This window comes from Mobula birostris, chromosome 3, assembly GCF_030028105.1.
Source record: "Mobula birostris isolate sMobBir1 chromosome 3, sMobBir1.hap1, whole genome shotgun sequence".
In the NCBI taxonomy this organism is placed as follows: domain Eukaryota; kingdom Metazoa; phylum Chordata; class Chondrichthyes; order Myliobatiformes; family Myliobatidae; genus Mobula; species Mobula birostris.
Window position 1 is genome coordinate 18122061 of NC_092372.1, and position 144179 is coordinate 18266239.

A 144179-nucleotide genomic window follows, 5' to 3' on the forward strand; every position below is an offset into this window, starting at 1 on the left:
CTGCTTGAAGAAGGGAGCTTGCTGCATCGGCAATTGCTTGGTCTTCATTCGTGCTGCCCTGGTTTGTGTATTACATGGACAGATACGACGCACCATCCAAGGTCGACCTCGACCGCTGGAGGGCTTCTCTAATCAGCCAATCATGTGGCAGCAACTCGATGCATAAAAGCACTCAGACATGGTCAAGTGGTTCAGCTGTTGTTCAGACCAAACATCAGAATGGGGAAGAAATGTGATCCAAGAGACTTTGACCATGAAATGATTTTTGATGGCAGATGAAATGGTTTGAGAATCTCAGAACCTGCTGATTTCCTGGGATTTTCACACAACAGTCTTGAGAGTTAAGAGAATGGTGCAAGAAACGAAAAAAAACATCCAGTGAGCAGCATTTCTGTGCGCAAAAATACCTGGTTAACGAAGGAGGTCAGAAGAAAATAGCCAGACTAGTTCAAGCTGACAGGAAAGTGACAGTAATTCAAATAACCATGTGTTCTCTGATCTCTGATCGCACAACATACTGAATCTTGAAGTGAATGGGTTACATTGGCAGTTGCACTCCTTTACCTAATAAAAGTGATCACTGAATGTATATCACTGCAAGCAAAGCGCTTTGTGTTTCAGAATGAAAACTTGTCAAAATTTTGTAAAGTTAAAATGAAATGTTTATTTTTGAAAGCATGTTAATTTGATTATATATTTACATTAGGTAACATTTGATACAACTGTGTTAATTTGGTTACATTAATAACGTTGCGGAATTCCTTCATTATATCAATGTCCTAATTTTTATTGGCTAGGCAAACTCAAAGGTTTTAAGGTGGATAAGTCATCTGGACCAAATGGACTACATCCCAGAGTCCTGAGAGAGGTTGCTGAAAAGATAACAGATACATTGGTCATAATCTTTCAATAATCACTTGATTCTGGCATAGTACTAGATGACTGGAAGATTACAAATGTCACTCCACTCTTAAAGGGAGGAAGACAAAAGAGAGGAAATTATCGGCCAGTTAACCTAACCTCAGTGGCTGGGAAAGTGTTGGAGTCCATTAAGGACGAGGCTTCGGGGCACTTGGAAACTAATGATAAAGTAATTCAAAGTCAGCATGGTTTCTGTAAAGGGAAATCTTGTTTGACAAATCTATTAGAGGAAGTAACAAGTAGGGTGGACAAAGGAGAGGCAGTGGACATCATTTACTTGGAATTTCAGAAGGCATTTGATAAGGTGCCTCACATGAGGCTACTTAACAAAATAAAATCCTATGGTGTTACAGAAAATATATTGAAATGGATAGAAGAATGGCTGACAGGCAGGAAGCAATGAGTGGGAATAAATGGGGCCTTTTCTGGTTAGCTGCCAGTGACTAATAGTGTTCCTCAGGGGTCAGTATTGTGACCACTACATTTCATATTGTTTGTCAATGGTTTAGATAGTGGAATCGATGCCTTTGTGACAATGTTTGTGGATGATATGAAGATAGGTGGAGGGGTAGGTAGTGCTGAGGAAGCAATGTGATTGCAGCAAAACTTAGACGAATTGGAAGAATGGACAAAAAAGTAGTAGATGGAATACAGTGTCTGGAAATGTATGATATATGCATTTTTGGTAAAGGAAGAAAAGTGCAGACTGTTATCTAAATGGGAAGAAAATTCAAACATCAGTGGTGCAAAGGGACTTAGGAGTCCTCATGCAAGGCTCCCTGAAGGTTAATTTACGGATTGAGTCTGTGGTAAAGAAGGCAAATGCAGTATTGGCATTTATTTCAAGGGGAATAGAATATAAAAACAAGGAGTTAATGCAGAAACTTTATAAGCTACTAGTGAGGCTGCACTTGGAGCATTGTCAACAGTATTGGGTTCCTTATCTTAGAAAGGATGTATTGTCATTGGAGAGTCCAGAAGAGGTTTATGAGGATGATTCCAGGAATGAAGGGGTTAACATGAGGAGCATCTGCCAGTTTTCCACTTGTACTTACTGGAATTTAGAAGGATGCATGGGGATCTCAATGAAACCTATTGATGATGAAAGGAATAGATAAGGTGGATGTGGAAAGGATGCTTCCTATGGTGGGAGTATCCAGAACTAGAAGTCACAGCCTCAAAATTGTGGGGCAACCTTTTAGAACAGAAGAGGATTTTTTTTTTAGCCAAAGAGTGGTGAATCAATGGAATGCTTTGCCACAGACTGTGGCGGAGGCCATGTCCGTGGGTATATTTAAAATGGAAATTAATAGATTCCTAATTCCTCAGGCAATCAACGGATATGGTGACAGGGCAGCTATATGGGGTTGAATGGGATCTGGGATCAGCCATGATCGAATGGCAGAGCAAATAGAATTTGTTCTGTTCTATATCTTATGGTCTAATATAATTAAATGACAGATATAACAACATTACAAATTAGATTTTGATCCTCTACATTCAATAACTCCAGCAGACAGCAGCATATTTATCTGTTCTTTGGTGAAACCATATTCAGTTAATACAAGTTGTGTGTGTTCTCCCACTTCTGGGTTTCTTCCCAGATTGACAGTGGCTGGGGTCCGGGAAAGGACAGGGGCTGGTCGGGGGCTGACTTGCCCATTTTCATCGGTGACAAAAGATCCCCTTTCTTGGTTATGTGGATGATTAGCAGCTTCTTCAAATGACAAAACAGGAGTCACACATGCATCAGTCCCATCAAAGATCTTACACCACTGCTCTTGACTTTTTGTGGCAAAGGCTTCTGCAAAAATTCTCTTCATCTCTGGCCAGTCAGACTGGCTCATCTGAGGAGCAAGTTTGGCAGAATCCAAGCCAAGACCTATAATGATAAATAAGACCAAATTAATCTCAGAATTTGTAGAACATATATTGTAAAATCTGCATGGAAAATAAGGATTAAAGATCAAGGATCAATCATATACATTTACATGTACAGTCAATTCTGGTTAATACATCCAGATCAGTACATTTTGGCCCAATTAAGCGGCTGCCCTACTTAGCCGAAATTTCATGGAAATAGTTAAAAAGATATATAAAGCACAAACTATTGTTTAACTGAGTAACAAATTATGTATTTAAATGAAATGCAGAGCAAATTAGAACACTACCAATACTACTACAGTACTATAAAATTGTGTATTAGTTCCTAATAGCTGTGGATGGAGGAATTCTCCATAGAGACTTCCAGGGGCAACACGTTAACCAGAGCCATGATTGCATCCTCCAAATCTTCATTTTATTGTAACATTCAAGATAATCGTCAATAGCTTCAAATTCATCATTGTTCCTAACTTGCTAAGGGAGTGAAATCTTTTCATTTTCACTCTCAGCTGTTTCTGGCATCTCCAAGCCTTAGTGCTTGAAACTGCAGTGAACAAAACTGTTCAGAATTATGTTACTGCTTATTTCTCACCAGTAGACAAAAAAAATCACTGCTTTTTGAATACAAACACACACAGCTGACGCCATTTAAAAACTGTCCTGCCGAAGGGTTTCGGACTGAAACGTCGACTGTACTCTTTTCCTAAATGCTGCCTGGCCTGCTGAGTTCCCCCAGCATTTTGCGTGTGTTGCTTGGATTTCCAGCATCTGTAGATTTTCTCTCGTTTGCTTTTTAAAAACTCTTCACTCTAAGCATGGTGTAGAGTCTAACCGGCACTCAAGTGCACGCGACTGGCACTAGTTAGAAAATAATTGGCAAGTCTCCTGCCCTGCTTAAGCAGCATTGTGTCCCAATGAAACAAAGGGAATCCCAGATATTTTCTCGATTAGTATTTGTTCTTTAGGAGTTGTCCCAAATAAATGGCTGCCCCAATTAAAGTGAATCCACTGTGTTAGGAATGTACTGCGGTGTATTTGTCAGGGTGCAATACGCAATGAAAAACAGCATTCTACAATTACAAATCATCATACAAATTAAGTTAGAGGTTAAAGCACAATTATGGAATAAAATGTTTATAAATACCAGGATGTAAAAGAGAATCTAGTGCTTTCCTAGTGTATATGACAAAAAATTCTTATTGAGCTTCTAGCCGGGTACAGGTATCAATTTTACCTGATGTTTTGATGACAAATTGATGTCCTTGTCCCAACATCTCTGAAGGAATGCTAAAGAACAAAGAAGCCTCACCTTCTCTTTATGCAATGATTCAAAGCATCATCCCTGATGAAGATGACAGAGTTTGCCATCAAAACGTCAGTTATATTGATTATCAATATCTGTACCTGGCTGGAAGCCCAAGCAGCGTTTATTCGTTACCAGCGTGTGATTACAATGTAAACAGCATTATAAAAAGTGGAGTCCTGATAAAGGGTCTCAATTCAAAACATCAACACTTTATTCCTCTTCATAGATACTGCCTGACCTGCTGAATTCCTCCAGCACTTTGTGTGCATTGCTCTGGATTTCCAGCATCTACAGAATCTCTTGTGTTTATAAAAAGTGGTTTAAAGTGTTTACATTGCATTGAAGTGACTGAAGTAATATATAGAGGGAGGAGCTATTATGATTAGTTGACCAGATTAACACTCTGGGGGAAGAAAATTATAAGATAGCGTGTTTTTTTTTGTTTTAATAGTCCTATAGCACTTTCCAAAAGGGAGCTCTTGGAAAAGGCAGTTTGCAGGATGGGTGTCTGCAATGATTTTTCCTGCCCACTTCTTTGTCCTGGACACATTGATAAATAATCATTGTTACCTAATTCATTTTTCTTTATGACACAGGAGAAACCACTTAGTCTGCAAGTGTGGGCCAGCTTCCAGAGCAGTTCTATTTCCTCCTTTCATTCCCTTTAACCCACAAGATCATTAACTCCAGCCAGTGACCTTGCTACCCGTCTGCGCCGTAAGTAATATAAACTAGCCAATAAACCAAGGTATCATTGTGATGTACTGTAGGAAGAAACCAGGAGTAACACATAAAATAATTCTCTGGAAAAAACGTGTAATCCCCACACAGCCGAGGATTAGGAACATAAGCACCTTGATATATTTCTAAATAATCCAATATTAACATTTGGTAGAATGGCAAGGCCTGAAGACTGACAGGTTAACACAAAGTGCGAAGTGTCAGTTTACGTAAGATTAGTGCTCATCTGCTGGGATCAGTATCAACTGCACCAGTTTTAGGAGGCACAATGTATACTGTCCTGACCCGTCACAAAAATAGATGGGGCAGACATTTTCCTCAGTGATCAATATCTTTTTCTGTAACCTGCATGTTACAGCAATACAGAATGGAAAGGCAAACAACAAGCAAGAATGTACAATTCAAAGGACATTATTTTGTATTTTGTTATGGAGGAAAAATATTGGCAAGTGTCAAACTAATGTTGTTTTAATTTTAAGTCACTAATTTTTCACATACATCTTCATGAAGGATTCATGAATGTGTTATAATCACTTCAAATTCACATGATTATTAACTTATTAATATTCCTGTTATATAATAAAGATTTGTACTCATTGAATGGATAGAGATCATAATGATACTTCAAATTTTAATTTATTTCCCAGTGCTCTCTTTTATCATAAAACATGTAACATCTTATCTGTATAAAAGAATGTTTCAGTATTATTTTAAGAATAGGAATGATATGCATTAATACACCATCCAGTGCTGAGACCAACATTAACTTTTTAACCTAAAGGAATGTAAAATATGCTAACATTTGCAACCAGGAAGAACCTCATCTGGTGTAATTTTTAAGAATCAGAATCAGGTTTATTATGACTGGCATGTCATGAAAGTTATTTGTGGCAGCAGTACAGAGCAATGCATAAAAAATTACTATATTAAAAATAAGTAATGCAAAAAGAGAGCAAAGAGTGAGGTAGTGATCATGGGTTTATGGTCTGTTCAGAAATCGAATGGCAGAGGGAGAGAAGCTGTTCCAAAATGTTGAGTGTGTCTCTTAAGGCTCCTGTACCTCCTCCCTGATGGTGGAAATAAAAAGAGAGCATGTCCTAGATGGTGAGGATCCTTAATGATGGATGGCACCTTCTCGAGGCATTGTCCATTGAAGATGTCCTTGGTGGGAAGGCTAGTGCCCATGACGATTTTTATTAAGTTAGATTTAAAAAAACATGACAGAGAAAGGTAAGATTAGTAGGATTAGTTTCTCCTTTGGTCATTGACAGGGGCTCTGTGCGCTGTCAAGAACTGATCTTGAAGTTTTTAAATACCGTATTGTCCTCAGATTTCCCTCTCTAGTTTGATTGAAAACACTAAAGGATTCTATGGGTATATTGCATCATTTTATAGAAAATAGAATATTGAACATTGTAGCACAGTACAGACCCTATGGCGCACAATTTTGTGCCAAGCTTTTAACCTACTCTAAAATCAATCTAACATATCCTACATAACCCTCCATTTTCTATCATAGTCATACTTTATTGATCCCACGGGAAATTGGTTTTCGTTACAGTTGCACCATAATAATTAAACAGTAATAAAACCATAAATAATTAAATAGTAATATGTAAATTATGCCAGGAAATAAGTCCAGGACCAGCCTATTGGCTCAGGGTGTCTGACCCTCCAAGGGAGGAGTTGTAAAGTTTGATGGCCACAGGCAGGAATGACTTCCTATGACACTCTGTGCTGCATCTCGGTGGAATGAGTCTCTGGCTGAATGTACTCCTGTGCCCAACCAGTACATTATGTAGTGGATGGGAGACATTGTCCAAGATAGCATGCAACTTGGACAGCACCCTCTTTTCAGACACCACTGTCAGAGAGTCCAGTTACATCCCCACAACATCACTGGCCTTACGAATGAGTTTGTCTACTTAAGTGTTTCTTAAATATCCTAAATGTATCTGCCTCTACTACCACCCCTGATGGGGCATTCCACACACCCACCAATCTCTGTATAAAGAACCTGCCTCTGACATCCCCCTACACTTTCCTCCAATCACCTTAAAATTTTGCCCCTGGTATTAGCCATTTCCACCCTAGGAAAAAAAGTCTCTGGCTCTCTACGTGATCTATGCCTCTTGCCATTTTGTACACTTCTATCAAGCCACTTCTCATCCTCCTTCATTCCAAAGGGAAAAGCTCTATATTGCTCAACTATCTTCATGACACACACTCCCCAATGCAGGAGGAACCCCGGTAGATCTCATCTGCAGCCTCTATTAAGCTTCCATATCTTTCCTATAATGAGACGACCAGAACTGAATACAATATTCCAGTGTAATATAACCAATGTTTTATAAAGCTGTAACATTACCTCATGGCTCGAATTCAATCCCCGATTAATGAAGCCGCCACCAAAATAATGCAGGATGAAGTGTAACAGCCACAAAGGAAGTGCAATTTGGGTAACAAAGAAGCTAACAAAATTTATTTATTGAGATACAATGTGGAGTAGGTCCCTGTGGCCCTTTGAGCCATGCAACCCAGAAATCCCCAATTTAATCCTCATCTGTGGCACCTTGTCAAAGGCCTTGTGAAAGTCCAAATATAGAACATCCACTGCATCCCCTCCCACCAATCAGCCAATGCCCTAACCATGCCAGTAACTTTCCCATTGTACCATGGGCTCTTAACTTGGTAGCAGCCTCGTGTGGCACCTTGTCAAAGGCCTTCTGAAAGTCCAAATATACAACATCCACTGCATCCCCTTTATCTATCCTGTTTGTAATCTTCTCAAAGAATTCCAACAGGCTTGTCAGGCAGGAATTTTCCTGAAGGAAACCATGCTGACCTCATACTATCTTGTCCTGTGTCACCAAGTACTCCACTATCTCATCCTTAACAATTGACTCCAACATCTTCCCAACCACTGAGGTCCAACTAACTGGTCTTTAATCTCCTTTCTGATGCCTTCCTCCTTTCTTAAAGAGTGGATTAACATTTGCAATTTTCCCGTCCTCTGGCACCATGTCAGGGTCCAATGATTCTTGAAAGATCATTTCTAATACCACCACAATCTCTAGTGCTACCTCTTTTAGAACTGTAGGCTGCAGTTCCTCTGGTCCAGGTGACTTATGTAATTTTAGGTCTTCCAGCTTTTTGAGCACCTTCTCTCGTAACAGTAATTGCACCCACTTCTCTTCCTTCACACACTGCAACATCAGGCATGTTGCTCGTGTCTTCCACAGTGAAGACTGATGCAAAATACTCACTTAGTTCACCAGCCATCTTCTTGTCCCCGCTATTATTTCTCCTGCCTCATTTTCTAGTGGTCCTATATCCACTCTCATTTCCCTTTTATTTTTAACATACTCGAAAAAACTTTTACTATCCACTTTGATATTATTTGCTAGCTTGCTTTCATATTTCATCTCTTCCCTTCTAATGATTGTTTTAGTTGCTCTCTGCAGGTTTTTAAAAACTTCCCAATCCTCTACCTTCCCACTAATTTTTGCTTTGTTGTATGCCCTTTCTTTTGCTTTTATAATAGCTTTGACTTCCCTTGTCAGCCATGATTGTACTATTTTACTATTTGAGTATTTCTTCATTTTTGGAAAACACGTCTTGTACCTCCCTCACTTTTCCCAGAAACGCACATGCCATTGCTGCTCTGCTGACATTCCTGCCAGCAGCTCCTTCCAATTTATTTTGGCCAACTCCTCTCTCATACCACTGTAACTTCCCTTACTCCACTGAAATACTGCTACATCAGACTTGACTTTCTCCCTATCAAATTTCAAGTTGAACATAATCATATTGTGATGACTGGTTCCTATGGGTTCTTTTACCTTAAGCTCCCTAATCGCCTCCGGTTCATTACATACCACCCAACCCAGTATAGCCGATCCCCTAGCAGGCTCAACGATACCTACTCTAAAAAGCTATCTCATAGACACTCAACAAACTCACTCTCTTGAGATCCATTACCAACCTGATTTTCCCAATCGACCTGCATGTTAAAATCTCTGATGACTACCATAACATTGCCCTTTTGACTCGCCTTTGCTATTTCCTGTTGTAACCTATGGTCCACCTCCCAGCCACGTGGAGAGGCCTGTATACAACTGCCATCAACGTCCTCTTACCCTTGCAGTTCTTAACTCAACTCACAAGGATTCAACATCTTCCGATCCTATGTCACATCTTTCTACTGATTTGATGCCATTCTTTACCAGTAGAGCCACACCACCCCCGCCTACCTTTTATCCCTCTGATATGACGTGTAACTTTGGACCATAGGACCATAAGATATAGGAGCAGAAGTAGGCCATTCAGCCCATGGAGTCTGCTCCGCCATTTAATCATGGGCTGATCCAATTCTTCCAGTCATCCCCACTCCCCTGCCTTCACCCCATACCCTTTGATACCCTGGTTAATCAAGAACCTATCTGTCTCTGCCTTAAATACACCCAATGACTTGGCCTCCACAGCTGCATGCGGCAACAAATTCCACAGATTTACCACCCTCTGACTAAAGTAATTTCTCCCCATCTCCGTTCTAAAAGGACGTCCTTCAATCCTGAAGTCGTGCCCTCTCATCTTAGAATCCCCTACCATGGGAGATAACTTTGCCATATCTAATCTGTTCAGGCCTTTTAACATTCAAAATGCTTCTATGAGATCCCCCCTCATTCTCCTGAACTCCAGGAAAAACAGCCCAAGAGCTGCCAGACATTCCTCATATGGTAACTCTTTCATTCCTGGAATCATTCTTGTGAATCTTCTCTGAATGCTCTCCAATGTCAGTATATCTTTTCTAAAATAAGGAACCCAAAACTGCACACAATATTCCAAGTGTGGTCTCATGAGTGCCTTATAGAGCTTCAACATCATATCCCTGCTCTTATATTCTATACCCCTAGAAATGAATGCCAACATTGCATTCGCCTTCTTCACAACCGACTCAACCTGGAGGTTAAACTTCATGGTATCTTGCACAAGGATTCCCAAGTCCCTTTGCATCACCGCACTTTAAATTCTCTCCCCAACTAAATAATAGTCTGCCCGTCTATTTCTTCCACCAAAGTGCATGACCATACATTTTCCAACATTGTATTTCATTTGCCACTTCTTTGCGCGTTCTCCTAAACTATCTAAGTCTCTCTGGAGGCTTTCCGTTTCCTCAACACTACCCGCTCCTCCATATATCTTTGTATCATTGGCAAATTTAGCCACAAATCCCTTAATACCGTAGTCCAAATCATTGACATACATCGTAAAAAGCAGTGGTCCCAACACTGACCCCGTGGAACTCTACTGCTAACCGGCAGCCAGCCAGAGTAGTATCCCTTTATTCCAACTCTCTGTTTTCTGCCGACCAGCCAATGCTTCAGCCATGTTAGTAACTTCCCTGTAATTTTATGGGCTCTTATCTTGCTAAGCAGCCTCAAGTGCGCCTCCTTGTCAAAGGCCTTCTGAAAATCCAAGCACACCACATCTACTGCATCACCTTTGTCTACCCTGCTTGGGAACTGACATTCAGTTCCCAACTACAACCATCCTTCAGCCACGATTCAGTGATGGCCACAACATCATACCTGGCAATCTGCAATATTACAACAAAATCATCTACCTTATTTCTTATACTATGCGCATTTAGGTACAACACCTTGAGAACCGTATTTGCTGTCCTTTCTGACTTTGCATCCCTAATGATTTGATACTCAGCCTGTTGGCTGCAACTAAATCCCATCAGCTGCCTGCCCTTCCTGACAAACTGACTGCACGCTATCTTTACTTCTAGCATCTGCAGAATCTCTTGTGTTTATCTGTTTATACTGGGGCTGGCTAGTTCTGATATATGCCAATCTTCTATAAAGTGACTTAATTCTTATTTTGCTTTTCAGAACAGTGCCAGGTATACAAATGAGGAGAGAAGAAAGAGTTAAGTAGAAGAACAGGAAACAACAAAAGAGATTTGGTCAGCATGGGGCAGAAAGGACTATGTGATTATGTGGGGGAAAAAATCACTTTGACATTTGGACACCTGGTCAATGTGAGGGTAGGAATATAATTGCAGCAATTTCCAGCTGAAAGCAGCTGCATCACACTGTGTACATCACTCCTCCAACCCAACTCACATGATCCCTGACACTGAGACACATGTGTATTTGAGATAGTGGGGGCTGGGGAGAGAAGGCCAATACTCATAGTTGTGAACCAAATGATTAAGGTAATTCAGAAAGCAAGCAAGCAAGCATTAAGAACCAAAGAAACAAGCAATGCCTTAAAGAAAATAAAACTTCAGCAAGGCCTTTGACAAAGTCCTGCTCAGAAGGTTGGTTAAGAAGGTTCAGTCACTTGGCATTCAAAATGAGGTGAAATTGGATTCAATGTTGGCTTAGTGGGAGAAGCTAGAGTTATTTCTCTGACTGGAGATCTGTGATTAGTGGTGTGGTGCAGGGATCTGTGTTAGGTCCCTTGTTGTTTGCCATCTATATCAATAATCTGGATGATAATGTGGTAAATTGGATCAGCAAATTTGCAGATGATGCCAAGATTGGGAGATTAGGGGCATAGTGCACAGCAAGGGTGACTATCAAAGCTTGAGACAGAATCTGGACCAGCTGGAAAATATGGGCTAAAAATGGCATATGGAATCTAATGCAGAAAAGTGCGAGGTATTGCATTTTGGGAGGGACAAACCCAGATAGGACTTGCACCATGAACTGTAGGGCACTGAGGAGTGTGGTAGATCAGAGGGATTTGGGAATACAGATCCATAATTCCTTGAAAGTGGCATCACAGGTAGATAGGGTCGTAAAGAAAGATTATGACATATTGGCTTTCATAAGTCAGAGTATGGAGTACTGGAGTTTGGATGTTATGTTGAAGTTGCATAAGATATTGGTGAGACTAAATTTGGAGTATTGTGTGCAGTTCTGGTGACCTACTGAGAGGAAAGATATCAGTAATATTGAAAGAGTATAGAGAAAATTTACTAAGATTTTGCTGGGACTGGAGTCATTAAGAATGGTTGAATAGGTTAGGACTCTATTCCTTGGAGTGTAAGAGAACTGGGGAGGGGGATTTAATAGAGGTGTACAAAATTATGAAGGCTTTTTCCACTGGTGGGTGAAACTAGAACTAGAACTAGAGGTCATAGGTTAAAGGCAAAAGGATAAATATTTATGGGAAACCTCTTCACTGAGAGTGGTGTGAGTGCAGAACAAGCTGCCATTGTCAGTGGTGGGTGTGGGTTTCGATTGTAACATTTAAGAGATGTTTGGATAAGTACACGGATGGGAGGAGTAAGACGGCTATGGTCCAGGTGCAGGTCTATGGAATGAGGCAGAATAACAGTTCAGCATGGACTAGATGGGCTGAAGGGCCTGTTTCTGTGCTGTAGTGCTCTATGACTAAATACATATATAGAAAATGAGTCGACATTGCCTTATAATTGGCAGGACAATCAAAGCATTGTCTGGGAAGTGTATACAGAAATGTATAAAAAGGTAGGCAAAGAGATGATAGGAATAACTCGAGACCAGTAATTCCAGAAGTCCTCAAGTCTCTGACTGGGAGAATTTGCCACGGCCAAGTTCATCTAGTGTGGGTAAAATATAAATAAAATTAACATATCTTTGAAGTTGTGAAATTAACAAAAAGAATTGTGAAATACTGAATTGATTCCACAACCTATAGACTCACTTTCAAGGTCACTACTACATATATCTTTGATATTATTTATTTGTATTTGCACAGTTCAATGCAAATTTATTATCAAAATACATACAACCCTGAGATTCATTTTCTTATGGGCATTCATAGTAAATCCAAGAAATGCAATAGATTTAATTGAAAGATCACAAAACAAAAATGCTTCTATACCTCTTGCTCAATGGTAACTTTAGTACAAGCGTTTGTAGATTTGTACCCTAAAGTAAGGCATTCTGATCTTGGGCAGTTTTTCCTTAGGTTTTATCCTATGAATCACTGTAAACAAAGCACCCTCAAACTGGTATTGACTGGCTCTTATTACAGCCACAGTTGGATCATGGGTGAGTTTTGGGCTGGCCTTACTCCACATATTCCCTATCCCAAAGCCATGAATGAATCCAGAAATGTTTCCAGGTTTTTGCAGAATGCAAGCACAATTATGGAAATATGCAAGGACAGGTCAAAGCTGTAGGCCCTGACCCCAGTCCCCAGACACCATGCAGCTTTCCAATAGAAGCAGAACGTAAGGGTGCTGAAGTAATCCATAGGTTATTTTAATGAGGCATTCTTCCAGGGACTCAACCACCTGGCCTGTCTGTAAACCAGATGGACCCTAGTATGTAACCATAGATTATTACCAGCTTAATCAAGTCACTCCTACTGTTTCTACAATCCCTGCAACTGTGATCAGACTAAGTCCTCAGGCTAGCTATTTTACTATTCTGGACATTAGTAATGGTCTTAGATCGTTACACAGATAGAGATGGAGGACCTTCACTGCTGCCCTAAATACCAGCAGTGCAACAGACATTAAGTTAGGTTTTCACCACTTGGTCAATCAGCTTTTAATTTCCAGGTTCAGCAAAATACCTAAACTTGTTTACCACAACTCTTCCTCCATTTTTCCACCAACATTTTGCTAAGGGACTGCAATCTTCTTGTCCCAAGTGCCTGTTTCAGTATGTAGATTGCATACTACTACAAACCGATAATGAAGACGAACTTTTTCATCTTGGTCAGTGAGCTGTTACTGCATTCCTCAGGATTTATAAATTAACCCCGAAAATGGCTCAAATTATGAAAACACAGGTTTCGTATTTGGGGATTACTGTCATGAAAAAGAAACACGAAATTTAACAGAAATGTGGGACTTTTTTGTTAAATTAACCATATTGATGTTTCTTCCCTCCACATTTTTTGGGGTTAATCGATATTGATGAAACTATAGAACACTACTGCACAGTAGAGGCTCTTTGGGCCACAATGTTGTGCTGACTTTTTAACCTTCTCTACTATTTACTTTCCCTCCTACACAACTTTCTATCTTTCATTTCTATCATCCATTTTTCTATAATATCATTCTATCTAAGAGGTTCTTAAATGTCCCCAGTATATCTGCCTCTACCACCGTTCCTGGCAGGGCTGGCCATGCACCCACCACTGTAGAAAATATCCTAACTTTGACATTCCCCATATACTTCCCTCCAATCACCATAAAATTATACTCCTTCATATCAGCCATTCTGCTCTGGGGAAAAAAAGTCTCTGGCTATCCATTCGATCTATGCCTCTGATCATCTTGCATACCTCTATCAAGTCACCTCTCATCCTCCTTTGCTCTAAAGAGAAAAAGCTCTAGATTGCTTAACCTATATTGATAGGACATGCTCTATAACCCAGACAGTATCCTGGTAAATCTCCTCTGTAGCCCTTCTAAAGCTTCCACTATAATGAGGCGACCAGAACTGAATGCAATATTCCAAGTGGTCTAACCAGTTTTATAGACATTACCTTGCAACTCTTGAACTCAATTCACTGACTAATGAAAGGCAACACACCAAGCGCTTTCTTAACAACCCCATCAACTTGTGAGGGAATTTTGAGGGATCTATGGATGATGACCCTAGGATCCCTCCGTTCCTCCACACTGCTAAGAATACCGTACTGCTTTTGCTGATGGTTTTGGTATAAAAGCAGCACTCTTTGCGTTACTTAAAAAAAAAGCCTGGCTGTTGACCACCCATCACACCAACACCTTGGTTGCTGACCGTAAATGTGTTTTGGCGTTTTTTGGGGCCACAACAGCCTTTTGCCACAGAAGTAGCGATAGCAGATCATACGGTGTCCGCTCATCTAAATAATTTGTGTGATCTATTAACCATAGGAGAAAGTTAAGTAGAACTGGAAACAACAATAAATAGTGTGAAATGGAGGGGCTATGTGAACTGGGATCGCACTGGCATTTGAAGCCCAAGTTCATATTAGTTAGACAATGCAATTGCAGTACTTTTCCAGCTAAGACAGCCTTACTGCACAGTGAACACAACCAACCTCACCTCCCAACAACACTGTGAAATACACAAAATACTATGTATCAGGAAAATCTGATAAACTATACAAGTTTAAATTCTGATAACTATGGGGTATCAGGTGGGTAAGGTGATTATACACCCCAGTAGTACTTTGAGAGAAAAAAAAACAAGCACATATATGGAAAAGAAGTTGACTTATAGACATATAATTGGCAATAAAGTCCAAGCAATGTCTGGAAAATTTACAAGCAGATGTACAAAATGATTGGCAGCAGGAACTCGAGAGACCAACGACTGGTGAAGACCTGAATTCTCTGACTCAAGACTCAAGACTCTGAATGGGAGAAACAGTCATGGTATCGAACCATTGCCAGGTTCAGCTGCAGTGGATAAGACCCAAACAGACTTAGTGAGTTTTGGAAATTGTGAAACAAACTAAAAGTGTTGAAGAACTATTAAGTTTTAGGTAATGAATCTTTGAATTGTTTTAACTAACCATGATTAATACACTTCACAGACAAAGTAATTGGCGAGGTATGTCTTGTGTTGCATTTAACTGACAACAATATGTACCCCCAATAACGAAAACATTATCAGCTGCCACAGATACTGCCCATTTTTCTAACACTGCTGGTGTATTAGGGAAGGAAATTCTCATTCATACCTGGGGTGACTCCAGATCCAAACAAATGTGGTTAGCTATTAAATGCACTCCACGATGTGATTGACTTCATGGCTGTGAAATCACTTCTGTGAACTTCAGTTCTGAATATTATTTGCTCACTTTTATTGTTTGAACAAATTTTCTCCTGCATACTGCGTGTCGAGGGTCTTTTTTTGAATGTGTTCTATTGAGTTTGGAGTCATAGAAAAGTACAGCACAGAAACAGGCCCTTCAGCCCATCTTCTCCATGCTAAACAATTCAAACTGCCCTCTCCCATCAACCTGCAGCAGGACTCCTATATACCTCTATCAACCATGTACCTATCAAAATTTCTCCTAAATGTTGAAATTGAGCTTGCATGTACTGCTTGCACTGGCAGCTCATTCCATACACTCTCGACGCTCTGAGTGAAGATATTTCTCCTCATGTTCAACCTTAAACTGTTCACCTTTCATTCCTAACCCATGACCTCTAGTTGAAGTCCCACCCAACCTCATTGTAAAAAAGTCTGCTTCCATTTACTCTATCTATACCTTCATTATTTGGATACCTCTAACAAGTCTCCTCTCAATCTTCTACATCGCAAGGAATAAAGTCTTAATCTATGGAATCTTCCCATATAACTCAGGTCCTCCAGACCCAGTAACACCCTTGAAAATTTTCTCTGTACTCTTTCAACCTTATTTACATCTTTCTTGCAAGTAAGTGACCAAAACTGCACACAATTCTCCAAATTAGGCGTCACTAATGTTTTATACAACTTCAACATAACATCCCATCTTCTTTACTCAATACTCTGATCTATGAAGGCCAATGTGCCAAAAGATTTCGTAATGACTCTATCAACCTGTGGCACCACTTTCAATGAATTATGGACTTGTATTCCCACACTCTTTTGTTCTACTACACTCCTCAGTGCACTGAGTAAGACCTACCCTTGTTGGTCCTACTGAAGTGTAACAGCTCACACTTGTCTGCATTAAATTCCATCTGCCTTTTTTCAGTCTATTTTTCCAGTTGGTCCAGATTCCGCTGCAAGCTCTGATAGTCTTCTTCACTGTCCACTACACCCCCAGTCTTGGTGATACTCGCAAATTTGCTGATCCAGTTAACCACATCATCATCCAGATTGTTGATATAGATGACACACAACAATGGACCCAGCACCGATCCCTGGGGCACTCCACTAGTCACAGGCCTCCAGTCAGAGTTAACCATCTACTATCACTCTCTGGCTTCTACCCCAAAGCCAATGTTCCATCCAATATATTGCCTCAGTATGAATGCTGAGCAACTGAATGTACTTGACCAACTTCTCATGCGGGACCTTGTTAAATATCTTTTTAAAGCCCATATTGACAACATCCACTGCCTTGCCTTTATCAATTTCCTCGAAAATCTCTGAAGATAAGTTAGACACAATTTACCACGTATGAAGCCATAGTGATTCTCCTTAGTTAGTCCATGTCTTTGCAAATACTCATATATCCGGGTTCCTCAGAAAACCTTCCAATAACTTTCCCACACATAAAATGCTGGAGGAACTCAGCAGGCCAGGCAGCATCTACGGAAAAGAGTAATCGATGTTTCAAGCCAAGAACCTTCCGCAGGACTGGAAAAAAAAGAGCTGAATAGATTTAAAAGGTGGGGGAGAGAGAAGCACAAGGTGATAAGCACGTGGTGAAGAGTCGGCTGGCCATAGAGATCACAGAGGGGGAGCTATGAAAGAGGGTTTCTTTGTGTTTCTCTCCATCTTTCAAAAATGCATTTCTTTTTAATCTACAGCTTTTTTTCTCCAATCTGCTGAAGGGTCTCGGCCTGAAACAACTGTACTCTTTTCCACAGATGCTACCTGGCCTGCTGAATTCCTCCAACATTTTGTGTGTTGCTTGGATTTCCAGCATCTGCAGATTTTCTCTTCTTTGTGATTGGATTACTACACTGCGAAGTCTCTTCTAGGAATGCTACCCTGAAGAAGTTTAAACCTTCCCTTCAAGAAGAGTTCACTGAAACCCTCTCTCACTGCTCCCCCTCTGTGATCTCTGTGGCCCTCTGACTCTTTGACCACATGCTTATCACCTTGTGTTTCTACCTCTACCCACATTTTAAATCTACTACTCAGCCTTTTTTCTTCAGTCTTGCTGAATGGTCTCAGCCCAAAATGTTGACCGTACTCTTTCCACACATGCTGCCTGGCCTGCTGAGCTCCTCCAGCATTTCGTGTGTGTTGCTTGGATTTCAGCATCTGCAGATTTTTTCTTTAGTGACTGAATAACTTTCCCACTACTGATTTCAGGGTCACCAGCCAGTAACTTCCTGGTTTATTTTTAATGCCTTTATTAAACAGCAGAACAATATAGGCTAACCTTCAATCCTCTGGTACCTCACCTGCTGCCAAGGATGATTTAAATATCCCCGACAATTTCTGCACTTACCTCCTGTAGGGTCCGAGGGAACACCTTGTCAAACCCAGGGCAGTTATCCACGCTAACTTGCGTAAAAACAGCAGACACCTCCTCCTCTATAATCTGTACAGGGTCCATGAAGTTGATGCTGTTTTGCCTCATTTCTTTAGACTTGGTGTCCATCTCCTCATTCAATATGGTTGCAAAAAATTAATTTAAGATGTCTCCCATCTTATTTGGCTCCACACATGATCTTCCAGAGGCCCAATTTTGTCCCTAGCAATCCTTTTGCTCTTAACATATCTGTAGAATCCTTTAGGATTCTCCTTTACCTTGTCTACTAAGGCAATGTTATGACTTAATTTAGCCCTCCTGATTTCTTTCTTAAGTGTACACTTGCATTTCTTATATTTCACAAGTACCTCATTTGTTCCTATTTGCCTATACCCGCTATACACCTCCTTTTCTCTCTTAACCAGGACCTCGATATCGCTTGAAAACCAAGGTTCCCTACACTTGTTATACGTACGATAGAAGAAATAGGGGAGCAGAATTAGGCCATTTAGCCCATCAAGTCTGCTCTACTATTTCATCATGGCTGATCTTATTTTCCTCTCAGCCCCCAGTCTCCTGCCTTCTCCCGGTATCCCTTCATGCCTTGACCAGACATGAATCTATCGCCCTTTACCTTAAATACACATAAAGATGGCCTCCACAGCTGCCTTTGCAAAGAATTCCACAGGCTCACCACCCTCTGGCTAAGGAAATTCCTCATCTCCATTCTAAAAGGACGCCCCACTATTCCAAGACTGTGCCTTCTGGTCTTAGACTCCCCACCATAGGAAGCATCCTCTCCACATTCAAGCCTTTTCACCATTTGATAAGTTTCAATGAGGTCACCCTTGGTTCTTCTGAATTCCAGTGACTACAGACCCAGAGCCATCAGATGCTCTTCATATGACAAGCCATTCAGTCCTGGAATCATTTTCGAGAGGGTCCTCTGAACCCTCTCCAGTTTCAGCGCATCCTTTCTAAGATAAGTGGCCCAAACCTGCTCACAATACTCCATCTGAGGCCTCGCCAGTGCTTTATAAAGGCTCAACATTACATCTTTGCTTTTATATTCTAGTCCTCCTGAAATGAATGCTAACATTGCATTTGCCTTCCTCACCATAGACTCAAGTTGCAAATTAACCTTTGGGACTCCTGCACAAGGACTCCCAAGTACCCTTGAACCTCAGTTTTTTTTATTTTCTCTCCATTTAGAAAATAGTCAACTCTTTAATTTTTTTCTACCAAAGTGCATGACCATACACTTTTTGACACTGTATTCCATCTGTCTCTTCTTTGCCCATTCTCTGAATATGTCTAAGTCCTTCTGTAGCCTACTTGCTCAAAACTAACAGCCCCTATAGCTATTTTCATATCGTCTGCAAACTTTGCAACAAAGCCATCATTCCATCAGCAGCCAGTCAGAAATGGCTCCCTTTATTCCTACTCTTTGTCTCCTGCCAATCAGCCACTGCTTCATCCATGCTAGAATCTTTCCTGTAATACCATGGGCTCGGAGCTTGCTAAGTAGCCTCATGTGTGGCACCTTGAAAATCCAAGTATACAACATCACCCGATTCTCATTTGTCTATCCTGCTTGTTACTTCTTCAAAGAATTTCAACAGGTTTGTCAGGCAAGATTTTTCCTTGAGGAAACCATGCTGACTACGGCTATTTTATCATGTGCCTTCAAGTACCCTGATACCTCATCCTCGATAATTGACTCCAACATCTTCCCTACTGCTGAGGTCAGACTAACTGGCCAATAGTCTCCTTTCTTCCGCCTCTTTCCCTTTTTGAAGAGTGGAGTGACATTAGCAATTTTCCAGTCTTGTGGAACCATTCCAGAATCTAGTGATACTTGAAAGATCATTACTAAAGCTTTCACAATCTCTTCAGCCACCTCTTTCAGAACTCTATGGTGTACACCATTTGGTCCAGGCAGACCTTTCAGCTTCTCAAGAACCTTCTATCGATTTATGGTAAATTCACACACCTCATGCCCCCTGGCACCTGGAATTTTCACCATACTGCTGGTGTCTTTCACAGTGAATACTGATGCAAGATACTTACTCAGTTCATCCGCTATTTCGTTGCCCTCCCCCACCACCTCTCCACCACCATTTTCCAGCAGTCCAATATCACTCTCGCCTGTCTTTTACACTTTATGTATCTGAGTAAAGTTCTGGTATCTTCTTTAGTATTATTGGCTAGCTTACTTTCATATTCCAGCTTTATATTCTTTCTGACTTTTTAAAGTTGCCTTCTGTTGGGTTTAAAACGCTTCCCAATCCCACTAATCTTTGCTTTATTATATGCTCTCGCGTTGGCTTTTATGCTGGCTTTCAATTCTCTTGTTAGCCATGGTTGTGTCATCTTTCCTTTAGAATACTTCTTCCTCTTTGGGATGTATATATCCTGTACCTTCCGAATTGCTTCCAGAAATTCCAGCCATTGCTGCTCTGCCATCATCCCTGCCAGTATTCTTTTCTGATCAATTCTGGCCAACGCCTCTCTCACGCCTCTGCAATTCCCTTTACTCCATGGTAATACTGATGCATCTGACTTCAACAACACACACACACACACAATGCTGGAGGAACTCAGCAGGCCAGGATAATCGTCGTTTCAGGCTTAGATCTTTCAGTTGTTCTGCATCTGCAGATTTTTTCCTGTTTGCCATTTGTCTTTAACTTCTCCTTCTCAAATTTCAGGGTGAATATGATCATATTATGATCACCTCTCCTCAGGGTTATTTTACCTTAAGCTTTCTAATCAATTCTGGCACATTTCACAACACCCAATCCTAAATAGCTGATCCTCTAGTGGGCTCAGCCAAGAGTTGCCCTAAGCAGGCACTCTAGAAATTCCCCCTCCTCTTGTCATCGTGGCTATCCCTCAAGGTCGAGGATGATGGTCTTCGTTCTGTTGATCTACTTATGGGCTCTTAAGTGGCTTATGAGTCCAATCTTGGCTTTGAAAGTTCTTCCGCATTCAGGACAGGTAGTTCCAGATGGCAGATTGGGCTTTAGTTGTGGCTGCATCTCTTTCCATTTTCTTCTCTTTTCTTCTAATTCTGCACATCTGTTAGCTTCGAAAGTTGCTGCTCCTTCTCGGATGATGGCTTGCCAGAGTTTCCTGTCCCTGGCATTAGTTTCCCAATTGTTGATGTCGATGTTACATTTCTTCATGTTGGCCTTTAAGACGTCTTTGAATCTCTTCTGTTGTACGCCTCTTTTATGTTTGCCTTCTTTAAGCTGGGAGTAAAAGATTTGTTTTGGCAGCCGTTCGTCTTTCATCTGAACAACATGACCACTCCATCTTAGTTGGATCTTGATGACGTAGGCTTCAATGCTTGTTGTTTTTGCTTCATTTAGCACACTGACGTTGGTTCTTCTATCTTCCCAGCTGATATTTAAAATGTTTCAAAGACAGCGTAATCCAGCACCAATCTGATTTTCCCAATCTATCTGCATAATGAAGTTAATAATAGGCATCCGTTAGTCTCGTGAGACCATGGATTTGCACCTTGGAAGGTTTCCAGGGTGCAGGCCTGGGCAAGGTTGTATGGAAGACCGGCAGTTGCCCATGCTGCAAGTCTCCCCTCTCCACGCCACCGATGTTGTCCAAGGGAAGGGCACTAGGGCTGATAGAGCTTGGCACCGGTGTCGTCGCAGAGCAATGTGTGGTTAAGTGCCTTGCTCAAGGATACAACACGCTGCCTCAGTTGAGGCTTGAACTAGTGACCTTCAGATCACTAGACTGATGATGCCTTAACCACTTGGCCACGCACCAACTAAAGTACCCCATGACTATTGAAACATTGCCCTTTTGGCATGCATTTTCTGTCTCCTGTTGTAATTTTCAGGCCACATCCTTACCACTGTTTTGGGGTCTGTATACAACTCCTATCAGTGTCTTTTAACCCTTGCAGTTCCTTAGCTCTATTCACAATGATGCAACATCAATCCCACCCTTTTCCAATGATTTGATTTGGGGGAATGGCCACAGGGGTACTCTCACTATCTGTTTAACCCCTTTCCCCATCTTGACTGTCACCCTGTTTGTGTCCTGCACCTTGAGTGCAACTACCTCTCTATATGTCCTATCTATCATCCCCTCAGCCTCCCAATTGATCCAGAGTTCACCCAGTTCCAGCTCCAACTCCTTAATGTGAAGTGTTAGAAGCTGCAACTGGCTGCACTTCTCGCAGATGTAGTCGTCGGGGGCACTGGAGATCTCCCTGCCTTCCCATTTCCTGTAAGTTCCTTCTTTGCTTTGTGGCTGCCTGTAAGGAAACAAACCTCAAGGTTGTGTATAGGGTACATACTTTGATAATTAAGGTACTGTGAATTATCACAGTTTAAGACCATTTATGGAAGGACAATAAACACTGGTGTGCTGGCAATGCTTGCATCCCACAAATTAATAAGATTTTGCAGCAAAATTTCCTGCAAATTACTACTTGTCTGCAGGTCTGTCTTTGTAATCGTAAACTTTCTGCTCAGGATCTCCCTGATATGACAACCCTGCAGCTTGTCAACTGGGCTGCTTGTGGGTAGTTCACAGTAAGAAGCTGCACAACTTTAAGAAATAGATTCCATCTGATTTCTCTGACTCCAGGTGTAGTTCCAGAGACCTTGAATTCAAAAGCCATGAGGTAATGTCGCAGCTCTATAAGACTCTGGTTACCACAGTTGGAGTATCGTGTTTAATTCTGGTCACCTCAATATAGAAATGATGTGGAACCTTCAGAGAGGGTGCAGAGGAGATTTACCAGGATGCTGCCTGAATTAGAGAGCATGTCTTATGAAGAAACGTTGAGCAAGTTTTTCTCTCTGGAGCGAAGAAGGATGAGGTGACTTGAGAGAGGTCCACTAGATAATAGGAGGCATAGACAGAGTGGACAGCTGGACACTTTCCAAGACAAGGGGACTTAACTTTATAGTGTTGGGAGGAGAGTACATAGGGGATGTCAGAGGTAGTCTTTTTTAAACACACAGAGAGTGGTGGGTATGTAGAATACCCTGCCAGGTGTGGTGCTAGACTAGAGGCAGATACATTAGGAACGTTTAAGAGAGTCTTGGGTAGGCACATGGGTGAAAGAAAGATGGAGGACAATGTGGGAGGGGAGGGGTAAAATGATCTTGGAGTAGGTTTAAAGGTCAACACAACATCATGGGCCAAAAGGCCCATACTGTACTGTATTGTTCTGTATTCTAGTTAGACTACATGATTTCTTATTTAGAGTTTGCTTTTCACGATGAAATTACAAGGGATTTTTAAAAAATACTGAATTCACCTGTATCAACTCTCCATGTCTGCATAAGCCAGTATATTGATGGCACATTGGCCTTGATAAATCAATGTATTAAGTACAGAAGATGGGATATTATGTTGAGTTGTATAGCACATTGGTGAGATGTAATTTGGAGTATTATGTGCAAAATTATGAGGGGTATAGATAGGGTAAATGCAAGCAGGCTTTTTCCACTGAGGTTGGGTGGGACTACAACCAGAGGTCATGGCTTAAGGGTGAAAGGTGAAAAGTTTAAGGGAAACATGAGGAGAAAGTTCTTCACTTAGAGGGTCATGAGAGTGTGGAATTAGCTGCCAGCACAAGTGGTTTATGCAAGCTCAATTTCAACATTTAAAAGAAGTTGGGATGGGTACAGTTGCAAGAAAAATTTTGTGAACCCTTTGCAATTACTCATACAATGTGGTCTGATCTTCATCTAAGTCACAATAATATACAAATACAATCTGCCTAAACAAATAACATACAAACAATTGTACTTCTTGTCAATACTGAGTAGACCATTTAAACAGTCACATTCTAGATTCAAAAAAGTATATGAACCTCTGGGGTACTGCCTCTACAAAAGCTATTTGGAGTCAGGTGTTCCAATCAATGAGATGAGATTGGGGGTTGGGTTGTAGAGGTGCCCTGCCGTAATAAAAAGACACACAAAGTCAGGTTACTGACAGAGCCCGCTCTTCTCTAAAGACCAGTAATGAGCACAATACCTCAATCAAAAAGACTTTCAGAGGACCTCAGAAGAAGAGCTGTAGAACTGCATGAAGCTGGAAAAGGCTACAAAAGCATTTCTAAACACCTGAGTGTTCATCAGTCCACAGTAAGAGAAATTGTCTACAAATAGAGAAAACTCTATACTGTTGCAACTCTCCCTCGGAGTGGACATCCTGCAAAGATCACACCAAGAGCACAACGTACAATTCTGAAGGAGTTGAAAAAAAAAACCAAGGGTAACAGCAAGAGACCTGCAGAAACTTCTAGAACTTGCTAAGGTCTCTGTTCGTGGGTCCACAATAAGAAAAACACTGAACAAGAATGGTGTTCATGGAAGGACATGATGTAAACCACTGCTTTCCAAAACAAAACATTGCAGCACATCTCAAGTTTGCAAAATACAAACCTGGATGTTCCATAACGCTCCTGCATCAATGTTCAGTGGACAGATGAGACAAAAGTTTAACTTTCTGGCAGAAATGCACACTGCTATGTTTGGAGGAAAAAAGGCACCACACACCAACACCAAAACTTTATTCCTACTGAGAAGCATGATGGAAGGAGCATCATGGTTTGGGGCTGCTTTGCTGTCTCAGGGCCTGGACAGCTTGCAATGATTGAGGGAGTAATGAATTCAATATTGTATTATTTTGCAGGAGATTGTCAGGGTATCGGTCTATCATCTGAAGCTTAATGGAAGTTGAATGATGCAACAAGAGAATGATCTGAAACACAAGAGTAAATGAATAACAGAATGGTTTAAAAAGGAGAAAATTCATGTTTTGAAATGTCCAAGTCAGAGTCCAGACCTTAACCCAATTGGAGATGCTGTGGCATGACCTGAAGAGGGCTGTTTATGCAGGGTATCCCAGAGATATTGACGAATTGAAGAAGTTTTATATGGAGGAATGGTCAACAATTCCTCCTCACCCGTTGTGCAAATCTAATCAGCAGTTACAAGAAACTTTTGGTGGAGGTTATTGTTGCCAAAGTAGATTCTACCAGTTATGAAATACAAGGGTTCACATACCTTTTCCAGCTTGGAGTGTGAATGATTAAATAATGTGTTCAATAAAGACATGAAAAGTACAATTGTTTGTGTTTTAATAGTTTAGGCAGATTGTGTTTGTGACTTAGATGAAGATCATACCACATTTTATGAGTATGAATGCAGAAAACTAGGTAATTGCAAAGGGTTCACGAACTTTTTCTTGAAACTGTACTTGAACAGTAGAGATATAGAGGGCTATGGTCCAGGTGCAGGTCATTGGGCTTAGGTAGTTTTAATGGTTTCGACATGGACTGGATGAGACAAAGAGCCAGTTTCTGTGCTGTACTTCTCTATGACTATAATCAGCTTCACATTCACAGAAAAATAGTATTATTTATATGTCGACACACATCTTTCATGAGTGGTATAGACAGGGTAAAGGCAAACAGGTTTTTTCCACTGGGATTGGCTGAGATTAGAACTAAAGGTTATGGGTTAAGGGTGAAAGGTGAAATGTTTAAGGGGAAAGATGAGAGGGAACTTCTTCACACAGAGGGTGGTGAGCGTGTGGAATGAGCTGCCAGTGGAAGAGGTAGATTTGGGTTTGAATTCAACATTTAAGAGAAATTTGGATGTATATGTAGATGGGAGAGGTATGAAGGGTGCAGGTTCACAGGACTAGGCAGATTAATAGTTTAGCTCAGACTACATGGACCAAGGGGCCTGCTGTAGTGTTCTTTGTGGGTGGTGGAGTGGAGATACGTCTCTACCAAAGGAGGTGTAAGGCTCTCCTTTCCTCTCCTAGCCTGCAGGTCACCCTTGGGTGAGGCGTAGCACCCACCCCGATCAGAGTCATGGGAAGCCATGGGAACAGGTGGTGGACGGTCGTATGAGCAGCTGGTGCATATCACAAGTCCTGGTTATCCAACCACTGACACCAGGCAGGCAACCTCTGAAGAGTATTGATAATGACTGGGGTCACCCGTCTTGCAATAGCAAACCACTTCTGTAGAAAAATTTGCTATGAACAATTATTGTCATGAGAACATGATTGCCCATGTCATACGACATGGCACATAATCTTGATGATGATGAATGTTCTCCAACTCTATGACTACAAATTAGGATGTGGTTGTGAATGCGTTCTTCCTGTACTACAAATGCAAAACGAATAATCCAAATGTGTTTGATATTCCTCTATACAGTCAAACCAAGAATCACAATGATTAAGTTCAAGAGACATGTAAATAGGCAATGCATGGAAGGAAATGGTCCGAATACAAGCAGATGGGATTGGTGTAGATGGGCAAAAAGAGCATTGTGGACATTGCGGGTGAAAGATCCATTTTTGTGCTGTATGAATCTATGGCTCCATGAAAACCAGTCACATATTAAGTACCTAGCCAGGCACAAGTTACTCAGGATCATTTGAGAATAAAATCAGTTGAATATGACCTGAGGTGAGTTGCCAGATCATGCAGTTAGCTGCTGAGAAACCATATACCCACGCACATATTAGTAAGGGAGAAATCATGAAAAGCACAATAGTATCTGCATTGCTTCAGAATCTTTGCCATCAGTTCCAAAAGAAAACAAGAAACTTAAAAGCAATGCACACAAAAAATGCTGGTGAACGCAGCAGGCCAGGCAGCATCTATAGGAAGAGGTACAGTCGACGGTTCGGGCCGAGACCCTTCGTCCCGGCCCGAAACATCATTTGTACCTCTTCCTATAGATGCTGCCTGGCCTGCTGTGTTCACCAGCATTTTTTGTGCGTGTTGCTTGAATTTCCAGCATCTGCAGACTTCCTCGAGTTTGCGTTTTTTAAAATTTGTTTTTAAATTTAAATCTAAAACTCCAACAATCCACTTCCTAATATTTTCCCCAACATTGTGATAGATCAGCATCTTCCTATGCTACCTTTAAACTCACCAGGGCTCACATTATTTCTCTCCCTTTAAACTCACCAGAGCCCCGTTCCCTTGCTCCCTTTAAACTCGCCAAGGCCCCTATTCCCTCGCTCCCTTTAAATTTGCCAGGGCTCCCATTCCTTCGCTCCCTTTAAACTCGCCAGGGCCCCTGCTTCCTTTCTCCCTTTAAACTCACAAAAGGCCTCCATCCATGCTCTCCCTTTAAATTCACCAGGGTTCCTGTTCCCTCGCTCCCTTTAAACTCGCCAGGGCTTCCATTCCCTCATTCCCTTTAAACTTGCCAGGGCCCCAGTTCCCTTGCTCCCTTTAAACTCGCCAGGGTCCCCGCTCCCTCGCTCCCCTTAAACTCACAAGAGGCCCCCATCCCTGCTCTCCCTTTAAACTCGCCAAGGCCGCAGTTCCCTCGCTCCCTTTAAACTCGCCAGGGCTCCCGTTCCCTTGCTTCCTCTAAACTCGTGAAAGGCCCCCATCCCTGCTCTCCCTTTAAATTCACCAGGGTCCCCATTCCCCCACTCTCTTTAAGCACACCAGGGCCCATGTTCCACACTCCATTTAAACTCACGAGGGCCCGCTTGCTATCTGTGCACTTGTAAAAGCTTAATTCGATCTTTTTCCGAAACTCACTAACACATTAGAACCTTGTTTCCTGTACTTCCTTTGAAATAACCTGGTTCAGTGGAAGATCCCTTAAACTACTGTGTAATGTCCAAAAAGAAAGTGAATTGAATCTCAGTCTCTCTCTTTCTCCCTCTCATGCTGCATCTCCTGCTACTTTGCACTATAGCTACACTAGAGCAGTGCACCCTTAACAATAGTTGAAAAGTGTGAACTGACACACATTGGCAAGTTAAGGTTGAGCAGAGCATTCACAGTGAATGACCCTTAGAATGTGTTTAACAGGAGCATGGGGCAAAAATAGTCTGTTGAATGTGACAACATGGTTACAACTTCCCTCCCACAAGATAGGGAGGAAGGCACAGATGAGCACCTGATGATAAAGGCTGTGTAAGCTTGCAGTTTAATTTACAAGTTAACAAAGTCATCTTCGTCTTGACTGATTACTGAGCAATGTGCTGTTTCTCAAAAGGCTTATTAATGCTTTTAGTTTTAATTTTATTTGGTCTTCCAAATATTTCCAACAAAGTGAATGGTCTCAGTGCCAAGTATGTATACGTCACCATATACTACCCTGAGATTCACTTTCTTGCAGGCATTCACAGAAAAACAGAATAAACAAAGACTACACACAAAGACTAAAAACCATTGTGCAAAAGATTATGAACTGTGCAAGTGCAAAAGAAACTTAGTAATACTGAGAACATGAGTTGTAGAGTCCTTGAAAATGAGTCTATAGGTTGCAAAATCAGTTCAGTGATGAGGCGACTGAAGTTATCCATATTGGTTGTCTCAGCAAGTCAATGTTTTGGGTGAAGACCCCTCATCAAGATGTAAGTGAATGATTACCGAGGGACTTAAATATGATCAAAAACTTGAATGTTACTGACTACATCATAAGCACCTAACTCATCCCATGACCATTGGGAGAAGATGGAGGCAATCTCCCCATCTATCTACAAAATCCTCCCACATTTCCAAGTCTCTCTGGCCATCCCTCCAGTACCTCACCCTCTCCCATCCCCACTTGTAAACATATAACTTCTGCACCCCAGTGGCCATTCCCCTCAACACACACAAATTGCACCTATGGAAAGGAATCAACAGCCGATGTTTCTGCCCGACTTGATGAGCTCCTCCAGCACTTTGTATGCGTTACGCTTGATTTTCAGGATCTGCAAAATCTTGTGTTTATTATTTCTACTATCTTCTCCATTTTGGCCTCTGCTTTCCAATATAGTGAGATGTTTTCTTTAAAAACAAGTTGTGGGCATCTTTGACATGCCAACATTTATTGTTCATTTCTAAAAGCTTGTAAAGAGAAAAGCTTTTATTTTGCTGTGCAGTTTTTGCTGCTTTTCCACTCCAACTGCACTCAATCATTGTGCTCTATTTATACTCCTCCTGACTTTTGATCAATGAACAATTTCTCTCCATCAGAAGACAGAAAGAGAATTTATGTACAGAAGTAGGGACGATCTTTGATTTCATTCATTCTCACACATCCCCTTTGTTCCTTCCACTGTCCTCCCTCAGCAACTTAAGCCATGTTGCTTTTCTTAGTTCTCCTGTTCTGGTTTTGTCGACCTAAAACTCCATTTTTCTCCCACGACAATTGCCTTCTATCCTGTCGAGTATCTCCATCATACTGCAGATTTATTTCAGAGTTCCAGCATTTGTAGTTTTTGTTTTCAATTAGCAGAACCTAGACTGCAACCTTGTGGCACATAGTTTATGTTTATGGAAATGCAGTGAAAATGCAGCACTCAATCAGGCCAGTTGTCTCCTCAGCTCCATTTTCTCAAACGCTCACCATCAATATCCCCCTATACCAGGGGTTCCCAACCTTTTTTATGCCACGGACCCTTATAATTAACCAAGGGATCTGTGGACCCCTGGTTGAGACCACCAGCAGTCTGTTCCTTTCTTCCTGTGCTACATCAATCTAAAATTCATCTGAATTAATTATCTGCAATCATCCATCAGGGAAGAGACTCACTGTCACCAGTCTCCAGAATTCATTTGTCAATGCGTTGGCCACTCTTACAGACATTAAAGTCAGAGTCATTGAGTCAAAGAGCTTTAGAGCACAGAAACAGACCCTTTGACCCATCTATTCTGTGCCAAACTATTATTCTGCTTAGTCCTATCGAGCTGGACCTGGTCCATAGCTCTCCATAACCCTCCCATCTATGTATCTAACCAAATTTCTCTTAAATGTTGAAATCAAACCCGCACCCACCACTTCAGCTGGCAGATCATTCCTCACTCTCACCACCCTCTAAGTGAATAGGTTGTCCCTTATGCTCCCCTCCAGAGGCCCAGTCAGCGGCGGGACGCGGTTTCTCACAGGTTGGCAGCGTTTGTTTAAAAGGAGAGCTTCACAGGTGTTCGGATATTCTGGAGGCCAAGTCAACGGCAGGAGCAGAGCACAGTAAATTAAATAAAAGTACAAGTGGGGCGGCCATTGTTAGAAGTAGGCTAGTGGTAAGAGTAGGCATGTCAGGCTTTGGCTCTGGGTACATTTCTGTTAAGGTTCATTTTTTTTCCCTCTCTCTTGCAGTACTTAGTGTAGTAAATGGGCATTGTGTGTTCTTCATGCCAGGTGTTGGAGTCCTTTGAGATTCAGTCTCCCAGGGAACTAGATCTGTGTGAAGTGCATCCAGCTGCAGCTCCTTGAAGACCTTGTTAGGGATCTGGAGAAACAGCTGGATGACCTTTGGCTTATACGAGAAACAGAGAGAGAGGAGACAATCGATCAGAGTTACAGGGAAGTGGTCACCCCGAAGTTGCAGGAGGTGAGTAACTGGGTGACTGTCAGGAGAAATGGAAATGTGAATAGGCAGTTAGCGCAGAGCACCCCTGTGGCCATTCTCCTCAAAAATAAGTATACAGTTTTGGAGCAACACACACAAAACACTAGAGGAACTCAGCAGGCCAGGCAGCATCTATGGAAAAAGCAGTCGGCATTGCAGGTCAAAACCCTTCAGCGGGACTGCAGAAAAAAAAGCTAAGGAGTAGATTTGAAAGGTGGAGGGAGGGGAGAGAGAAACACCAGGCGATAGGTGAAATTTGGAGGGGGAGGGATGAAGCGAGGAGCTAGGAAGGTGATTGTGTGTGTTGCTCAGATTTCTAGCAGCTGCAAATTTTCTCTTGTTTATACAGTTTTGGAGACTTTTGTGGGGGATGACCTCCCAGGGGAATTTTGTGGAGACCGGTTACTGGCATTGAGCATGAGTCTGTGGTGAAGAAAGGAAAGAGGGAGAAGAGAAGAGATAGTGATAGGGGACTCAATAGTCAGGGGAACAGATAGGAGATTTGGTGGACGTGAAGGGGACACCTGGACGGTATGTTGCCTCCCAGGTGCCAAGGTCAAGGACATCCCGGACTGCGTTCACAGCATTTTAGAGAGGGAGGGATAGCAGCCAGATGTCTTGGTATGTACTGGTACCAATGACATAGGAAAGAAAAGCAAAGAGATCCCACAGAAAGAATCTAGAGAGGTAAGCAGAAAGCTGAGAAGCAGGACCTCTGGGATAGTAACATCTGGATTGCTACATGTCCCACGTACTAGTGAGGGTAGAAACAGGATAATTTGGCAGATTAATGCATGGCTGAGATGCTGGTGCAGGGGGCAGGGCTTCAGGTTCTTGGAGCATTGGGATCTATTCTGGGGGAAGCATGACCAGTTCAAAAGGGACAGGTTGCATTTGAACCCAAGAGGAACCAATATTCTTATGGGTAGGTTTGTTAGAGTTGTAGGGGAGGGTTGGTGGGAATGGCAGGTTGGTGGGAACCAGAGTGAAGGGACTCAGGATAAGACAGATAGTAAAAAAGCAGATAGCATGCAGACAGACTTTCAGGCAGGGCAAGCATATCAGAGGACAAAATTGCAGCCAGCAGGGTCAGTATCAGTCCATTAGTGATGCAAAATCAAAACGTACTCGAAGTGTTATATCTCAATGCACGGAGTGTAAGAAATAAGGTGGATGATCTTGTTGCACTATTACAGATGGCCAGGTGTGATGTTGTGGCCATCAGTGAATCGTGGCTGAAGGATGAATGTAGTTGGGAGCTAAATGTCCGAGGTTACAAATTGTATCGGAGGGATAGGAAGGTAAGCAGAGGGGGTGGCGTGGCTCTGCTAGTAAAGAATGGCATCAAACCAGGAGAAAGATGTGACACAGGATCAGAAGATGGTGAATGCTTGTGGGTTGAGTTAAGAAAGTGCAAGGGTAAAAGGACCCTGATGGCAGTTATATACAGGCCTTTAAACGGTAACTGGGATGTGATCTACAGATTACAAGAGGAAATAGAAAAGGCGTATCAAAAGGGCAATTTTTTGGTAGTCATGGCAGATTTCAGCATGCTGATCGATTGGGAAAATCAGGTTGGTAATGGATCTCAAGAGAGTTATTTAGTTCAATGCCTAAGAGATAGCTTTTCAGAGCAGTTTACCGTTGAGCCTAGTAGGCTCAGCTATACTGGATTGGGTGTTAGGTAATGAACTGGTGGTGATTCAGGAGCTTAAGGTAAAAGAACCCTTAGGAACCAGTGATCACAATATGATTGAGTTCAACTTGAAATTTGATAGGGAGAAAGTAAAGGTGACGAAGCAGTATTTCAGTGGAGTAAAGGAAATTACAGTGACATGAGAAAGGAGTTGGCTAAAGTAAATTGAAAGGAACTGCTGGCAGGAATGACAGCAGAGCAGCAATGGCACGAGTTTCTGGGAATATGAGGAAGGTGCAGGATAAATGTTTTCCAAAAATGAAGAAATACTCAAATGGCAAAGTAGTACAACCATGGCTGACAAGGGAAGCCAAAGCTAATATAAAAACAAAAGAGGGCATAAAGTAAAGCAAAAAATAGTGGTAAGATTGAGGATTGGGAAGCTTTTAAGAATCTACAGAGAGCAACTAAAGGAATCATTAGAAGGGAAAAGATGAAATATGAAAGCAAGCTAGCAAATGATATCAAAGTGGATAGTAAAAGCTTTTTCAAGCATGTAAAAAATAAAAGAGATGAGAGTGGATATAGGATTGCTAGAAAATGAGACCAGAGAAATAATAATGGGGGACGAGGAGATGGCAGATGAACTAAATGAGTATTTTCCATCAGTCTTCACTGTGAAAAACACCAGCGATGTGCCAGATGTTGTATTATGTAAAGGAAGAGAAGTGAGTGCACTCACTATTACAAGGAAGAAGGTGCTCAAAAAGCTGAAAGACCTTAGGGTACATAAGTCACCCGGACCAGATGAACTGCACCCTAGGGATCTGAAAGAGGTAGCGTTAAGAGATTGTGGAGGCATTAGCAAAGATCTTTCAAAAATCATTGGACCCTGGCATGGTCCCAGAGGACTGAAACATTGCAAATGTCACTCCACTCATTAAGAAAGGAGGAAGGAGCAGAAAGGAAATTATAGACCAGTTAGCTTGACCTCAGTGTTGGAATCAATTGTTAAGTATGAAGTTATGGAGTACTTGGTGACACAGGACAAAATAGGACAAAGTCAGCATGGCTTCCGTAAGGGAAAATCTTACCTGACAAGCCTGTTGGAATTCTTTGAAGAGATTACAAGTAGGATAGATACAGGGGACGCAGTGGATGTTGTATATTTCGACTTTCAGAAGGCCTTTGACAAGGTGTCACACATCAGGCTGCTACTAAGTTAAGAGCCTATGGTATAACAGGAAAGTTACTGGCATGGTTAGAGCACTGGCTGATCGGTAGGAGGCAGCAAATGGGAATAAAAGGATCCTTTTCTGGTTGGCTGCCAGTGGCTAGTGGTGTTCCGCAGGGGTCGGTGTTAGGACTGCGTCTTTTTATGCCGTAGATCAATGATTTAGATGATGGCATTGATGGCTTTGTTGCCAAGTTTACAGATGATACAAAGATTGGTGGAGGGGCAGGTAGTGTTGAGGAAACAGGTATGGTGCAGAAAGACTTAGACAGTTTAGGAGAATGGGGAAGAAAGTGGCAAAGAAATACAATGTTGGAAAATGCATGGTCATGCATGTTGGTAGTAGAAATAAATGTGCAGACTATTTTCTAAAAGGGGAAAAAATCTAAAAATCTGAGATGCAAAGGGACTTGGGAGTCCTTGTGCACAACACCCTAAAGGTTATCTTGCAGGTAGAGTCTGTGGCGAGGAAGGCAAATGCAATGTTAGCATTCATTTCAAGAACATTTGAATACAAGAGCAGGGATGTGATGCTGAGGCTTTATAAGGCACTGGTGAGGCCTCACCTTGAGTATTGTGAACAGTTTTGGGTTCCTCATTGAAGAAAAAATGTACAGGCATTGCAAATGGTTCAGAGGCGGTTGACAAGGATGCTTCTGGGTATGAAAGGGCTATCATATGAATAACGTTTGATGGCTGTGGGTCTGTACTTGCTGGAATTTAAAAGGATGAGGGGCGGATCTCATTGAAAACTTTTGAATGTTGAAAGCCCTAGACAGGGTAGATGTGGAACGGATGTTTCCCAGGGTGGGGGAGTCTACGACAAGAGGGCACAGCCTCAGGATAGAAGGGCGCCCATTTAAAACAGCGAAGTGGAGAAATTTCTTTAGCCAGAGGGTGGTGAATTTGTGGAATTTGTTGCCACATGCAGCTGTGGACGCCAGGTCGTTGGGTGTATTTAAAGCAGGTTCTTGACTGGACGCAGCATCAGCCATGATTGAATGGCAGAGCAGACTAGATGGGCCAAATGGCCTAATTTTGCTCTCATGTCTTATGGTTGTTCCGATATCTTATGGTCTTATGGCCTAAATACTTCACCTTTCACACTTAACCCACGATCTCTAGTTCCGGTCTTACCCAACCTCAGTAATCTATCCATACCGCTCATATTATTCAAAGATTCAAATGATTCAAAGTACATTTTTTTCAAAGAATGTATAAATTCTACAACCTTAAGATTTGTTTGCTCACAGGTAGCCACAAAGCAAGAAACCCAAAAGAACTCAATTAAAGAAAAAAAAGAAAGAAAAGACCAAGAGAAAGATGCAAGAGAAAGAAAACAAAACACAAACTCATGCAAACAATTGAAGCCAACAACACACTCTGAACCAGAATTGGGGCTTCAGATCGGAACACTGGAGTAGGCCCTGAGTGATCTCATAAGTATACTGGCAATAAAGATCACCCTCACAAACAACTTTCCTACAATAGGCTGTGGCTGTTGCAAAATAAAAACTGCTAAATAATACAGGCTAAACCTGAGGGTAATTACACTGATCATTTTAGTGTTGAACTGACTTAAGTTATCCACACTAGTTCAGGAGCCTGATGGCTGAAGGGTTATTAACTATTCCTGAACCTGGTGGTGTAGGACCCAAGGCTCCTGTACCTCCTTCCCAATGGCAGCAGCGAGAACAGTGTGTGGCCTGAACGGTGCACTAGTTTTTTGAACACTGTCACTTTTTCTTTGATTTCTATTGATTAAAATTTAATGCGGATATTGTTGTAAGTTGCAAGCATTTTGACTAACACAAATTGAGGAACAGAAGAGCAGACCATTTGAGAAGTGACGTGTTGCAACCCTGTTCAATGAGATTGTGCTACCTTACCTCCTTTCTGATGGCAGCAGCAAGAAGAGAGCATTGCCTGGATGATGGGGGTCCTTGATGATGGATGCTGCTTTCTTTGGCAGCAGTCTTTGTAGATGTGCTCAATGGTGGGGAGGGCTTTTCCTGTGATGGACAGGACTCTATCCAACATTTAGGAAGGCTTTTCCATTCTTGCGCATTGGTGTTTCAATACCAGGCAGGTCATGTTGCAACCAGTCAATATACTCTCCATTGTGCATCTACAGGCAGGAGGAGAAGATGGTGACGCGACGCAGCGCGTGCAGCTCTCCGGTGAAATGATATCATATTTGTAAGTAGGATGCCGTGCACAATTCTGATTTGATGGAGACAGACATGAGAAGCACAGAGGAACATCTGGAGAAATTTCTGAAATGCCCGGTTCGCTGCCACTGCTGTGCGATCGAGAATCTCCGGAGGGAAGGCCCCAAGATCCCTGGCTTTGCCTGCTGCTGGTGACCGAGGCTGGGGTCGAAGCGTTCGGCAGAGATGGTGCTCGGTACTCGGTGTCAGGGGGCTGATCAGAGCTTGAAGTTCTCAGACGACTCAGAGTCGGACTGTGGTCGGGCATGGCAGGGAGAGTTTTCTTCCTTCTCCCATCTGTGTGATATGTGGGACTTTTTGAACTTCTTTACTGTGACCATGGCCTGTTCTTCATCAAGTTATGGTATTGTTGCACTGTTGTAACTATATGTCATAATTATGTGGTTTTTGTTAGTTTTTCAGTCTTGGTCTGTCCTGCGTTTCTGTGATATCACACCGGAGGAATATTGTATCATTTCTTAATGCATGCATTACTAAATGACAATAAAAGAGGACTGCGCGTCCTCATAATCTAATCTAACAGAGGTTTGTCCAAGTTTTAGATGACATGCCAAATCTGTAGAAACCTCTAAGAAAGTACAGGAGCTGCTGTCGTTTTTGAAATGGCACTATATTCTAGTCCCAGGACGGATCCCAAGGAATGATAACAATAAGGAATTTAAATTTACTGACCCTCTCGACTTCAGATCCCTTAGTGACAACTGGTTCATGGACCTCAGTTTTCTTCCTACTGTAGTTAAATTTCAGATCTTTGGTATTGCTGATGTTGAGTGACAGGTTTTTGTTTTGGCACCATTCAACCAGATTTTCAATGTCCCTCTGATTTGTCACCACCTTTGATTCCACATCCTACTCATGAGCTTGCCCATTCATTGAACCTTTTTATGTTATCATTAAGTCTCTCTACGTCTTTCTTGCACTTCATACTACCACCATTGCATCTCATCTCTTTCTTCACATCATCATCATCATAGCTTGTCACACCAGACAGTCAGCCACTCTAGTGTGGTTGATGTTGAGCAGGTCAGTATCAGCTAAATCAGGTGAGAGTGGGCAGTTGCACAGAGCGTGTTCAATGTCCTGCACCCTTTTGTCATACTCACAGGATTCGCTGGTCCTTAAACCCCACTTCACCATATTGTCTCCCATCCGACAAACTCCCGCTCTCGCTCTGTTGAGAGTGCACCACTTCCGTCTGTCAAGCAGTGCCCTGTCTGGCAACATTTCTGTGGGGTCTTGCACTGTATTGTTTGGTGGGGTTCTGGCTTCTGTTTGTTGCCAGAGGTCAATCCTGTATGTTTGGGGAGATTTTCCGTGCGGTAGTTCCTCCACTGGACCAAAGCTTTTCCTCGATTTTAGGCGGTTGGAAACTGGCGCATGATGATGTAGTGGTTACCGTGGATCCGAGTTCTGTTTACGTTTTTCAATTTTTGTTGTAGTGTGTCTTCGGATCTCTGGGGCAGCAATGCCTGCAAGTCTGTAAATGATGTTAGTGGGTGTGGGGCGCAGTGTGCCCGTGATTATTCGGCAGGCTTCTTTAAGCAACGGGTCTATTTTCTTTGCATGGACTGATCTGCCCCACACAGGTGCACAGTATTCTGCAGGTGCATAGCAGAGTGCAAGGGCAGTTGATCTAAGTGTGTGAGCATTAGCTCCCCATTTCGTGCCTGCTAATTTTTTCCTGATGAAGGGTTCCAGGGGTTCCAGCCCGAAACGTCGACCGATCTTTTCCACGGATGCTGCCCGACCTGCCGAGTTCCTTCAGCGTGTTGCGAGTGTTGCTTTGACCCCAGCACCTGCAGATTATTTTGTGCTTCTTTCAAGAGAGAACTGTGGAAGCCAACTTTCCCTCAGAGTTTTTGGATGTGGGTGGCAAATGAGAGCGTCCTATCTAGTGTCACGCCCAGGTAAATTGGCGTCGGATGGTGTTCGAGCTCCTTCCCACACCAGAAGATCTTGAGTTTCCGAGCTGCTTCTCGATTCCTCAGGTGGAATGCACACACTTGAGTTTTTGATGGATTTGGGTTCAGAGACCATTTTTCGTAATACTGTTTCATTGCTTCGAGGACTGCTGTAAGTCGTACTTCAACTTCTTGGAAGGAGTTAGCTTGTGTTGCTATGCATAGGTCGTCTACACAGATAAACCTGCGTGTGTTAGGAAAGGTTGGTTGGTCATTTGTGTAAACATTAAATAGTAGAGGTGCCAGGATGGATCCCTGTGGTAGTCCGTTCTTTTGTGAATGCCACCTACCCTTAATTACATTCATTTCTACATAAAATCTGTGATTTTCTAGGAGGTTTCTTATTACTTTGACTGTGTTTCATTCTTTAACATTTTAGATAATTTCAGTAGAAGGCCTCTGTGATTCACAGTGTCGTATGCAGGGCTGGATTAAGCTAGTGCGGGGCCTGTAGCATATGTTATAAAGGGGCCCTAAATTTTAAAAATGCACATAAGTATTAAAACATAATTTACTTGCATAGTAAAGTAATTCAACTTTTTCATTTGCTATACAGCAAGATAATACAACAAATGTCTGACACTTCAGTAATAGTATTACTTACATGTAGGTATCAATTTCAAATGTCAAAAGTAACAAAACTACAATTTAAAAGTTACATTTTCTGGATTCTGCATGAGCAAATTTGTTGATGATGCTGGAAATGTCTATTTCACGCAGAAGTTCATGGTCAATGCTCATTAGAGTGAGATTGTTCGATCTGTTTTGACCCATGGTGCTCCTTAGTTCATTTTTAATGCTTTTCAGTTTTGAAAGTGAGCATTCTCCACTGCAGTTGGTAACCACGAGTGACAAATAGATGTGCAAGGCATTTTCTACATTTGGAAAACATGACTCCAAAGAATTTTCAGTTATCAAACGGTACAACTGTAACACTACTAGGTCTTGTTTGGCGCCCATATGAGAAGCAAGATCAGTTTTCAACAATTCAGTAAACTGCACAAATTCTTCATCAAGGCTTTTTTCCAGATCTTCTGGATATGATTTATTAAGATTTGATGACCTCTTTACAATCTTTTCAGGTGTAAACGACTGTAACTGATGAAGGAATCCAAAAACCTTTTTGACAGGGCAGAAAGCAAGCTGTCAATAATGGCAAGAAATGTTCGGCTTTTAAACTTCTGAGAAGGCGTTTGAGATTCATCAAGTGGATCAAGAGTGCTAGAACCACTGAAATCAGTATACGCGCAATTTTGCTTGTGTTTTCTTCGAGTTTGCTGTTGATAATCTTCACACTTAGTCAGATCCTTGGCTTTTTGCTCAATGTCTGAAAAAGCAGACCGCATAGCTTGAATATATCCATAGATTCATAGAGTGCACAAGCTATGTTCAGGTCTTGACCAGAAGACTGCAAAGAAGCACTGGTCATTTGAAAACACTGTAATACTTGATCCCACATTATGACCATTATTCCTGTTTCCAACTTCATCATGGTTGAAAGGAGTCGACGAGCCTGTTGTCGACACTCTGCCTTCTCATTATTGTTATTTGAAATGTCATCCAAGACTTGTTTTATTGCAGAAAAACTGTGTAAAGTGCTTTTGTTGCATCTGCACGAACTGACCACCTGGTATCTGACAGTCTTTTCACAATGGGCAAATGAGCACCACCATCAGATAATGCAGTAGAAAGGAGATCCCACCGATAAGTAGAAGCAGAAAAAAATGTGTACAGGCTTTCTCCAAAATGAAAGAAAATTAATGCTTCTTGACAACATTCAGCAGCACATTTTCCAACCAAATTTAGTGAATGTGCAAAACATGGAATGTAATCCGCAAACTTATTCAGCTCTTTAATTTGTGCTTGTAAGCCACTATACTTGCCACTCATGTTGCTGGCATTGTCATAACCCTGACCACGGCAGTCTTTTATATCAATGTCATTTTTCTTTAAAAAGTCAAGTAAACTTTGAGCGAGGTGTTCAGCAATATGACCTTCCATATCCAAAAACTTCACAAATCTTTCAACTGGTCCAGACGGCAAAACATAGCACACAGTCAAAGTCAGTAGCGCACCCTCCAGCGGCGCAACAGCGCACGCTGCAGCGGCTTGGGAGCGTGGGAGATAGCACAAAGATCACCACGACACAGCAAGGAGCCAACACACGCCTGCGCGCACATACCATGCAGCTCTCCCAACAGGAAAACAACAGCACTGCCAGATCGTCGTGAGACAGTGACTTCACCAGACTGCAGCTTGCAAGCATTTAGTGTAGGGCCTGTAGCATATGCTACTTTTGCTACTACGTTAATCTGGCACTGGTCGTATGCTGCTGTTAAATCAACGAATACTGCCACTGTAATTTGTTGCATTTCAAAGCCATCCTCAATATACGGGGTTAAATTCAGGATTTGACCGCATTATTTGTATAGACTGAACACGTGGCCCCAGCACCAATATCTACAAGACACAGCCTCCTAACGTCACAATAACCTCTTTATTCCTACTGTTTTCTGTTCATTACCTAAATCTTAACCCATGCCTGTAAATTAGCTCCATTATTGTACAATTCATCTTAATGATCTTTGCTGTGGTATTACATCAAAAACCTTTTTGATGGTCTAATTATAGCTTCATGTGTCCAACATGAATATCCTTTCAAAAATTCACAGCAGCTCTGCCCAACTCAATTATTTTCAAAGTGCCATGTTATCACATCCTTAACATTAGATTCCTGCATTTTCCATGTTATTAAAATCACACCTAATTAGTCAGTGTTACTTTGCAGCCTTTCTCCCATTGATTATAGATTACAAAAATCATATTTTTGCAAAAGAATAAAGCTACGTTTACGTGAATGAGAAGAACCTTTGCCCTCAGATTGCAGCATCATTGCAAAGAAGCATTATCTTTAAAATTAATGCACGCTCAGTCAAGGGTGCTGTCAAGAAATACCTGCAAAACTGCCCAGCAACATCTGTGCCGTGGTCTCTACTTAACAAGGGAACAACTCCAATGTTTTTACTGTACTTCACCACATTTTCATTTCAATTTTTTTTCCGAGATCTTAAATAATTTGGTATATGTATTTACAAGCAGCGGTATTTCTCATTCCACACACCACAAATAAATGGTTTCAATCTTCAGTTACTACAGTACAATACAACTTATCCTCAGACACTGCAGCAACATCACAAGAAATCAACAGTTCAGAATCAAACTTTCAACTTTGAATGCAAACAAAGGTGAAAGAGTATCACATACTAACACACTCAAAATGCTGGAGGAACACAGCAGGTCAAGCAGCATTTACAGAAAGTAATAAAGAACTGATGTTTTGGGTTGAGAACCAAAAATTCCCTATCCTGCACATCACCCGACTCCAACCCTCCTCCTCTTTTTGGACACCTCTGGTCTTCTGAATATATAGATAGAGTCCTGATGAAGGGTCTCAGCCTGAAACACTGACTCTTTATACCTCTCCATAGAAGCTGCCTGACCTGCTGAGTTCCTCCAGCACTTTGTGTTACTCTGGATTTCCAGCATCTGCCGAAGCTCTTGTGCTAAATGTATTACATTTCAACTTACAAAGCAAACTTGCCTTTTAAAAACTGTTCGTAGAAATGAGGCTCGATTGCACCAACAGCCATGTACTTTCCATCAGATGTCTTATAAGTCTCATAGAATGGTGCACCAGAATCCAGTAGGTTTTCACCTCTTTGCTGATCCCAAAATGCTATGTGTTGTGATTTCCAAAGCCAGGAGCAACAGTAAGCTGCTCCTTCAACCTGTTGAACATTACAGTCAGAGCTGAAATATGCTAATGCAGAACATTTGGAGATAGCACTATAACACTCAATGAATTTGCATCAATTGACTGTAAGGTCATAAGACAATGGACAGAATTAGGCTATTCAGCCTATCGAGTCTGCTCTGCCATTCCATCATGGCTGATTTATTATCCCTCTCAAACCCATACTCCTGACTTCTCCCTGTAACCTTTGACACTTGCTAAAAGCTCTGCTTTAAACATACCCAATGACTTGGACTCTATAACTGTCTGTGGCAATGAATTCCACAGTGATAAAGACTATTCAATGGTCCCCTTAGTACCTTAAGTTGGACTCTTGACCTCACAACCTGCCTCGTTATGGCTTTGCACCTTACTATTTGCCTGCAATACCCTAACTCTAACACTTTATTCTGCACTTTTATTGTTTTCTCTTGTACTATCTCAGTGCACTGATGTGATGAAATAATCTGTACAGATGGCATGTAAAAGAACATTTTTCATTGTGTGCTTTGGAAGTTGTGACAATAATTACTGAATTTACTAACTTACCATTTCTGTAACCGATCGACATTCTACTGTATCATTTCACAGCCCTTTACACTGCCCACCACCCCACCAAACTTAATGCCAACTGCAAACTTACTAAGCTACCCATTATTTTCATTGAAGCCATTTATATCACAAAGAACAGAGCTTCCAACACCAATTCCTGCAGAACACCACAGGTCACAGACTTCCAAGCAGAATAATACTTTCCATCATTACGCTGTTTTCTACATTATTAAGATTGTTATTAATTTATCACCTTCACAAAAAAAAAAATCAATGGGGTTTGTAAGAGATTACCTGCCCTGCACAAAACAAAACTGATTATCCTCAATCAGGCCAACTTTTTCCCAATGTGCGTCAATCCTATCCTTTAAAATCCTCTTCAACTGCTTCCTTTCCCATTATTGCGAGGCTCATAGGCCTACAATTTGCTGGATCATCCCCATTTCCTTTCTTGAACAAAGGAACAACATTAGCTACAGTCCTCTGGGACTTTGCCTTTACTAGTAAGGTTACAGAGATCTTCCCCAGAACAGAGCAATTTCCTGACTTGTCCCTTTCAATGACCTAGCAAACATCAGATCAAGCGCTGGGGACTTATACACCTTGATGCTCTTTGAAAGACGCAACCATATTAACATGTCCCATACTGCTAGAACTATCCTTTATCTTTCTCCTTCATGAATATTAGGACTTAGGGCTTCCAGTAAGATGGTGGCTCACTCTCTGGGCCCAAAGGAATAATTGTTTGTTCTTTATGTCTTTATGATCACAAGACACCACAGGATATTAAAAACATCAAGCATGGCATGTCTACCCCATTAGCAAGTTGCTCGATAGCAGTGGAGCTGTACGCTGCGTACCATGATGCAGAGTTCTTCAGTTACCCAGGGAAGAAGACATCAGAGGCGGTGTGCAGAGGCAGTGTGCGATCTAACAAACTGTGCTTGTGGTTGTCTTGAACTCTTTTCTTGTGATCGCAAGGCCCCGTTGGACATTGGTAACGTAGAATACTATAAGTTCGGTTCACTGGCTCAGTGGGGAGACGAATGGCGGGGGAGCTGTGTGGTCTCGGTTGTTGCTGGGTTGGGGACTGTCTTCTCCTGTTGGTGTTGTCTTGGTGGAAGACAAGCCAGATTGCATTTGTTTGCAGCTGCACTTTTTTGGAGTGCGTAATGATCTGAATGCTCCGGCTTGTTCCTGCTGACAACACTCCATAAACCATCAATCTACACTTCATGACACTCAGGGACTTGGGTTATATTATTAATTTTTTTTGTGTGACTATGATCACTGCTATCTTATATATGCTACATATGCCTTGTGCTGAATATGACTGTTTTGCATCTTCGCCCCAGAGGAATGCTGTTTTGTTTGGCTGTATCCATAAGTATTCATGCATGTTTGAATGACAACTGAACTTTTTAATACTGAGCTTTCCCCATGGTGTTTTCTGTATTATAGCACTCTATATTACAAGTAGCCTTTCCCTGGATTTTAATACTGAGTTTCTCCTGAATTACAAGTTTCAGTTTTATGCTTCCTGAATTTCTTGTTGGATTATAAAATTAATAAAAGTACATCAATAAACTGAATTAACAGAAATTACTCATTAAGTATCTCACCCACATCCTTTGACTGCAAGTATAAATTTCCTCTTTTATCCCCAAATGGTCCTACCCATTGCCTAGTTATCCTCTTGTTTATAATGCAAGCTTGTCTTTAAACAACTCCTGCTTGTCAGATGTGGAGTTGCTCAGGAACAGCTGCTTCCAATTAACTCCTTCATCATTATGTGCCATGTTGTATGAAAATGGGTGATCATGGTTTTCACAATCATGATGGTTCATAGCAAATTTTCCTACAGAAGTGGCTTTCCACTGTCTTCTTCTGGGCAGTGTCTTTACAAGACAGGTGACTCCAGCCACTATCAAAACCCTTCAGAGATTGCTCACCTGGTGTCAGTGCTCACATAACCAGGACTTGTGATCTGTACCAGCTGCTCATACAACCATCCACCACCCGCTCCCATGGTTTCACATGACCCAGTCAGGCGTCTAAGCAGGTGCTACACCTTGCCCAAGGGTGACTTGTAGGCCAGCAGAGTGAAAGAACACCTTACACCTACTTTGGTAGAGACACATCTCCACCCCACTACCCAAAGCTTAATGTCATAATTTGCCCTTCCCTAATTTAGCATTTTCCCAGAAGGTTCACTTTTACCATAATTATCTTAAAACTTAAGGAGCTATGATCACTGCTGTCAAAATGCTCTTCCATTCTAAGTCATCTGCCCAGACTTATTCCAAACCAGTTTCAAGAAACCCTCTTGAATGCACTGAAGACACACAAGCACACACACTGACTTCTGCTGTTGTTGTGCTGAGTGTCTTCACTGCAATGTCTTCCCCAGTGTATTCTCATAATGGGCCCTAAACCAAGCTGCTGTGCTTGGGTTGGCTTTATGGTGTCTTTGCTGCCATACACGGTGGAATATTCCATTACTTTAGCATTGGGAATGTGTAAATGTGTACATTTTGTTTGGATACTGTAATTAATGTAGATATTTCTGTTTGTTTTACACTAAGATTGTAACCATATTTTGGGGTGCATCATATTCTAATTCATGTGTTAAGTTAACTTTGTTGGTAATTAAAGGTGGCATTTTCCTTGCACCAAATAAAAAAGGAGTTCATCGCCCTCAGGCCTGCCAAGAGTTCACACTGGATAAAAATAGTATGTAGTTACTTTTGTGTTTTCTGGTAGATACCTTTTGTAAATATTGCCAGATTTTCACTATTTTTGCTACCTCGTGTAAGTTTGTTTTTGGCACACCTGATACACCCTTGCACTGAAGTGCTAAGCGACTCCAGCCATTTTTTTCCTTTGACATTAACCCACTGCTTTCATGCTGCATCTCCGTAAGGACCTCAATCAAAATTGAATGATTGCCATTAAGACAGACAATGTCTCAAGGTACCCAACCTTTGGTAGAATCTATGTAACCAGACTCTCTAGGATTTTTCAATATTGTGGAAGAGCTTTCTGCAGTTAAACAAATAACCAACTCCCCATAACAAGAAATAATCTACAAGTATCATCTCACCATGCTTGCATCAATGACTTGTCCTTTTCCGGATTGCATTCTTTCATAAAGTGCTAGAATTATACCCATAGCACACATAACCCCACCTCCAGCAAAGTCAGCCACAACATTTAGTGGTGCATAGGGCTTCTCTCCTTTCCGGCCAAACTTCGACAGCAGACCTGTTACAGATATATGTGATTAGTACGTCGTTTGACAAAACAAATCTCAATATATCTTTTCCATTAAGAGAAACTAATTTTATTTTTTTTTCTAATTTGCTTTCTACATTATGAGTCTCACTATAAATAAGCAGTTAATTGCGGTTTTCCTCAAAAAAGGCAGCGATGAAGGTGTTGCATGTCCTTCTGGAAGAGCACCCATAGTAGTTTTGTGTAAGCGAATTTCACAAATGCTTCACAGCCTGAGGGACCTATCTCTGATTCCTAGACCTGTGAGGAACATTGAAACTTGCTGCCCAAACCTGTTATATGCACACGTTCACAAGGAAGCAGCAAGAATCAGAATCAGGTTTATTATCCCTGACGTGACATTAAATTTGTTTTTTTGTGGTAGTAGTACAGTGCAAGGCAAAAAAAAAATCACCATGTTGCAATAAGAAATTTAAAAATGCTGAAAAGAGAGCAAAATAGTGAAGTAATGTTTATGATCTTATCAGAAATCTAATGGCAGAGTGGAAGAAGCTTTCTTAAAATGTTTGAGTGTATCTTCAGGGCCCTTCCTCTCCCTCCTGGCAGTAGCAATGAGAAAAGGGCATGCCCTGGACGGTGAGGGTCCCCAATGATGAATGCTGCCTTTATGAGGGGTCGGGGTCGGCTTCTTGACGATTATCATGATGTCATTGAATACTGCAGCACAGAAGGATCATTGGGACCTCTTCTGGGGTAGGCGTGACCTGTACAAAAAGGACGGGCTGCACTTGAATCGAAGGGGGACCAATATCCTGGCAGGGAGGTTTGCTAAGGCTGTTGGGGAGAGTTTAAACTAGAATTGCTGGAGGGTGGGAACCGAACTGTAGAGACGGAGGAAGGGGCAGTTAGCTCACAAATAGAGAAAATTTGTAGGCAGTGTGAGAGGGAGGATAGGCAGGTGAATAGAAAGGATGTGCTCAGACTTATAGTTTGAGGTGTGTCTATTTTAATGCAAGAAGCATCATGAACAAAGTTGATGAGCTTAGAGCCTGGATCAGTACTTGGAGCTCTGATGTTGAGGCCATTACAGAGACTTGGATGGCTCAGGGGCAGGAATGGTTACTTCAGAGTGCCAGGCTTTAGATCAGCGGTCCCCAACTACCGGGCCGCAAAGCATGCGCTACCGGGCCATGAGGAAACAATATGATTTGGCAATATGAGTCAGCTGCACCTTTCCTCATTCCCTGTCGCACCTACTGTTGAGCTTGAACGCATGTGAGGTCATTACCCACACGTCATCCATGTCAGTGCGGGAAGGAGATCAACTCCTCAAGCTTGCAAATGACAGCATTTGACATAACATCTCTGCCCGCATTCTGGATCAAAGTCAAGGCTAAATATCCTGAGATAGCCACGGAAGCACTGAAAATGTTGCTTCCATTTCCAACACTGTATCTCTGCAATGAATGCAACGAAAACTAAATTGCGGAATAGACTGGACATAAGGAACCCCCTTCAAGTATCGCACTCTCCTGTCACCCCTCGATGGGACCGTGTTGTTGCAGGGAAACAAGCCCAGGGCTCCCACTGATTCAGCGATATTGGTGTGTTGCAATGATTTTATATGTTCATACGGGGAAAATATGTGCTGTGTGTTTAATATCCAAACGTTACTTAAAATGTTATGATACTATTGACTTATATAACCATATAACAATTACGGCATGGAAACAGGCCATCTCTGCCCTTCTAGTCCGTGCCGAACGCTACTCTCATCTAGTCCCACCAACCTGCACTCAGCCCATAACCCTCCATTCCTTTCCTGTCCATATACCTATCCAATTTTTCTTTAAATGATAATATTGAACCTGCCTCTACCACTTCTACTGGAAGTTCGTTCAGCACTTACTTCAAGCTCCCCTGTCCTCCCCTGATAATAGACTTATCACTATATTTATACGAGGAAAATATGCGCTGTGTGTTTAATATTAAATTCGTTAGATAAACCCTTTTAAAAATGAAATTGAGTGTACTAGCCATGTATCACCTATATTCCGGTTGTGATTAACACCACCCCCCCCGAACAGAATCACCAAAAACGATTTGTAGGGGAAAAAAAAATCGGCACGTACACACATGCGCAACTGGTGCCCGCACAAGGCTTCATGGTCATTGTAGTCTTTCTCGGGGTAAACTCAACGTATTTGACAGCTACTCTTGCCCGTTGGCAACCCTACCCCTGCCCCCACCGGTCGGCCAGTCCGCAAGAATATTGTCAATATTAAACCCGTCCACAGTGCAAAAAAGGTTGGGGACCCCTGCTTTAGATGTTTCAGAAAGGACAGGGAGGGAGGCAAAAGGGGTGGGGTGTGGCACTGCTGATCAGAGATAGTGACAAGTCTGCAGAAAAGGAGGAGGTCATGGAGGGATTGTCTACTTAGTCTCTGTGGGTGGAAGTTAGAAACAGGAAGGGGTCAATAACTCCACTGGGTGTTTTTTATAGACCATCCAATAGTAACAGGGGCATCGAGAAGCAGATAGGGAGACAGATTCTGGAACGGCGCAGTATTAAAAGGGTTGTCATGATGGGAGATTTTAAGTTCCCCAATATTGATTGGCATCTTCCTAGAGGAAGTGGTTTAGATGGGCTGGAATTTGTTATGTGTGTTCAGGAAGGTTTCCTGACACAGTATGTAGAATAGCCCACAAAAGGAGAGACTGTACTTGATCTGGTATTGGGAAATGAACCTGGTCAGGTGTCAGGTCTCTCAGTGGAGAGCATTTTGGAGATAGTGATCATAATTCTAACTCCTTTACCATAGCATTGGAGAGGGATAAGAACAGACAAGTTAGGAAAGTGTTTAATTGGATTAAGGGGAAATATCAGACAGGAACTTGGAAGCATAAATTGGGAACAGATGTTCTCAGGGAAATGTGGCAAACGTTCAGGGGATATCTGCGTGCAGTTCTGCACAGGTACATTCCAATGAGACTGGGAAAGGATGGTAGGGTACAGGAACCGTGGTGTACAAAGGCAGTTGAAATCTAGTCAAGAAGAAAAGAAAAGCTTATGAAAGGTTCAAAAAACTAGGTAATGATATAGATTAGATTAGATTAGATTATGAGGACACTCACTCGTTTATTGTCATTTAGAAATGCATGCATTAAAAAATGATACAACGTTCCTCCAGAATGATATCACAAGAAAACACAGGACAAACCAAGACTAAAACTAACAAAACCACATAATTATAACATATAGTTACAACAGTGCAAAGCAATACCTTAATTTGATAAAGAGCAGACCAGGGCACGGTTAAAAAAAAAGTTTCAAAGTCCTGATAGACTCATCATCACACGCAGGCAGCAGAAGGGAGGAACTCTCCTTCCCATGAACCTCCAAGCGCCACCAACTTGCCAATGCAGCACCATTGGAATCTAGGAGATCATAAAGCTAACAGGAAGGAGTTTAAGAATGAGATTAGGAGAGCCAGAAGGGGTCATGAGAAGGCCTTGTTGAGCAGGATTAAGGAAAACCCCAAGGCATTCTCCAAGTATGTGAAGAGCAAGAGGATAAGACATGAGAGAATAGGAAGTGTGACAATGGAAAAGTATGAATGGAACCGAAGGAGGTAGCCGAGGATACTGTGGGAAGCAAGGAAGGAGATTGCTGAGCCTCTGGCAATGATCTTTGCATCATCAATGGGGATAGGAGAGGTTCTGGAGGATTGGAGGATTGCAGGTGTTGTTCCCTTGCTCATAAAAGGGGGTAGAGATAGTTCGGGAAATTATAGACCAGTGAGCCTTCCTTCAGTGGCTGGTAAGTTGATGGAGAAGATCCTGACAGGCAGGATTTATGAACATTTGGAGAGGCATAATATGATTAGGAATAGTCAGCATGGCTTTGTCAAAGGCAGGTCATGCCTTACGAGCCTGATTGAATTTTTTGAGGATGTGACTAAGCACATTGATGAAGGTAGAGCAGTAGATGTAGTGTATATGGAATTCAGCAAGGCATTTGATAAGGTACCCCATGCAAGGCTTATTGAGAAAGTAAGGAGACATGGGATCCAAGGGGATATTGCTTTGTGCATCCAGAACTGGCTTGCCCACAGAAGGCAAAGAGTGGTTGTAGACGGGTTATATTCTGCATGGAAGTTGGTGACCAGAGGTGTGCCTCAGGGATCTGTTCTGGGACCCCTTCTCTTCGTGGTTTTTATAAATGACCTGGATGAGGAAGTGGAGGGATGGGTTAGTAAATTTGCTGATGACACAAAGGTTGGGGGTGCTGTGGATAGTGTGAAGTTCGGTCAGAGGTTACAGTGGGACATCGATAGGATGCAAAACTGGGCTGAGAAGTGGCAGACGGAGTTCAACCCAGATAAGTGTGAGGTGGTTCATTTTGGTAGGTCAAATATGATGGCAGAATACAGTATTAATGGTAAGACTCTTGGCAGTATGGAGGATCAGAGAGATCTTGGGGTCTGAGTCCATACGTTACTCAAAGCTGCTGCGCAGGTTGACTGTATGGTTAAGAAGGCATATGGTGTATTGGCCTTCATCAACCATGGGATTGAATTTGAGAACCGAGAGGTAATGTTACAGCTATATAGGAACCTGGTCTGTCCCCACTTGGAGTACTGTGCTCAGTTCTGGTCAACTCACTACAGGAAGGATGTGGAAACCATAGAAAGGGTGCAGAGGAGATTTACAAGGATGTTGCCTGGATTGGGGAACATGCCTTATAGGTTGAGTGAACTTGGCCTTTTCTCCTTGGAGCGACGGAGGATCAGAGGTGACCTGATAGAGGTGTATAAGATGATGAGAGGCATTGATCGTGTGGATAGTCCTGGGTAGTGGGGTCCAATGGATGCTGTTCTTCTGTGACAACGTATCCTGTAGATATGCTCAACTGAGGGGAGGGCTTTATCTGTAATCGACTGGGCTGTATCCACTACTTTTCAAAGAATTTTCCATTCAAGGGCAATGGTGTTTCCATACCAGGTTGTGATGCAGGCAGTCAATATACTCTCTCCAACATATCTTTAGAAGTTTGTCAAAGTTGTGGATGTCATGCTGAATCTTTGCAAACACCCAAGGGAGTAGAGGCGCTGAACATGGATTTAAGAACAGAGGCAAATTCAATGGAGGTGTGTGGACAAGTTTTTTCCCCCCACATACAGAGTGGTAAATGCTTGGAATGCGCAGTCTGAGGTGGTATTGGAGTCAAATACAACACAGTTTTTCCAAAAGACTCTTAGACAGGCACATGAATATGCAGGAAATGGAAAGATAAGGACATTGTGTAGGCAGAAGGGATTGACTTCATTGGGCATTTGATTACTAATTGAATTAGTTGAGCATAACATTGTGGGCTGAATGACCTGTTCCTGTGATGTAATGTTTTATGCTCTAAATGTAAGCTTTGGACCAATCAGAAAAGTGTTTTAATTGAATCTCTGCATCATTTGATGTAAAAACAGATACCTTACAGCAGGAATGAAGTAACGTTGTTTCACTTCTCTTAAATCTACTTATAATAAAATCATTTCAATTACCTGAGAGAGCAATATAGTTGATATCATGCCCAGCAGTTTTGGAAAATGATCCACTTTGTCCAAACCCAGTCAGTCTGGCATAGATGAGCCTTGGATTTTGTTCACATAAAACATCAGGTCCAAGACCCAGCCTCTCCATGACACCTGCAAAATAATACAAGCTCGGTTGATTTAGATCAACAAGCAAACCATTGAATTATTATTAACATCACTATTATGTTCTTAAAAGAAAAGCATGAGAGTTTGAAGTAAAATAATCCAAAGGCAAGACGTGCTGCCCAGTAGAAAGCCAATTCATGGCATATTGGTGCAATGGAAACATTTGATTCAGCATTCCAAAATGTGTGCTTAAAACAAAAACAAATTATCCAGCTATAGTGAAGGTGTTGAAGCTTTACCTACTTTATGAAAAGTAGAACTGAATAGCTTCTTTCTGTCTTGTTTAATTACTTGAAGTACTTTTTAAAGCAGATGCTTTGCTTCACAGTTTATGACTTTACATTTTTCGCCCATCACCTCCAGGCTTCTCATGACATCCTCCTAGCCCGCCCACCCACCCACCTTGTTTCTCCTGTTACCTTCTACCTTGTACTCCTCTCCTTCCCCCACCCTTTTATTCCACCTTATTTCCCCCTTCCTTTCCAGTCCTGATTACTCAAAGTGTTGACTGTATATTCCTCTCCATAGATGCTGCCTGACGTCCTCCAGCACTGTGCTCTGGATTTGCACTACCTTCAGATTCTCTCGTGTTTGTAAGCTTATGACTTGATATCATGCCCAACTTTTTTTTTGAGCATGAATACAATAGATTTCTATTCTGACTGAACCCACATAGGCTCTACTACCATTAAGAATCACAAAATTGTTACAAGGGCGTCCATTTAGTCTGCACTGGCTGTAGATAAATGCAGAGTAGGTAGTTCTATTCTCCCGATCTCTCCCATAGCCCTGCAAATTATTTGCTTTCAGATACACAACCAGTTTCCTCTGATAATGCTATAACTGAATCTCCTTCCACTGAAAATTATTTGCAGCATAAATAAAGTTTTCCACAAATCACTTCTGGCTACCACCTCCATTCAATATGCTCAATGAAAGTGCTGCCTTCACAGTTCAGCTACTCAAGTTTGAGTAACCTTTGATCTGGAATAGTCATAATCACCCAGACTTCCTCAGCCTATTGGCCCCAGTTACACTGGGCTAACACAAGACTCCCAAAATTTGTTAGAATGAAGTGTTGGTTAACAGGCAGACAGAAGAGACATCCTAGACCTCTAATAATTAACGTATAATGACTACAGCCATCAATCTTTTGGCAAAGTATTACGTCAACCACTGAAATATTTCCCCTTTGATCTCAATTGAAATTCAGTTTTACCACAATGCCATGCCTAGTCAAACGCTCCCTTGATGCCAAAGGTAGGCACATACTGTATGTCTCAATTCTGAAATTCAGAATTTTGGGCCATGTTTGGACCAGCGCTGGAGCACTGTAGCTCCGGCAAACACCAACTGGACATCATTGGACAGGTTACTGCTAAATAAACGCTATTTGAAACCATTGCTGATTGCATTTCCAGCAGTTTGTTGATGACTTGAGAGTAGACTGATGGGTAGCAATAAACTGGATTGAATTTGCCCTGCTTTAATTTTGTGAACAAGACAAATGGTATCTGGGCCAATTATAATTCACATAGTGCAGCTACAACCTAGAGTTCAAAGATTCAAAGTACATTTATTATTAAAGTACATATACCAAATACAAATCTGAGACTTGTCCTCCCACAGGCTGCTACGAAACAAAGAAACATCATCGAACCTGTTCAACCATCAAACACCCGAAGTGCAAGAAAAGAATAAATTGCACAAACAGCAAGATGTGAGCAAACAACACATAGAATATCAAACCAAGAGTCCATGAGTTTTCAGTTTAGTTCAGTGCTGCCAGCTCACTGCAGGTTGCAGAGCCAGCCTTCGCAGAGGCGCTCCAGTCTGCACGGATCTCCCAAATTAAGCCACTCAAAAACCACTCAGCTATGTGAGTTGTAGGAAGACCAAAAGCGAACGTTGTCCGGCACTCCTTATGGAAAAAGGATGAGCAAGACTCTTCACACTGTCGCCAAGGAAGTATCACCCCAAGTCATCACAGCTTCTTTTATGCCAACCCACTCCTCAGACACACAGCACAGAAATAGGCTCTTCAACCCATTATGTTCATGCCAACCACCAAGTACCACCTCTGCTACAGCCTATAATTATAGAACACAGAGCATCACAGCACAGTACAGGCCCTTCAGCCCACAGTTGCTCTGACCTTTTAAATCAAGATCCACCTAATCCTCTCCACCTGCATAGCCCACCACTTTTCTATCATCCGTGTGCCTATCTAAAAATTTCTTAAATACTCGTAATGTATCTCTCTGTACCACCACGCTGGCAGGGCATTCCATGCATCCACCACTGTGTGAAAAAAACATACCTCCGACATCTCTCCAATCACCTTAAGGTTATACCCCTCGTATTAGCCATTTTCGTCTTTGGAAAAAGTTTCTGGCTATTCACTCAGTCTATGACTCTTATCATCTTGTATACCTCTATCAAGTCACCTCTCATCTCTTTTGCCGCAAAGAGAAAAGTTTTAGCTCACTCAAGTGGTTAAGGCGTTTGTCTAGTTATCTCAAGGTCGCTAATTTGAGCCTCAGCGAGGCAGCGTGTTTGTGCCCTTGAGCAAGGCACTTAATCACACATTGCTCTAGTCTATGCGAGGAGTGGCGCCCCACAGACTTCCAATCTGTGCCTTGTAAGGCATGAAAATGCCCAACGCAGGCCTCTCATGGTCTGAGTCGACGTTCCCTCCCCCCTCCCCCCCCAATCTATCATACTCTGTTGTCTCTCTACAGTCATTTGAACATCGTTACCTGCTACCAAAGTGTGACAATGCAGGAATACATGGATACTTAAGTTTTGTGTATCACAGACATCACAATTTAATTCTGCCTTGCACCTCCTGCTTTTTCAGGTGGGATGTTCTCCAGGCTTCAGAGTTATTATGTTGTTTGAAAGATAATTCAAAGAACATTTCCTGAAATGGGAACACTTCCGTCAACCTTGGGAAATTGAATGGTTGTGAATAAAGAAACAGTGTATGAAGTTGCATTTTCATTTAGAGTGAGAGATTGACATATTTCTCCCTCTTATGTGTTCATCTTGGTCTTTCAGCACATTTTTAAGTTGTCTGAAGCTCTCAAATGCATTGGACCTTAGATAATGTCATTTCAATTTCCTGACTTATTCAATAAGAAGTCAACCATGAAATTACATGAGATGAATTTCTGCATCAGCAATCTATCTTTCAAGTTTGAAGACATTTTTAGTCCGAAGTCAGTGTCATAGAGCACAGAATCAGGCCCTTCAGCCAAACTGTTTCATGCGGATCAAGATTCCAGTCCATACGCTAGCCCCAGTTGCTCACATTTGACCCACTTCCCTCGAAACCTTTCCTATCCGTGTACCTGTCCAAGTAGCTTTTAAATCTTGTTAATATACCTGCCTCAAACACTTCCTTTGGCAGTGCATTCCATGTATGGGCTATGCTCTGAATGGAAAAGTTGCCCCTCAAGTTGCTATTCAATGTCTCCCCCCTCACTTTAAACCTATGTCCTCTAGTTTTAGATTGCCTAACTTTGGGGTAAAAAGACTGTGTTTATTCACCGTATTTGGACCCCTCACCATTTTGTACAATTCAATAAGATCTAATTCTACTGCACTCATGAAAACAGTCTCAATCTGCACAAGTCAGTCCCTTAGTCCTGGAAATGTCCTCTTAAATCTCCTTTGTATCCTCCATCTAAATGGCATCTTTTTGATAGCAGGGTAACCATATCAGAGTACAATATTTCAAATGGGACCTCAGCATTGTCTTGAACAACACAAACATAATGTCTCAACTTCTACACACGGTGCTCTGACTGATGGCCAGTATCCCAAAAGCCTTCTTCATCACCCTGACTACTACAATGGCACTTTCAGGGAACCATCTGCTTGTGCTCCTATGTTCTTCTGCTCTACCACACTCCCCAGGGCCCTACCATTCATTGTGAAAGTCATACCTTGTGTCTTTCCAAAATGAAACAGCTCACCAAATTAAACCCAATTTGTCATTTCTCAGCCTCCTTTCTCAGCTGATCAAGATTCCTCTGTTAATCCAGATAATCATCTCTGTCAATGATACTGCCTCAATAGATAGTTATAGTTATTGATCCCAAAGGAAATTAGCGTCACAATAACATTGCAAGTGCACAGATATGCGAATATCCAAAAATAAAATAATCAGCATAATCAAAGACCCACCCATCCTAGATAGTGTCTCTTCTTCCTTCTCCCTTCAGGCAGAACATATAAAAACCCTGAAGGCAAGTCAGTCAGTCAGTTAGTTAGCGGGTGCCATCCTGAATCTGGGGTTGGCAGCCGTGCACCTCCATCTTCTTCGATCTTACGACAGCACCGAGTACAGCCTCTCCTCCAGTTTGTTCTTGCTGGCCGCCTTGGCACCGCCCGCCGCCGAACTCGAGCCCGAGGCCATATTGGCCTCCAGCCGCGGCCGCTTTTTCAAACTCAGCCCTTCCTCGGGCAGTGGCCTTGGGCAGGTCCAGGCACACGGTGCAGCGCCCAAGTTCATCATGTCTCTTCTAACTAGGTGCACAGCATACGATTCGTAGATACGTGGTGAGGCTTTAATCTCTTCCACGGAAGATGGCCGTTGGCTCACAAGGAGCTCATCCGCCCTTTGTCAGGTCTTGTTTTTTTAAGTCCTGCTGGGTGTCCTCACACCCTCCTCACCAGACTAAGTCCGGTGGGGGAGCCGGCCCAAGTTGCCGACCACTCGACCACGGCCCCCGGCCGAGCACAGAGCGCCCGCACCCGGCCGAATCTCTCCGAGCGTCCAGCGCCGAACTCAAAACCAAGGCAAGTGCCACTAGGCTAAAGGACAGCTTCTGTTCAGCTGTTATAAGACTACTAAACAGTTCCTTAGTACGATAAGATGGAGTCTTGACCTCACAATCTATCTCGATATGATCCTGAATCTAATTGTCTATCTGCACTGCACTATCTGGAGCGGTTAACACCTCCAAAGTTAAAAAGTTCAAAGTAAATTCATTACCAAAGTACATATATGTCACCATATACAACCCTGAGATTCAATTTCTAGTGGTTTATTGAAATTCATAATAGAATCCATGTTCTATTATGGTTGTCAATAAATCCATGGTAGGATAATAAATGTAACAGAGTCAGTGGAAGACCACACCAACCTGGGTGTTCAACCAGCATGCAAAAGACAACAAACTGTGTAAATACAAAAAGAAAGAAATAATAATCAAATAAGCAATAAATATTGAAAACATTAAATGAAGAGTCCTTGAACGTGGGTCAACAGGCTGTGGGAACATTTTACTGATTGGCAAGTGAAGTTATCTCCTTTGGTTGAAGAGCCTGATGGCTGAGGGGTAATAACTGTTCTTGAACCTAGTAGTGTGAGTTCTGAGGCTCAACCTTCTTCCTGATGAAAGCAGTGAGAAGAGAGCTTGTTCTGGGTGTTGGGTGTCCTTTGATGATGGATGTTGCTTTCCTGTGACAGTATATTATGTAGATAAGCTCAATAATGTGAGGGCTGTATCCACTACTTTTTGTAGGGTTTTCCAATCAAGGGCATTGGTGTTTCTAAACCAGCCTGTGATGCCGTCAACATATTTTTCACCACATCTACAGAAGGTTGCCAAAGTTTTAGATGTCATGGCCAATCTTTGTAAACTTTTAAAGTAGAGATGCTGCGGTGCTTTTTCCATAAGTGCTGGTCCCAGGACAGGTCATCCAAAATGATAACATCAAAAGGATGTTTTGATGTTATCCTCTCCCCTTCTGATCCTTCAATGAGGACTGGCTCATGGACCTCTGGTTTCCTCCTCTTGAAGTCAATACGCTCCTTGGTCTTGCTGACGTTGAGTGAGAGGTTGTTGTTGTGGCACCACTCAGACAGATTTTATCCTGCACGTGGTTATTATTTTACTTTATATAATATCAATGTGCTGATGTAAGGAATTAATCTGTAGAAAGTATACGAGACACATTTTTCACTGTACCTTGGCACATGTGACAATAATAAACCAAGTTAACTGATCAGGCCATGGACATTTACCTACCTTCGAAATTCATGTTTATCGGAATGGAGATGCCAGGGATGGAACTGCTCATTGAGTTACATCTCTGATAGTAACTTCAGAAATATGCCAATAATGAGTCCTGCTATACATGCTCAGATTTAGGTAATCTAAAAAAATGGTTTGTTGGAATTCAATGCCTGAGGACGTTGTCGCAGTAAACCTTAATATAGTGCTTGAAAGAAACCAAAATGTTTTACCAAAAAGCTTGTGATTAGAAAACTGTGAATCACGTCAGTGAGGAAATATGCAGAGAAAAAAAAATCACTACTTTTGATATCTAAGATATTGATTTGAAACATCAACTTTGATTCTCTCCCAACAGAAGCTGCCTGATATCCTTGCAAATTTGTTATCTTCTGAAGTTAACATTTTATTAATAATCTTCTCTCCAAGAGATATCACGGTAGCTATTCAATAAGTTAATTGAGCAAATAATTACCTGCTTCAAATTTCACTTCCCACTGAAACTCAAGTTTTTTTTTTAAGGAGTTAGGATGCAGAAGGCCGTGATAGCCACAAGATTCAAATTCTGTACTACTACTACTATTAATACTACTAATACTACTACTATTAATACTACTAATACTACTACTACTACTATTACTACTACGTTGACTCAGGCCTAGGGCTGCTATTCACACACTATATCCTACTGGATTTCAAACTGCCTGTTAAAAGTAAATTGGAACATTTCAATAGCACAACAGCTTTATATCAAGCATATGGACTCTTCTTTACAGAAGTAATCAGTCAGCAGATTTAAGGAAAACTGATTACAGTAATTTACATTTCTTTTGACCACATTTTCTGTATTTATTAACTGTTAGCAATTACTTATCAGAATGATTACAAATTACTACAGATATGCACTTCAATTCATTCTTTGACCTGATTAGTTCACGACCTATTTATCAAGTTCAAGTAAAATTTTCATTTAACCATACGTTAATATAGCCAAATGAAACAGAGTTCCTCCAAAGTGCAAAACTCAGACAATAGTCAGGCACAAGGTACATATAGCCTATAGCAAAACACTGGACCATTGTTACACCATCATCAAGAATGCTTACTGTGCTATTCCACGCCTTCACTTTGGGAAGTCTGATCACCTGGCTGTACTTCTACTCCCCGAATATAGGCAACGACTGAAGACTGCAGCAGCAGTAGTGAGGACCAAGAAGGTATGGACAAGGGAAGCACAGGAGCGCCTACAGGACTGCTGAACTGTATTCAGGGATTCATCTTTGAACCTGGATGAGTATGCTGCAGTTGTTACTAACTTAATTAAAACCTGTGTGGATGAGTGTGTGCCTACAAAGACATTGTACATTCCCAAACCAAAAGCTGTGGATGAACCAGGAGGTACGTGGTCTGCTGAAGGCTAGATATGAGGCATTGAAGTCTGGCAACCCAGGCCTGTACTAGAAAACCAGGTATGATTTGCGGAGGGCTATTTCAAGGGTGAAGAGACAATTTTGAATGAGGTTGGAGGCAACATCGAATGTACGACAACTCTGACAGGGTTTGCAAGACATTACTTCCTACAAATTGAAACCCAATAGCATGAATAGCAGCAGTATTTCACTACCAGATGAACTCAACGCCTTCTATGTCCATTTTGAAAGGGAGAAATCAACTACAGCTGTGAAGATCCCTGCTGCATCTGATGACCTTGTGATCTCTGTCTCAGAGGCCGATGTTAGAGTGTCTTTAAAGAGGGTGAAACTTCGCAAGGTGGAAGGTCCCGATGGAGTACCTGGTAAGGCTCTGAAAACCTGCGCCAACAAACTAGCGGGAGTATTCAAGGACATTTTCAACCTCTCACTGCTACAGATGGAAGTTTCCACTTGCTTCAAAAAGGCAACAATTATACCAGTGCCTAAGAAGAATAATGTGAGCTGCTGTAATGACTATCACCCGGTAGCACTCACAACAGTGATGAAATGCTTTGAGAGGTTGGTCATGACTAGACTGAACTCCTGCCTCAGCAAGGACCTGGACCCACTGCAATTTGCCTATCACCACAATAGGTTAATGGCAGATGCAATCTCAATGGCTCTCCACATGGCTTTAGACCACCTAGACAACACAAACACCTATGTCAGGATGCTGTTCATCGACTACAGCTCAGCATTTAATACCATTATTCCCACAATCCTGATTGATAAGTTACAGAACCTAGGCCTCTGTACCTCCCTCTACAATTGGGTCCTCGACTTCCTAACCGGAAGAGCACAATCTGTGCAGATTGATGAAAACACTTCCTCCTCGCTGATTATCAATACTGGTGCACCTCAGGGGTGTGTGCTTAGCCCACTGCTCTATCCTCTATATACCCATGACTACATGGCTAGACAGAAATCAAAAACCATCTATAAATTTGCTGATGATACAACCATCTCAGATGGTGATGAAAGGGCACATAGGAGCGAAATATGCCAACTAGTGGAGTGGCGTCACAGCAACAACCTGGCACTCAACGTCAGTAAGACGAAAGAGCTGATTGTGGACTTCAAGAAGGGTGAGATGAAAGCATACATACCAATCCTCAGAGGGATCAGAAGTGGAGAGAGTGAGTAGTTTCAAGCTCCTTGGTGTCAAGATCGCTGAGGATCTAACCTGGTCCCAACATATCGATGCAGTTATTATTTTTTTAAAACCTCTAACTTTGAAGACTAAATAAAAATGAAAACATTTTGATGATGCTTTAAATGCCAAGCATTTGTTATTCTTTACAAAGGTGCCAATGACTTGTATTAGATACAGCTTTTACTCAAGGACGGGAAGAAACGGGAAATAATTCCAACTTGAATTATGATTTTCAAATTTTGCTAGGCAATGTATACATTCAAAAATAAAGCCAGCTCTCATACCCAAGAAGGTACAAGTAAATGTGTTAGCATCCTACCTTTACGGAACGGTTCTATGAGAATATCAGATTGATTGCAAAGTCGCTTCAGCACTTCAGCTCCTTCTGGTCTCTTCAGATTCAAAGCAACTGAACGTTTGCCCCTTGCCAATGTGTTAGTATATGGAGCGCTCTTTATCCGATCTACATGCACTACCTTGGCTCCAAAATCTGCCAGAATCATTCCACACAATGGTGCAGGTACCAGGCCAACGAGTTCAATCACATGGATTCCAGCTAGAGCCATTCTGTTTCAGTTCTGAGGCAAAAACAATTCATTATTAGTTTAATAAATGCATGGAAATCTACTTTTCACATATAATATGAAAGGTAAGTCTGCAATGGATATGGAGGACCCAAAGCTATTATTTCATTTAATTCGTAACGTAGACAAGTAGATCCAAGTATCTTTTGGAGTTAACTGTAGCAGTGGATAAAGAAATGTAAAAAGATTTTAGATTGGGGCAAGAGAACGGAGAACCTATGCTGAAGCAGGGTAGAAATAAGTTGTGAGTTACTCCAGTTTGAAAGAGAGAGGGGAACAATTGGGGTTTGGAGGGCTCAGTGATAGTTAACAGGAATGGGCCAATAACATGGAGACCAAGCTGTTTCCCTGCACGATAGGAGCAACATCCCTATTTTGCCTATCATACAAGGAAATCTTAAATGCATCTTTGCATCTATATTTACCCTGGAGATAGATGCATCTACAGTGGGGAAGTACAGGAAAAGTAAGGGAAAACAGTGGAGATTGGTAAAAAGATAAAGCAAGTTTACTACTAAACAAATCAGTACAAACAGCTTAGGGACCTCTATTCTTATATGGTAGTTAGGGTCTATTATTCCTGGTCCTCATCAATATTTTGTTCAAACTTTCCCAATTTGCTGCTTGCTTCCAATACTTACCACCGTATTCACTCAAACATTAGCAAATTTACTAACCTGGAAAATAATAGCGATTCAGTTACTAAGCATCAATTCACAACTTTTCAGTTACATTTTAAAGGCGCCTTAATTTTGAAGTCATGACTGTCATAGAGCTGTAACATTATACAGCACAGAAACAGGCCTATTGATTCAACTCACCTGTGCCAGCTGAGATGTCTTAATATCTACCTGAGCTAATCCCATTTGCCTGTGTTTGGTGAATATGCCCTTAAACTGCTTTCATCCATGCACTTGTCCAAGTGTAATTAAAGACTTTGTACCCAGTTCTACCACTTCTTCTGACAACTCATTCCAGATACACAGCACCCTGTGTGTGAAAAAGTTACCCCTAAGTTCCCTTTTAAATCTTTCCTCTCTCATCTTAAATCTATGCCCTTACACTCCTATAAAAAGACATGGCCATCCACCTTATCTACACCCCCCAGGATTTTATAGCTCCATCACGTCACCATCCAGCTGTCTTAGCCTAACCATCCTCTGGTAACATCCCTGTGCACCTCCCCTGCACCCTTTTCAGCTTAATAACACCCTTCCTTATCTACTTGACCAGAACTGCACACAATATTCCAAGACCAGTCTCACTAATGACTTGTACATTTGCACAATGATCTCCTATCTCCTCTACTCAGTGACCTGACAAATGAAATCAAGCTGGCTAAACGTCTTCTTCATTGCCCCCTATACCTGGCAGACAGGCAGACCACAGTACGTGTGCTTGCAACACTGTGTGTCCGACAGAGTGATCAGCAGCACTGGGGCTCCACAGGGGACTGTCTTGTCTCCCTTTCTCTTCACCATTTACACCTCAGACTTCAACTACTGCACAGAGTCTTGTCACCTTCAGAAGTTTTCGGATGACTCTGCCATAGTTGGACGCATCAGCAAGGGAGATGAGGCTGAGTACAGGGCTACGGTAGGAAACTTTGTCACATGGTGTGAGCAGAATTATCTGCAGCTTAATGTGAAAAAGACTAAGGAGCTGGTGGTAGACCTGAGGAGAGCTAAGGTACCGGTGACCCCTGTTTCCATCCAGGGGGTCAGTGTGGACATGGTGGAGGATTACAAATACCTGGGGATACGAACTGACAATAAACTGGACTGGTCAAAGAACACTGAGGCTGTCTACAAGAAGGATCAGAGCCGTCTCTATTTCCTGAGGAGAATGAGGTCCTTTAACATCTGCCGGACGATGCTGAGGATGTTCTACGAGTCTGTGGTGGCCAGTGCTATCATGTTTGCTGTTGTGTGCTGGGCAGCAGGCTGAGGGTGGCAGACATGAACAGAATCAACAAACTCATTCGTAAGGCCAGTGATGTTGTGGGGATGGAACTGGACTCTCTCATGGTGGTGTCTGAAAAGAGGGTGCTGTCTAAGTTGCATGCCATCTTGGTCAATGTCTCCCATCCACTACATAACGTACTGGGTGGGCACAGGAGTACATTCAGCTAGAGACTCATTCCACCGAGATGCAGCACTGAGTGTCATAGGAAGTCATTCCTGCCTGTGGCCATCAAACTTTACAACTCCTCCCTTGGAGGGTCAGACACCCTGAGCCAATAGGCTGGTCCTGGACTTATTTCATAATTTACTGGCATAATTTACATATTACTAATTAACTATTTATGGTTCTATTACTATTATTTATAGAGCAACTGTAACGAAAACAAATTTCCCCTGGGATTAATAAAGTAAGACTATGACTATGACCTGTGTCAGTACCTGTAGCAAACTAAATACCTGTGTCCCTGTCTCTGTGTTCTACTACACTCCCAGGAACCTACTGTACCATGTGCAAGTTCTAACCTGGTTTAGCCAAAATACAACACTTCACACTTGACAAGTTAAATTCAATCCGCCATTCTTTGGCCCACTTAGATCCTGTTGTAATCATAGATACCTTCTTCACCATCCACTGCACCAGCACTAGTGTCATCTGCAAATTTACCATCCTTGTTAACATCCTCGGCAGCCAAATCACTAAAAAAAAGATGACAAACAATAGCAGACCCTGCGCTATTTGATCTCTGCAGTAGACCAGTGGTCACCGACCTCCAGTCCAAATAACAACCTCCATGTGGTTTTCTTACACTAAGCCAATTTTATATCCAGTTGGCTAGCTCCCATGTGATCTATTCTTCCAAACTAACTTATTAACTAACAAAAGCTTTGATAAAGTCTGTGTGAACTTAATATTAATAATTTCCATTGCAAACAGCAGAATGTTCCCAAATTAAAATCCACTGTCTCCATAATAAAAAAGTACCTCTGACAACTGCTAAATTTTGCCAGATTATTTGTGCAGAAATATATAATCATAATACAAACCCCATTTCCAGAAAAGTTGGGATATTTTCCAAAATGCAATAAAACAAAAATCTGTGATGTTAATTCACGTGAACCTTTATTTAACTGACAGAAGTACAAAGAAAAGATTTTCAATAGTTTTACTGACCAACTTAATTGTATTTTGTAAACATACACAAATTTAGAATTTGATGGCTGCAACACACTCAACAAAAGTTGGGACAGAGGCACGTTTACCATTGTGTTACATCACCTTTCCTTTTAATAACACTTTTTAATCGTTTTGGAACTGAGGATACTAATTGTAGTAGATTTGCAATTGGAAATTTTGTCCATTCTTGCTTGATATAAGACTTCAGCTGCTCAACAGTCCGTGGTCTCCGTTGTCTGATTCTCCTCTTCATGAAGCGCCATACATTTTCAGTAGGAGATAGATCTGGACTGGCAGCAGGCCAGTCAAGCACACGCACTCTGTGTCTACAAAGCCACGCTGTGCAGAATGTGGTTTGGCATTGTCCTGCTGAAATAAGCATGGACATCCGGGGAAGAGACGTTGCCTTGATGGCAACATATGTCTCTCTAAAATCCTAATATACTCCTCAGAGTCAATGGTACCTTCACATACATGCAACTCACCCATGCTGTGGGCACTGATGCACCCCCATACCATCACAGACGCTGGCTTTTGCACCTTTCGCTGATAACAATCTGGATGGTCGTTTTCATCTTTGGCACGGAGAACTCGACGCCCGTTTTTTCCGAAACCTAGCTGAATTGTGGACTCATCTGACCACAGCACGTGGTCCCACAGTCTTTCGGTCCATCTGAGATGAGCTCGGGCCCAGAGAACTCGCCGGCGTTTCTGCATAGAGTCGATGTATGGCTTCCTCCTTGTGTAATACAGTTTCAAGTTGCATTTCTGGATGCAGCGACGGACTGTGTTGAGTGACAATGGTTTTCCGAAGTACTCCCGAGCCCAGGTGGCTATAATTGTCACAGTAGCATGACGGTTTCTTAGGCAGTGCCACCTGAAGGGTCGAGGATCACGTGCATTCAACAGTGATTTCTGACCTTGCCCTTTATGCACTGAGATGTCTCTGAATTCTCTGAATCTTTTCACAATATTATGTACTGTAGATGTTGGAAGACCTAAATTCTCTGCAATCTTGGGTTGAGAAATGTTCCTTTTGAACTGACTAACAATTCTTTCACGAATTTTGGCACAAAGGGGTGAGCCACGACCCATCCTTGCTTGCAAAGACTAAGCCTTTGATGGACGCTACTTTTATACCCAGTCATGATACCTCACCTGCTACCAATTAGCCTGCTTAATGTGGAGTCTTCCAAACTGGTGTTTCTTGAATATTCTATGCACTTTTCAATCTTATTTTAACTCTGTCCCAACTTTTGTTGAGTGTGTTGCAGCCATCAAATTCTAAATTTGTGTATATTTACAAAATACAATTAAGTTGGTCAGTAAAACTATTGAAAATCTTTTCTTTGTACTTCTGTCAGTTAAAAAAAGGTTCACGTGAATTAACATGTCACAGATTTTTGTTTTTATCGCATTTTGGAAAATATCCCAACTTTTCTGGAAATGGGGTTTGTAGATGTATTACTACTATTTCCAACACACACCTAAAATTGATGATCTCTGAATTCTTCATCTGATCAATTTTAACAAGACTATAGTGCTTACAGAACATGTAGTTGACAACAAGACTGGAGGCATGGGGATCAGCAAGGAAGGCTAGCAAAGTAATCTGGACAAGCTGAAAAAATGGGCTGAAAAATGGCAGATGGAAATTAATGCAGAACAGTGTTGGGTCTTGCATTTAGGCAGGATAAACTCTGGCCATGTGCTCAAAATCTGGGCAGGGCAGTTGGCCGGGGTCTTCACGGACATTTTTAATCTGTCTCAGGCCCAGGCAGTTGTCCCTACAAGCTTCAAGATCACCACCATTGTGTCAGTGCCGAAGCATTCCACTGCCACGGGCCTGAATGACTTCCACCCAGTTGCACTCACCCCCGTCATTGCAAAGTGCTTTGAGAGACTGGTTCTATCACATCTGGAAATCCTGTCTGCCCACTACCCTGGACCCCTATCAATTTGCCTATCGCACCAACAGGTCAACAGAGGACGCCATCTCCACAGCACTTCACTCTGCCCTGACCCACTTGGACAGCCCCAACTCTTACGTCAGAATGCTGTTCATTGACAGTTCAGCATTCAGTACTGTGATCCCCTCCAAGCTGATCGCCGAACTTCGCCAGCTTGGTATCAGCTCATCCCTCTGCAATTGGACTTCGGACTTTCTGACTAACAGACCCTAATCAGTTAAGATAGACAACCTCTCCTCATCCACTCTCACCCTGAACACCGGCGTGACTCAAGGCTGTGTGCTGAGCCCTCTTCTGTACTCCCTTTTCACCTATGACTGTGTCTGCGTAGCCTCCAACCTGATGGCATGAACATTGACTTCTCCAACTTCCGTTAATGTCCCACCTCCCCCTCGTACCTCACCCATTATTGCCCATCCTCTGGGCTTCCCCCCTCCCCCTTTCTTTCTCCCTGGGCCTCCTGTCCCATAATCCTCTCATATCCCTTTTGCCAATCAACTGTCCAGCTCTTGGCTCCATCCCTCCCACTCCTGTCTTCTCCTATCATTTTGGATCTCCCCCTCCCCCTCCCACTTTCAAATCTCTTACTAGCTCTCCTTTTAGTCCGTCCTGACGAAGGGTCTGGGCCCGAAACGTCGACTATACCTCTTCCTATAAATGCGGCCTGGCCTGCTGCGTTCACCAGCAACTTTTATGTGTGTTGCTTGAAATTCCAGCATCTGCAGATTTCCTCATGTTTGCATTTCATTGGCTTTGTATCTGTACTTGGCACAATGACAATAAAGTTGAATCTAATCGAATCTAATCCAAACTAGGACAAGACTTATACACTGAATTGGAAGGCACTGAAGTGTGCAGAGGTATGAGATATCCAGGAATACAGATCCATAAGTCTTTGAAAGCGACATTACAGGTTGATAGGGTTATAATGAGAGCTTTTACAACAATAATTTCCATAAATCAGAGCCCTGAATATAGCAGATATGATGTTGAAGTTGCATAAGACGCTGGTGAAGCCCAATTTGGAGTACCGTGTGCAGTCTTGGTCACCTACCTACAGGAAAGCTGCAAATAAGATTGAAAGAGTACATTGAAAACTTACAAGGATGTTACTGGGATTGAAGCACCTGAGTTATAAGGAAAGTTTGAATAGGTTAGGACTTTATTTCTTGGAACACAGAAGATTGAGGAGAGATTTGATAGAAGTATACAAAATTATGATAGATCATGCATGCTTTTTTTGACTGAGGTTGGGTGAACTACAACAAGAGGTCATAGATTTAGGGTGAAAGGTAAAAATGTTTTAAGGGGAACTTGAGGGGGAGCTTCTTGATGTGTATGGAATGCGTTGTCAGCTGAAGTGGCCAACTTGGGGTCAACTGCAACATTTAAGACAAGTTTGGAAAGGTACATGGATGAGAGCAGTAAGGAGGGCTATGGTCCAAGTGCAGGTAGATAGGACTATGCAGAAAAACAGGTCAGCATAGACTCAATGGGCTGAAGGGTCTGTTTCTGTGCGCGCATCATAGTTCTTTAAGTCTCTAAAATAAAACCTGCATTTTGCAGTGACACAACTCAAACCGATAACTTCATTTATTGACAGAAGTACTGTTGTGTGATTATGAAACATTTAAATATAAATGATATAAATGATAGTCCCCAATGAGATGACGTGATTTTTCAGCACAGACTTTGCTTCAAATCAATTGTTGTGCCATTAGTCTGCTGAAATTTAATGGTACCAACATTAAAATCAGTTTCTGGGCTTATGGTTAGTGGCAGGTATGAAATCCAAAAACTACAGATGCTACAAAGCTAAAATAGGAACAGAAACAGAAAATTCTAGGAACACTGAGCAGGTCATACGGCATCTGTGGAAAGAGTTAAACATTTCAGGTTAAAGATCCATTGTCACAAATGTTATTAAGGGAAAACAAGCAGGTTTTAAGTTAGTGAGGCTGGGAAATGAATAAAGAGGATGAGACTGTGGTAACAGCCATTGATGAAGCCATCTGCTGACCACATTATGTTAACATGAGCAGTTAGAAATAAAATATGTAAACTGTCAAAAGCAACCGCAAGGTGATCACAATTATGCAAGACAAACACTACCCTTTTGCATTTTAGTGTATTTCATACCCAGGCCAGTTCTAATGTGACTCGGTTTTTCATTACCTCCACTGCTGCTGACAGACTATGGGTTTTCTGAGCATTGCCCTTTACTTTACAGTGAAACACCAAGTCATCATGAAAATGCTTAAAGATATTAATATCGATGGAAAAGATCTAAGAATAATCAGGAATCTCTGCTGGCAACGAAGTGCAGCCATACGGATAGACAACGAGATTGGTGAATATCAGCCAATAAAGCGAGGAGTCAGACAGGGTTGTGTTCTATCACCAGACCTGTTCTCCCTGTACAATGAAAACATCATGAGAACCATATAAGACCTACCTGGAATAAGTATAGGAGGATACAATATCAACAACCTCAGCTATGTGGATGATACAGTACTGATAGCAAACAGTGAAGTAAATTTACAGAAACTAGTATCTGCCATCAACACAGAGAGCAAAAGACTTGGCCTAACCTTAATCAAAAAGAAAACAGAAGTAATGGTAATATCAAAGAAACCTGATATCCCAAACTGTAGGATCGTATTGAGAAATGAAATCCTGAAACAAGCTCACAACTTCACGTACCTTGGATCATGGGTAACATCTGATGGCAAATGCGAAACAGACAGAAAAGCAAGAATAGCAATGGCAAGAACAGCATTTACAGAAATGAGAAACATCCTAACGAACAAGAAAATAGCAATTGACATCTGCCTGCTACATTCTTCCTATGTTGATGTATGGCTGTGAGTCATGGGCCATCACAACTGCAATGGAAAAGAGAATCGATGCAGCAGAGATGTGGTTCCTCAGAAGAATGCCTTGCATATCATATACGGACAGGATAACCAACAAAGTAGTTCTACAGAGAACAAAAACAAAATGTACATTACTTCAAAAAAAAAATCAGAAAACAGCAATCAAAATTCTTTGGACACATCATGTGAAGAGAGACATTAGAACATTTAGTTACAACTGGAAAGCTGGAAGGAAAAAGAAGCAGAGGCAGACAGAGAATGAAAATGATAGATAGATTAACATCATGGTTAGAAACAGGGGAGGCAACAACTACAATTTGGAGGGTCAGGGACCATGATGGATTCAGAGACATGATTGCCCATGCCAAACAGCAAGGCACCTGAATGAATGAATGCCCTTTACTTTAAGAGTACAGCAACTGACTCATTCTGTATTGCACAGATTCAGCAGCTGACTTTTTTCTTGCATCAGTCTTCCCTTTAGGTACACGATCTCTAGGTCTGGGGTTCCCAACCTTTTTTATGCCATTGAGCCTTACCCATTAACACAGGGGATCTGTGCATCCCAGGTTGGCAACCCCTGCTCTAGGAAGATTGGAGGTGCACAAGAATGATTCCAGGAATGAAAGGGTAACCTTATGAGGAGTATTTGATGGCTCTGGGCCATACTCACTGGAAATCAGAAGAATAAGGGGAGATTTCATTGAAATCTATTGAATGTTTCAAGGCCTCAAAAGATTGGATGTGGAGAGGACGTTTGCTATGGTGGGGAAGTCTAGGACCAGAGGACACAGCCTCAGAATAGAGGGTCATTCATTTAGAACAGAGATGAGGAGGGATTTCTTTAGCCAGAGAGTGCCAAATCTGGAATTCGTTGCCACAGTTATTTGTAGAGGTCAAGTCATTGGGTATTTTTAAGGCAGAGGTTGATAGATCCTTGATTAGTCAGGGTATCAAGGGTTATGAGAAGGAAGGAGATTGGGGTTGAGAAGGAAATAAATCAGCCATGTGGAGCAGACTTGATAGGCCAAATGGACTAATTCTGCTCCTATAACTTATAGTCTTATTACTTGCCATTAACAAGCAGCAGCACATCTAGCTGGCATCAATCTGTGTCATGTTTTTCCCTTGATCTCCACAGGTATTTATTTTTCTCCCCTTTTTTCAGCAAATCGAAAACTGCTTCACTGAGGTGGGAACTCTGAAAAAAAGTCATTGCCGAAATGTTGACTGTTTTTCTTTCTACTGATGTTGCCTAGATGGTCAGTGCTTTCAGTTTTTACTTCACATGCATAATAGCATTGACTGAGAAATGCTCCAAGACATTACACCATAAAATTATACAGTTATATGTCATGACTTCAACACACCGCTTCTATGTGAACCATTATGCCTATTTATACGAATCAGACCAGCCTGTATTAATTATGTATGTCTCTACACCCTCCTCATTCAGGTACCTGTCATGATTCTCTGACATGCAGTTACTGTTCCTGCTTCCACTGCTGCCTCTAGAACTCATTTTTGAGTGAAAGTTTTACTTCTCAAATCTCCATTAAACCTCCTCCCTCTCCCTTAAAATTAGAGGGCACCCCAGTTGTCTAAACGTAAGCTCTCTAGTTTTAGATACCCCTACCACAGGAAACAGATAGTGGAAACCTACCCTATCTCAAGTTCCAGTTTATCGTCACTCAGCCACATAGTTAATTCCAGTTAATTGGAACATCAGTTAATGGGGACAGCCACTTATTTGGGACAACTCTTTTTCTTTCTTTTTAAATCTTTTTATTGAATTAGTACACAAAAGGTAAACCAAATAGGCACTGATACACTGTTGCAATATAACTTTACAAGAAATATTAATACACAAAAAGAAGTTAGTACAAACAGCGCAGTTTAGATATAAAATAACAGGGTAATATAATAGTATACTAATTTTCATACATGTCGATAAGGAAAAGAAAAAAAAAACCAAAAAAAACCCACCGTGCAACTAATCTAAAAAGCAAAGCAATGGGCTAACTAGGTATCAAGTAGAATTAAACAACTTAAAACAATCACGTCCTCAAACCCGACCTCCATTAAAAACAGTTAAAAAACAAGAAGGGAATATAAATATGGACAAAGAGAGAAAAAAAAGTTACATTAAATGAAAATGTTGAATAAAAGATCTCCAGGTCTGTTCAAATTTAACTGAAGAATCATAAAGATTACTTCTGATTTTCTCCAAACTTAAACATAGTATCGTCTGGGAAAACCAAAAGAACGTAGTTGGAGCATTAATCTCCTTCCAGTGTTGTAAAATACATCTTATCGCCATTAAAGTAAGAAATGCAATCAATCTATGGGCTGAAGGGGAAAGATTACTGGAAATTTTAGGTAATCCAAAGATAGCAGTAACAGGATGGGGAGAAATATCTATATTCAATAACTTTGAAATAATATTAAAAATGTCTTTCCAAAAAGTTTCCAAAGTAGGACAGGACCAAAACATATGAGTTAAGGAAGCTATCTCCTCATGACATCTGTCACAAAGAGGGTTAATATGAGAATAAAAATGAGTTAATTTATCTTTAGACATATGTGCTCTATGGACAACCTTAAACTGAATTAGGGAGTGTTTAGAACAGATAGAGGAAGTATTGACTAGTTGTAAAATATGCGCCCAGTCATCCGCCGAAATAATAAAGCCCAATTCCTTTTCCCAATCTGACCTAATCTTATCGAATGGAGCTTTCCTAAGTTTCAGAATGGTATTATAAATAATAGCCGTTACACCTTTCTGACATGGATTAAGGTTAATTATAGTATCTAAAATATATGTAGAAACATAGAAAATAGGTGGAGTAGGCCATTCGGCCCTTCGAGCCTGCACCGCCATTTATTATGATCGTGGCTGATCATCCAACTCAGAACCCTGCACCAGCCTTCCCTCCATACCCCCTGATCCCCGTAGCCACAAGGGCCATATCTAACTCCCTCTCAAATATAGCCAATGAACTGGCCTCAACTGTTTCCTGGGGCAGAGAATTCCACAGATTCACCACTCTCTGTGTGAAGAAGTTTTTCCTAATCTCAGTCCTAAAAGGCTTCCCCTTTATCCTCAAACTGTGACCCCTCGTTCTGGACTTCCCCAACATCGGGAACAATCTTCCTGCATCTAGCCTGTCCAATCCCTTTAGGATTTTATACGTTTCAATCAGATCCCCCCTCAATCTTCTAAATTCCAACGAGTACAAGCCCAGTTCATCCAGTCTTTCTTCATATGAAAGTCTGCCATCCCAGGAATCAATCTGGTGAACCTTCTTTGTACTCCCTCTATGGCAAGTATGTCTTTCCTCAGATTAGGGGACCAGAACTGCACACGATACCCCAGGTGTGGTCTCACCAAGGCCTTGTAAAACTGCAGTAGTACCTCCCTGCTCCTGTACTCGAATCCTCTCGCTATAAGTGGCAGCATACCATTCGCCTTTTTCAACGCCTGCTGTACCTGCATGCCCACTTTCAATGACTGGTGTATAATGACACCCAGGTCTCATTGCACCTCCCCTTTTCCTAATCAGCCACCGTTCAGATAATAATCTGTTTTCCTATTTTTGCCACCAAGGTGGATAACTTCACATTTATCCACATTAAATTGCATCTGCCATGAATTTGCCTACTCACCCAACCTATCCAAGTCACCCTGCATCCTCTCAGCATCCTCCACACAGCTAACACTGCCGTCCAGCTTCGTGTCATCCGCAAACTTGGAGATGCTGCATTTAATTCCCTTATCCAAGTCATTAATATATATTGTAAACAACTGGGGTCCCAGCACTGAGCCTTGCAGTACCCCACTAGTCACTGCCTGCCATTCTGAAAAGGTCCCGTTTATTCCCACTCTTTGCTTCCTGTCTGCTAACCAATTCTCTATCCACATCAATACCTTACCCCCAATACCGTGTGCTTTAAGTTTGCACACTAATCTCCTGTGTGGGACCTTGTCAAAAGCCTTTTGAAAATCCAAATATACCACATCCACTGGTTCTCCCCTATCCACTTTACTAGTTACATCCTCAAAAAATTCTATGAGATTCGTCAGACATGATTTTCCTTTCACAGATCCATGCTGACTTTGTCCGATAATTTCACCGCTTTCCAAATGTGCTGTTATCACATCTTTGATAACTGACTCCAGCAGTTTCCCCACCACCGACGTTAGGCTAACCAGTCTATAATTCCCTGGTTTCTCCCTCCCTCCTTTTTTAAAAAGTGGGGTTACATTAGCCACCCTCCAATCCTCAGGAACTAGTCCAGAATCTAAAGAGTTTTGAAAAATTATCACTAATGCATCCACTATTTCTTGGGCTACTTCCTTAAGCACTCTGGGATGCAGACCATCTGGCCCTGGGGATTTATCTGCCTTTAATCCCTTCAATTTACCTAATGGAGGTAGCGTCGGAAAGGAAGAGAGTATAGTACATAGGAAATTTCTAACTTGGAGATATCTAAAAAAAAATGTATTCTTGGTAAGTTATATTTGTTAGATAATTGTTCAAAAGACATAAGGGAACCATCTAAAATAAATCCAAAAACCGTGAAATACCATTGGTCTTCCAAATTTGAAAGGCACGGTCCGTGGAAGAGGGAGGAAAGAATATGTTGCCTAAAATAGGAATCGCAAGCCCAAATTGATTAAGATCGAAAAATTTTTGGAATTGAAACCAAATACGTAAGGTATATTTAACTATCGGGTTACAAACCTGTTTGTGGCGTTTCAAATCAAAAGGAAGAGAAGAACCTAAAATGGAGCCAAGTGCATAACCTTGAGCAGATTGTAATTCCAATACTACCCATTTAGGAATGGATAGTGTATCTTGATCAAGTAACCAAAATTTCATGTGACGAATATTAATTGCCCAATAATAGAATCTAAAGTTAGGCAATGCCAAACCTCCATCTCTCTTAGCTTTCTGTAGATGTATTTTACCCAATCTTGGGTTTTTATTTTGCCAAATAAATGAAGAAATTTTAGAGTCAACTTTTTCAAAAAAGGATTTTGGAACAAAAATCGGTAGTGCCTGAAATGCATATAAAAATTTTGGCAGAATAAACATCTTAACAGCATTAATACAACCAATCAAAGTTAAATAAAATGGAGACCATTTAAATGAAAGTTGAGTAATGTGATTGATTAAGGGTAGGAAATTAGTCTTAAATAAATCTTTATGTTTACAGGTAATTTTAATCCCAAGATATGAAAAATGATTATTAACCAATTTAAACGGAAGATTCTGATATAAGGGAACTTGCTTATTAATCGGGAAAAGTTCACTCTTACTGAGATTTAACTTATAACCTGAAAAAAGACTAAATTGTGCTAATAAATCTAAAGCAGCAGGGATAGATTTTTGAAGATTAGAAATATATAAAAGTAAGTCATCAGCATAGAGTGATACTTTATGGGACTTTAAACCCCGAGTTATTCCAATAATATTTGGAGATTCTCGAATAGCAATTGCAAGAGGTTCTAGTGCAATGTCAAATAATAAAGAACTAAGAGGACAACCTTGTCTGGTACCTCGAAAAAGAGGGAAAAAAGATGAGCTTAAAGAGTTAGTACGGACTGAGACCATAGGAGAATGATATAACAATTTAATCCAGGATATAAATTTCAGGCTGAAATTAAACTTTCAAGCACTTTAAATAAGTAAGGCCATTCGACTCTGTGGAAGGCTTTTTCAGCGTCTAAGGAAATGACGCACTCAGGATCATTTTGTGAGGAGATATAAACAATGTTTAACAGTGTGCGAATGTTATAAAAAGAGTAACGACCTTTAATAAAACCCGTTTGGTTTTCCGAAATAATATAAGCAAGTGCTTTTTCTAAAGGGACAACTCTTAAAGAACAAAAACTAATTGAGAAAATAGCTGGGATTCCCTTCACTTATCTAGATCACTATGCCATTTAATTGGGATAGACCATAAGACCATAAGACAAAGGAGCAGAAGTAGGCCATTTGGCCCATCGAGTCTGCTCCGCCATTTTATCATGAGCTGATCCATTTTCTCCTATTTAGTTCCACTCCCCTGCCTTCTCACCATAACCTCTGATGCCCTGGCTACTCAGATACCTATCCATCTCTGCCTTAAATACACCCAATGACTTGGCCTCCACTGCTACCCGTGGCAACAAATTCCATAGATTCACCACCCTCTGACTAAAAAAATTTCTTCGCATTTCTGTTCTGAAAGGGCGCCCTTCAATCCTTAAGTCATGCCCTCTTGTACTAGACTCCCCCATCATGGGAAACAACTTTGCCACATCCACTCTGTCCATGCCTTTTAACATTCGAAATGTTTCTATGAGGTCTCCCCTCATTCTTCTAAACTCCAAGGAACACAGTCCAAGAACGGACAAACGTTCCTCATATGTTAACCCTCTCATTCCCAGAATCATTCTAGTGAATCTTCTCTGTACCCTCTCCAACGTCAGCACATCCTTTCTTAAATAAGGAGACCAAAACTGCCCACAGTACTCCAAGTGAGGTCTCACCAGTGCGTTATAGAGCCTCAACATCACATCCCTGCTCCTATTCTATATTCCTCTAGAAATGAATGCCAACATTGCATTCGCCTTCTTCACTACTGACTCAACCTGGAGGTTAACTTTAAGGGTATCCTGTACGAGGACTCCCAAGTCCCGTTGCATTTCAGAACTTTGAATTCTTTTCCCATTTAAATAATAGTCTGCCCGTTTATTTTTTCTGCCAAAGTGCATAACCATACACTTTCCAACATTGTACTTCATTTGCCACTTCTCTGCCCATTCTTCCAATCTATCCAAGTCTCTCTGCAGACTCTCTGTTTCCTCAGCACTACCGGCCCCTCCACCTATCTTCGTATCGTCAGCAAACTTAGCCACAAAGCCATCTATTCCATAATCTAAATCGTTGATGTACAATGTAAAAAGAAGCGGCCCCAACACTGATCCCTGCGGAACACCACTGGTAACCGGCAGCCAACCAGAATAGGATCCCTTTATTCCCACTCTCTGTTTCCTGCCAATCAGCCAACGCTCTATCCACGTATGTAACTTTCCCGTAATTCCATGGGCTCTTATCTTGTTAAGTAGCCTCATGTGTGGCACCTTGTCAAAGGCCTACTGAAAATCCAAATATACAACATCCACTGCACCTCCCTTGTCTAGCCTACTGGTAATTTCCTCAAAAAATTGTAATAGGTTTGTCAGGCAGGATTTTCCTTTAAGGAATCCATGCTGAGTTCTACCTATCTTGTCATATGCCTCCAGGTACCCTGTAACCTCATCCTTGACAATTGACTCCAACAACTTCCCAACCACGGATGTCAAGCTAACAGGTCTATAATTTCATTTTTGCTTCCTTGCCCCCTTCTTAAATAGCGGAGTGACATTTGCAATCTTCCAGTCCTCCGGAACCATGCCAGAATCTATCGACTTTTGAAAGATCATCGCTAATGCCTCCGCAATCTCCACAGCTATCTCCTTCAGAACATGAGGGTGCATTCCATCTGGTCCAGGAGATTTATCTACCTTTAGCCTATTCAGCTTCCTGATTACTTTCTCTGTCGTAATTGTGACTGCGCACACTTCTCTTCCCTGCCACCCTTGAGTGTCCAGTATACTGCTGTCTTCCTCAGTGAAGACTGATGCAAAATACTTGTTCAGTTCCTCTGCCATCTCATCTCCCATTACAATTTCTCCAGCATCATTTTCTATCGGTCCTATATCTACTCTCACCTGTCTTTTACTCTTTATATACTTGAAAAAGTTTTTAGTATCCTCTTTGATATTATTTGCTAGCTTCCTTTCATAGTTAATCTTTTCTCTCTTAATGACCTTCTTGGTTTCCTTTCAATCTTTTTATTAATTTCAAAATATAGAAACAAAACATAGCAATAATACAGATAATATGAGATGCATTGTTACATTTAAAAAAAAAGAGTAATTGCAAAACCAAATAGTGGAAATTACCAAAACTCCCATACATGTAGAACTGATCACAGATAATATAAAGCAAAAAAAAAGGAAAAAGAAAGAAAAAGAGAAAAAAAAACCCATCCCAAAAGAAAAAAAAACAACTAAACTAAACTAAAAGACTTGGGCAAAACTAACAACTTAAAAATGGAAAAGAAGAAAACCTCAGTGTCGACGATTCCATTCCCCTCCAACAACAGTACAGAGAAATAAAACAAGTTTGGAAATGATCAAATTACATCAAATGAAAATGCTGAATAAATGGCCTCCAAATTTTTTCAAACTTAATAGAAAGGTCATAAACTGCACTTCTAATTTTCTCCAGATTCAAACACACCATAGTTTGTGAAAACCAATGAAATACAGTAGGAGCGTTGATCTCTTTCCAATTCAACAAAATGGACCTTCTAGCTATTAAAGTAAGAAATGCAATCATCCTTCGTGATAAAGAGGTTAAATTATTTGAGTCTATCATTGGTAGTCCAAAGATAGCAGTAATTGGATGAGGTTGTAAGTCTATATTTAGGGCCGTTGAAATAATATCAAAAATATCTTTCCAATATTTCTCCAACAAGGGACATGATCAAAACATGTGAGTTAAAGAAGCAATCTCAGACTGGCATCTGTCACATATTGGATTAATATAAGAGTAATAACGAGATAGTTTATCTTTGGACATATGAGCCCTGTGGACTACTTTAAACTGTATCAACCTATGCTTAGCACATACAGAGGATGAATTCACCAACTGAAGAATTTTTTCCCATTTTTCAGTCGGTATATTAATCTCAAGTTCTCTTTCCCAGTCAGCTTTAATTTTATTAGAGGCATCAGGACATAAATTCATAATTATATTATATATAATTGCTATTACACCTTTCTGAGAAAGATTTAAGTCTAAGATTTTTTCCAAAGTGTCCACTGGATGTGGGTGTGGAAAATTAGGAGAGACAGTAATTAAAAAGTTTCTAATCTGTAGATATCTAAAAAAGTGAGATCTGGGTAAGTTATATTTATTAGAGAGTTGATCAAAAGACATAAAACAGTTATCCAAGAATAAATCACGAAAAGATATTATACCTTCGGTTTTCCAATCAAAGTAAGCTTGATCCATCGTGGAAGGTTGAAAAAGAAAATTTGATATAATGGGACTTGCTAGAATGAATTGATTAAACCCAAAAAATCTTCGGAATTGAAACCATATACGTAAAGTATGTTTAACTATTGGGTTATTCATTTGTTTATATGATTTAAAAGAAGTAAAAGGAAGTAAAGTTCCTAAAACCGAACACAAGGAAAACCCTTGTAATGAATTAGATTCAAGATTTACCCAATGAGGGTTTAAAAATGCGTCCAAATCTTGTAGCCAGAATTTTAAATATCGAATATTAATTGCCCAATAATAGAATCTAAAATTTGGGAGGGCAAGTCCCCCCTCCTTCTTGGATTTCTGTAAATATCTTTTACCTAACCTAGGATTTTTATTCTGCCAAATATATGAGGAAATTTTTGAATCTACGTTATCAAAAAAAGATTTTGGGATAAAAATTGGAACCGATTGAAATATATACAAAAATTTAGGCAAAATGATCATCTTAATAGCATTAATCCGACCAATCAAAGACAAAGAGATTGGGGACCATTTGGTAAATAAAAGTTTAATCTGATCAATTAAAGGTAAAAAATTAGCTTTACATAAATCTTTATATTTTTTGGTAATTCTTATCCCTAAGTATATAAATGAATCAGTAACCAATTTAAATAGTAAACGTCCATAAATAGGTACATGCTTATTTAAAGGGAATAATTCACTCTTACTAAGATTCAATTTGTAACCAGAAAAGTTACTAAATTGAGCTAACAGATCTAAGATAGCAGGAATTGACTTCTCCGGGTTAGAGATATATAACAACAAATCATCTGCATATAATGATAGTTTATGTATTTCATTTCCACGGGTAATACCAACAATATTTGGCGAGTCACGGATAGCAATTGCTAAAGGTTCAAGAGCAATATTAAATAGTAAAGGACTAAGAGGGCAACCTTGCCTAGTACCGCGAAAAAGACGAAAAAAACGAGATCTATAATTATTTGTACAAACCGAGGCTACCGGCGAGTAATATAACAATTTAATCCAAGATATAAATGTCAAATTAAAATTAAATTTCTCAAGAACATTAAATAAATAAGGCCATTCAACTCTGTCAAAGGCTTTCTCAGCATCTAATGAGATAATACATTCCGGGGTAGTAAGTGAGGGGGTATAAACAATATTCATTAACCTCCTAATATTAAAAGATGAATAGCAATTTTTAATAAATCCGGTTTGATCCATGGAAATAATTTGAGGTAACACCTTCTCCAGTCTAGTAGCTAGAATTTTTGAAAAAATTTTTGAATCTACATTCAGAAGAGATATCGGTCTGTAGGATGCACAATCCGTAGGATCTTTATTCTTTTTAAGAATTAAGGAAATAGAGGCTTCATAAAACGATTGTGGTAATTTACCTAAACTAATTGCTTCCTTAAATATTCTAGACAACTTAGAAGAAAGAATGGAGGAAAAAAATTTTTAAAATTCCACTGTAAACCCATCGGGACCGGGTGCTTTACCGGAATTTAATGATGAGATTGCAGTTATTATTTCTTCCTCTGAAATGGAAGTTTCTAATGATAGGCAATCTTCGGGAGATAGTTTCGGAAAACTCAATTTACTTAAAAAATTATGCATAAAATTAGAATCATGAGGAAAATCAGAGTGGTATAAAGAGGTATAAAATTCTTGAAAGGTTTGGTTTATCCCAACATGATCAACTGTGAAAGTATCATCCTGTTTGCGGATCTTAGTAATTTGACGTTTAACCGAATCAAATTTCAATTGGTTAGCCAGTAATTTACCCGATTTATCACTATGAATATAAAAATCACTTCTAGTTCTCATTAATTGATTTTCGATCAAGGATGTTAATAATAAGCTATGTTCCAATTGGAGTTCAACTCTGTGTTTGTACAGCTCCTTGCTAGGAGAAATAGCATATTTTTTATCGACTACTTTAATTTTATCAACCAGCAGAAGTATTTCATTGTTAATACGTCTTTTCAAACCAGCCGAATAGGAAATAATCTAACCACGGATATAAGCTTTAAAGGCGTCCCAAACAGTTCCGTTGGAAACTTCATCTGTAGTATTAGTTGAAAAGAAGAAATCAATCTGCTCCTTTATAAATTTGACAAAGTCCTGATCTTGGAGCAAAATAGGGTTAAATCGCCATTGTCTGGTAGTACAAAAGGTATCCATTAACTTGATGGGAAGTTTCAATGGAGCATGATCTGAAATAGCAATAATGTCATAATTACGATCAACTACATATGGAATCAAACGAGAGTCAATCAGGAAATAATCAATTCGGGAAAAAGAACGGTGTACATGTGAAAAAAAGGAGAATTCCTTATCATTTGGATGTAGAAATCTCCAAATTTCTGAAATCCCAGCATCCAACATAAAAGAGTTAATAATAGTAGCCGACTTATTCGGTAAAGCCGGACTACTTGTGGATCTATCCAACATGGGATTCAAACATAAATTAAAATCACCGCCCATTATCAACATATACTCGTTTAAATTAGGAAGGGAAGTGAGTAAATGTTTAAAGAATTCAGGATAATCCACATTCGGAGCGTAAACATTAACCATAGCGACCTTTTTATTAAAAAGTACCCCCGTAATTAACAGAAATCTGCCATTAGGATCTGAAATAATGTCTTGATGAATGAATGTAATTGAGGGATCAATAAAAATTGAAACGCCTTTAATTTTGGCTTGAGCATTTGAGTGGTATTGTTGCTCTTTCCAAAACTTAATGAAGCGTTGACTGTCCTCTTTCCTTACATGAGTCTCTTGAGCAAAGATAATATGAGCATTCAGTCTTTGGAATATTTTGAAAATCTTTTTCCGTTTTATTGGATGGTTTAAACCATTTGTATTCCAAGAGACAAAATTAATAGAATGAGCCATAACTAAAAATTAACCCTTTGGTAAGTAAGGGGTTAACCATAATGTGAGCTCATGAAATCGGAAGAGGAATACATGATTAGAGAGGAACCGGAAATCTCGACACTGGGGACATCTTTGTAGTTCTGAATCAGCTCAATAGAAAAAATTAAAGAAGAAAAAGACAACCCCCTCCCCTAACTCCAAGTAGAAACCCGAACTGAGACAAAGAAGGCTGAAGAAAGCACTAACTAATACTAACTTTAACCCCATTTCTGCAGGGGGCAACTCCAAAAATATATGTTAAATAAGTGACCTCCCGAAGACTAATATAAGTGAAAAATAAACAGTATTGTAAATTAGTCTCCATAGTAAAAATTACTAAAATATATAAAATAAAAGAAACCAGTATCAGTGCATATAATTAGTTAATTATAAACGAGTAAAAAAACGCTTCCAAAATAAGAAAAATGGATTATGGGAAGAAAAAGCATAAGAACATGGCGTCCCGAAAAAAAAACAAAAATTATAGAAAAAGAAAGACAAGTCGCCATTTTAATTATGCAAAAATCAAAAATAGGAAGCATATAACTACAAATGACCGTCAGATCGGATCATTAGTAATAACAAAAAAGGATAGATTTAAACAAAAGGTTAACTAAGGGAAAGTGATGCTATTCACAGAAGATAAATATTCCATATAAATTCTAGCGTAATCACTATAGTAATAACCAAAGAACAAAAATCTTAAACTTATAAAAAACCTTCATCGCACAGTAGTAGAAGGTTTATTTTGAAGAAAAAAAACCAGAGAGAAAAAAAATTGGTGCTGAAAGCACCAAACACAGACTAAGAGAGGGTGTCTGTATCAGATGGGAAATTATCATCCAAAAAGCTTCGAGCGGTAGTTGTAGAATGAAAGACACGACAATTTCCATCGGGAAGAGAGATTCTGAGTCGTGCAGGATACAGTAGTGCCGGTTTGAGATTTTTTTGATAGCATTCCGACATTAAAGGTTTAAAAGTCAGTCGTTCCTTCATCACTTTGGGACTGTAGTCTTGAACTATCCTGAAGGAATGCTGACGATACTTGATCATCCCTTGTCGACGAGCGATCTGGAGAAGTTGTTCTTTAACATTAACGTAATGGAAACGAAGAATAACTGGTCTGGGTTTGGAAACAGCCGCTGCCGACTTTACCCATGGTATACGATGGGCGCGGTCGAGTAATGGAGGATCGTTGGGAAAAACTGAACCGAACGAATCCTTTAAAAGTTGAGCAAAGAATATTACAGGATCCCCAACCTCAACGTCCTCGGGTAAGCCAATTAAACGTAAATTTTGTCTTCTCGATCGATTCTCAAGATCAATAACTTTGGATTTAAGTTGTTGGAGCTGTTTAGTAGTCGAAGCTAGATTCTTCTCTAAGATCTCAACTTTTGTATCCGTCTTCTGAGATTTAGTATCCAGCTCAGAAATTTTTGCATCGTGTTTTTGAACATCAGCATTCAGGAATTTCAAAGATTCCGTGATTGATTTTAAAGCTTCATTGAGGCTTTGACGATGTTGTTCAAATTGAGCAGTTAAACTTTCAGATAATTTTATCCGATGCTGCTCAAACATTTCCTCCAAACACTTCACCATAACTTCATAAGTTAATTCTGTTGGTTTAGAGTCACCTTTCTTCTTTCCTCCGTTCCCATCAGCGTCTTTCCCATCTTTGGTTTTAGATCTCGTACTCATTTCTTTAAGCTCAAAAGTTGCGATTGACAAAAGGAAGTCAATTAATCGGTAATTCAGAGAGATAAAGTAAGTCTTCTGGTGTACTTAAAGTTGATTAGATCAAGGAGATCATAGGTTAAAAAGGATAACGGGAATGGAGCGAAGCCAGAGAGACGACCTCACTCCATGAGCGCTCCCTGCGGAATCTCCCTTCTTGGTTTCCTTTTGTAAGGTTTTAAAAACTTCCCAATCCTCTCTCTTCCCACTAATTTTTGCTTCCTTGTATACCCTCTCTTTTGCGTTAACTTTGGCTTTGACTTCTCTTGTCAACCACGGTTGCATCTTTTTTCCACTCGAAAATTTCTTCTTTTTTGGAATATACCTGTCTTGCACATTCCTCATTTCTCGCATAAACTCCAGCCACTGCTGCTCTGCTGTCTTTCCCGCCAGTGTCCCTTTCCAGTCAACTTTGGCCAGTTCCTCTCTCATGCCACTGTAATTTCCTTTACTCCACTGAAATACCGACACATCAGATTTCGGTTTCTCTTTTTCTAATTTCACAGTGAACTCAATCATGTTATGATCACTGCCTCCTAAGGGTTCCTTCACCTCAATCTCTCCAATCACATCTGGTTCATTACACAATACCCAATCCAGTACAGCCAATCCCCTAGTAGGCTCAACAACAAGCTGTTCTAAAAAGCCATCTCGCAGACATTCTACAAATTCTCTCTCTTGAGATCCAGTGCTGACCTGATTTTCCCAATCTACTCGCATGTTAAAATCCCCCACAATTATCATAAAACTGCCCTTCTGACAAGCCTTTTCTATTTCCAGTTGTAATTTGTAGTCCACATCCCTGCAGCTGTTTGGAGGCCTGTATATAACTGCCATCAGGGTCCTTTTCCCCCTGCTATTTCTTAGCTCAACCCATAAAGATTCTGCACCTTCCGATCCTATATCACCTCTTTCTAATGATTTAATATCATTTCTTACCAATAAAGCCACGCCTCCCCCTCTGCCTACCTTCCTATCCTTCCAATATACCGTGTATCCTTGGACGTTCAGCTCCCAGAGACATGCATCTTTTAGCCAGGTCTCAGTGATGGCCACAATATCATACCTGCCAATCTGTAGCTGTACAACAGGATCATCAATAGAAGACTATTGCCAGACAGTTTCCAACTAGAGTTAGTGATGTGTACTTGCATGGCCGTTAGAAACAACACAGAGCTTCAAGCGAACAGTTTTCAAATAGCGTTAGTTGCAGGTGTTTGTGTTCAAAAATCAGTGATTTCTGACTCTGATGAGAAATAGCAGTAAGACAATTCAGAATGGTTTTCCTCAGTGATTTCAAGCATTCCAGCTTGGACATGTGGAGAAGAGGCGGAGGACAAGCTTGCTTGTGGTTAGCCTTTACAATGCCTCCTGAGATGGTGATGTGCCTCTCATGTGAGATGTGGCAGTCTTGGGGGAACGCCCCTATTCCGCAGAGTCACATCTGCCATTAGTGCATACGGCTGGATGATCTGGAAGACCGTGTAAGGAATTTGGAGCAGCACCTGGATGACCTTCCACTCATAAGGGAGAATGAGGCAGTCATAGATGAGAGCTACAGGCAGGTAGTCACACTTAGGCTGCCAGAAGCAGGTCATTGGGTGACAGTCAGAGCGGGGAAAGCGAAGGTGAGCAGACAGGTAGTGCAGAGCACCCATGTAGCCATTCCCCTGAATAATAAGTTTACCATCCTGGATACTGTTGGTGGGAACGACCGACCAGGTGTGAGCCACGGTGGCAGGGCCTCTGGCACTGAGTCTGACCCGGTGGTGCAGAAGGGTGGGACGGAGAAGAGGAGAGCTGTCGTCATTGGAGATTCTATAGTCAGGGGAGCAGACAGGAGATTTTGTGGATGAGAAGGACACTCGCGTGGTTTGTTGCCTCCCGGGTGCCAGGGTCCAGGATGTCTCTGACCGGGTGCACGACGTCCTGGTACGAGAGGGAAAGCAACCAGAAGTCGTGGTACATGTAGGGACCAACGACATAGGCAGGAAGAGGGATGAGGTCCTGAAGTATGAGTTTCAGGAACTAGGCAGAAGGCTGAAGAACAGGACCTCAAGGGTGGCGTTCTCAGGATTGCTGCCAGTGCTACGTAACAGTGATGGTAAGAATTGGAGGAGATGGCAGTTGAACGCATGGTTGAGGAGTTGGTGCAAGGAGCAGGGTTTTAGATTTTTGGACCATTGGGATCTCTTCTGGGGAAGGTGGGACCTGTATAGATTGGATGGCTTGCACCTGAACTCAAGGGGGAGCAATATCCTTGCAGGAAGGTTTGCTAGCATGGTTCGGGAGCGTTTAAACTAATTTGCAAGGGGGATGGGACCCAGAGCGATACAGCAGTGAAAGAAGTGCATGGAGTAAAGCCAGATCTAACATACAGAGAGGCTTTGAGAAAAGAGAAGCAGAATAAACGGTGTAAAGACAGTAAGGTAGAAGGGCTGAAGTGTGTGTACCTCAATGCAAGAAGCATCAGGAACAAAGGTGATGAACTGAGAGCTTGGATACATACGTGGAATTATGATGTAGTGGCCATTACAGAGACTTGGCTGGCACCAGGGCAGGAATGGATTCTCAATATTCCTGGATTTCAGTGCTTTAAAAGGGATAGAGATGGTGGAAAAAGGGGAGGAGGGGTGGCATTACTGTTCAAGGATACTATTACAGCTACAGAAAGGGTGGGTAATGTAGCAGGAACCTCTTTTAAGTCAGTATGGGTGGAAGTCAGGAACAGGAAGGGAGCAGTTACTCTATTGGGGGTATTCTATAGGCCCCCTGGTAGAGATACAGAGGAGCAGATTGGGAGGCAGATTTTGGAAAGGTGCAAAAATAACAGGGTTGTTATCATGGGTGACTTTAACTTCCCTAATATTGATTGGCACCTGATTAGTTCCAAGGGTTTAGATGGGGCAGAGTTTGTTAAGTGTGTCCAGGACGGATTCCTGTCACAGTATGTGCACAGGCCAACTAGGGGGAATGTCATACTAGATCTAGTATTAGGTAACGAACCGGGTCAGGTCACAGCTCTCTCAGTGGGTGAGCATCTGGGGGACAGTGACCACCGCTCCCTGGCCTTTAGCATTATCATGGAAAAGGATAGAATCAGTGAGGACAGGAAAATTTTTAATTGGGGAAGGGCAAATTATAGGCTATAAGGCTAGAACTTGCAGGTGTGAATTGGGATGATGTTTTTGCAGGGATATGTACTATCGACATGTAGTCGATGTTTAGAGATCTCCTGCAGGATGTTAGGGATAAATTTGTCCCGGTAAGAAAAATAAAGAATGGTAGGGTGAAGGAACCATGGGTGACAAGTGAGGTGGAAAATCTAGTCAGGTGGAAGAAGACAGCATACGTGAGGTTTAGGAAGCAAGGATCAGATGGGTCTATTGAGGAATATAGGGAAGCAAGAAAGGAGCTCAAGAAAGGGCAGAGAAGAGCAAGAATGGGGCATGAGAAGGCCTTGGCAAGTAGGGTAAAGGAAAACTCCAAGGTATTCTTCAATTATGTGAAAAAAAAAGGATGACAGGAGTGAAGGTAGGACGGATTAGAGATAAAGGTGGGAAGATGTGCCTGGAGGCTGTGAAAGTGAGCGAGGTCCTCAATGAATACTTCTCTTTGGTATTCACCAATGAGAGGGAACTTGATGGTGAGGACAATATGAGTGAGGTTGATGTTCTGGAGCTTGTTGATATTAAGGGAGAGGAGGTGTTGGAGTTGTTAAAATACATTAGGAAGGATAATTCCCCGGGGCCTGACGGAATATTCCCCAGGGTGCTGCACGAGGCGAGGGAAGAGATTGCTGAGCCTCTGGCTAGGATCTTTATGTCCTCGTTGTCCACGGGAATTGTACCGGAGGATTGGAGGGAGGCGAATGTTGTCCCCTAATTCAAAAAAGGTAGTAGGGATAGTCCGGGTAATTACAGAGCAGTGAGCCTTACGTCTGTGGTGGGAAAGCTGTTGGAAAAGCTTCTTAGAGATAGGACCTCTGGGCATTTAGAGAATCATGGTCTGATCAGGAGCAGTCAGCATGGCTTTGTGAAGGGCAGATCATGTCTAACAGGCCTGATAAGAGTTCTTTGAGGCGGTGACCAGGCATATAGATGAGGGTAGTGCAGTGGATGTGATCTATATGGATTTTAGTAAGGTATTTGACAAGGTTCCACATGGTAGGCTTATTCAGAAAGTCAGAAGGCATGGGATCCAGGGAAGTTTGGCCAGGTGGATTCAGAATTGGCTTGCCTGCAGAAGGCAGAGGGTCGTGGTGGAGGGAGTACATTCAGATTGGAGGATTGTGACTAGTGGTGTCCCACAAGGATCTGCTTTGGGACCCCTACTTTTCGTGATTTTTATTAACGACCTGGATGTGGGGGTAGAAGGGTGGGTTGGCAAGTTTGCAGATGACACAAAGGTTGGTGGTGTTGTAGATAGGGTAGAGGATTGTCAAAGATTGCAGAGAGACATTGATAGGATGCAGAAATGGGCTGAGAAGTGGCAGACGGAGTTCAACCCGGAGAAGTCTGAGGTGGTACACTTTGGAAGGACAAACTCCAAGGCAGAGTACAAAGTAAATGCAGGATACTTGGTAGTGTGGAGGAGCAGAGGGATCTGGGGGTACATGTCCACAGATCCCTGAAAGTTGCCTCACAGGTGGATAGGGTAGTTAAGAAAGCTTATGGGGTGTTAGCTTTCATAAGTCAAGGGATAGAGTTTAAGAGTCGCGATGTAATAATGCAGCTCTATAAAAGTCTGGTTAGATCCCACTTGGAGTACTGTGTCCAGTTCTGGTCACCTCACTATAGGAAGGATGTGGAAGCATTGGAAAGGGTACAGAGGAGATTTACCAGGATGCTGCCTGGTTTAGAGAGTATACATTGTGATCAGAGATTAAGGGAGCTAGGGCTTTACTCTTTGGAGAGAAAGAGGATGAGAGGAGACATGATAGAGGTGTACAAGATAATAAGAAGAATAGATAGACTGGATAGCCAGCGCCTCTTCCCCAGGGCACCACTGCTCAATACAAGAGGACATGGCTTTAAGGTAAGGGGTGGGAAGCTCAAAGGGGATATCAGAGGAAGGTTTTTTACTCAGAGAGTGGTTGGTGCGTGGAATGCACTGCCTCAGTCAGTAGTGGAGGCAGATACAATAGTGAAGTTTAAGAGACTACTAGACAGGTATATGGAGGAATTTAAGGTGAGGGGTTATATGGGAGGCAGGGTTTGAGGGTCGGCACAACATTGTGGGCTGAAGGGCCTGTACTGTGCTGTAGTATTCTATGTTCTAAGTTCTATGCCAGAAATAGCCACAAGTGAAAACGGAACAATTTCACTCTTTCAACAAGTTAGAAACTATGAAGAATTTCAAGGTATCGACAATGATCTTGAATGTTACAATGAGATGAAGATTTGCAGGATGCAGTCGTCAAAAGCATTGTATGAAGGCTGTTCACCAGGTGCCGGCGCTGAATTTGATCATTTACAATCAAAGAAATGTGATGCTGATGAATTCCTCTGTTGATAACTATTAAGAACTAATACACAGTTTATAGTACTGCAGCTTAACTGGGCCAAAATGTACTTGTCCCAATTAACCACAATCTACTATATATAATCCACTATAGACCAAAATGTACTTGTCCCAATTAACCACAATCTACTATATATAATCCACTATAGACCAAATGGAACAATGCTCCTCTGAACCAAGGTGCACAATACAGTACCTATAACTCACATACAATACAGTAATATTACCACAAATAGATAAAAATAATAAATATATTCCAGAAGACTGACATTTAGAACATAAGGTTCATTTACAACACAAGCAAACAAAAACAATTTAACATCACTGGCACTTCATAAATGACGTGACCCGGGTGGTGGTAGGGAGTTCAATAGTCTCACAGATTGGGAGAAGAAGTGTTTCCCATCTAGCAGTCCATGACAATAGACAATAGACAGTAGGTGCAGGAGTAGGCCATTTGGCCCTTCGAGCCAGCACCGCCATTCACTGTGATCATGGCTGATCATCCACAATCAGAATCCAGTTCCTGCCTTAGCCCCATAACTTTTGATTCCACTATCGTTAAGAGCTCCATCCATCTCTTTCTTGAAAGCATCCAGAGACTTGGCCTCCACTGCCTTCTGAGGCAGAGCATTCCATATAACCACCACTCTCTGGGTGAAAAAGTTTTTCCTCAGCTCCGTTCTAAATGGCCTACCCCTTATTTTTAAACTGTTGCCCCTGGTTCTGGACTCACCCATCAGCGGGAACATGCTTCCTGCCTCCAGCGTGTCCAACCCCTGAATAATCTTATATGTTTCAATCAGATCCCCTCTCATCCTTCTAAATTGCAGAATATACAAGCCCAGTCGCTCCAATCTTTCAACATATGACAGTCCCGCCATCCCAGGAATTAACCTTGTGAACCTATGCTGCACTCCCTCAATAGCAAGAATGTCCCTCCTCAAATTTGGTGACCAAATGCTATGGTACCTCCTGCCTGGTGGTAAGGGGTCTCAAGGAGATTGTAGGACAGATGGGAGAGATGGTTGACATTGCTAAGGGTCATGTACATTGCACTCCAGATAACTATCTCGATGGGTGGAAGAGAGTCCTTGATGATCCTCTAAACCATCTTCATAATCCTTTGTAGGGTCTTGCAGTTAAATGCTTTACTATTTCCCATATCGGATGATTATGCATCTGGTCAGGACACTTTCAATGGTGCTCATGTAAATCTATGCCTTGCATAACTGTAAACCCAATAGCATGCAAAAATCTTAGGCACATATACATAGCGAGTGTGCCTAAGACTTTTACACAGCACTGTATTTGTCAATGTGAAGCAGAGAGCGAGTTTGCATATCTGCAGAAGCAAAGGATGTTGGGAATGGTGAGGGGCGGGTAGCAGAGGAGCAGTGCCAGGGACAGGGGGTGGTGCAAGTGCAGACACACCCAACCCTGAGACACCAGGCAATGTCATTTGATTCCAAACATTTGGTTTTATTGATCATTACAGAATGTCTCTCTGATGCTTCCCACTCCCTCCCCTCCCCCTTCCCCTTTTCCCAACCATGCCTCGCCCCTCCTTGCCCCCTTCCCACTCTCAGTCCACAATAGAGACCCATATCAGAATCAGGTTTACCATCACTCCCATCATGAAATTTGTAATACATAAAATTACTAGCGAACTGTGCAGAAGTATTAGGCACCCTATAGATGTGCCTAAGACTTCTACCAGTACTATACCTCTATTATCTCATCTCAGCCTTCATTGCTGCAAGGAAAACAAGCCTACTCTGTCTAATCTCTGCAATCTGGGTAAAATCTTTGTCATGGTTTCTCTGTGTCTTCTCTACTTAACCACGTTCTTCCAAGAGTGCACAAGCATGTGAACTGCACATGAGCCTAACCATTATTTACAACTGTAACTTAACACCTCAATTCTTATAGTCAGCACCTTAGCTGATATACACCATGCACTTTCCTCAGCAGCCTGTCAACCTGTGTTTGCAAGTGAACCTTCGACCCTTGAACCTTTATGTGATTGCTGGAAATCCTAACTAAATATGGTCTAGAAATACTCAGCATCTGTATCTGCGCGAAAGAAATGAAAACAGGAAATGCTCTAAGTAATTCTATGGAAATGGGCGATCTGGAAGACCATGTTATGAATCTGGAGCAGCAGCTGGATGACCTTCGACTCGTAAGGGAGAATGAGGCAGTCATAGATGAGAGCTACAGGCAGGTAGTCACACCTAGGCTGCCAGAAGCAGGTCGTTGGGTGACAGTCAGAGACAGGAAAGCGAAGGCGAGTAGACAGGTAGTGCAGAGCACCCATGTAGCCATTCCCCTGAATAATAAGTTTACTGTCCTGGATACTGTTGGCGGGGAGCCACGGTGGCAGGGCCTCCGGCACTGAGTCTGACCCTGTGGTGCAGAAGGGTGGGACGGAGAAGAGGAGAGCTGTCGTCATTGGAGATTCTATAGTCAGGGGAGTAGACAGGAGATTTTGTGGACGTGAGAAGGACACCCGCATGGTTTGCTGCCTCCCGGGTGCCAGGGTCCGGGATGTCTCTGACTGGGTGCACGACATCCTGGTACGAGAGGGAAAGCAACCAGAAGTTGTGATACACGTTGGCACCAACGACATAGGCAGGAAGAGGGATGAGATCCTGAAGTGTGAGTTTGGGGAACTAGGCAGAAGGCTGAAGAACAGGACCTCAAGGGTGGTGTTCTCAGGATTGCTGCCAGTGCTACGTGACAGAGATGGTAAGAATTGGAGGAGATGGCAGTTGAATGCGTGGCTGAGGAGCTGTTGCAGGGGGCAGGGTTTCAGATTTTTGGATCATTGAGATCTCTTCTGGGGAAGGTGGGACCTGTACAGTTTGGGTGGGTTGCACCTGCACACGAGGGGGAGCAATATCCTTGCAGGTAGGTTTGCTAGTGTGGTTCGGGAGGGCTTAAACTAATTTGCAAGGGGGATGGGACCCAGAGCGATAGAGCGGTTAAAGAAGTACATGGAGTAAAGCCAGATCTAACATATAGAGAGGCTTTGAGGAAAGAGAAAAAGAATAAAGGGTGTAAAGGTAGTAAGGTAGAAGGGGTAAATTGCATGTACTTCAATGCAAGAAGCATCAGGAACAAAGGTGATGAACTGAGAGCTTGGATACATACATGGAATTATGATGTAGTGGTTATTACAGAGACTTGGCTGGCACCAGGGCAGGAATGGATTCTCAATATTCCTAGATTTCAGTGCTTTAAAAGGGATGGGGAGGGGAGGAGGGGCGGCATTACTAGTCAGGGATACTATCACAGGTACAGAAAGGGGGGGGGGTAATGTAGCAGAATCCTCTTTTGAGTCAGTATGGGTGGAAGTCAGGAACAGGAAGGGAGCAGTTACTCTATTGGGAGTATTCTATCGGCCCCCTGGTAGCAGCAGAGATACTGAGGAGCAGATTGGGATGCAGATTTTGGAAAGGTGCAAAAATAACAGGGTTGTTATCATGGGTGACTTTAACTTCCCTAATATTGATTGCCACCTGACTAGTTCCAAGGGTTTAGATGGGGCAGAGTTTGTTAAGTGTGTCCAGGACGGATTCCGTCACAGTATGTGGACAGGCCGACCCGGGGGAATGCCATACTAGATCTAGTATTAGGTAACGAACCGGGTCAGGTCACAGATCTCTCAGTGGGTGAGCATCCGGGAGACAGACCGGTCCCTGGCCTTTAGCATTATCATGGAAAAGGATAGAATCAGAGGGGACAAGAAAATTTTTAATTGGGGAAGGGGAAATTATGAGGCTATAAGGCTAGAACTTGCGGGTGTGAATTGGGATGATGTTTTTGCAGGGAAATGTACTATGGACATGTGGTCAATGTTTAGAGATCTCTTGCAGGATGTTAGGGATAAATTTGTTCGGGTGAGGAAGATAAAGAATGGTAGAGTGAAGGAACCATGGGTGACAAGTGAAGTGGAAAATCTGGTCAGGTGGAAGAAGGCAGCATACATGAGGTTTCGGAAGCAAGGATCAGATGGGTCTATTGAGGAATATAGGGTAGCAAGAAAGGAGCTTAAGAAGGAGCTGAGAAGAGCAAGAAGGGGGCATGAGAAGGCAAGTAGGGTAAAGGAAAACATTCTTCAATTATGTGAAGAACAAAAGGATGACAGGAGTAAAGATGGGACCGATTAGAGATAAGTGTGGGAAGATGTGCCTGGAGGCTGTGGAAGTGAGTGAGGTCCTCAATGAATGCTTCTCTTTGGTATTCACCAATGAGAGGGAACTTGATGACGCTGAGGACAATATGAGTAAGGTTGATGTTCTGGAGCATGTTGATATTAAGGGAGAGTTGTTAAAATACATTAGGACAGATAAGTCCCCGAGGCCTGATGGAATATTCCCCAGGCTGTTCCACGAGGTGAGGGAAGAGACTGCTGAGCCTCTGGCTAGGATCTTTATGTCCTTGTTGTCCACGGGAATTGTACCGGAGGATTGGAGGGAGGCAAATCTTGTCCCCTTGTTCGAAAACAGGTAGTAGGGATAGTCCGGGTAACTATAGACCAGAGAGCCTTATGTCTGTGGTGGGAAAGCTGTTGGAAAAGATTCTTAGAGATAGGATCTATGAGCATTTAGAGAATCATGGTCTGATCAGGGACAGTCAGCATGGCTTTGTGAAGGGTAGATCGTGTCTAACAAGCCTGATAGAGTTCTTTGAAGAGGTGACCAGGCACATAGATGAAGGTAGTGCAGTGGATGTGATCTACATGGATTTTAGTAAGGCATTTGACAAGGTTCCACACAGTAGGCTTATTCAGAAAGTCAGAAGGCATGGGATTCAGGGAAGTTTGGCCAGGTGGATTCAGAATTGGCTTGCCTGCAGAAGGCAGAGGGTCGTGGTGGAGGGAGTACATTCGGATTGGAGGGTTGTGACTAGTGGTGTCCCACAAGGATCAGTTCTGGGACCTCTACTTTTCATGATTTTTATTAACGACCTGAATGTGGGGGTAGAAGGGTGGGTTGGCAAGTTTGCAGATGACACAAAGGTTGGTGGTGTTGTAGATAGTGTACAGGATTGTTGAAGGTTGCAGAGAGACATTGATAGGATGCAGAAGTGGGCTGAAAAGTGGCAGATAGAATTCAACTCGGTGAAGTCTGAGGTGGTACACTTTGGAAGGACAAACTCCAAGGCAGAGTAGAAAGTAAATGGCAGGATACTTGGTAGTGTGGAGGAGCAGAGGGATCTGGGGGTACATGTCCACAAATCCCTGAAAGTTGCCTCACAGGTAGATAGGGTAGGTAAGAAAGCTTATGGGGTATTAGCTTTCATAAATTGAGGGATAGAGCTTAAGAGTCACGATGTAATGATGCAGCTCTATAAAACTCTGGTTAGGCCACACTTGGAGTACTGTGTCCAGTTCTGGTCGCCTCACTATAGGAAGGATGTGGAAGCATTGGAAAGGGTACAGAGGAGATTTACCAGGATGCTGCTTGGTTTAGAGAGTATGGATTATGATCAGAGATTAAGGGAGTTAGGGCTCTACTCTTTGGAGAGGAGGAGGATGAGAGGAGACATGATAGAGGTATACAAGATATTAAGAGAAATAGATAGAGTGGCTAGACAGCGCCTCTTCCCCAGGGCACCACTGCTCAATACAAGAGGATATGGCTTTAAGGTAAGGGGTGGGAAGTTCAAGGTGGATATTAGAGGAAGGTTTTTTACTCAGAGAGTGGTTGGTACGTGGGATGTACTGCCCGAGTCAGTGGTGGAGACAGATACAGTAGTGAAATTTAAGAGACTACTAGACAGGTATATGGAGGAATTTATGGTGGGGGGGTTATATGGGAGGCAGGGTTTGAGGGTTGGCACAACATTGTGGGCCGAAGGGCCTGTACTGTGCTGTACTATTCTATGTCTATGTCTATGTAATTAGACCAGGTAGCACATGTGGAAAATGCTATAACTGCTGAGTGTTTCTGAAATTTTCTCAGATTTCCAGCACCTAAAAATTTTAAAAAGTCAGCAAGAAATTTTAAAATTTTAAAAACAGTAAGAAAACACTCATGTTTTCTCATTCTAGCACATTACAGCACAGAAACATGCTCTTTGGCCCAAAGTACTGCATCAAATTGGGCAAATTAATAATTAAATGCATAACTAAACTAACCCCTTGTACTGTACTTGCACAATGTCTAAATCTTTCTATTCCCTGCTGTCCAAGAAGTTCTTGAACACTTCTATCACATTTGCCTCCCCCAAACAGGGTAGAAATGCATCTCTACCAAAGGAGGTGTAAAGGTGTTCCTTCCCTTGCTAGCCCTGCAGTCACCCTTGATATGAACTCTCCCCTGTAGTGATTACCCTTTATTCTGCATTGTTTTTATCCTAATTCAATGCACTGTATTTACCCACATAAAAATAGGGGACAAGCTCTCTTCTACAATCACCCTGAGTGCCGGTGCCCCACAAGGCTGTGTACTCAGCCCCCTGCTGTACCCACTGTACACCCATGATTGTGTAGCCAAGTTTCCATCAAACTCAATATACAAGCTTGCTGATGACACCACAATTGTAGGCTGTATCTCAGGTAATGATGAGTTTAAGTACAGAGAGGAAATTAAGAACCTGGTGGCATGGTGCGAAGACAATAACCTATCCCTCAATGTCATCAAGACGAAGGAATTGGTTGTTGACTTCAGGAGGAGTAGTGGACCGCATGACCCAATTTACATCGGCGGTGCACAATTGGAACAGGTCAAAAGCTTTAAGTTCCTTGGGGTCAATATCACAAATGGCCTGACTTGGTCCAACCAAGCAGAGTCCACTGCCAAGAAGGCCCACCAGCACCTTTACTTCCTGAGAAAGCTAAGGAAATTTGGCCTGTCCCCTAAAACCCTCACTAATTTTTATAGATGTACCGTAAAAAGCATTCTTCTAGGGTGCATCACAACCTGGTATGGAAGTTGTCCTGTCCAAGACCGGAGGAAGCTGCAGAAGATTATGAACACAGCCCAGCACATCACACAAACCAATCTTCCGTCCATGGACTCACTTTACACCGCATGCTGTCGGAGCAGTGCTGCCAGGGTAATCAACGACATGACCCACCCAGCCAACATACTTTTCGTCCCTCTTCCCTCCAGGAGAAGGCTCAGGAGGTTGAACACTCATACAGCCAGATTTGGGAACAGCTTCTTTCCAACTGTGATAAGACTGCTGAACGGATCCTGACCCAGATCTGGGCCGTACCCTCCAAATATCTGGACCTTCCTCTGGGTTTTTTTGCACTACCTTACTTTCCGTTTTCTATTTTCTATTTATGATTTATAATTTAAAATTTTAATATTTACTATCGATTTATACTCCAGGGAGTGCAAGGCACCGAATCAAATATCGCTGTGATGATTGTACACTCTAGTATTAATTGTTTGGCGACAATAAAGTATAAAGTACATGAACAGCATGCAAGCTTGGATAGGGACATGGGTGGTAGCGTTATGGCTATGGTTCAGGCACAGATCGATGGGAGTAGACTATTTAAACGGTTTGGCACAAACTAGATGAACCAAAGGTCATGTTTCTGTGCTGCAGTTTTCAATAACTCTGACAAGTTTTTCACTGTTTCACTGTTATGTGACAATCGTTAACCAACGCCAATATATCAAAGATTTCCTCAAACTTTTGCTAGTTTTTTATTAGCTGCACTGTATTTCCACTGTAGCTGTCACACTTTATTCTGCATTGCTATTATTTTACCATGTTCTATCCCAATGCACTGTGCAATGATCTGTATGAACCATATGCCAGACAAGCTTTTCACTGTATCTTGGTACATGTGACAGTACACCTATTACCTACTCCGAAAGCTACTCTACCTTCATTAATTGCCTTGGTGAACAAAACCCCACCATCTGAGGTGAGGAACTTGCAGAAGTGAAGAACTCCCCCCACCGGTCACCACTGCTCACCCCGCCAAGAGGCCGTCTCCACCTGCAGCGGACGGCAACAGATCTCGCAGGGCAATGTCCGATCCCAAACACGGAAGAATCAGAGACGGAACGAGGTGGAGTAAAGACGCTGCTCCTTACCCCAGAACGGAGACACCAAGCGGAGCAACAGATAACACACGCCCGCCGTGCAACTATCACTCTCCCGAGTCCCGGACCCAGCTCCTAGCCCCGCCCCCAAGGCGCATGCGCCCTGACGGAACCCGATGGTTCAGGCCCGCCCCTGAGTGACACGTCACTGGTGAGGGAAAGGGAGAGAGGTAACGTCAACCGCTTGGGTTTCTAGCGTCGGCAGATTCCCTCTTGTTTGTCAACTGCAATTTTTCAGCTGACAGAGTAAGCAAATCCAAATATTTATATGGCTATCACAAATTTGCAATGGAGAGGATTCTTCCTATAATAGGTAGTGTAAGATCAGCAGGCACAGCCTTAGAATAAGACCACAAGATATTGGAGCACGATTAGTCCATTTGGCCCGTCGAGTCTGCTCCGCCATTTCATCACGGCTGATCCAATTTTCCTCTCAGCCCCAATTTCCTGCCTACCCCCCACCCCCATATCCCTTCATACCCTGACCAATTAAGAATATAGTAACAGACATCCCACCCAGCAAAAACTCATTTCAGGGAGGCAGGGGCGGCGCTAAGGTGGTGCTAGGTGGGACTATAGCCCCAGCAGAAATTGCAATAGCCCCACCATAGCACCACCAAGAAATTAACTGCAGCTGCTAGGTGGGGCTATAGCCCCAGCAGAAATTGCAATAGCCCCACCATAGCACCACCAAGAAATTAACTGCAGCTGCTTTGCTTTCTCTGTATAGTTTTGAATACAGCTTGTTTCTCCAGTTGATCTAGTGAAACAGCGCCCCCAATTACCATAGCACCCACGCAGCAATAAAGTTATAAACTCTGTCAGATCCACTCTACACTTCTGCTTATTCGTTCGTTGTCAATGTCTTGCCGTTGCTGTCCTCAGATCAGTTAAGCTTATCTAAGATCACTTCAGGTGGTAATGTCACTCACTTTCATTCATGCGAGAGATTGATAGTATACATCCAGGCGCAGATCCGTGGTCTCGCAAGACTAACGGATGCCACACGCGCACATTGTACTTTTACAAGCGAGTGTGGGCCTGGCACGTGCATTATTTTGGCCGGCGTGAAAAATGGATCGATTTTTAGTCAGAAAACGACCTCATCCACAGGAATCGGTGGTGTCTCAGCCTGAGCATGTCTTAATTGAAAGTGACATGCAGAAAGAACTAAGTGGGGATGAGGATGACAGCGGTTCATCGAAGGAGTGTGAGGGCGAAGTAGAGGAACAAGAAATAGAAGTAGAGGATTCGGAAGAGAACGTGGATGAAGCTACTCTTAGTGCTAGTGGGAATACTATTAGCGATGTTAGCCAGCAGCCTGAGGAAGGACCCCTTCAGCCAGCATTGAAAAAGTACCTTTCGCAACAGTTTGGCAATCAGCAAAGGAATTTTATTCGTGGCAGGTTTGACCTGTACTCCTGGTTGGAATATTCAATCATGAAAGGTGCTACATCCTGCTTCGCATGTAGGCATTTCCTGTGTGGAGGACATGGGTTCCATTCTGAGTCTACCTTCACTGTCATTGGTTACCGCAACTGGTGGAAAGCTACAACAGCTTCCAAAACCCACCATGTAAGTTCAGCTCATAAGTTTGCGATGGAGGCATGGGCCGAATTCAGATTGAGGAAACAAGACGATTCAAAATTGGGAAATATGCTTGACAAAGGACACGCAAAGATTGTCCAAGAAAGTTGTGAGTATATGAGAGCAGTGGTTGAGACTACGCTATACTGCATGCCAAGGCATTGCCCAGCGAGGACACCGGGAGAATGGTGGATCTGGCAATAGGGGAAACTTTGTTGAGTTGCTCAGTGTAATTGGGAAATTTGATACGACTGTAGCTAAAAAAATAGAGGACAATCCTGGAAATGCAAAAATCACCCATCACGGTATCCAAAATGAAATTATGGGTATTATGGCAGATATGGTCAGACGTCAAATAAGTGCAGAAATCAAGAAGGCTGGATATTCTACCATCATGGTGGATGAAAGTAAAGATTTGAGTAAAAAGGAGCAAATATCAGTGGTGGTGCGGTATTTGAATAACGAAACAGTGCTTGAAGAATTCTTGCACTTCACTCCAGCAGAAGGGTTGGATGCAGAGTCACTTCTTAAAAGCATTGAACAGACACTCACCCAGTGTGTTGTTGATAAGAACGCGTGTTTAGGGGCGACAGTGATGTCCAGGTGCAATAACGAGGTACAAGAGAGGTTCAGGAAAGAGGTCCCACAGGCATTATATATGCACTGCCATGCTCACAGATTTAACCTTGTTTTAGTGGATGTTGTGAGCAATGTACAACAAGCAGGTGAGTTTTTTGAAACTGTGCAGCTGCTTTACAACTTCTTTTCAAACTCTGTTGCCCACGATCCTTTCATGAAGAAACAGAGAGAACTGGAATCAACTGCACAGCCCGTGGAGTTGAAGAAATTGTCAGATACACGCTGGGCATGGCAATATACAGCTTTGTGAGCTATAAGGAAGTCACTCCCTGCCATTCTAGCTACACTACAGGATATTATGGGTCAACCAAATGCATGGAGGAAAACGGAGGCCAGAGCTGTAAGTGGACTGATTGATGAGCAGTTTGCTTTACTTCTCACTCTGTCTGAGGATTTATTCCGAGTCACCATTCATGACAGACCAGCTACAATCTCCCAGTTTGGAAATTTCATCCGCTGTGGACTTGGCTCAGTCTGTTATCGATGCACTCTCAGCAAAACGGGGAGAGGAATCATGGAGTGAAATTCAGACGAGAGCTAGGGACCTGTGCGTCAAGTCCGATATGCAGAGCAGACCACATGAAAGGAGACAGGCCCAGCCACCCCGCCGCCTACATGATTTTGTTGTTGAGTCCCAAACTGAACGCACACCTGTCACATCCTCTGATGACATTCGCAACCACTGTTTCTATCCAGTTATAGACAGACTTCTGACTGAAATGAAAAGACAGTTCTCAGTTGAGACTGGGGGTGTTCTGACTGGAGTCTCAGCATTGAGTCCCAAACACAAGTTCCTCCTAGACAAGAATTGTCTTTGGCCAATGGCCCATTACTATGGAGTGACTGAAGTGAACCTGACTGCAGAGCTACATCAGGTTCGATGTCTGCTGGAAACAAAACAAAAGCAAGGACAGACAGTGAATGACATAGTGGAATTTCTAGCTCTAATGAGACCCTACCGCGATGCATTTATAGATTTATACAAACTAATCTGCATATCACTGACTCTGCCTGTTACATCTGCCTCATGCGAACAGAGTTTCTCTTGCCTCAGACGCGTCAAAAACTACCTAAGGAATAGCAGCGGTGATGCTCGGAACAGCAAGTTGGCTCTGTTGGCCATAAACAGCCGGAGGACCAAGGCACTTGACATCCAGAAAATCATTGATGCTTTTGCCACCAATCACAACAGCGGACGGATTGTGCTTCTCGGAAAACATTAATGGTGAGTGCAGTTGATTTTTTAAAAAATTTGGGCCAAGACTAATGCTGATTATTGTTATTATTTTGTGGTGGATACCCCATAGTCCTTATGTTTCCTGCAAATCCTAAAATATTACATTTACTGCTATTAAACCTACTGGTTTTGCTTAGACTTCCAAGCGGTGATTCTGTTGATTTTTGTTTAAATTCAATAGCTGAATTAATTGAGGTATTGCATGGTCAGAGTATGATTTGTCCAACTCCTGGTAAAGCCTTGCATCTGTTGTTTGCCTTATTTGACTTTAATAACGGTGTATCTTTTGGCATTGCTGTCTATGTAATGCGAATAGCGGTGGGTTCGTGTTGTGTTTTTCAGTTGAAAAACACTCATTTGACGCTGATTGCGGGATTGGTGCGTGATTCACGTTGTCCGCTGTTGCTCGGATGCTCTGTTTGTTTTCTTTGTTTATGCTCCGTGTAGCTCAGGTTGTCTCCGATGCCCTTGACAGTGTAATAGTTCACTTCTATATTAGATCTATCAATTGCTGTTGCTTGTGAATCAGCAGAGGCATTTATAGTAGCACATAATGCTTGAAACTGACTTTTTAACGCCTCGCGTCTGGCCTTGCGAATACATATTACCATACAGTGCATCCCTCAGCACCATCACTGAATCATTTTGCCCCTCCGTAGCACCAACAAGAAAAAATCTCTGGCGCCGCCACTGCAGCGAGGTAGCACCAACACCCCCATCCTCCGCAACCCCATATCCTACCCCCCCCCGCCCCCGTCGACCTCCAAGGGTGTATGTATACAGGACATTTGATTATGAAAGAACACAACAATTTATTTCATCACATATTGAAACTATTCACAAACACACACACACACACATACATATATATATATTCCTTGTTGAGTATTTTGTTGGCAGTCTACAAATCCAACTGTTACCTTATCCCGTGTTTCATTATAGTACCTGGCTAAAATGGCACATTCCTTTTCACACATGATATCGTTGCTTTCGTCAACCAAAATACTGTCTGGCCTTTTTTCTGTCCGGATGAACTTGTACAGATCCTCTGAACATTCAGGTTCCAGTGCCATGTTCAGAATAGCTGCTGTCTTGGTTGATGAGCAGGCAGAGTTTTTTGCTATTTCTGAATCAGGAATCGTGTTGGCGCGTGGTCAAGTGGTTAAGGCGTCGGTCTAGTGATCTGAAGGTCGCTAGTTTGAGCCTCAGCTGAGGCAGCGTGTTGTGTCCTTGAGCAAGGTACTTAAGCACACATTGCTCTGCGACGACACCGGTGCCAAGCTGTATCGGCCCTAGTGCCCTTCCCTTGGACAACATCGGTGTCGTGGAGAGGGGAGACTTGCAGCATGGGCAACTGCTGGTCTTCCATACAACCTTGCCCAGGCCTGCACTCTAGAAACCTTCCAAGGCGCAAATCCATGGTCTCACGAGACTAACGGATGCCTATGTATGATGAATCAGGAAAGATTTTCCTGTATAGCTTACATGTGTGCTTACACACCTGGAATGGCAGGTTATGCTCAACGATGAAAGATATAAAGTACACCTCAGCTCCAGTGACCTTCTCTGTCAAGACTTTGGTTTTCTGCTGAAAACGCTGTGAAATACTTGAGCAGCCTTCCCTGCGCTTAGCCTCCCTAATATGTTGTGGTCCCTAAATAAAAGCACAAGGTGTATCCTTATTATATTGGCATATGCAGAAAATATGTCATTAAAATATGTACTTATATTATCATGGAGTCATTTTTTTATTCTATTACAACTTTAAGCAAGTCTACAGGGAGTTTGGCCTCATCATGTAGGACATCAATAGAGTAGCTCCTTAGCAGCCAGCCAGCTAGTTTAAATAACGTTAGCTGTGCTAATGAATGAATGACACCTGTTAAACTCACCTCAACATGTCTTTTACAGTCATTTAACCCACCATGGGCAATAGAAAAGTGACTTGCAAATAGTGCAGCGAGCAACACTGTCATTACTTTTGACCCCTATTAGGCATGGGTACACTTTAGTGTAGTCTGGGGTGAAGTACGTTTTACATTTTCTTTTTTTGGAACACTCTGCCATGGCGCTGCAGGACACTGAACTGAACTGATGGACAATGAAAGAGAGATAGAGGTCGACTGTAAAGCCCGCCCACAGAGAAAACTGATAGGTCTACTTAGCACAAAGAGAGACCAATCAGGATGTTCTCTCTGTCACACTCTCACTACGTCTGTCACTCTCTCTCCTTCTCTTGCTCTCTCTCTCCCCCCCCCCCCCCCCGCTTGCTTCAAAAAAAATCAATTTCCGGGATATTGTATATAATTTGTGGGCATCAGGGAGCCGCTATCAATATGCAGGAGACTCCCAGAACTTCCAGGAGAGGTGGTAGTCTGTATTAAACTGTGTCTTAAATATACCTAAAGTCTTGGCTTTCACAGCTTCCTGTGACAAAGAATTCCACAGGTTCATCACTGTCTGGCTAAAGAAATTACTCTTCATCTCCGTTCTAAAGGGACACCCCCCTGTTCTGAGGCTGTGTCCTCTGGTCTTAGACTCTCCCGCCATAGGAAGCATCCTCTCCACATCCACTCTGTCAAGGCCTTCCACCTTTTGATAGGTTTCAGAGAGGTCACCCCTCATTCATTCTCCAGTGAGCACAGGCTCAGAGCCATCAAATGCTCATATGTGATAAACCATTCAATCCTGGAATTATTTTTGTGAACCTCCTTTGAACCCTCTCCAGTTTCAGCACATCCTTTCTAAGATAAAGGGCCCAAACCTGCTCATAATATTCCAAATGAGATACTACTAGTGCTTTATAAAGTTTCAACAATATATCCTTACCTTTATATGAAAAGCTTGAAATGAATAACATTGCACTTGCCTTCCTCACTACAGACTCAGCTTGCAAATTAACCGTTAAAGAATCTTGCACGAAGACTCTCAAGTCCCTTTGCAGCTCAGTTTATTTTTGTATTTTCTATCCTTTTAGAAACTAGTCAGCCTTTCATTACTTCTAGCAGAGTACATGAACATACTCTTATAGACTCTGTATTCCATCTGCCATTACTTTGGCCATTTTCCTGAACTGTCTAAGTCCTTCTGTAGCCTCTTCACTTCCTCAAAACTAACTGCACCTCCAGCTTTTCAACAAAGCCATCGATTCCATCACCCGACTCATTGATATATAATGTAAAAAAAAAACTCAGTCCCAATACAGACCCCTGTGGAACACCACAAGTCACTGGCAGCCAGCCAGAAAAGGCTCTCTTAACTCCCACATGTTGCCTCCTGCTAATCAGCCACTGCTTCATCCATGGTAGAATCTTCCGTCTAATATCATGGGCTCATAGCTTGTTAAGCAGCCTCGTGTGGCATGTTGTCAAAGGCCTTCTGAAAATCCAAGTACACAATGTCAACCAATTCTCCTTTGTCTATGCTACTTGTTATTTCTTCAAAGAATTCCAACAGATTTGTCAGGCAAGATTTTCCCTTGAGGAAACCAGGCTGACTATGGCCTATTTTACTATGTGTCTCCAAGTGTCCTGAGAACTCGTCCTTAATAATCGACTCCAACACTTCCCAGACTAACTAGCCTATCTTCTGCCTCTCTCCCTTGAAGAGTGGAGTCACATTTGCAATTTTCTAATCTTCTGGAACCATTCAAAAATCTAGTGATTTTTGAAAGACCATTACTAATGCCTCCAAAATCTCTTCAGCCACCTCTTTCAGAACTCTAGGGTGTACATCATCTGGTCCAGGTGACTTAGCTACCTTCAGATCTTTCGGTTTCGCAAGAACCTTCTCTTGACTTATGGTAAATTAACACACCTCATGCCCCTGACACCTGGAATTTCCACCATACTGCTAGTGTCTTTTACAGTGAAGAATGATGCAAAATACCTACTCAGTTCATCCTCTATTTGATTGCCCCCCTTTACTACCTCTTTAGTACCTCTTTTTAGTTTAAATGTAAATTACAGAGTTTGAAACGATACATATATAATCATCAGATGACGGAGCAAAAACATGTACAATTTCCAACTTACCATCTGGATAAACAATCAGCTATAATATTGTCAGTACCTTACACATGTTTGATTTTTAAGTCATATTCCAGCAATAGAGGTGTCCCCCGCTTTTCGAACGTTCGCTTTACGAAACCTCACTGTTACGAAAGACCTACATTAGTTCCCTGTTTTCGCTAACAGAAGGTGTTTTCACTGTTATGAAAAAAGGTAGCGTGCGAAGAAATCAGCCTGCGATAAAAGGCAGCGCGCGCCCCGAGCAGCCGCTCTCCCCTGGATTCGGAATGACATTCTCGCCGGCATTGCTTAAACACGTGCCTGTGACCACTCTTCCCATGACTTCCTGGTTCACTCATCCTTTTCCACTCACCCATCTCTCCCTCCCTGACCCATGGTAGTTTGCCTTTCCAAGCATAGGAGATAGAATACTTATACCTATAGCTCCTCATGCACCCTGTTTAGGGACCTAAACAGTCGTTCCAGGTGAGGTAAAGATGCGTGTGCACCTTTCCAACTTCCAAATGTGACCTATATGATAAGGCCATGTGCAAAACAGGTAAGTGGTCTGCAGAACATCTGCACTCCGTCCACAATGGCCATTCAGAGCTCCTTGTTATCATGGCATTTTAACTCCACTTTCTGTTCCTTCATAGACCTATCTATTGTCAGCTTTCTCCATTGCCAAGGTGAGGCACAATGCAAACTAGAAGAACAGCTGCTCTTGCTCCTTTTGGGTGGAACTCCCGCATTCCACCCCCCCCCCACCCCCCCAACAATCTCTCCTTCTGATTCAGCTCCGGATTCCCTTTCCTTACCCCACCGCCACTCATTTTATCCCCCTTTCCCTCCTAGTTGCGTCCACCCACTATGCATACACTTCACCCACAGGATCTGCTCCTCCCACCTAGTTTCATCTGCCCTTTATCTCTCCTCTGAAGAAGTTCAAAGTTCCAAGTAAAATTTGTTATCAGAGTACATACATGTCACCACATACAACCCTGAGATTCTTTTTCAGCAGGCAAGTCTATAGAACAGTAACTGTAAACAGGACCAGTGGACAACAAGCTGTGCCAGTGCAGTTATAAATAAATAACAAGCATGATATAACAAGATAAAAGAGTCCTTAAATGAGTGTAGTTATCCCATTTTGTTCAACAGCCTGATGGTTGAGGGGCAGTAAATATTCTTGGACCTGGTGGTGAGCCTTGAGACTCTTGTACCTTCTGCCTGATGGCAGCGTGAGAAAAGAGCATGACGTGGCTGGTAAGGACTTTTGATAATGGATGTTGCTTTTCTATGGCAACGTTTCATGTAGAAGCACTCAATGGTTGGGAGGGCTTTACCTGTGATGTACTGGGCTGAATCCACTACCTTTTGTAGGAATTTGTGCTCCTGTGCTGATGGATATTGTGGAGGAGATGTTTTTACCAATCTGAAATGACAGGGGTCTACAAGTGAGGAAATACAGGATCCAATTGCACAAGAGGGTGTTGAGACCCAGGTCTTGGAGTTTACTGATTAGTTTAGAGGGGATGATGGTGTTAAATGCAGAGCTGTAATTGATAAAAGAGCATCCTGGCATATGCATTTTTGCTGACCAGATATTCCTGGGTTGTGGGAAGAACCAACGAGACAGCATCTGATGTAGACCTGTTCTTTCGGTAGGCAAAATGGAGCGGATCCAAGTTGCCACTCAGACAGCAGCTGATGTGTTTCAACACCAGCCTCTCAAAACACTTCATCACTGTTGATAAAGGTGTCAACTTACATCTTTTGGCTCCCAGTGCCATCTTCCTTACCAATGAGATTCTGATACCTGTAGCTGTTTTTGGCCTTGCTTATCGCCCTCATGCCCCTACCTCCTCCACCCTCCTCTTCTCTCCCACTCCCACCCAACCTGGCTATGTTTGCCTTTTTGTTTTCTTTGCTTGCTTCCACATCACCCTATCCCCTACTTCACCTGGTCTTTCCCACCTGTTCTGATCCAAGGTCTCAATCTCAAACATCAACTATTGTTTTCCCCCTTCAGATTCTGCTTGATCTATCGTCTCCCAAAGTATTTTTAGAACATAGAACATAGAATAGTACAGCACACTTTTGGCCCACTATGTTGTGCCAGCCTTTTGACCTGCTCTAAAATCAATGTAATCTGGCTTCCCATATAGCCCACCATTTTTCTTTCATCTATGTGCCTAAGAGTCTCTTAAAATGCCCCTAATGTATCTACCTCCACCACCACCCCGGCTGTGCTTTCCATTCACCCCTCACTCTCTCTGTGAACACCTACCTCTGACACCCTCTCCAGACTTTCTTCCAATCATCTTAAAATTACGCCCCTTCATTCTAGCCATTTCTGCCTTGGGAAAATGTCTGACTGTCTACTCTATCTATGCCTCCTATCATCTTGTACACTTCCATCAAATCACCATTCACCCTCCTTTGCTTCAAAGAGAAAAGCCCTCACTGGCTCAACCTATGCTCTCCAATCCAGGTAGCATCCTCCTCTTCACCCTCTCTAAAGCTTCCACATCCTTCCAATTATGAGGTGACGAGAACTGAACTCTTTTTTTATTGCTCTTTTTCTCCTGTAGCTTCTAAAACATGGAATAACACAGCACTCTCTCTGTTTCCCTGGAGTTAATTTGCAGAATAAGTGATGCTGACATCATTAAGACTTGACAAAATTGAAGATAAGCTCTCAATGTGCTTCAGGGGTTCTCTGTGGCTCCAGCAAAAATGAATGCGTAACACCGATTAACGCTGCCAAAATTTAGTGCTTATTCCCTGACAGCTGGTTGGTGTTTGGAGACTCATTACTTGATGCGCTTGACACTAAAATGCCTTGAAGGTTATTTAATAATGCTCAGTGACATTTCCAGTGGAAATAAACTGTTTAGCAATCCTCAGGATAGTTGTTCCTTAATCAAATCCTTTCCCAAGATGCTAGCTTATTTTAAACATTTGCTGTACTGGTGGTACAGCGTAAGATCAGTTTGGCCACCTTGCATTTTTCTGGCAACGAAACAATTTGAGAAAAAACATCCCTAAGCCCTACTAATATCTTTCCACTTTAAATATTTAACAGTTTTCATTTTTTCTAAGTGTGAAGTGAACTTTAAAAAGTAAAAGTTAAGTGGAAAATAATATTAGTGTTACACATATACCAAGCTGAGCCATCTCCAGCAAGAGAGTTTAACCACCCTTACCTGATATCCAAACATATTACTATTGCTTATTCTCCCACCATCAACATACTGGGGATCATCATTGACAAGAAACCCAGCAGGATCAGCCAGTATCAGGTTTAATATTGCCGGCATATGTTGTGAAATTTGTTAACTTTGCAGCGGCAGTACAATGCAATACATGATAACAGGGAGAAAAAGAAGCTGAATTACAATAAGCATATACAGTAGAAACATATATATAAGTATTATATATTCAATTATAAAATAGTTAAATAAGCATTGCAGAAATTGAACCCATGGACACTACCTCACTACGATTTATTTATTTTCTATGTCCATTCAGAGATTGTAAGGCAGAGGGGAAGAAGCTGTTCCTGAATCACTGAATGTATGTATTCAGGCTTCTGTACTTCCTTCTTGATGGTAACAATGAGAAGAGGGCATGTCCTAGGTTTCAGAGTTTCAAAGGTACAATTTAATGTCAGAGAAATGTATACAATATACATCCTGAAATGCTTTTTCTTCACAACCATCCATGAAAACAGAGGAGTGCCCCAAAGAATGAACGACAGTCAGATGTTAGAACTCTATATTCACCCCACCGCCCAGCTCCCTCCTCCCGCGCGTAAGCGGCAGCAAACAACAATTCTCCCTCCCCCCACTAGCAAAAAAAGCATTGGCACCCACCACTGAGCACTCAAGCATGAGCAAAGCAACAGCAAAGACACAGACTTGCAGTCACCCCAAAGACTTCGCGTTTCACCCGGTATTCGACATACCACAGGTTCTCCATTTTTCCCAGTGAGCAGGGAGACATAACAAACAACTCGCTGGTTTACGATGTTATAAGTCTGCCATGTCACTTTTTTTGAGCTGTGTGACCAAAAATCTGGGCACACAACCGCAGATATTCCAACTCTCCCGATGACACACAAATCTCCTGTTGTGACACTGACCCTCGATCTGCCTGTCTCCAGAGCCCCGAGATCCTAGGCTTCCAAATCCAAGCCAGACTCTTAGGTTGAACCCTTGGCATACCAATCAACACGGCCAATTATGAAAACCCAAGAGCATGTCCCATTCCCCAAAAGAACCATAGTCAGCATGTAACTCCAGGTCAAGGTCTTCAAAAGAACCCTGAAAGGGTAAAATAAAGATACTAAAGATGGAAATAGAGCTGTTTCCATTAGAGGTCCTTAATGATGGACACCACATTTTTGAGGCTCCATTCCTTAAAACTGACCTGGATACTACAGAGGCGAGTGCCCATGATGGACCTAGCTAATTTCACAACTCTCTGCAGCTTAGTTCAATACTGTACGGTAGCTGCCCCCCTCCCCATACCAGACGGTGATACAGCCAGTTAGAATGCTCTCCATGGTACACCTGTAGAAATTTGCAAGTGTTTTTGGTGACATGCCAAATTTCCTCAAACTCCTGTCTTGCCTTCTTTGTAGCTGCAGTGATATCTTGGGTTTAGGTTAGGTCCTCAGAGATCTTGACTCCCAGGAATTTGAAATTGCTCAACACTGTAGCTACAAGAGCAAGTCAAATACAGGTTATCCTGCAACAAATGACTCATCTTCTGATACCCCAAACCCATTCTGCCATCAACAAAACCTGTCTAGAATATGCTGCACTTACGAACAGAAGGGCAGCTCCAGCAACAAGAAAGAAGCCCAAAAATATCCAATGCATGGTTGCCACATGCTGAGGACACCACAGACCAAGATAAGCATTCATTCTTTCTATAACTGTTGCACCATGCTTGCAATATGTCCAGTCTATAAAGTGCTGGTCAAACAGCACTTCCAAATTCATGACCTCTATCACTATGAAGGACAGGGTAAAAGGAGCAGAGAAGCACCACTATTTGCAGGTTCCACTCTGTTGACTCATCAGCAGAACTGGGTTATGAAGCTCACTATGCAACTCTTAATTAGTCAAGGCTCAAGCTTTATTGTCTCTGCACAAATAATAAATAATTCTGTTGACCCAAGGCCAACACCTTAGAACATGAATTCTACTGTTCCCTTTGTACAAGTACTTACTCAGAACATTTTTCCAATTTATAACACTGAAATAGGGAATCGCTATTAGCCAGGCGATCGATCCTCCTTCATTCAGTCCCTGACATGAGGGTTCATCCTTGCAATGGTAGATCTCTGAAGAGAGTTATCACTATCTCATATCCAAAACTTCTGTTTTTATATTCATTCCTTATCAGTCCAAATGCTGCCTTTCAGTGTTATTGGCTACAGGTCATCTGACCGACCTTTAACACCTTCTTTTATTGGCTATGCTCCAAAAGTGACATCTGGTCATTTATGACTCTTTGTTCTTTCAACTCTGACTAATTTAAAACAATCAAACCAAGTGATCCAAACTCTGAGTCCAACAAGATGACTTCTGCAAACTTGCCATTGTACACAATACCCAGTTTACCTGAGAATAATCTCAGGTTTAGCAGGTCAACAGAAGAAACTCCCTGTGTTTACATTCAATTGCTGTGATTAGCATATCCCAGAGCAAGAATCAGTTCTTGAACAATTCACAAGATGGATGCCACAGAGCACCTTCATGAAATTGCAGCCTCCATTCCCTTCAAGCACATAGCAAGAGCAAAGCAAAATCTCTTGACCCATTCGAGTTTGCCGTGTTCTTCCATATTTTAAGTCCCCAATGGCCAACACACCTCACTGCCCCCCTACCCGCGCACTTTCCCCCCCCCATCTCCACCAACTCACAAACCATGCAGATTTAGAATAACACACACAAACACAAGAGATTCTGCAGATGCTGGAAATCCAGAATGCTGGAGGAATTCAACAGGTTAGACAGCATCTATGTGGATGAATAAATAGTTGATGCTTTGAGCCAAGACCCTTCATCAGATTTGAAATAAATTACCATTACTTCAGCATCACTAGATCGATATCCTGGAATTCCTTATGCAAAGTCACTATTACCTTCACTATGATAATTTCCATAGTTCAAGAAGATAGTTCATCATTCCCTTCTCAAAGCAGTTAGTGATAAACTATGAATACGGGCCTTTCTTATGATGCCCACATCCTGAAAAAGGAATAAGTAACAAAAAATGTAATATACCCATCTTTTCATGAAAGCTTCATCATTCAAAGCAAATTCAATTTTTAGTTTAGTATACAAATAAGAGATGGGACCTGTTGGGACCAGAATAGGCTCTTTAGCCTACTCTGCCATTCAATAAAACTGTAGTGTATTTAATCTTGTCTTCACCTCCACTGTCCTACCTTTCCTCTATTATCTCCAACTTCTCCCTTGAGCAAAAAATTGTCGGTCTTGGCTTTGAATAAATCCAGTCCTTACTGTTCAACAAAGGATCACGGTCCTCCAGGAGAGAAAAGAATATCTTCCTCATCACAATCTTAAATGGGTAACCTTGACCCCGAATCTGTGCCTCCGGTTCTCAAATCTACCACAAGGGGAATTCTACCACCCTTTTAATATATTAAACCTCGGATGTTACTCCTCATTCTGTCAAACTCCAAATGGGCCTTTGGCTAATCTGTTCAATCTTCCCTCATAGGAAAATATTTCACTCTCAGGGGTTAAACGAGGGTATCTTTTCAGAATTTCCTACAATACAAATATATTCTAAAATAAGGAGATGATAATGTACACAGCATTCCATTCCTATCAACGTCCTGTACAACTGTCAGCAAGACTTCTTGCTCCGTTCCTTTTGCAATAAAGGCCAAATGCTAGAGTATTAATGATTTATCTGATTGTGAGTGTTTGGATACTTGGGTGTACAAAGAGAATTCTTAGTTTGGGAGCATATAGAGGAAGGATCCTGGACGTTGTAGGAATTAATTTATTGAGGATAAGGTCAGCATTCTGGGTTAAAGAATTTGACATGTGGAAGTGTTGTCATGAAGGCTATTGTGATATAAGATCAGTAGACATGGGAATAGAATTAAGTCATTAGCCCATGAGCTCCTCTGCCATTCCATCATGGCTGATTATGATCCTTGTCTACCCAATTCTCCTGCCTTTTCCCTTTAACCTTTGAAGCAGTTACTAATGAAGAACCTATCAACCTCTGCCTTAAATATACCCAATGACTTGGCCTCCACAGCCATCTGTGGCAATGAATTCCGTAGATTCACCACCCTCAGGCTAAATAAATTCCTCCTCATCTCTATTCTAAAGGGATGTCCTTGTGCTCTGTGCTCTCTGGTCCTAGACCTCCCCACTATAGGAAATATCCTCTCAACATCCACTCTATCCAGGCTTTCAATACTTGATGGGTTTCAATGTGATCCCATTTCATTCCAGCAAGTACAGACCAAGAGCCATCAAACACTCTTCAAATGTTAACCCTTTCATACCTGGGATCATTCTTGTGATCAATATATATGAAGCCCTCCTTTCTGCACCAGATCTTTAGGCACGTGATGAACTGTATTGCGTAAATATTTCTCACCTCACTGGCATGTGCCCCTGGTAGTAATAAAACCATAAGCCAAAGGAGCAGCTCACGCTGCCCATTGAGTCTGCTCTGCCATTCCATCCCATTGTGGCTGATTTATTTTCCCTCTGCCTTCTCCTCATCAGCTTTGACACCCTTACCAATTAAGTATCTATCAACCTCTGCTTTACAGTAAATATAACTAGTGACTTAGCCTCCACAGATGCCTATGGCAATGAATGCCACAGGTTCACCACCCTCAGGCTAAAGACTTACTTCTGACCTAAAAGTGTGTCTTTCTATTCTGAGACTGTTCCCTCTAGTCATAGACTCATCCACTTTTGGAAACATTGTGCAGCAGTGGTGGATTTGGAACAGGTATCAGTACAATCTTAATGTTTAGAAGTTATAGGACTGCACAGCTTTATTTAGTGTAACTTGACTAGGATTCTTTACACAGATCGAATTTTTCTTGATGTACTTTACAATATCTTAAAGTTCTCCACAAACAGCAAATTATTTCTGAACTTCAGGCACGGTTCACTGATGTCACAACCATAGTTGGCAGAATCTCAGATGGTTATGAAGCATATAGGTGTTTGATAGGTCGGCTGGTTGAGTGGCGTGGAAACAATGACCTTGCCACCAACGTCAGCAAGGTGACGAAATTGATTCTAGACTTCAGCAAGGGGAAGTCACAAAACATGCCCCTGTCCTCTTTGAGGAGTCAATAGTGGAAAAGTTCCTGGGTGTCACCATCTCAAAGGATTTGTCCTGAGGCCAACATATTGATGTAATCATAAAGAAAGCACAACAGTGACTACACTTCATTAAGAGCTTGAGGAGATTTGCTATGTCACCAAAATACTCCAGCAAATTTGTATAGATATACAGTGGAGAGCAGTCTGATTGGTTACATCACCATCTGGTATGGAAGCTCTAATACATAGGATTGAACAAAGCTACAGAGGATTGCAGGCTCAGTCAGCTCCATCACGTGCGCTAACCTCCCACCATCAAGGACATCTTCAGGAAGATAGTGTCCATCATCGAAGACCCTCACCATCCAGGGCATACCCTCTTATCATTACTACCACCAGGGAACAGGAACAGGAGCATGAAGACTTGCACATAACACTTTAGGAACAGTTACTCTTCCTCCACCATTGGATGGTCTCTGAACCCACTATTCTGCTCTCTTTTTGTACTATTCTTCTTAGTTTTTGTTATTGTAACTTACAGTAATTTATGTTTTGTATTACACTGCTGCCTCAAAGCAACAGATTTCACAGTATGTCAGTGATGATAAACCTGATTCTGATTCTAAGGTATAGTTCTACACAGGATGTGAAAATAAAATTGTTACTCTCGTTCGTTAGCTCAGCGACATTGGTCACTTTTCATAATTCAGTGGTAGCTGAGTATAGTAGTGGTTAGTGCAATCACTTTACAGCACCAATGATCACTGATTTCCACTCCTGTCTCCCCGTGACCGTATAGGTTTCCTCTGGGTGCTCCAGTTTCCTTTCACATTCCAAAAACATACTGGCTAAGGTTGTAAGTTGTGGGCACACTACATTGGCACCAGAAGTGTGGCGACACTTGTGGGCTGCTGCAGCGCAAACTGCTTTACTGTATGTTCAACGCATTTTACTGTATGTTTTGATGTACATGTGACAAATAAAGCTAATCTTTAATCAACACACACAAAAAATGCTGGTGGAACGCAGCAGGCCAGGCGGCATCTATAGGAAGAGGTACAGTCGACGTTTTGGGCCAGGACTCTCCGTCAGGACTAACCGAAAGAAGAGATAGTAAGAGATTTGAAAGTGGGAGGGGGAGGGGGAGGGATGGAGCTAAGAGCTGGACAGTTAATTGGCAAAAGGGAAACCAGACTGGAGAAGGGAGAGGATCATGGGACGGGAAGCCTAGGGAGAGAGAGAGAAGGGGGGAGGGGAGCCTGGAGGGTCGAGAGCAGGCAAGGAGTTATAGTGAGATGGACAGGGGGAGAAAAAAGAGAGAAAAAAAGGGGGGAAAATATGAAGGGGAGGAGGGGCATTAACAGAAGTTAGAGAAGTCAATTTTCATGCCATCAGGTTGGAAATAAGGTGTTGTTCCTCCAACCTGAGTGTGGCTTCATCTTGACAGTAGAGGAGGCTGTGGATAGACATATCAGAATGGGAATGGAACGTGGAATTAAAATGTGTGGCCACTGGGAGATCCTGCTTTCTCTGGCGGACAGAGCGTAGGTGTTCAGCGAAACGGTCTCCCAGCCTGCGTGGGGTCTCGCCAATATATAGAAGGCCGCACCGCGAGCACCGGACACAGTATATCACCCCAGCTGACTCACAGGTGAAGTGTTACCTCTCCTGAAAGGACTGTCTGGGACCCTGAATGGTGGTGAGGGAGGAAGTGTAAGGGCATGTGTAGTACTTGTTCTGCTTACAAGGATAAGTGCCGAGAGGGAGATCAGTGGGAAGGGAATGGGGGGACGAATGGACAAGGGAGTCGCGTAGGGAGTGATCCCTTCAGAAAGCAGAAAGAGGTGGGGAGGGAAATATGTGCTTAGTGGTGGGCTCCCATTGGAGGTGGAGGAAGTTACGGAGAATTATATGTTGGACCTGGAGGTTAGTGGGGTGGTAGGTGAGGACAAGGGGAACCCTATTCCTAGTGGAGTGGCGAAAGGATGGGGTGAGAGCAGATGTGTGTGAAATGGGAGAGATGCGTTTGAGAGCAGAGTTGATGGTGGAGGAAGGGAAGCCTCTTTCTTTAAAAAAGGAAGACATCTCCTTCGTTCTGGAATGAAAAGCCTCATCTTTAATCATTATCTTTGAATTCCACGGTATCATTTATAACTATTTGAAAAGGCAGAGATGTTTAATGGAACAAAGTTATTCTAAAGGACCGGATATATAAGTATTTGGATAGACAGTGACTATCAACGTGATTTTGTGCAGTGATCCCCAATCACCGGGCCGCAAAGCATGTGCTACTGGGCTGCGAGGAAATGATGTGATGTGGCGATATGAAAAGATATGAGTCAGCTGCACCTTTTCTCATTCCCTGTCACGCCCACTGCTGGAGCTTGAATGCACGCGAGGTCATTACCCACGCGAGGTCATGACCCACACGTCATCCATGTCAGCGCAGGAAGAAGATCAACCCTTTACATTGGTGTGGAACCTAAGAATGCTAACCTGTTTGAGGATCATTCATGTAAGGGGAAAGTTTGAAATTTCCTGAGAACCTTGCCACTTTCATTCTGAAACTGCTATGACATTGAATTCTTCATGAAATTCTCCACTGACACGGAAAATTATCTTCCTTGGAAAATCAGGTGCTAACATTGGACAACGTTTACTTGGCAATAGTTCAGCAACTACGTTCTTATCAGTGGATATTTGAAGTGGGTTACAATATGACTTTGTGAGTGCAGGAGACATGAACAGGCATTTGAAATACTTAGACAACTTTGACAGCAGGCAAGTCTTGGGGTATAGCTTAACTGGCTGTCAAAGTTGTTTCAGAGCTTGTTGATGAAGTATCAGGTACAGAGTTAAAGGAAGCAGGCATCAATCTCTGATTGAAGAGAGCAGCAAACATAATCAAGCCCAAAGATGTAATCCAAAAGTGTTTTACATTTGCTGTTCTCTTCAATCAGAGATTGATCTCTGCCACCTTTCATTAGTTTAGTTAATTAGTTAGGTTAGTGGGTTAATTGGTCACATGGGTGTAATTCAGCAGTGCGGACTTGCTGGGCAAGAAAGTCCATTGAGGCACAGGGTGTACAGTAGGGAGTAGAGGATGGAACCTTATAGGGCACCAGTGTTTAGAATAATCGTGACACAAGATGTTGCTACCTATCGCTACTGATTGCAGTTTGTTGGTCAGGAAATCAAACATCCAATTGCAAAGGGAGGCATTAGTTCCCAGGGTCCAAAGTTCGGCGAAGAGTGTATTGGGAGAAAGAGGAAGCCCTGTGTATAGAGTGGAAAGAGTATACTGTCTTGCAAAGTTTCCACCCATCCACTCCTTCAGGCACCTCTTTCCCCAACTGCATAAGCTTCTCAGTCATAGAGTCATAGAACACTACAGCACAGAAACAGGCCCTTCACCCATCTATTCAGTGGTGAATCATTAATCTGCCTTGCCCCATCGACCTGCACTTGGACCATAGCCTTACATATCCCTCCCATTGATGTAACTATACAAATTTCTTTTAAGTGTCGAAATCAACTCTGCATCCACCTCTTATGCTGGCAGCTTGTTCCACACTCTCACCAGTGAAGAAGTTCTCCTCATGTTCCCATAAAACATTTCACCTTTCATCTTTAATCCATGACCTCTATTTCTAGCCTCACCAATTTTACTTCCCATTATCCATTTCCATTCCTATTCTGGCATGTCAGTCCATAGCGTTCTTTACTGCGGCAATGAGGCCACACTCAGGTTGGAGGAGCAACATCTTATATTCCGTCTGGGTAGTCTCCAACCTAAAGGCATGAACATTGATTTCCTGAACTTCTGGTAATTGCCCTGCACCTCTTTCTCCACTCAACTTCCTAGCTTTTTACTTCATCCCCTCTCCCTCTCTTTCCCCATTCCACATTCCTGTTGCCCTCTCACACCTCATCTCACCTCACCTTCCTCTGGTGCTCCTCCCCTTCCCTTTCTTCCATGGTCTTCTGTCCTCTCCTATCAGATTCCTCCTTCTCCGGCCCTCTGAGCTCTTTATTTCACACCCCCTCTCCAGTTTCATCCATCACCTGCCACCTTGTACTTCTTCCTCCCCTCCCTCCACCTTCTTACTCAGACTTCTCCTCTTCCTTTCCAGTTCTGATGAAGGGTCTCTGCCCGAAACATTAACTGTTTACTCTTTTCCCTAGATGCTGCCCGGCCTGCTGAGTTTCTTCAGCATTTTGTGTGTGTTGCTCAGTGGAAAAAAAGTCTGATTGCATTTACCCAATCTATACTCCTCATAATTCTGTATGCATCTGTCAAATCTCATCTCAATCCTTCCACATTCTAGAGAATAAAGTCCTAACCTATTCAACCTTTCCCTATAATTCAGGTCCCCAAGTCCGGGCAACATCCTTGTAAATATCCTCTGCACTCTTTTAATCTTATTTACATCTTTCCTGTCAGTAAATGACCAAAACCGCACTCAAAGCTCCAGATTAAGCCTCACCAACGTTTTATACAATTTCTGCATAACATCTCAACGCATGTACTCAATACATCAATTATGAAGGCCTATGTCCTAAAAGCTTTCTTTATGAATATATTTACCTGTGATGCCACTTCCAAAGAATTATGGATCTGTATTCCCAGATCCCTCTATTCTTCAACACTCCTCAGTGCCCCACTGCTCACCATTTAAGACCTACCCTGGTTGGTCCTCCAAAAGTGCAACACCTCACACTTGTCTGCGTTAAATTCTATCTGCCACTTTCAGTCCATTTTTCCAGCTGGTCCAGATTCTACTGCAAGCTTTGATAGTCTTCCTCACTGTCTACTACACCCCCAATCTTGGTGTCATCCACAAATTTGCTGATCTAGTTTACTACATTATCATTTAGCTTGTGAACTAGATGACAATGTACCCAACATTGATCCCTGCAGCACACTACTAGTCACAGGCCTCCAGTCAGAGAGGCAACTATCTACAACCAGTCTCTGACTTTTTCCACAAAGCTAATGTGTAATCCAATTTACTACCTCATCTTGAATAACAAGCAACTAAACCTTCTTGACCAAACTTCCATGTGGGATCTTGTCAAAGGTCTTGCTAAAGTCCATGTAGACAACACCCAACGCCATGCCTTCATCAACCTTCTTGGTAACTTCTTTAAAAAACTCTATAACATTGACTAGACGCTACCTACCATGCACAAAATCAGGGGTCCCCAACCTTTTTTGCACCATGGACCGGTTTGATATTGACAGTATTCTTACGTACCGGCCGACCGGTTGGGGGGGGGTGGGCTGTTAATCATGACCAGAATATAGGTGATAAGTCAACTAAGTCACTTATAAGTGGCTAATACACTCAATTTCATTTCTAAAAGGGTTTATCTAACAAATTTAATATTAAACAAACAGTGCATATTTTCCCCGTATGAACATATAAAATCATTGCAACACGCCAATAATGCTGAAACAGTGGGAGCCCTGGGCTTGTTTCCCTGCAACACGATGGTCCCATAGAGGGTGATAAGAGACAGTGATACTCGAAGGGGGTTCCTTGTGTCCAGTCTATTCTGCAATTTATAAATGTTTGTAGTTTCAATTGCATTCATTGCAGAAAAGCCCGCTTCGCAGAGATATGTTGGAAATGGATGTAACGTTTCCAGTGCTTTCGTGGCTATCTCAGGATATTCAGCCTTGACTTTGATCCAGAATGCCGGCAGAGATGTTATGTCAAACATACTTTTCAGCCCACCGTCATTTGCAAGCTCGAGGAGTTGATCTTCCCGTGCTGACATGGATGACGCGTGGTTCATGACCTCGCGTGGGTAATGACTTCGTGTGCGTAATGACCTTGCGTGTGTTCAATTTCCAACAGCGGGCGTGACAGGGAATGCGGAAAGGTGAAGCTGACTCATATCGTTTCATATCGCCAAATCATATCGTTTCCTCGCGGCTCGGTAGCACATGCTTTGCGGCCCGGTGGTTGGGGACCACTGCCCAAAATCATATTAATAGTCACTATCTATCCAAATTCTTATATATCCGGTCCTTTAGAATAACTTCCAATAACTTTACCAGTACTGATGTCAGGCTCACTGGCCTATACTTCCCTGGCTTTTCATTAAAGCCTTTCTTAAACAACGGAACAACATTGGCTATCCTCCAATCCTCCGGTACCTTACCTGTTGCTAAGGATGATTGAATATCTAGGGCTCCTACAATTTCTGCACTTGCCTCCCACAGAGTCCAAGGGCACACATTGTCAGGCCCTTGGGATTTATCCAACCAAAATTGCCTCAAGAAAGCAAACACTCCTCCTTCGTAATCTGTGCTGGGACAATCTCCTTGCTGTTGTATTGCTTCATATCTATAGTCTCTGCATCCATGTCCTGAGTAAATACTGATGGAATCTCTCTAGTTAGGACTTCTATGTACTGATGAAGGAAACTCTTCTGAACACGTTTAACAAAGTCTTTCCAATCCAGCCTTTTTACTGTATGGGAATCCCACTCAATATGTGGAAAGTTAAAATTTGCTTCCTATCACAACCTTACAGTAGTTTCTTGCATCAGTCTGCAATCTCGCTACAAATTTACTCCTCTAAATCCTGTGGACTGTTGGGTGATCTCTAATATAAGCCTATTTTTGTCGTCACACCTTTCTTATTCCTCAATTCTACCGCCACACTAGGCAAGCTCTCCAATCTGTCCTGACTGAGCACTGCTGGGATATTTTCCCTGGCTAGTAATGCAACTCTCCCCTTTTAATCCCACCCACTCTATCATGTCTAAAACAATGGGGCTGTCTTGTCCCTCCTGCAACCAAGTCCTGCTGGTAGATACAAAATCATAATACCATGCCTTAAGTTCATCCACCTTTCCTACAATACTCCTTGCATTGTAATATATGCAGCTCAGAACGTTAGTCCCACCATGCTTAACCTTTTGATTCCTGACTTTGTATGTAGGTTTAACAATATATTTCTCCACAGCCACACTAATATCTGTTCTGGTGCTCTGGCTCCCATCCTCTGCACTTCTAATTTAAACCCTCAATTGTAGAACAGCGGCTGCATCAGTCATCACAGAATACACCAAACCCGAGTAGAAGCAGTTCTTGAGAAGAGGGAGAAAATTGAAAATTCAAGAGTTTGGTTGCATTCTTATTCTATATATTGAGCTAGAATTTTCTGAAGTATCATAGAGTCATAGAATCATAGGGAAGTACAGCAGAGAAATAGGTCTAACCTGTGCCAAGACTATTTAAACTGCCTACTCTCATCGACCTGCACTGGGCCTAAAGCCTTCCATGTACCTATCCGCTCCGTGGATGGCCCTACCGTCCATGTACCTATCCAGTCTTCTCTTTAACGTTGAAATTGACCCAGAACATAGGAATTATAAGATATTCCTTGCAATTTGCTTCCTTTTGAAGCTGAGTAATTGTACTATTGCACGCCCTTCAGTTACGTATTCTTGACTGCACCATGTCTGGTTAAGTACATGTGTATTTGTCTCGCATCAATAGTTCCTTTCCCAAAGGCGGATGATTCAAAACTATTGAGCTTTCTGTCCTATTGAACACTGAAATTACAAAATCAATTGCAATGCCTAATAAGCTGCTTATGAATTCTGGTGATTGATGACAGTTATAAAAGAAAATTAACATGTTCCTAACTAAACACTCATACTCAGCAAATGAGTGAAATAAATCCTAAAATTGCCACTTGAAAATAAGCCCTGTCTGTTTTAACAATATATGGGTGTCAATGGAAGTACAATAGTCAGCAGTGATACATTTGTGCCATGATGGCTGAAGAGTGCCTGTGTCTGCCTTGCTGGAAATTGTGTGCAAAATATTAGACATCTAAGCACTCTCCCGGTATTGTTAAGTTACAGCCAATACAACTCTGTGGTGAAGTGATTTTACTTTACAGAGCTGAAGGTAATCATCCATTATACCAGTGTCAGATCTTTGAAAAAGCTATTTTATTTTATCTCAGGTCATAATTCTCTGCATATCCACTTCCATTCCCATTATCCTGGAATGAAGTTTTTTCCCATTACATTTTAATCATACTTTTGAAATCTATTTTACTTCTGTTTTAGCTTCTGCATTCTAAAACATAACAAATATTAATGGTGGCGGTCTTATGATGGGTCTCGGCCTGAAACAGCAACTGTTTATTCCTTTCCATAAATGCTGCCTGACCTGCTGAGTTCCCCCAGAATTTTTTTTTATATTTTACTCTTGATTTCCAGCTTCTGCAGAATGTTGTGTACCTTTCAGCTACTGTAGGTTTTCTAATACACAGTTACAAACTTAACAAATTCAAAATGGATCAAATTATATGCACATTTTATTATTTACTTGCAAGGGAAGTCCATCTCCACATGTTATCATCTGGAAAATAGCCTCAATCTTATAGCTCAAACAAGCCACATATAATTCTACAGAAAACAGCAATTAGGTTTTTCCATTCCATTATAGCATTCCTCCGTTATCTGCAAATGTCTCTGGTTCCTGGCATCTATTCTTCAATCAGTCCATTTGTCTTTAGAGGCTTCTCTCCTCATGACAGCTTTGTCCTGTTTTTTTCCTGTTGCCAAAAGATTCCTGCCATAAACACAAACCCCTGTCATAAAACACACACAACTTCCTGTAAGCCTCCATTCAATCCAGCAAAGCACTCCCTGATTTTACAGGTTCCATTTTGTGACATTACATTTCACAGAAGTTACAAATTGAAAAAGACTTCAGGGTTACAGATATATTTCCACAAGAACCTCTTGTGTTCATCAACAGACTGGTCTCATTTCCACCCTAGTTATTTTGTTTTTCATATACAAATTCTCATACTAATGGAAATTTTGTTTTGCCTACTTGCATATTATTCTGACCATTTCTGTTGGATCATCCCTTGACCTAACCCAGTTCCATCTTCTTCAATTTTATCATTTAACTGAGCTCTGTCATTCCTATTACCCTGATAAACTTCCTCCATATCTGAAAATTGTGGGCATGCTCTGTTGTTGTCAGGAAATGTGGCAAAACTTGCGGGCTGCTCCCAGTACATCCTTAAGTGTTAATTGTTAATGCAAATGGCACATTTCACTGTATGTTTCAATGTACACTTGATCAATAACTAACTGATAATCAAGGATATGGGCCAACGGAGATTGCTCAGCTACCTGGTTGGTTGGGACTCAGTGAAGGCTAACGGCCAGCGTGACAGCCAAACAATCAGCACAAGTCGGTCCAATATAAATTTGAGCACTTGGCAGAAACAACACTCAATTGCACACTGATGATTTCACTTGACTAGTAATGAAACACTAGCGACATAACTTCCAGGCTGGGTGAAGAACCCTACAAACAAGCAGCCAGGTTGAGCTACCGGTCTTCACTTTCATTTAAGTGAGCATGAATCTAAATCTGAATCATTTGCTTCCTACAAAGTGAAACCTTATATCATGAATGGCAGTGATAATTCACTACCAGACGAGCTCAATACACTTTACGCTAGCTTTGAAAGGGAGCTTCCCCAAGGTTCCGTGGAGGTCACAAATACAAGATAAGAGGTGAAAGATTTAAAAGAGACCTTGGAGGTCTCTCTTCACTCAGTGGGTAGTGAGTACTTGGAATGAGCAGGGAGAGGAAGTGGTCAAGCTGGGTACAAATGCAATAACTGAGAGGCATTTCGATAAGAATATGGATGGATGAGACTTGGTGGAGTAAGGATCGAATGCAGGCAAATGGTCTAGCAGGGTTGGCAAGGACCAGTTGGGCTGAAGGGCCTGTTTCCATGCTATGTTACTCTGTGACTCTAAAACCTCCTGAAGGCCCCGGTTTCCTCCCAGATTCCAAAGACGTGTTGACAAGTAGGTTAAATGGTCACTGTAAATTACGCTTCCTTCTTCTTCTTCTTGCACCCTTAACACCTGGTGGAGTCCTCGGGGCGCCGTCCTGACAAGCTTTGCACCAGCTTTTTGGTGTGCTTATCATGCGGCATGTCTTGGGCATCTGAAACCCGGTGGAGCCCATCCAACTAGGTGGCTCGCCTTGGTCCTGAACATGCGGCTATTATAGTTCATCTGAGAACCTTTCTGTCCTGGCTGGTGACTTCATCATGGAAGTCTTTTGCCCAGTGGTGCTGTGTTAACACCAACCCTGCACGTGGTTTAGCCCACCAGCTGAAGTGGTTTACCAGGGTATGGCGCTTGGAGCCAACACGTTAGAGATTTAGGAGATGGATGAGGACCAATGATGCTGTCCACCTTGTCTAGTAGGGAGCAACATGCCAGACATCAAAGGTGCTACCTCTATCCAGAGCCCCCTATACCTCTATAAGAAATGGGTAATTTCTTCATAGCTAGAATATCACTACTATAGTGTAAATCATTTATAGAAAGCACAACAACATTTCCCAAGCCATCTTCATTCCAAAATCTTTTAACAATAGAATAACAAGGGCAGCAAATGTTATAGATTTTTTCAATATTCAATTAGTCTAAATCTTGGAAATCTTGAGCACCATTATGTTGTCTTGCCGCAGTCAGTTGTGGAGGCCAAATCATTGGGAATATTTAAAGTGGCAAGTGATGGATTCTTGATTTATAAGGACATCAAAGGTTAGAGTCATAAGGTCATAGAGAAGTACAGCACAGAAACAGGCCATTTGGCCCATCCAGTCCATGCCAAAATTATTTAAACTGCCTACACCCATCAACCAGCACTGGGAGCTGTCCATATCCCACCTATCCATGTACCTATCTGAACTTCTCTTAAACATTGAAATTGCACTTGCATGCACCAATTGTGTTGGCAGCTAATTCACAAGTCTCTGAGTAAAGACGTTTCTCCTCATGTACCCCTTAAACGGTTCACCTTTCACCTTTAACCCATGACCTCTGGTTCAAGTCCCACACAAGCTCAGAGGAAAAAATCTGTTTGCATTTACCCTATCTATCCTCCTTATAATTTTGTATACCTCTATCAAATCTCCTCTCAATCTGTTATGTTTTAAAGAATACAGTGCTAACCTATTCGATCTTTCCTTATAACTCAGGTCCTCCAGACCTGCCAACATCCTTGTAAGTTTTCTCTGCACTCTTTCAAACTTTACACCTTTCCCGTAGGTAGGTGACCAAAACTGCACACAATACTCCGAATTAGGTCTCACCAAGGTCTTATACAATTTCAACATAACATTCCATCTTCTGCACTCAATATTTATGATTTATGAAGGCTAATGTGCCAAAAGCTTTCTACCTGTGATGGCACTTTCAACAAATTATGTATCTGCATTCCCAGACCCCTTTTTTTGTACACAGTACATACGATCTTTAATTACCCACAAAGTCAACTTAAGACTTCACATGAATTAGAATCTGATGCACCCAACAATGTAATTATAATCATATTACAAAACAAACAGAAGTACTGTATCTACCTTAAATCCAGTATACAATGACATGTACACATTTACACATTCCCATTACTAAAGAAACGGAATATTCCACCATGTATGGCGGAAAAGGCACCATAAAGCCAGCCCAAGCACATCAGTTCAATTTAGGACCCATTGATAGAATATAATGGGGAGGAAGACATTGAAGTACATACACTCAGTGCACAATGGCAGCAGAATGACAAGGCAGTGTTTGTGTGTGTGTGTGTGTGTTTGTGCGTTTACTGAGTGCTCTCTGTCACAGCGTCACCTAAGGGTTTCTCCTTGGCTCACCACTTCTTATTTACAGGGTTCCTCTTGGCAACATCATTCACAAATATGACATTAGCAGATTCTAGTTAAATACCAATAACACCAATTTTTACTTTGCTGCTCTCTCGGCTCTCTTCTTCCAAAGCTAGTGATTTCTAGTCCAATATCTGAAATCCATACTATCAACAGGTCTACCTTCTTCCTCCTAGATCAATAGGCCATTCAGTTGTCTATGTTCCCTGATTCTGGCTGCATGAATGTCCCTGAGGTTAATCAAGACTGTATGGCTGTGTATGCCTTTGGGTGCTGAAGCCCTTTGTTCTGAAATTCCCTCTTTAGACAACCCTGTAACTCTGCTTCTGATGAGTTGACCACGATGAGGAAACCATACTTCTATTACACATTGTGGTCTCCTCATTTACGGAAAGATGCTAAAGTTTTGGAAGCAGTTCAGAAAGTGGTTATTCAATTGAACATTGAAAAGTGCAGTTACCTAACAAGCAACACACAAACATCTGCAGATTTTGTCTTGTTTGTTCCTTACAACGTTATCTTATCTTTGTTTTCTCCTTCCACCTGTTCTCTGCATCTTATTTTTTCACATCTGAAGAAGAGTCCTTGACCTGAAATTTCAACTCTTTCTCCCTGATGATATTTGCCTCATTGTGCACTTTCCAAGATTGTTAAATGCTATTTCCTGTATACAGTTGTAAAGGAGAGTGAAATAATTGTCATTCCAGAAATGATGCAGCACAAAAAAACAAAATAAGGAACACTGTAATAAAACCACAGTAAATATAAATATATGAAAGAGCTTATATACTTAGGTTAATTTATGTACATAAAGTTCAAAATAAATTTATTAAAGTACATAAGTCACCATATGAATGGTGACAGTTATCAAAGATGTGATAATAGCACATTTGGAAAGCGGTGAAATCATCGGACAAAGTCAGCATGGATTTGTGAAAGGAAAATCATGTCTGACAAATCTCATAGAATTTTTTGAGGATGTAACTAGTAGGGTGAATAGGGGAGGACCAGTGGATGTGGTATATTTGGATTTTCAAAAGGCTTTTGACAAGGTCCCACACAGGAGATTAGTGTGCAAACTTAAAGCACACGGTATTGGGGGTAAGGTATTGATGTAGATAGAGAATTGGTTAGCAGACAGGAAGGAAAGAGTGGGAATAAACGGGACCTTTTCAGAATGGCAGGCAGTGACTAGTGGGGTACCGCAAGGCTCAGTGCTGGGACCCCAGTTGTTTACAATATATATTAATGACTTAGATGAGGGAATTAAGTGCAGCATCTCCAAGTTTGCGGATGACACGGAGCTGGGTGGCAGTGTTAGCTGTGAGGAGGATGCTAAGAGGATGCAGGGTGACTTGGATAGGTTAGGTGAGTGGGCAAATTCATGGCAGATGCAATTTAATGTGGATATATGTGAGGTTATCCACTTTGGTGGCAAAAACAGGAAAACAGATTAACAGATTATTATCTGAATGGTGGCCGATTAGGAAAAGGGGAGGTGCAACGAGACCTGGGTGTCATTATACACCAGTCATTGAAAGTGAGCATGCAGGTACAGCAGGCGGTGAAAAAGGCGAATGGTATGCTGGCATTCATAGCAAGAGGATTCGAGTACAGGAGCAGGGAGGTACTACTGCAGTTGTATAAGGTCTTGGTGAGACCACACCTGGAGTATTGTGTGCAGTTTTGGTCCCGTAATCTGAGGAAAGACATCCTTGCCATAGAGGGAGTACAAAGAAGGTTCACCAGATTGATTTCTGGGATGGCAGGACTTTCATATGATGAAAGACTGGATGGACTAGGCTTATACTCATTGGAATTTAGAAGATTGAGGGGGGATCTTATTGAAACATATTAAATCCTAAAGGGATTGGACAGGCTAGATGCAGGAAGATTGTTCCCGATGTTGGGGAAGTCCAGAATGAGGGGTCACAGTTTGAGGATAAAAGGGAAGCCTTTTAGGACCGAGATTAGGAAAAACTTCTTCACACAGAGAGTGGTGAATCTGTGGAATTCTCTGCCGCAGGAAACAGTTGAGGCCAGTTCATTGGCTATATTTAAGAGGGAGTTAGATATGGCCCTTGTGGCTAAAGGGATCTGGGGGTATGGGGGAAGGCTGGTACAGGGTTCTGAGTTGGATGATCAGCCATGATCATACAATGGCGGTGCAGACTCGAAGGGCTGAATGGACTACTCCTGCACCTATTTTCTATGTTTCTATGTTTTTATGAAACCCTGAGATTCATTTTCTTGTCGGCATACACAGTAGAGCCAAGAACCATAATAGAATCCATGAAAGACCGCACTGAGCAGCACTGACAAACAACCAATGTGCAAAAGACAACAAACTGTGCAAATACTAAATAAGTAAATAAATACATAAATAAATAAACAATAGATATCGAGAACATGAGATAAAGAGTCCTTGAAAGTGAATCCATAGGTTGTGGGAACGGTTCAGTGATGGTGTGAGTGGAGTTATCTCCTGTGGTTCAAGAGCCTGATGATTGAGAGGTAACAACTGTTCATGAACCTGGTGGTATGGGTTTGAAGACTCCTGTATCTCTTTCCTGATGGCAGCAGCGAGAAGAGACGATGGCCTGGGTGGTACGGGTCCTTGATGATGGATACTGCTTTCCTGCGAAGGTGCTCCATGTAAATGTGCTTAATGGTGGAAGGGACTGTACCTGTGATGGACTGGGCCATATCCACTACTCTTTTTAGGATTTTCCATACAAGGGCATACCAGGCCATGATGCAATCAATATTCTCTCCACTACATATCTATAGAGGTTTTTCAAAGTTTTAGATGCTGTGCTCAATCTGTGCAAACTTCTAAGGAACTAAAGTCCTGCTGTGCTTTCTGCATAATGGTATCAACTTGCTGAGCCCCGAACAGATCCTCTGAAATGATAAGATCAAAGGAATTTGAAAGTGAAAGTGAAGTTAGTTATAGTAGTTTCTGTACATAAGGTGACTCTGACAGGAAATGTTAAATTAGTGCTGGACGGGTGGGTTAGTGAGTGGAGGTGTTGATTAGTCTTACTGCTTGGGGAAAGTAACTTATTTTTGAATCTGGTGGTCCAGGTATGGATGCTACATAGCCTTTTCCCTGATGAGGGTGGGACAAATAGTCCATAAGCAGGGTGGGTGAGATCCTTCATGACACTACTGGCCTTTTTCCAAGACCTTCCTGTGTATGTGTCCTTGGGTGACACCCCTCTGTCAAATTTTCGGGTGAACGATTAGTTTTTGTTGTATGCAGATCATTTTTTTGGGAGGGATTTTGCTATTGCTGGCTTAGTGGATGGAGGATGCTGATGCTTTTGCTGAAGTAAGTGGGTGAGAGGGAGGGTCGTTGCTTCACTGCTGCTTGTGGTTGGGAGGGGGAGCAGGGAGGGCTTTAGGGTTCTAACACTTTTACTGTCCCTCATTCTTTGGGGTACTCTTCTGGTTTTGTGGATGTCTGTGAAGAACAAGGATTTCAGGTTATATATTATATATACATTCTCTGATAGTAAATGGAACTATTGAGCTATTGATGGTGGGTAGGCTGGTGCTAGTGGTACGTTGGGCAGTTTTGACGACCCATTGTAGAGCGTTCCTCTCTGCCGCAGTGCAGTTTCAGTACCATGAAGTGATGTAGCATGTTGGAATGCTCTCCACTGTGCCTCTGTAGAAGGTCGTGAGTATTGATGTGCATAGTCTGCTCTCTTCAAACTCTTCAGAAAGAAGAGGCATTGGTGAGCTTTCCTGATTGTTAGGATGTGTTATGGGACCATGAGATATTGTATGAGATGTGCCCTCCCAGGATATTGAAACTGCTCACAGTTTCCATTGCTGTACTGCTGATGTAAAGAGGGGTGTGTATTGGCCGAGTTCTCCTGAAGTCGATAACCATCTCCTTTGTTGCATTGACATTGAGGAAGAAGTTATTTGCCTGACGCCAGGCCTCAAGCTCTTCCACCTCCTCTCTGCTGGCCATCTCATTGTTGTACCTTTTTTATTTTGTGTACTACTTAGACTTTTGCTATTCTTTGCTATGTACTATACCTTAAACAACACCTCAGGTTTTGTACGGTTTCAATGCACTGGGTCTGAGTGAGAACTGAAGTAAGAGAAGCGTCAAAAAATCCTATCTGCCTTTTTCAAAAATCAATGAACATCCTTAGTGTAATGTATGGAACCATTTTTTTCAGAGCAATCACCTCCCCTTAGCACTACATATTGATCTGTTGACTGTCTATGTGCTGTTGTCTATGCGTGTGCATTGTTCACTCCCTCTCTCGCTGCAATGTGAACACACCATTTAAAGCCAGCTCCCGCATGTGTGCCTTTATTTAGTTGATATGTAGTTGTGCACAGAAACAACAAATTGGCGATGAGTACAAACCTGAATATCAGATTTAAACAGCACAAAAAAGCTGTCACAGACATGAACAAAGGAACGCAAGAGTAACAATGAAAGATGCAACACACACAAAATGCTGGAGGAACTCAGCAGGCCAGGCAGCAATGATGTTGACAATTCAGTCCGAGACCCTTCAGAGAAAAAAAAGATGAGGAGTCAGAGTTAAAAGGTGGGGGTAGGGAAGGAAGAAACGCAAGGCGATAGGTGAAACCAGAAAGGGTGGATGTGTGAAGTAAAGAGCTGGGAAGTTGATTGGTGAAAGAGATACAGGGCTGGAGAAGGGGGAATCTAATAGGAGAGGCCAGAAGGCCGTGGAAGAAAGAGAAGGGAAGGAGCACCAGAGAGACGCAATGGGCAAGCAAGGAGATAAGGTGAGAGAGGGAAAAGGGGATGGGGAATGGTGAAGTGGAAGGTGACCATTACCAGAATTTAGAGAAATTGTTGTTCATACCATCAGGTTGGTGGCTACCAAGACAGAATATAAGGTGTTACTCCTCCAACTTGAGTGTGGCCTCATCATGGCAGTGGAGGAGGCCATGGATTGACATATCGAAAGAAGCTGCAGAAGATCGTGAACATGGTGCAGCACATCACACAAACCAATCTTCTGTCCGTGGACTCACTTTACACCGCACGCTGTCAGAGCAGTGCTGCTAGGATAATCAAGGACACGACCCACCCAGCCAACACACTTTTCGTCCCTCTTCCCTCTGGGAGAAGGTTCAGGAGCTTGATGACTCATACGGCTAGATTTAGGAACAGCTTCTTTCCAACTGTGATAAGACTGCAGAACGAATCCTGACCCGGATCTGGGCCGTACCCTCCAAATATCCGGACCTGCCTCTCGGTTTTTTTGCACTACCTTACTTTCCATTTTTCTATTTTCTATTTATGATGTATAATTTAAAATTTTAATATTTACTATTTTTTACTATTTTTAATATTTTAATATTTAATATTTGTAATCCAGGGAGTGGGAAGCGCAGAATCAAATATCGCTGTGATGATTGTACATTCTAGTACCAATTGTTTGGCGACAATAAAGTATAAAATATATTGGAATGGGAATGGGAAGTGGAATTAAAATGAGTGGCCACTGGGAGATCCCACTTTTTCTGGTGGACAGAAAATAGGTGCTCAGCAAAGCGGTCTTCTAATCTACGTTGGGTCTCACCGATATACATGAGGCCACACCAAGACCACTGCAGTTAGTAGATGACCCCAACAAACTAACAGGTGAAGTGTCGCCTCATCTGGAAGGACTGTTTGGGGTCCTGAATGTTAGTGAGGGAGTAGGTGTAGGGGCAGGAAAAGCACTTGTTCCGCTTGCAAGAATAAGTGCCGGGGAAGATCAGTTTGGGAGTGATGAATAGACAAGGGAATCACGTAGGGAGCATCCATATGGAAAGCAAAAAGTGGGGTGGGATGGTGAATGGAAAGATGTGTTTGGTGATGGCAAGCAAGAAATTTGACAAAATTGTTACAATTTTGCAAAGTCACTTGAGCCCTAAACCACTGGTAATAGCTGGGAGATTTAGATTTTACTAAAGAAACCAGTCAAAAGATGAAAGTATTTCTGAATACATTGCAGAACTCCACAAACTTTCTCAGTACTTTCTGATGCATGAAGGGACAGGTATGTGGCATGTATAGTCAAAGCACTCAAAAGAGACTACTGTCCGAAAGAGACGTAACCTTAGAACAGGCAATGACTATTGCTGTTTCAGTAGACACCGCAGCAAAGGAGGCAGCAGAACTATAGAAAAGGAGGTTAGAATGTGGAATGCACAAAATGTTTGTGAATGGTGCAAAAAGCCAAAAATGTTATCGATGAGGCAAATCCTCTCATGATGCAAATGAACGTTGGTTCAAGGAATAAATGTGCAGAAAGTAACAGAGAAGGTCAAACAGAGAGAGTGTGCAAGTCAGACAAAAAGCACAACCAAAGTGAAAAACCATACCCAGTGAAAAGTTTCACACACAAAACTAAGCAAATGCATGAAGAGACCGAATGTGAAACAGGCAACACAAAATCTGATGAAAGTGAGCTGTCATTCCCAAAATTGCAGAGTATTATTAAAGCAGATTACAAAATCATATGGATCACAATAGCTGTCTGGTGTAAAACTGAAAATGGAACTTCACACAGTGTCAACTTTGTCTATAATTTCAGAGGCTGACTACAACAGAGTGTTTTCTAAGGTACCATTAGAGAAGACCTCAGTGATGCTAAAGACCCACAGATGTGAAAAAGTGTCACTGATAGCAATGTGACATTGGAAACTGAGAATATTGTCTTCTACAAGACACCTTCCAAACCCCATGCCACTCTACAGGTCCAAAGGTGCTATCCTAAAAGAAACAGAGTGCCACCCAAAAGACTGAAACTTTAGAACTGTGAAGTTAGTTATGGCCAGTACTGTGAAAGCATGTTTATTGGAATATGGGTTTCTGAAGTTGAAATTGAATGTCTTGTACATATACAGTTTTATGTTACATTAATCTAAAGGAGGAGGAAGTGTAATGCATGGATTTATTTCTTTCAGAGCAACGACTACCCTGTTGTCTACTCATGAGTATTGATCTGTTTCTACTGCACACATGCGTATTGTTCTCTCTCTCACTGCAATGTAAATACTCCAATTAAAGCCATCTCCCGCATGTGTGCTTTTATTTAATCAATATATGGCTGTGCACAGAAACAGCACTTAATTTGTTAACAAGTTGGTAGGTGTAAAATGAACATATTTATTTGGCAAGAAGTTGAGGGATGCTGGGAATAGAAGGGAAGCATCAACAAGGTTATACAATGTTGAAATCCATTGACAATTAATTGTACTCTTGTAATCAGTTGCACTCAAATATGTAGAAACCTGACAAGAAGCAAATATAATTAAGGAGGAGATGTCTTTTTTCTTTTGCTTATATCAATTAATTATAGATTTATGTCAATATCAGTTAATTGCATACCAATTAATTTCTGTTGCACAGAAACAAGATTTTAGTTTTGAAGATAAACAGAGAATAAATGCATAACTTATGAAAATGACACCCTTGCATTATCTCACACTACTGAGGCCTTCAGATAATAACCTGTAGGTCGCAAACAGATGAGAATGGAATGATGAAGGTTGAAGTTTAGATTAATGTTGCTGAATATTCAGCTGGTGTCTTCTATGAGCATAGAGAGATACTGAAGCTACATCCAGATAACGTTTCTCTGAATGTTCCTCCCAACTCATTTATACCCTCTTCTCAATCAACATCAACCAAATCTTTGGTATTGATTGTGAACAACTAATGTCTCAGTGGCAATCCCTGAAGGCATAAGGTCAGTTGGTATGTCCTGTGGTTGGAGGGCTGTGATTGGTGAGTCGTGGGATCAAAGCTCATAGGTTTGTGAGTCTGGAAGTCAAAAACTGGAGACTGAAGCTCAAAGGTTGATGAGTCCAGAGGTCAAAGCCACTAGGTCAGCTGGTCCAGAGATGAGAAGTCCATTAGTTACATGCCTGGGCTGCAGTCTGGAGGATGAAGGTCCAAAGGCAGCCTATTCTAGGGTTGGAGGCCCATCTGAATGTTTGAGTGGATGAGGGAGTGGAAAGGGGTTTAATTTGTTGCTGTTGCTTGTTGTATTTTGGCTTTTTATTCTGCTGAACATTGTTGGCATGCTATGCTGCTGGCGGATGTGTGGCAATTCTTTCGGTCTGCCCCCTGAGCATCCGCAGATTGTATTGATTGTTTACATAAATAATGCATTTCACTCTATCTTTGACTGTCCATGTGAATTATAAATCAAGCTACCATCAAGCATATCTTTACTTCCCTCCCTACTCTCCACTTTCTGCAGGGATCACTTCCTTCATGACTCCCTTGTCCATTCATCCCTCTCCACAAATCTCCCTCCTGGTACATATCCCTGCAAGTGAGAGAGATGATACACCTGCCCACCAAAGCACACCCCCCCCACCCCCAAACAGATCTTCCAGGTGAGAGAACATTTCACCTGTGAATCTGCTGGGGTTAATTACTGTATGCCAACATCAGTGAACTTCAGACCAGGTATCTGGAGGCTTTGTTCATTATAGCCGGGGACTTGCCAAAGATATACCAACATGTCTCCTGCCCCTCTAGAGGCCCGAATATACTTCACCACTGCTACACAGCAGTCAAGGATGCCTACTGTTCCGTTCCACGACCTCACTTCAGAAAATCGGACCATCAGGCCGTACTCCTCTTCCCGACTTACAAACAGAAACTGAAGCGGGAGGTCACGGTGTCAAAAGTAGTGTTGCGTTGGATGGAGGAAACAGATGAGGTCCTCCGTGACTGCTTTGAATCGGTGGACTGGTTAGTATTCAAGGACTGGGCAGTTAACCTCGATGAGTATGCCTCAGCTGTCACAGACTTTATTTGGAAATGCACGGAGGATTGTGTGTCTCGCAAGACGATCTGGGTATTCCCTAACCAGAAACCTTGGATGAATTACGAGGTCAAGTCCCTTTTAAAGGCTAGAGCTGTGGCTTTTAGGTCCGGGAATACCAGTCGCTACACGGAATCCAGGCGTGAACTCCAGAAAGCCATTAAGGGCGCCAAGAGGCAACATTGAGCCAAGTTGAAAGCCCAGGCTAACCAGAGGGATGCCAGTAGACTATGGCAGGGTCTAAATGAGATCACTGGGCACAAAGAAAAGGCTGGGAATATCAATAACTGTGGCACTTCTCTTCCTGACGAACTTAACGTATTCTACGCAAGATTCAAACAGAAGAGGAGCGTCCCACTCCCACCGGATGAACCGGACCTGGTGGCATCAAGATTCATCGTCACCGAGGAGGACGTTAGAAGGGTCTTCCTGAAGATAAATCCAAGGAAGGCGACAGGCCCAGATGGCGTCCCAGGACGGGTTCTCCAGGCCTGTGCAAGCGAGCTAGCTGGAGTGTTTGCTGACATCTTCAACTGCTCCTTGCTTCAGTCTAAGATCCCCTCGTGTTTTAAGAAGGCAACGATAATCCCAGTGCTGAAGAAGAGTAAGGTGGCATGCCTGAATGACTATCAACCTGTGGCTCTGGCATCAATTGCTATGAAGTGCTTTATGAGATTGGTTATGGCACACATTAACCACAGCCTACCAGTCAACCTCGATGCTTTGCAATTCACCTACCGGAGCAACAGGTCAACGGCACATGCCATCTCTCTGGCCCTACATTCCTCCTCAGAACACCTGGAGAATAAAGACGCATACGTAAGGCTCTTTTTCATTGACTACAGCTCTGCCTTTAATATCATCATTCCCAATAAACTGATTCCTAAGCTCCGGAACCTGGGCCTTAGCACTCAGATCTGCAGCTGGATCTTCAACTTCCTCACAGACCAGACCCAGGCTGTAAAAACAGGGGACAAGCTCTCCACTACAATCACTCTGAGCGCCAGTGCCCCACAAGGCTGTGTACTCAGCCCCCTGCTGTACACTGTACACCCATGATTGTCTAGCCAAGTTTCTATCAAACTCAATATATAAGTTTGCTGATGACACAACAATTGTAGGCCATATCTCGGGTAATGATGAGTTTGAGTACAGAGAGAAAATTAAGAACCTGGTGGCATGATGCGAAGACAATAACCTATACCTCAAAGCCAGCAAGACTTTGCACTACCTTACTTCCCATTCTTCTATTTTCTATTTATGATTTATAATTTAATTTTTTAATATTTACTAATTTTAACTATTTTTAGTATTTTTAATATTTGTAATCCAGGGAGTGGGAAGCGCAGAATCAAATATCGCTGTGATGATTGTACATTCTAGTACCAATTGTTTGGTGACAATAAAGTATAAAGTAAAGTAAAAGTAAAGTATTTTGGTGCTCTCAGTGGGGGCCTCCTCAACATTTATGGGACCCAATGTAAACTGTGGGGCCGCTTCATCGAGCACCTGCACTCCATCTGCCAAAAGTGGTATTTCCTGGTGGCCAATCATTTTAATTCCTATCCCCATTCCAATTCTGACATGTAGGTCCATGTCTCCCCTTTTACCATGATGACGCCTCTCTCAGGATGGAGGAATGACACTTCATATTCCGTTTGGGTAGCCTCCAACCTGATGGCATGAATATCAATTTCTTCTTCTGGTAATTTTTTCTCCTATCCCTGCCTTCTTCTTTTATTCCCCACTCTAGCATCATACCTCTTCTCCTCATCAGCCTATCTCTTCCCTCTGGTGCCCCTCTTTCTTCCCTTTCTCCCCTTTCTCCCATGGTCCACTCTCCTCTCCTATCACATTTCTTTTTCTCCAGCCTTTTACCTTTCACACCCACCTGCTTTCACCTATCATCTTCTTCCTCCTTCCCTTCCCCCACCATTTCATTCTGGCAACTTCCTCCTTCCTTTCCAGTCCTGAAGAAGGGTCTTGGCCTGAAACATCAACTGTTTATTCATTCCCATAGATTTAAAACTGACCTACGGAGTTCCTCCAGCATTTTGTGTGTGTGGCTCTGAATTTCCAGCATCTACAGAACCTCTTGTGCTTATAATCTACTACTTAAAGTCTATCAGTGCAGAATTATCCTTCTGAGCCCCCTTTTCTATCCATTATCCAGTCCAAAGTCTATGCCAGGTTATTACACTGAGTCAGATGAGTTCCAATTTTGTTTGATAACATCATGGGTAGCACTATTTCAATGGCCTTTGAGTACATCACAGACATCCTAATAAATTAGGCTCTGTTATAATGTAAAAACAAATCATTACTCTTTCATCCATTGTTCATTCATTATGTGCCATGTCATATGACACAGGCCATCATGGTATTTCCATGACCATGATTGTTCTTGGTAAATTTTTCTGCATAAGTGGTTTCCCATTGCCGTCTTCTGGCAGTATCTTCACAAGACATGCGACCCCAGTCATTATCAATATTCTTCAGAGATTGACTGCTTGGTGTCAATGGTCGCATAACCAGGAATTGTGATCTGCACCAGCTGCTCATACAACCATCCACCACCTGCTTCCATGGCTTCACATGACCCTGATCAGGGGTCTGAGCAGAGGCTACACCTTGCCCAAGGGTGACCTGCAGGCTAGCGGAGGGAACGAGTGCCTTATACCTCCTTTGGTAAGGATGTATCTCCACCTCACCACCTTCTTTCATACATCCAATGCCCAAACCTCTTGGAATTTTTTTCAGTGCTCTGTTACAACTTCCTCAAAAGAAGCATTTTGCTTATTTCTGATGTCAAGCTGTATTGGTCTGTATTTTCCCCATTTTCTCTCCCCTGCCTTTTATTAATGATAGAGTATGGTTGCTACCTAAATTCCGTTGCCACCATTCTGGATTCAGTGGAATTTTGGCAGATAACAACCAGTGCCTATCTTATCTCTATAGCCACATTGGAATATACACTCAGTAACCAATTTAGTGGGTACACCTTTACACTTCCCCATTAATGCAAATATCTAATCAGTTAATCATGTGGCAGCAACTCAATGCATGAAAGCATACAGACATCGTTAAAGATAGTTATCTCAGGATTGCTGCCTGTGCCACTCAATAGTGAGGATAGGAATAGAATAATGTGGCAGATAAATACATGGCTGAAGGATTGGGGCAGGGGGCAGGGATTCAGATTTCTGGATAATTGGGACCTCTTCTGGGGCAGGTGGAACCTGTACAAAAGGGATGGGTTGCACTTGAATCTGAGGGGGACCAATATTCTTGCGGGTAGATTTACTAGGGCTGTTGGGAGTGGTTTAAACTAATATGGCAGGGGAATGGGAACCAGTATGCTAGACCTGAGGAAGATCCAGCAGGCTTACAATTAGATGATGGGTGTAACTTGAATGTAAGGAAGGACAAGCCAATGACTAGTGTGATGGGGTCCTGAATTACCCCTATGAACTGTGCTCGATTACCCCTATGAACTATGCTCAATTACCCCTATGAACTGTGCTTTTGAAAAGAGAGAGTTATTTAACACCGACATCTTGTTTTTAAGAGAGAGAGAGAGGAAGACTGCTTTGAGATGGTGTTATGAACCCCTAAGGTTCATATTTTCTGTGGACTGTCATTTTAAGGCATGAGAAAGAACTGAAACTAACTTTTGGATTTCTGCTGAGTTCGGAGAAAGAGGGCACTGAGCAGCTCGTGGGTCGCCATGGTGCCTGAGGGCGGCGTTATTTGATGGACATGATGTTATGGTTTCTCTGCAGCGTGTTTACTTTTTACGAGGACACTGGTTTCAGCTTCTGTATTCTTACAGAGAGAGAAGGGAGGAACTGTTTGACTGACAGTTGGTATTCAGCACAGGGAGATAAATAGAAGGTCAGATGATAGACCTCAGACACATGATTTTGGACGCTGAATGAGCTTTGTTGTGCCCACAGAAAAATTAGGCGGATCAATCACTGGCTCTCGCAGTGTGAACAGGGTGTGACCAGTGGGGAGTTGTTTGTGTGTCCAACCCTCGCCTGAGTTGATAGCTCCACCACAGAAGAATGGTCCCCTTTTGTTGTGGTCACAGGCGGTGACTTTTAAAGGATTTCGGAGGACAACGGGAAGATCGACGGCGTCAGCTCACCTGAAGACTCAAATCTCTCCCTCTCTCTCTCTCCATCACTACTCAACTCAATACCACAAACTGAACTGAACTTTACTCATCATCGTAGACTGTATCTGTTTACCCCTAGACTTGAAGAAGCTTGGTTTTCATATATTTCCGCACTTACTGATATACTTACTTATATATAATCATTGCTAATCTGCTTGATTTATCTGCATTTATATTACTATATTGCATAGTTACTAATAAATACCATTAGTTAATAGCAATACTGGACTCCAAGGTATTTTCCATTTCTGATTGTTCTTTAACCTGTCACGGGTACGTGACACTGGGTACATATGCAGACAGAGCAAAGAGTTAAGTTGTAGTACAGAAGCAACATTGAAAAGGTCGAAGAACGCAGGACTGAAGGTGTTGTATTTAAATGCATGTAGCATTCGGAATAAGGTGGACGAACTTGTGGGACAATTAGAGATTGGTCAGTATGACATTGTGGGCATCACTGAGTCGTGGCTGAAAGAAAGTCATAGTTGGGAGCTTAATATCAAAGGATATACTTTGTATCAAAAGGATAGATAGGAAGACATTGGTGATGGTGTGGCTCTGTTGGTAAGAGATGGAATTACATCTTTAGAAGGAGGTGACGTAGGGTCAGAGAATGTTGAATCTTTGTGGGCGGAGTTAAGAAATTGCAAGGGTCAAAAAACCATTATAGGAATCATATATAGGCCTCCAAATAGTTGCCTAGATGTGGGCTTGAGATTGCAAAGGGAGCTGGAAATGGTATGTAATATGGGTAATGACACATAATGGGGGACTTCATTAAGCAAAAGTTGGTGTCGGGTCACAAGAGGGAATTTGTTGAATGCCTACGAGATGGCTTTTTAGAGCAGCTTAGGCTTGAGCCTACTCGGGGAAAGGCTATCTTAGATTTTATTAGGAACCTTAACATAGAGGAACCCTAAGGAGATGGTGATTGAATTCATACTGTAATTTGAGAGCAAAAAGCATAACTCACATGTATCTGTATCACAATGGAATGAAGAGAATTACAGAGCCATGAGAGAGGAGCTTGCCCAAGTGGATTGGAGGAAGATACTGGCTGTGATGATGGCAGTACAGAGATGGCTGAAGTTTCTGGGAATAGTTCACAAGGTGCATAAAAGCCAAGGAAAGGGCATATAAGGTAGCAATAGTGAGTGAGAAGTTGGTTGATTGGGAAGCTTTTAAAATTCAAGAAAGAGCAACTAAAAAGCTATAAGAACGGTAAAGATGAAATATGAAGGCAGACTAGCCAACAATATAAAGCAGGATACTAAAAGTTTTTCAGTTATATAAAGAGTAAAAGTGAAGTGAGAGCTGATATTGGACCACTGAAAAATGATGCTGGTGAGGTAGAAATAGGGGACCAAGAAGTGGCAGATGAACTTAATGAGTGACATTGCTATTACAGAGTAAAAAGTGCTTGGCAAACTGAAAGGTCTTAAGGTGAATAAGTCACTTGGGCCAGATGGGCTATATCCCACAGTCCTCCAGGTTGTTGAAGAGATAACGGATGTATTGGTCATAATCTTTGAAGAATCACTTGATCCTGGCATGGTCCCAGAGGACTGGAAGATTCCAAATGTCAATCTACTCTTTAAGAAGGGAGGAAGGCAAAAGAAAGGAAATTATAGGCCAATTAGCCTAAACTTAGTATTTGAGGAAGTGTTGGAGTCTATTATTAAGGATGAGGTTTCAAGGTACTTGAAGACTGATGATAAAATAAGTCAAAGTCAGTATAGTTTCTGTAAAGGGAAACCTTGCTTGACAAATCTGTTAGGAGTTCTTCAAGGAAGTAACCAGCAGGATGGACAAAGGAGAGAGAGTGGATGTCGTTTACTTGGATTTTCAGAAGGTGTTTGATAAGGTGCCACACATGAGGCTGCTTAACAAGGTAAAATCCTATGGCATTACAGGAAAGATACTGGCATGGATAGAGGAATAGCTGACAGGGAGGAGGCAGTGTGTGGGAATAAAAGGGGCCTTTTTCTGCTTGGTTGCCAATGACTAGTGGTGTTCCTCAAGGGTCAGTATTGGGAACACTGCTTTTTGCATTGTCTGTCAATGATTTAAATAAAGAATTGATGGCTTTGTGGAAAAATTTGCAGATGATAAGAAGATAGGTGGAGGAGTAGGTGGTGCTGAGGAAGCAATGTGATTGCAGCAGGACTTAGGGAAATTGGAAGAATGGGCAAAAAAGTGGCAGATAGAATACAGTGTTGGGAGATGTATAATAATGCATTTTGGTAAAAGGAACAATAGTGCAGACTATGATCTAAGTGCGGAGAAGTTTCAAACGCCAGAGGTGCAGAGGGACTGAGAAGTTCTCATGCAAAACTCCCAGAAGGTTAATATACAGGTTGAGTCTGTGGTAAAGAAGGCAAATGCAATGTTGGCATTTATTTCAAGGGGAATAGAATAAAATGCAAGAGAATAATCCTGAGCCTTTATAAGACACTATTCAGGCCACATTTGGAGTATTGTCAACAGTTTTGGGTCCCATATCTCAGAAAGAATGTGTTGTCATTGGAGAGAGTCCAGAGGAGGTTTGTAAGGATGATTCTCGAAATGAAGGGGTTAACATATGAGGAGCATTTGGCAGCCTTTGGGACTGTATTCAATGGAATTTAGAAGAATGTTTGGATATCTCATTGAAACCAACTGAATCTTGAAAGGACTGATAGGATGGATGTTTCCTATGGTCGGGGTATCTAGAACTAGAGGGCACAGCCTCAAAATTGAGGGGTGACCCTCTAGAACGATGGTAAGCAAGAATTCTTTTAGCCAGAGAATAGTAAATCTGTGGAATGCTTTGCCACAGGACTGCAGTGGAGGCCAAGTCCATGTGTATATTTAAGTTGGAAGTACATCGTTTCCTGATCGGTCAGGGCGTCAAAGGATATGGCAAGAAGGCAGGTGTAAGGGGTTGAGTGTATGGGATCTGGGATCAGCCATAATGGAATGGTGGAGCAGACTCAATGGGCGGAATGGCCTAATTCTGCTCCTATGTCTTATGGTCTAAGAAGTTCAGGTGATTTTCAGTCCGAACACCAGAATGGGGAAGAAATGTGATCCAACCGATTTTGACTGTGGAATGACTGTTAGTACCTGACTGGGTGGTTTGAGTATCTCAGAAACTGCTGATCTCCTGGGATTTTCATGCACAATAGTCTCTAGAGTTTACAGAGATTTGTAAAAAAAGAACAAAATACATCCAGTGAGTGGCAATTCTGTGGATGAAAATGCCTTGTTGATAAGAGAGGTCAGAAGAGGATGGGCAAACTCATTCAAGCTGACAGGAAAGCGACATTAACGCAGGTACCCATGTGTTACAACAGTGATGTGCAGAAGACCATCACTGAATGCATGAAACATCGAACTTTGAAGTGTATCGGCTACAACACAAGAATACCATGAACATATGCTCAGTGTTCACTTTATTAAATACAGGAGGTATCTGAGTAGAAAGTGGACACTGAATATAAATTCTACATTTTGTGGAATTTTTGACAGATGACAGCTAGTATTATCTCTATAGCCACATTGCTATATATGTAAGCACAAGGAAATCTGCAGATGCTGGAATTTCAAGCAACACACATAAAAGTTGCTGGTGAATGCAGCAGGCCAGGCAACATCTCTAGGAAGAGGTACAGTTGACGTTTCAGGCCGAGACCCTTCGTCAGGACTAACTGAAAGAAGAGCTAGTCAGAGATTTGAAAGTGGGAGGGGGAAGGGGGATCCAAAATGATAGGAGAAGACAGGACAGGGAGGAATGGAGCCAAGAGCTGGACAGGTGATTGGCAAAAGGGATATGAGAGGATCATGGGACAGGAGGCCTAGGTAGAAAGAAAAAAGGGAAGGGGGAAAACAAGAGGATGGGCAAGGGGTATAGTCAGAGGGACAGAGAGAAAAAGGAGAGAGAGAGAAAAAGAATGTGTGTATATCAATAACGGGTGGGGTACGAGGGGGAGGTGGGGCATTAGCAGAAGTTAGAGAAGTCAATGTTCATGCCATCAGGTTGGAGGCTACCCAGACGGAATATAAGGTGTTGTTCCTACAACCTGAGTGTGGCTTCATCTTTACAGTAGAGGAGGCCTGTATAGACATATCAGAATGGGAATGGGACGTGGAATTAAAATGTGTGGCCACTGGGAGATCCTGCTTTCTCTGACGGACAGAGCGTGGGTGTTCAGCAAAACGATCTCCCAGTCTGCATCGGGTCTCTCCAATATATAGAAGGCCGCATCGGGATCACCGGACGCAGTATATCACCCCAGCCGACTCACAGGTGAAGTGTCGCCTCACCTGGAAGGACTGTCTGGGGCCCTGAATGGTAGCGAGGGAGGAAGTGTAAGGGCATGTGTAGCACTCGTTCCGCTTTCAAGGATAAGTGCCAGGAGGGAGATCGGCGTGGAGGGATGGGGGGGGACGAATGGACAAGGGAGTCGCGTAGGGAGCGATCCCTGCAGAAAGCCTCCTCTACTGTAAAGATGAGGCCATACTCAGGTTGGAGGAACAACACCTTATATTCTGTCTGGGTAGCCTCCAAACTGATGGCATGAACATTGACTTCTCAAACTTCCACTAATACCCCACCTCCCCCTCGCACCCCATTCTTTATTTATTTATATACACACATTCTTTTTCTCTCTCTCTTCTTTTTCTCCCTCTGTCCCTCTGACTATACCCCTTGCCCATCCCCCTCCCCCTTTTCTTTCTCCCTAGGCCTCCTGTCCCATGATCCTCTCATACCCCCCTTGCCAATCAACTGTCCAGCTCTTGGCTCCATCCCTCCCCCTCCTGTCTTCTCCTATCATTTGGGATCTCCCCCTCCCCCTCCCACTTTCAAATCTCTTACTAACCCTTCTTTCAGTTAGTCCTGACAAAGGGTCTCGGCCCAAAACGTCGACTGCACTTCTTCCTAGTGATGCTGCCTGGCCTGCTGCATTCACCAGCAACTTCTATGTGGGTTGTTTGCTATATATGTTGCTATCTCCTCATGATTTAATCATTCTTAATTGTATTCAGTTTTCAAATAGTTTTACTTATCATCTGTAATTTCTTGCAGCTCCTCATTGATTTCAAGCCTGTTGTCCTGGATGATTTCCCAAATGTCTACAATGTCTTCTTCTGTGAAGATATCAAACAGAGAATACTTGAATAACTCCTCTGCTATTTCTTTAATCCCCAATATAATATATTCTATCTCTGTTAACTTCTGCTGATCTTTTCATTCTTACACAACTATGGCAACTTGTATAGTCTAATTTTATGATTCATGTTGGATTACTTCTGAATTATTTCCCTTTTCTTATTAATTTCTTGTTTAATCCTTAAACCTTGTCAATCTTCAATTTGCTGCTCTCTTTAGCAACACTAAGCCTTTTCTTGTACACTTCTAACTTTCCTTGTTACCCACAGATTGCCCACTTTTCCAATTTGTGCCTCAAAGGAATGTTTAGTCATTGTGAACAATGCATTAATTTCTTAATTATTCTCCAATGCTTATTTGCTGCATACCTTTTAAAATGTCTTTCCAATCTCCATAGCCAATTGAGCAGTGGGCGCATGCGTGAATGTGGTTGCGGAACTTGTCGAGGGAAAGAGAGTGGAGAAGGAGCGGGAATTGCTGGGAGGGGTTGCGCGGGTCAGGTAATGGTGGACAAGGCGAGGGGGGGGTTGAGGGAAAGAGTGGAGAAGGAGCGGGATAGGGATTTGGGATCAGAGGTAGGCAGCTGGGGAGAAATGGATTATTGTGAAGGGAGAAATAAAGGGAATGAGGAGATAGTGAGGGGACAGATGAATGAAAACTGAGACAAAGAAAATAAAAGAATAAGAAATGACAGTGGAGAGAGCTCTGAAAATGAGGAAGATGAACAAGTTCAGAAACAAGGTGTTGTCATAATTAGGTTTAGTGAGAAGGCTCAAGGAAACATGAAGAAAATTAACCTATTTGTGCTAACAACAACTCTGGCAAATAAGATAGGGGAAATAGTATTTGCAAAAGTCCTTAATGATGGCAACCTATTGGTAAGATGTGCGAGTGAGGAACAACTTGAGAAAGCACTCAAGCTAAAAGAGATAGGAAAATGCAAGCTGGAATACACAGGGAGGGTGGTAGCACGAAATGGCAATGGTTATAAAGGAGTGATCACGGGGGTATCAATGAGTATAAATATGGAGGAGTTAAAGAGAAATATCAAAGGAGGAAAAGTAATGAATGTTCAAAGACTGAAAACAACAAAGGAGGGAATGAAGAAGGAAAGTGAAACAGTATTAATTGAATTTGAAGAAGAAAGAGTGCCAAGGAAGGTGTTCTTGGGTTTCATAAGTTACCCGGTAAGGGTGTATGTAGCAAAGCCATTGAGGTGCTATAATTGTCAAAGGTTTGGACACATAGCTAAAAACTGTAAAAGGCAGGGGAGATGTGCTAGATGTGGGGGTGATCATGAATATGGAAAGTGCGGAACAGGAGTGCAACCAAAATGCTGCAAATGTGGAGGAGCTCATAATGTGGCATATAGTGGGTGTGAGGTTATGAAACAGGAGAATAAAATTCAAGAAATAAGATTGAAAAGAAAGATCACTTATGCAGAAGCTGTTAACATGTCAAGAGAACAGAATAATGCTCCTAATGAACAGGAGCAATAGGGATGCAAAAAGAACAAATGGCAGGATTTATGTAGACAAAGAGGCTCTAGTAACATTCATTGCAGGAGTGATTAATGGTACGGCTGAGGTAAAGACAAAAAGTGACAAAATTCAGCTGGTGGTCAAAGCAGCAGTGAAACATTTAAGGTTAGTAGGACTGACATGGGAAGAAGTGATGGAGAACCTCACTAATCAGTCAAGCCAGGAAGTGTCATGGGTTGGTTAATACTAATTCTGGTGATTCTTTTGCAATGGAATGCAAGGAGCTTACTGGCTAATAGCCAGGAATTAAAGCACTTTATTAAAGAAATGGTTGTAAAACCGGATGTAGTGTGTATTCAGGAAACTTGGTTGAAACCAATTTTAGACTTTGTGGTATATGGGTATACAATGATAAGGACAGATAGAAATCTAGGGGGAGGAGAGGGTTGTGCAATGTTAATCAAGCAAGGTATACCTTATAGGGTACTGGCAAAAGGAGATGATCAGGAATACATAGTGGTGGAAGTGCGGGAGAGAGGGGAGGAAGTGGTTATAATTAACGACTACAATCCGTGTAAAAGGTTGCATTTGGACAGCCTATTAAGGATACAAGGACAAAACAGACATAAAGTAGTGTGGTGTGCAGATTTCAATGCTCACAGCACAATATGGGGGGATCCAATTACGGATTCAAATGGAAAGGTAATTGAAGATTTTAGATTATGAGAACACTCAGTTCTCATTTATTGTCATTTAGAAATGCACGCATGCATTAAGAAATGATACAATGTTCCTCCAGAGTGATATCACAGAAAACAGGACAAACCAAAGACTAACACTGACAGAACTGCATAATTATAACATAGTTACAGCAGTGCAAAACAATACCGTAATTTGATAAAGAACAGACCATGGGAACGGTAAAAAAAAGTCTCAAAATCCCGAGTCGATGGATTCCCGAGTCCCCGATAGCAGGCAGCAAAGGGAGAAACTCCCTGCCATAAACCTCCAGGCGCCGACAACTGCCAATGCATTGGAAGCAGCTGACCACAGCCAACACTGAGTCTGTCCATCTGAAAACTTCGAGCCTCCGACCAGCCCCTCCGATACAGTCTCCTGAGCGCCATCCTCTGCCGAGCTCCTTCGACCTCGCCCGGCTGCCAAAACAAACAAAGCCGAGGATTCGGGGCCTTCTCCTTCGGAGATTCCGGACCACACAGTAACTGCGGCAGCAAAGCATTCAGAAGTTTCTCCGGATGTTCCTCAGTACTCACACATCTGTCTCCATCAAATCAGAATTGTGCATGGTCCCCTGCTTGACAAATAACGGACATCACCACCGAGGTGGCCGCGCGCGTTGCGTCGTGCCGCCATCTCCTCTGCCTGATGGAAGAAAGGGATTTGGTATGTATGAATGATGGTAGAGGAACAAGGATAAACATAACAACAGGAACTGAATCAGTGTTAGATATTACGTTAGTGTCTAGCACCTTGGCCGGTGTTAGTAACTGGGGAGCTTGGACTGCTTCAGCAGTAGGCAGTGATCACTACCCAGTTTTATGTTTAGTGGGTGAAAGAGTTAAGTAAGACCAGGTGGTGGAATCCCAAAGTGGGTGTTTGGAAAAGCAGATTGGGTTA

The 144179-nt window shown here is 42.1% G+C and overlaps 1 protein-coding gene across 9 annotated transcripts; it reads right to left on the bottom strand.

The window, feature by feature from the left end:
• Window positions 1-645: 645 nt before the first annotated feature.
• On the bottom strand, window positions 646-95413 carry amacr (alpha-methylacyl-CoA racemase). Of its 9 annotated transcripts, XM_072252282.1 has the most exons (8): window positions 95324-95390; window positions 79091-79291; window positions 69034-69160; window positions 59711-59969; window positions 50582-50725; window positions 44893-45053; window positions 41046-41232; window positions 646-2803 (listed from the first exon to the last, which is right to left on the bottom strand). In XM_072252282.1, exons 4-8 carry the CDS (start codon window positions 59955-59957, stop codon window positions 2394-2396), a joined length of 1149 nt encoding a protein of 382 aa, XP_072108383.1. In that variant the 5' UTR covers window positions 59958-59969; window positions 69034-69160; window positions 79091-79291; window positions 95324-95390; the 3' UTR covers window positions 646-2393. The 9 variants fall into 9 exon arrangements, with proteins under 9 accessions (XP_072108383.1, XP_072108382.1, XP_072108381.1 ...); XM_072252281.1 differs by lacking the exon at window positions 79091-79291 and having other exon boundaries at window positions 95324-95413; XM_072252280.1 differs by lacking the exon at window positions 79091-79291 and having other exon boundaries at window positions 95204-95403.
• Window positions 95414-144179: the final 48766 nt, after the last annotated feature.

Bases quoted from the DNA above. Each gene is read 5' to 3' on its own strand.
- amacr (XM_072252281.1), bottom strand. From the start codon at position 59,957: ATGGCTCTAGCTGGAATCCATGTGATTGAACTCGTTGGCCTGGTACCT. The intron at 41,233-44,892 runs GTGAGATGATAC...AATGTTCAACAG, and splicing joins AAGTCATTGATGCAAGCATG to GTTGAAGGAGCAGCTTACTG. The intron at 2,804-41,045 runs GCAAGTTTGCTT...TTATCATTATAG, and splicing joins CTACGAACAGTTTTTAAAAG to GTCTTGGCTTGGATTCTGCC.